General features: G+C 39.7%; 1 protein-coding gene across 2 annotated transcripts; it reads right to left on the bottom strand.

The window, feature by feature from the left end:
- Positions 1–13,432: 13,432 nt before the first annotated feature.
- On the bottom strand, positions 13,433–93,690 carry si:ch73-63e15.2 (protein strawberry notch homolog 2). Of its 2 annotated transcripts, XM_028816269.2 has the most exons (31): positions 93,519–93,690; positions 71,050–71,263; positions 70,504–70,571; positions 55,279–55,399; positions 39,792–39,956; positions 39,569–39,652; positions 39,373–39,478; positions 32,955–33,115; positions 32,739–32,872; positions 32,483–32,573; positions 32,241–32,384; positions 31,999–32,116; positions 31,810–31,915; positions 31,569–31,722; positions 31,312–31,488; positions 31,023–31,120; positions 29,596–29,678; positions 29,279–29,461; positions 29,066–29,187; positions 27,825–27,956; positions 26,674–26,809; positions 18,182–18,294; positions 18,024–18,095; positions 17,748–17,928; positions 17,516–17,659; positions 17,309–17,403; positions 17,130–17,222; positions 16,890–17,021; positions 16,691–16,767; positions 16,421–16,611; positions 13,433–16,038 (listed from the first exon to the last, which is right to left on the bottom strand). In XM_028816269.2, the coding sequence occupies exons 2-31, from the start codon at positions 71,170–71,172 to the stop codon at positions 15,332–15,334; spliced, it is 4,311 nt and encodes a 1,436-aa protein (XP_028672102.1). In that variant the 5' UTR covers positions 71,173–71,263; positions 93,519–93,690; the 3' UTR covers positions 13,433–15,331. The 2 variants fall into 2 exon arrangements, with proteins under 2 accessions (XP_028672102.1, XP_028672103.2); XM_028816270.2 differs by lacking the exons at positions 55,279–55,399; positions 70,504–70,571; positions 71,050–71,263; positions 93,519–93,690 and adding an exon at positions 53,930–54,089.
- Positions 93,691–117,163: the final 23,473 nt, after the last annotated feature.

Here is a 117,163-nt window from a genome sequence, read left to right as displayed (position 1 = left end):
ACTTCTGTATATTCCATGGTGATAATTAAGCGTTGTTAGAGTCTCGATTTATTTATTTTACATTTTCATCGTCACCCCCTTCTCATCCTGGATATTCCAGCTCTTCTATGTGCTCGCCGGTGGGTCTGCCGCTGACGTAGCTGAGTAGTTGTGAGTCGTTTGTCCCCCCGCCTGCCCCACTCATCATCAGATAAAGGCTCGTTATTGTCCCGTGTGCAGAGCAGAGTGTAACTCTTACTTGTATGTGTTAATCGACACGCCTCATGTCACAAGCAAATCCAATGTCACATCACACGACTTTCTTTCAGATGGGATGTCAAACTCGATGACCGCGTCTGCCAATCTTGTCACTTAGAATGATAAGAAATCTCAGGGTGGGACAACATCAGCGACTTGAGTGACGAACCTTCCAGCAGAGTTTCAGATCTCCAGAGCATTGCAAGCTCACCTCGTTTGGTGGTGAGCAAAACCAGACACCTTGATGGCGGTGGGGTCTGTCACCGGAACGACTTGATGTTGTCATCTGTGAGCTGAGCTGTGTGAGGATACAAGCAGCTGAATAAGGACAGTCCTATCAGGCAGGCACACCGCCCACTGACTCGCAAAGAAGGGGCTGCCATGGGGTCTTAGAAGAGCACAGTTCATATACAGTGCCCTCCATAATGGTTGGGACAAAAACACTTTTTTTTTTGCACAGTTTAAAATTACAAATCAAACAATTCAGACACCGTGATTAAAGTGCACATTGCAGACTGTCATTTAAGGGGAGGTGAAGACATTTTAGAATTAACAACACTTTTACTACGTGGTCCCCCCTCTCCAGGGCACCATAATGTTTGGGACAGTTGGCGTCACAGGTGTTTGTGATTCCCCAGGTGGGTTTCATTGCTTCCTCAGATACCTCAGTTTGCTTCTCCCCTTTGGAGTCTGCAGTTGCCATTGTTCAAAATGAGGACGAGAGTTGTGCCAATGAAAGTCAAAGAAGCCATTATGTGGCTGAAAACAAGAATAAAATCATTAGAGGTATCAGTAAAACCTTAGGGTGACTGAAATCAACTGTCTGGAATAACATTAAGAAGAAAGAACTCACTGGTGAGCTCAGTAATGTGAATTTCCCATTGGGATTAATAAAGTATCTATCTATCTATCTATCTATCTATCTATCTATCTATCTATCTATCTAGTAATCATAAAGGGTCTGGAGGCTAAGGAAGACCACCATGTGATGAGAGAAGAATCCTCGCCATGGAAAAGGAAAAGCCACAAACTCCTGTCTGACAGACCAGAAACAGTCAATGTGTGTGTTGGAGACGACTGTCAGCAGAAGACTTCATGAACAGAAGTACAGAGGACACACTGAGATACAAACCACAAACACAGGATGGCCAGATTACAAATTGTGAAAAAAGAACTTAAAAGAACCTGCAGAATTCTGGGAAAAAGGTCTCATGGACAGACGAGACAAAGATGAACCTGCAACAGAGTGATAGGTAGAGCAAAGTGTGGAGACCAAAAAGATCTAAAGCAGAGCACCTCATCTGTTAAACATGGTGGTGCTGTGGGTGTCATGAATTGGGCATGTGTGGCTGCTGCAGGTCCTGGCCCACTTCTCTTCATTGATGATGGAAATGCTGACTGCAGCAGCACAATGAGTTCTGAGGAGTGTAGAAACATTTCATCTGCTCAAGTTCCAGTAAATGCCTTCAAACTCATTGGACGACGCTTCATCCTTCAACGTGATAATGATCCAAACATACTGCCGCTTTTCAAATCTAAAAAATGGAAAATTCTTGAATAGCCAACCCCGTCATCCGATTTAAAACCAATGGAGCAGACATTCAATATGCTGAAGAGAAAACTCGAGGGGTCAAGCCTCCAAAACAAGCAGGAGCTGAAGATGGCTGGATTTGGAGGCTTGGCAGAGCAGCACCAGTGAAGACCCTCAGCACCTGGTGTTGTCCATCAATCGCAGACTTCAAGGAGTCACTGCATGAAAGGAATATGCGACAAAGTCCTAAATATGAGGGCTTTAACAGACCTGCCATTGCTGTGTCCCAAACATTATGGAACCTTGCAATGGGGGGGCCGTGTAGATTAACTGCTGTCATTTCTACATCCTGTGACAGAAACGTCTGCAGATTCCCCTACATGACAGTCTGGAATGTGCACTTTAATCACGGTGTCTGAATTATTTGATTTGTAATTTTAAACTGTGAAGCAGAGGAGTAAATCAAAGAGAAATGTGTCTTTGGCCCAAGCATCATGGAGGGCACTGTATCGCATATTCAGATGGCTCGGCTCTGTCCCTGCTCTTTGTCACAGATCACTCACTGAATAGGCCGGACGTGGGAGTATTTAAGGCTTGTCAGGGAATTTCTAGGTAGAGGCCGTCAGCACAGATGAGACATCAACTCTGAGCCAAGGAGAACGTCTCCTGCACCCTGCCGAGTGGAGCTTCAGCCATCAGCCGTCACCCCACAGCAGAACCAAACGAGGATCTCTCTGTTCCAGTGGGTGCTCTTTGGCTGTTTTTGTAGGTGTAGATTATACTGCAAAGTAAAGCATTTTTAAAACAAGTTAAACACTGTATATACTCTCTTTTGCTGCAGTTTTCTCATTTTCATTTTTCCATCATAGCTACTCAGAAGTAGACAAATCTGTTGGTCTCCTTGCAGCTCACTGCAGACGCGTTGTATGCCTCCTGAAATGTGATGAAATGAAAAGCAATTGTCACCTGTGTACTGCCTGCCTTTGAAATGTCATCGAGTAAAGCAAAGCAAGGGTGACAAGAGATCAAGCATTGCTTATTCTACAAAGATCTTCTAAAATGGCCAGGACATATCTGTTGGTACCCAAAGAATAGATCATAAATAATTGGATTTGAATGATTGTTTAAACTAGCTGTTTTCTTGAATTTGTATCACACACGTCTACAATTGTGCAGTCACTCACTCAGCTGGTTCAAATGGAGAGAAGTATTAAAGTATTTTGACATTCTTGATATCCTCTGCTGTGAAACATTCTGACCTGTCATTGTTTACACATGTCTTAAATAACTATTATCATACAGTTTTAATTTCTGTATTATCTATATCTATTATTTATTACAAGGGGGCTCCGCCCCCTGCTCGCCTACCCCCGGCGTTTTGAACCCTTGTCCGTTGGGCAGCCACGTGTGAGGATGACGCACGTTTAATACGGAGCGTTCGCCCATGTCCCCCCACTGTTAATACGGAGCTCCGTCCGTAATATTATGCGGTGCATTGTGGACTACTGCGGACCCCGTAGTGTTTGCCGTTTCAGTTTGTATCTCGGTCACTCGAGTTTTTATTTTTGAAGCGTTTGAATTCCGGTCTTCATTATCTGTAACGTGCTGTCCATGTGTTTGGCCCCCTCGTTTAACCTGTTTATGACGTTTTACTTTGTTTTCTACTCTGTCTTTCATTTCTGATCTCGCTTTATTCTGCTTTTGTTTCAATGACACCTGGTCCGTGGTGAATATATTTTCCCTTTTTCGAGTAATAATTTTCATTTGTTTGCGATACTGTGATGTTTATTGTACTGTTAATAATGCATCACTGTAATGTGATTCACCTATGCTGTATAGATTGGACGTGAGAGGATGACGTATGTTTAATACGGAGCGTTCTCCCCACTGTTACTACGAAGCTCTTTCCGAACCATTATGCGGTGCATTAAGGAGCACTGCGGACTCTGTAGTGTTTCCCGTTTCACTTCGTATTTCGTTTAGTCGAGGTCTTTCTTTTTGGAGCAGTGCCTGCCTGGTCTGCGGCATTTCAGATGCACGTTGTAGGCGCCTGCGTTCATTAATTATATCCAGGCAGGCGCGTGTTTGTATCTCGGTCACTGGAGCTGTGTCGTGTTGAATCCGTGCCTGCTTTGCCTAATAGGCAATGCCTACGCAGTTTGAGACGCGCGTTGTAGGCGTCCACGTTTATTAGATCTGTCCACGCGGGCTTGGTGTCGAAGCTGTGTTAATTGTTGAGCTGTTTGGTTTTGGAGCCGAGACAGTTTTGCTTCCGCGGTTTCAGACGCGTGTCCGTACCATCTCGGGTTTGTCCCCGTTCTTTAATCCCTTTATAAAGTTTTACTTTGTTTCCTACTTTGTGTTTTATTACTGACCTCGCTTTATCCCGCTTGCAGCATGTCAGTCGGTTCGTAGTCTCTCTCGTTTTGCTCTGGTGAGGGGGGGGGGGGGGGGGGGGGGGGCTTTGTGTGGCGCTTGCGCACTATGTCTTTTGCGTCCACGGGCAGGTCCCTGCGTCCATATCCGGTTTACCATTCTCGTTTAGTAATATGGATATGGATATTACATATCTTACATATCAATATTGCTGCTACTTCTTTGTCTTGTCTTTGCACAATGTCTTGTCTTGTTTGTGTTTTAATTTTAATTCTATTTTTAATTTATTATTTGCATGTCATGGTGTTACACTGTGGACCCTGAGCTTCGCAATTTCGTCTATCTGTATACTTGTATATGGCTGAGATGACAATAAAGTTCACTTTGACTTTGACTTTGAGAAGTCATCACATGGCTGTTTGGTGTCATCGGTTGTGTCCCACACTGAACATGGAGCAGACAAAGCAAAAGAGAGAGTTGTCTGAGGAGATCAGAAAGGTGCATGGTAAAGGAAAAGGCTAGAAGACCACCATCTCCAAGCAGCCTGATGTTCCTGTGACAACAGTTGCAAATATTATTAAGAAGTTGAAGGTGCATGGGACTGCAGTTAACCCCAAGAAGAAAATCAACCCCAGAATAGGCAGAAGGATAGTTAGAATGGTAGATAAAGCCAAGAACAACTACAAAGAGATACAAGCTGAACTCCATGGTCAAGGTCCAGCAGTGTCTGATCACACAGTCCCTCACGTTTTGAGCGACAGTGGGCTCAATGGAAGAAGACCCAGGAGGACTCCACTGAAAGAAAAGCATAAAAAGCCAGACTGGAATTTGCTAAAATGCATATTGACAGGCCACAAGGCTTCTGGGAGAAGGTCCTTTGGACAGATGAGACAAAGCTGGAGCTCTTTGGTAAGTCATTTCAGCTCTATGAAGCTTTCGGAGAAAAGCACACCATACCTACTGGGAAACATGGAGGAGGCTCAGTTATGTTTTGGGGCTGCTGTGCTGCCTGTGGTGCCTTGAGTCTGTGCAGGGAACAATGACATCTCAAGACTATCAGGACATTCTGGAGCGAAACGTACTGCCGAGTGTCAGAAAGCTCTGTCTGAGTCGCAGGGTATGGATCCTCCAGCAGGATTAGGAGCCAAAACTCACCTAAGAATGGCTAAGAACAGAACATTGGACAATTCTGAAGTGGCCTTCTATGAGCCCTGATTTGAAAGTTTCTATGGAAAGAACTGAAACACGCAGTGTGGAGAAGCTGGAGCAGTTTGCTCAGGTTCAGTGGGCCAAACTACCTGTGCAGTGCAGAAGACTCACTGAGAGCTCCAGGGATGGCTTCTTTGAAGTGATGGCCTCTAAAGGTTGTACAACAAAATGTTAGGCTAAGGGTCCCATCATTTTAGTCCCGGCCATTTTCATTTGTGTTATTATTTCAAATATTCTGTTGAATCAGAACTCTAAAACAAAGTCTGATTTTTGTTAAACTTAGGGGGCTTTGCCCCCAGCTCACTTCGCTTACCAAGACTGCTGTAGATTCAGAAAATCAGCAAGACTAAATGTGTGTTCAGACACCCAGAAAAACGAACCCTCAAATTTAGGACCCCACAGAGAAAAACTCCCCCACCACTCATAAAAGGAGTTGCTTGTGAACACAGACACAAACCCCCTCAGCTCTGATGTTCACACTCCTGGGAGTGCCCCCCTGCACAGACACATCCAAACCACCCAGGCCCCTGCCCCCAAACCCAGGACCACTTGAAGTCTGGTGGGCACACCTTGCCCACTTTGGCCATTCCAGTTCAGATGTGCACAAGCCCGTCATGCCAACACCAATATTTCATTACATGTGGAGGAATATTTCACACAAAATTAAATAGATAAGTGTGTGCATAATTACATAAAATAATACTGCAAAATGCGACAAAATAAAAATAGCATAACATTGGGCTGTAAATAAACGGGTTACAGAAGGTCCTTGTTGCTTTATGTATGTTGCCTGTGCGATTCTTCCACATGAAACATTATACAGTATACGGCTTGAATTTAAAACTGTCATCGTCACTCGTCAAAGCCGGGAGGGCGGGGCTCTAGCGAGTGCTGCATTTTGATTGGTGAATTGTCAGTCCACCTGACTTAAAGGAGACGCTTGGTATTTTTGAAGTTATTTCTTCATAAACATGCTAGATATGCATTTGCCACACAAAATTGTGTTCAGAAGTTAAGCATTTTCTATAAATTAAAAAAATATGTATCTTGCCCGCATTGGCGCTTTACAATGGAGGGTATAGGGCACTGAGGAAATAGGCATAAAAACTAGCCAAGTATGTCCATTTTTCAGGCCATGCCGGTTGTCGAGTATTGACGTGTTTTGCAATCACACACACACACACACACACACACACACTGTGAAATAGTTTATACACATCATGTGTGAACAAAAAAAAAAAAAAAAACACCAACATTATGAGATTCCACCATTTTAAAAGAAGACCTTCCAGCGCAAAGACCTGTGGGTGGTCCCCTCTTCAAAGACCAAATTGTAGTAAACGTTTCGTTCCATGTGCTTGAGTTTGTGTTTATTTCCATATTTATGTATGAACTTGCAAGAGTGAATAATAAACGTGTCCCCACCGCAAGAAAAGCAGCACCAGGAATCTGCCATCAAATTATTCTTTTCGGGTTCCTTTCATCGTCACAAACATGCGTTGGAAACACATAAGACACGGATCAGTTATCGACCACTGAGTTGGACATTTTTGGTATGTTCCTCCGTGTACCATATACTCCACTGTAATGCACCATCGGGCAAGGTGCTTTTTAAAAATTTATAGAAAGTGCGTAACTTTAGAACACAAGTTCACATGGCAAATGCATATCTAGCATGTTTGTGAAGAACTTACGTGGCCGTGACAAATAGCAAACTTATCCTTTAAGCCTTCTGACTGCCATCAAATGCCTCGTTTACAGCAGACACTTCCGACGCCAGCTCCTATCCTGATGATCAATTTGGAGTTTATACAATTAAAGTCGCACAGGAATCCTGGGCCGCTTTTAACTGCGCTCGTACTCGACGTGGACGTTCACTACTCTGAGCATGCGCATGAGCCACAGGATTCCCGAGACAAAGCAAGTACAGTACCTATAACCGTAGACATATACAGTATAGACAGACGCCGCATTCACTGTGTTGCCCAGTCGACACGATACGTCAGCGCGTATGCCATATTGCGAGTGGCTAAAGTGCCATTTAAACTAATACAGGTAGACATGGCAACTGGGTTTTCTGATGAAAAAACAATAACGTTTAAAACAGTATCGTTTACATACAACAGATTCTGGCGAATCGTTTACAAGCAATTATTTATATCCATTTATACACCAATAATGGCAATTATTATTAAATAATTCCTCCCATATAAGTAACATTTCTCGGACTGCCTTCTTCCATCTCTGAAACATTTCTAGACTTTGTCCTGTTCTTACGCAGCACAGTACTGAAGTATCGGTTAATGCCCGAGTCACCTCACGTATAGATTACTGTAATGCTATTCTATCTGGCATCCCACAAAAAAATATCCATCGCTTACAACTTCTTCAAAATTCTGCTGCCAGGATAATAACCTGCTGTTCTAAATGCACTGAACCTTTTGCACCTGTTTCATTCTCTCCCAACTTCACTAGCTCTCTGTTAACTACAGAATACAATACTAAATACCGCTCTTAACATTTAAAGCTCTGCACCACCTCACTGATCTCCTCCACACTTACACTCCTCTCGCTCACTCAGGTCCTCATCTGCAGCTCGACTTTCTGTACCGCACATCAGACTCAGTGCTACGGGAGCTCGAGTGTCTCTCATTGTGCTCCTCAACTCAGGAATTCTCTCATATACGTCGGCTCGATTCAATAACACAATTTAAAACTACCCTCAAAACTTATCTTTTCAAACTAGCATACCAATTGTGAATTTTGCACTGTTACTGTCAGTTATCTTTCTTTTAACAGTAAAATGATACACTCAATAACAAAAAAACAATTTTATTGTATACAAATTGGCTTAATAATTTCTGAAAACATTTCACTCATTCCTCTCTCAATCTCTCTCTCTCTTACACACACACAATGTGGTTACTTAAATATATACAGGATAGGATCTAAAATCATTGAAACAGAACTGTCTTCCATGGCTTTTTCCGTGTGTTGCCACTCTGTAATCGGAGTATTCAGTCTGGCAATATGGTGCAGCCTTAGTTTGTGGAAGACAGAAGACAACTAAAGACATGAGCATAAAATGATGGTTGTCAATTTCAAACTGTGTTTCCTCAATGTGCTCGTTCATCTGAACCAATCTCAGCCCAAACAAACTGATTGATCAAAGATCCACTGACAGCTTGCCCTAATGTCGACTGTCGGATAACACGCTCAGCTACTTTGACCACCTTGACTGGACCCTGAGTGGGAATCATCAAACCTCCTTTGTTTTTTAGTGGTAGCTTTGATCATATGATGCCGGCACAGCATGTGTTACCAAACTAGCACGGCACACATCACAGGACCGCTTTCTCAAAATCCCGTCTAAGGGCTTACCTCCCACTGCTTCCTGAGGTGGATTTCTTTGGGAAACTTTCAAAGTTTGAGAAATATTAACAGCTAACAACAATCTACATAGTTAGTGACTAAATATGTTTAGCCAAAACGTTGTTTGGAGGCTCACTTGAGCACATAAATGCATAGCTTTGCTAGTTTAGCCTGGCGTAGCTAAAGTTAAGATTATAAAACGGGATTTTCCAATGGCCAAATATAACCAAAACAATTGTTCAGCTTTACCAATGAAATGTAATCCCTGTGATCTGGTTTGGAGCGTACAGCGGTTTGTACAATCCTAAGCAGCACATGCGTGAGGCATCTTTATCCATTACTTCACTTCACAGCAGTGCCACTCGCAATATGGCGGCGACGTTGACGAACGATGCTGCTGGTCATGAGGCGTCTAGTAATGTCTATGTCTATGCCTACAACCACTCTGCGGACGATTCACCAATCAGATCACAGAGCACTCGCTAGAGTCCGCCCTCTCAGGGCTGACGAGTCAAAGTGACAGGTGTAAATTTAATCCGAATTTTATGTTGCGTTTGGAGGAATATTATTGACAAAATTAAATAAATAAACTTAATGAGAGAGCCATTTATTAGTTATTAGGCTGATGTTACATTGATAGAAGTATTTTCCGAGTTATGTTAAAATGTTTGCCTATATATTAGTGAATATTCTATCGGAGATTCGCATGTAACCCTACCAAGCTAAACTGAAATGGAATATTCTACTTATTTGTTATCTCTCTGACTACGGGTTACTCAGTTGGTAAGCGTGTCCTATAACGCATTTTATTGGCCGTATTGTATGTGCAGATAGAGTGCATCCAGAAAGTATTCACAGCGCATCACTTTTTCCACATTTTGTTATGTTACAGCCTTATTCCAAAATGGATTAAATTCATTTTTTCCTCAGAATTCTACACACAACACCCCATAATGACAACGTGAAAAAAGTTAACTTGAGTTTTTTGCAACTTTATTAAAAATAAAAAAATTGAGAAAGCACATGTACATAAGTATTCACAGCCTTTGCCATGAAGCTCCAAATTGAGTTCAGGTGCATCCTGTTTCCCCTGATCATCATTGAGATGTTTCTGCAGCTTAATTGGAGTCCACCTGTGGTAAATTCATTTGACTGGACATGATTTGGAAAGGCATACACCTGTCTATACAAGGTCCCACAGTTGACAGTTCATGTCAGAGCACAAACCAAGCATGAAGTCGAAGGAATTGTCTGTAGACCTCCGAGACAGGATTGTCTCGAGGCACAAATCTGGGGAAGGTTACAGAAAAATTTCTGCTGCTTTGAAGGTCCCAATGAGCACGGTGGCCTCCATCATCCATAAGTGGAAGAAGTTCAAAACCACCAGGACTCTTCCTAGAGCTGGCCGGCCATCTAAACTGAGCGATCGGGAGAGAAGGGCCTTAGTCAGGGAGGTGATCAAGAACCCGATGGTCACTCTGACAGAGCTCCAGAGGTCCTCTGTGGAGAGAGGAGAACCTTCCAGAAGGACAACCATCTCTGCAGCAATCCACCAATCAGGCCTGTATGGTAGAGTGGCCAGACGGAAGCCACTCCTTAGTAAAAGGCACATGGCAGCCCGCCTGGAGTTTGCCAAAAGGCACCTGAAGGACTCTCAGATCATGAGAAAGAAAATTCTCTGGTCTGATGAGACAAAGATTGAACTCTTTGGTGTGAATTCCAGGCGCCATGTTTGGAGGAAACCAGGCACCGCTCATCACCAGGCCAATACCATCCCTACAGTGAAGCACGGTGGTGGCAGCATAATGCTGTGGGGATGTTTTTCAGCGGCAGGAACTGGGAGACTAGTCAGGATAAAGGGAAAGATGACTGCAGAAATGTACAGAGACATCCTGGATGAAAACCTGATCCAGAGCGTTCTTGAACTCAGACTGGGGCGACGGTTCATCTTTCAGCAGGACAACGACCCTAAGCACACAGCCAAGATATCAAAGGAGTGGCTTCAGGACAACTCTGTGAATGTCCTTGAGTGGCCCAGCCAGAGCCCAGACTTGAATCTGATTGAACATCTCTGGAGAGATCTTAAAATGGCTGTGCACCGACACTTCCCATCCAACCTGATGGAGCTTAAGAGGTGCTGCAAAGATGAATGGGCGTAACTGGCCAAGGATAGGTGTGCCAAGCTTGTGGTATCATACTCAAAAAGACTTGAGGCTGTAATTTCTGCCAAAGGTGCATCGACAAAGTATTGAGCAAAGGCTGTGAATACTTATGTACATGTGATTTCTCAGTTTTTTTATTTTTAATAAATTTGCAAAAACCTCAAGTAAACTTTTTTCACATTGTCATTATGGGGTGTTGTGTGTAGAATTCTGAGGAAAAAATGAATTTAATCCATTTTGGAATAAGGCTGTAACATAACAAAATGTGGAAAAGGTGATGCGCAGTGAATACTTTCCGGATGCACTGTAGGTAGGTAGGTAGATACTTTATTAACCCCCTTGGGATTAATAAGTATGTATTAAGTAAAGCAGGGGTGCCCAATAAGGTGGTGCAGGTAGATCGCGTTGCATTCAAAAAAATTTTTTTTAAACGTTAGTCTATCATATATCCTCCCTATGGTATTTGCCACTTGATTGACATACAGGGTGGCCAGTCTGAGATCTCTTTTCTTCTAACACACTGGTCATCCCGCACGTACAATCAAACACGTGAGCTACTGCAAAACTCTGGCTATCCAAGTGATCTAGTTAGCCTTCCAATTTATATCGACTAAAGAAGGGGTTTAAAAAAAGAAATTGGTAGAGGGAGCTGGACATGCGGAATGGGAAGAGGACTTTTTTTCTCTCACAATGTCACAATCGAAGTGCGTTTGTCTGATCTGTCAATCTATCATTGCTATTCCAAAGAAGGAAAAACGTGGAAAGGCACTTTCAAACTGTTCATTAAACGGACTTCCTTCCAAAAAGCGATCGGAGAAAGAGAAAGGAGAGGGAACTAAAAATCGCAGTTAATCGGACAGCCGTCATTTTTCACTCGGCTGAATTCAAAAGCAAAGGCAGACACACCAAACATTGTTCCGGGTCAGTCACTCGATCATTAAGCATAAGAAGTCCTTCCAAGATGGAGAGATGATAAAAAGAGGCCTTCGTTGAGGCAGATGGCTGGGGAGAAATTCCTGCTGAGATTTGGAGACCCCTGGCCGGAGAAAAAGGAGTTTCTCTTTGTCATTAAACATGCAGAATACAAGCAACTTAATAACGATCAATGGTTTGCTAGACTTGGCATTTTTTCCCGATCTCACCAACATGTTGAATGAGCTTAATTTACAGCTGCAAGGAAAAGACAAAACCATCATGGTCAATATGATTAGCTCAGTTAATGCTTTCAAACGAAAAACGCAACACCTGTCCTCAAAGCTGCAGCGCCTTGATTTGGGGAACATCCAAAACCTCGCGTCAGAGCTGGAGACGCAATGGAAGGCGTGTGCACAACTTGGCAGCATACGCTACACAGAGCAGATTGAAAATTGTCTGCCAGACGGCTTCAAGACTCGGCTTTACTTGAGCCGATCGCTACATTTAAGTGCTCTCCATTTAGGGAGGATGTTGAGGGGGATTCACCGGCATCAAACACTGTTTCACCTAAAACTCCTCTACAGTGGAGGATGAGATTTTGACACCACAGGATGACATTCAGCTGAAGTATGGGGCTCATGGACAGTTTTGGAACTCACAGAGAAGTACCCAAACATGAGGAAATGTGCTGCCTCCTTGACTGCATTATTCGGCTCTACTTATTTATGCGATTCCACCTTTTCCCACATGAAGATTATTAGTAACTCGACCAGAGAGAAATAACGTAACCTTTAAGTATAAAAAAAATAACTGAAGTTTGTAGAAGAAACAGTTTTTCCTTTTTGTCTTATCCTGTGTGTGTAATAACTTGTTTCTCTATTTTGTGTGTACGGTTTGCTTTGAATATTCACTAAACCTTTTTAAAACGAACTTTATTGAACTGAGAACTTTCTTTTGTTACGCGTTTGGCTCATACTGGATCCCACCTTACCAACTCAGTAGCGGCTCGAAACATAAAAGCACATTCCATAACACGTGTATTTACACTTACATGCCATGCTCTTACTTAATGTATTGTCACAAATCACAGTAGTTTTATTTATTTGTGTCTAATATTCCTTCATAGCAGTGGATACTCGCCGTCTGCCCCCGTTACCACGAGCACACTGATCCTCCATTCACACGTTCTTACCAGACGTTGTGTCCAAGTCAGAAATTCCACGGGAACGCCCTACGAATTCAGAGCTACAATCGGCCAACGCGGAGGAAACAAAGCTACCTACATTTTCGAGTTGTGACATAACGCTGACCGTTCACTTTGGTCAAATGTATAAAACAAAAAAAATCCATTTGGAGCGAAGACGCTTATTTGAGAATTTAGTTTGTAAGCAGCAATCAGGGAACAGGCAGTTTATCTTGAATCGCTCTTTTTTGGGGCTGACCAAGTACCATCAACAGCGACCTCGCGTTTATCCAAATAGTCCAAACTGGACGCTCTGCCAGCACGTGAAGGCAGCATGCCCTCCTCGACTCTGATGCTCGGGTGCCCACAGTGCCACGTCCTCTCGACTAACTCTACGTTGTGTACACACTGATCCTGCCAAACGTACCCTGACATATACACGACAAGAGGAGTTCACAATCTTTATTTTAACAAAGATTGTAATACAATATATTTTTTCCTTCAGTTATAAGTAGAAAACTTTGAAGAATTAGTCAAAAAGGCACAATTTGTACAATATATACAGTCTGATCTAAATTATAAATATATAGAAAAGCAAACCCAGAATAAAAAGTGCTAAAACAGTTTTACAGAAAATAAAAGCATTTTTTAAAAATCCATACAATCAGTAGCAATGTTCTGTTAATAATTTATTTCAGTGAAAATGCTGTAAAGCCACCAGCAGGAAAATGAAGTGGAAACCAGTAGGTGTGCTTGCGGGGCAGCGGGGCGCGGCTCCTCTCGCACACGGCGGCATTCCTGAGATTGACAGATCAGGTCATGGAAACTTTGGTGCGGCTCCCAAGGAACGATAGAGACGGTGGGACACAAGAGTGCAAATTTTTTGGTGACGGGTGACATGACAGAAATAAAAGAAAAAAAAAAAAATCTATATATCCCTGACTCGAGCCCAGTCGTGTCGAGCTCCTTGTTCCCAGCTTACTTCGACGAGTCCCTTCAAACACACACACACACACACGTGACACGCGCTCGCTCACACACGACGTGCACGCGGACAGAATTATTGCGGAGGTCACAGCCCTTGCTGATGCCAGTCCGGAGCTCCACTGGGAGACTCCTTGTCGTCTGCATGTGGCGCTAGGCAGTGACCAGCAGGAGGCCTCACAGTGGAAGGACCACAACATGTCGAAGAGACACACACGTATATAGACGGGGGAGACACGCAGTCATTCGGCCAAGAGCCTGGGGGTACCAGTCACACACCCATGTGGCACTGGGGACCTCATCACTCTGCTTTCTTCCGTAACGTGGTACAAACTTTATAAATAAAACACACAAACAAACATTCTTACTAACCACACAACATAGCAAGTTTAAGCCAAGGTTCTGGCACCACCAGCTGCCTTGAGGCACAACACACCAAGCTGTCTGACACACACACACATTTTTTAAACTCCATGGGACCTGCTGTAATACTTGGGAGGGAAAGACACATGGAATCCCTAACCTGTCCCAGCTGTGCCACTCCACCGCCACCACAGCCCCTTCTTGGCACATTTTTACTTTAAAAATTTATTGGCAAGCTGGAAGCAGCAGTGGCAGAAAGGAGGCTGCCGTGCAGTCAGGACCAGGAAGAGAATGAAGACAGTTTTAGAGACCTGCAGGGGGCAGCATAATGCCTCAACAGCACCAGGGTCACCCTGGTCCTTTGGCTGACCAGTCAAAAAGTTAAGAAGCAAGCTGATGCCACTTAGAATGCCAAGCACTCCCATCTGTCACCCTGGCTCTTCCCACCCCCAACTCCTCAGTCTGGTTCAAAGCATGTAGTGCACTTGAGGATGTGACCCTCTAGAGTTTTTGCGGGGAGAATGATGTCAAGACAAAAGCCCCCACCAGGACTGGGGTCTAAACCTCTACACTGTGGAGGATGCTCTTCCTGTATCTCAGAAACATTCCCCTACCGCTGGAGGGGTAGCGTCACCGGTATTGTATATCGTTGGTGGCTTATGGGGTGAGAGCAGGGTGCAGAGCCATGGGCTTTCTGAATGCCCAGCAGCGGATCGGCAGTGTGCCCCTTTCCCTGGTTCGCAAGCAGCTACAGACTGGCAAGTCCTCACCAGCAAGGGTTTACTGAAGGATCTGAAAAGTAAACATTTGTTTACAAATAGATAGATATCTTTCTGTGTGTATATATATATATATTATATATATAATTTAAATAAAAACAAAAGTCACATGATTCCGTGTGATAAAAAGGCAAATCCCAAAGAAAAATATGGGATGACCTCTAGTTAGAAAAAGCTTCCTGTTTGAAAAGGACCTGCAGTTAGCCAAGTAGTGGTGAGGTCAAAGGTCAAAGGACTGGCAAGGGTGCACATCAGGAGAAATCCCATACTGAATGACCGAGCGGCGCTCTGGGGGAGTCTGAAACATGCTGTTTAAAACTTCTCGAATGTTGATACTGTTCGTCTCGGCCTGCCCATTGGGTGCAGACAAGGTCTGTTGAAAGTTATGCGCTGGTGTCAGGGTCAGCGCTGTCCTGGGGGCTGCAGTTTGCTCAGGGTGCTGGTAAGCAGTAGACAGGTTTAAAGTGGTTTCATCAAACACCAGACCTGCAAAGTCTTGAGGGTCCAGGGTGGGCAGGGAGTGCCCAGTCTGGCTTGACTGCGCAATAAAAGACTCCAGGCTCAAGTCTTCCTGTGCTTGGGCAACCGGAGCCCCAGAAGACTCTGCACCTGGCCCCGTGCTGGGTTCCTGTGGTGGTGAGGGGCTGACTGTCAGGTCCAAAATCTCCTTGAAGTTGTTTGAACATGGACTCCAAGAGGTTAAAGGAGGCAGGATAGGGTTCATTTTGGACAAGTCAAGAGGCTGTGAACCACAGAGTTTTTCCAGCATCAGCCGATAGTCCTGCTCTTGCCGCAGCTGTCTGTCATGCGCTGCCTGCTGCAGCTCCCGTTCTCGTGCGGCCCGCTCCCTGCGTTTCCGTACTGATTCATCCATTTGTTTCAGCTCTTCTTGGATGCGACTGACGCAGCTCTCTGGGATCTTGATGCCTGCAGAAGCAAAGAGGTATTAAAAGGTGCAAGTGCTGGAAAAACGGACTAACAGGAGCCAACTGTAGCAATCCACAACTATTAAATGGTCAGATGGGATGACGAGGGAAGATGTATTCAGCTAGCATCACCCAGTGTCCAGAGTCAAGTGACCTCTTCTTGTTCAGTCATTAAGTCAGAAGCCTATGTCCATTCCAGCTAAATCACTGTCTCTCAATTTTCTGGTGTTAACCCTGTGTCCCATAATTTACCCTGCTTTCATTTTAAACATCTGGTCCTAGTGAACCCTAGAAATCAAACCCATTCCCCTCAAAGCTCAAGACAGAGTCTCAAGAGTAACCCCAGTCTCCTGGCCTCCTGCATCAGACCCACGAGAACGTACCGACTTGCTTGTTGTGTTGTTTGGTCTTGAGCCGTACAATCTGCAGGATACTGGAGTTGGTGATGTCAGAAACTATATCAGCTACCCTCTTCCAGACACGGAGCAGAGCACCACACAGCATGTGGTAGTGTCGCAGCCTCATGCCAAGCCAACATTCGTGACCTTCTGCTATCTGCTTGCATTTTCCCGTCCTGAGAGAGAGAGAGTATGAGGGGTGGGAGAGTGATAATGCATGTAAGTAATCAAGCGCCACAGGCAGCACTCACTTACCCAACGGCGTGTGTACAATTGCGGATGGAGAAACTGAACTGCTCTTCCCAGTATTCTTTTGCATCATCTGGGGGAACCTGTGAAGGAAGCCAGGTTGAAAGAGTGAGGGAGAGAGAAGTTTACTGCCCCCATAGTTATTCTGTGCTGGCTCACTGCAGCCGCCTATCCTGAAGCATTACTTACTGGCTTGGGAACCCACCTTACGGTATTTCTTGGTGAGACCTTCAATATTCTCTAAATGGACCTGCTTTCCGATGTTGGGCTTATAAATGATAAAATTCTTTCCTCGGTTCTGTTCTGCCAACAGTACAACTGGGATTCTGCCTCTTAACTTTTGAGGAACAAAAATGTAGCAATTAGCTAGGAACAGCTCACCACAAACACTCCTATCTAAAGCAAGAGGAGGTGACCACCTTGCACACAAAATGCATCCACTCACCTTGTATGAGAGGTAGAAACCATCATCTGGGCCGCTCACCTTCTGGAATCGGCTATAGGCCTCATCCCATATCATACCTCTGTCTACACTGATCTACAGGATGCAAAGTCAAACACCACATGAAACAATCTAGTGCCAAATCAGACTACCTATTTGCCATATATATCCTATCATCTCACCTTGTAGAGGACCACCTGGCCATCTTGAGGGTTCCCTGGTGTTAGAAACTCTGCTTTGGTCTCCTCATAGATCTTATCATTCCCTGGAGCCAAATCTGGAAAGAGACAGACACCATAAGGTTCAATGAGATGAGGTAGCCAGTGTACATATGTGGACTGGTGTGTAAGGGTGAAGAGAAAGAAAAATAAGTAATTGAGGTCACTTACCCAGGATGCCCATGTCGTATTTGCCCTCTTTCTTGTCTTTGTCTATCAGGTAATCAAAGTTGTCAGTAAAGTACTGGAACAGTGAATTTTGTTTGTGTACTTCCAGACCCAGGATGCGGTTCAGGAATTTGGTAATGGTACAGTCTGAATAATGAGAGGAACAAACGATTAGATGTCAGTAGGCACACATCAAGGTCCAATAAAGATTATGTTCAGGGATCCCATAAGATACCTTTCTCTACACTGACACCAAATCTTAGCTCCCGGCAGAAAATTCCCACATCCATAAGGCCCCGCTTCATATCTCGGAAGAACATGGCATCACCTCCTGGATAATCCTTTGGTGGGGACACCTTGCTCTCGATCTGTCCTAGGATGGCTTTGATGATTTTATCTAGGGCCCGGGCACCATACTGCAGATTAGAAAGTAGCAATAGGGTTGGACAAATGAGACTTGGATGTACCCAATATGAGGAGTCATTCTTTTAGTGCCTTCTCATTCTCCTACCTTATTTTCAAAATTGTATTTGCTCAGGTCTCTGGACTCGGTGGCTCTCCGATCACCATGGGTGAGGGCTCCCTGAAAGGAGAAAAAATGTACTTAGTCTGCTATGTATATAGTGTCAGGCGACCACTACCAAAGACAACCATTAAAATGGGACCTACCAGGCTTTCCAATCTCTTGGCCACAATGGATGCAAACCTTCTCTCTCCAGCAAGCTCAGAGATAAGGAATATGTACTCTGGAGCCGTTTTCTGATTGGACCGGTGAGTCCGCCCTAGGAGACAAAGCAACACTGGGATCAAAGATCAGAGGAGATCACTGGTTACTTCACCCTAAGGCCAATAGAACTCTTTTTCTTATTCCACCAGAAGAAACCTGGAATAAAATATAGGAGTTCTTTAATCATATATTTGTTACATCGTGCATTAGGCTTTTTAATACATTTCTATATTTTTTTTAACAAGTAGTTTGGAAAAAAATAAAAATAAATACTATAATCCCAACAAAAGCCTGCTGCTCAGCCTCCTGTGCAAGATATGTATTTGGAATTAATCTTGCGATTTTTTTTTCTTTTTTTATTCACAGCAGTGATAAAGAATCTTGTATTACATTTGGAGAATACAAGACAGGTTTTAAATAAAAATGAGGTCTAATAATGAAGAAAGTCTGATGTATATCACTTTGGTTAAGTAGCTGGTGGCAAAATGCAAGAAATCTTTGCTTTAGGATTACAAAGCAATGGATTCAAATGTAGATCCTGCCTCACCCATATAATCATCTATATTTTAGTTTTCATAATCTTAATATTTTGTCATGTTTGTAAGTGAAAAGAAGCAAATAGCCAATACTACAAGAATCTAAAACAAGAACAACATTTTCTGAAACTGAAAAGTTTGCCATTTTGAACTTTCACATTTGAAATTGTGCTCTGTTGGCCGTTATTGTAAGTTCGGTTTTATTTAACCACCTTGGTGTTAACCCTGAGAAAATTTTGGCCTCAGAATTATATGAAAATAAAGTTCTTTCCAAGTCCTACTTGGGTTAATCTGTTTTGATGAGATGTGGAGTGTTAAGCCCAAACAGCATTTGGGACTGTATTCTGCTGTCATCCTGTGGATGAAGTAATATCATATTGCCAAAAAAAAAAATAAAAATCATGACTTTTTCAATTTATTTTCCCCTTGGAAAGTAACTCATCAATATTCATTAGAGGGGTGGTTACTTCAACAAAAAACAAACATGAAATGCATTGCAAAGGAAAAGCTATAAAGACAGTTTTAGAACAATTTGAAACAGAACGGAACTATTAGTTGAATCAAGCTATAGTGACAACAATGTGAACTGGTCATTAGATATTGACACAGATCGTGAAACTAATGCATATGGCACTGTACAACCGAAATACCATAATATTCCAGGTGAATTTGGCCATCTGAAGGTTCGTCATTGTGCAACGTTTGTGGGGAAAAAACTAAAATGATTGGGATCAAGTAGAAAGACAAGACAGATGTTAGCCCCCTAAGCACTTTTCATAATGCTGGAACTGTCAATGTACATGTCAGGGGAAATGTGGAAGTCACTGAGCCTTGTGCTGTGGTAGCCTACAACAAGCCGATCAGGCACAGACATTGTACCCCGATCATGCTCAAGCACCTGAGAAATACTTTTATTGTCCTGAGTTCAACATTGGACTGTATGTTAGCGACTGTCCTAAAATGTATCACAAGAAGTATCCGTATGGATACAGGTGAGGACACTAGACAAATGAAGACAGAATGCAGTTTCATATAACAAAGCAAGTGTCTGGAGAAAAACCTATACCACAAATATGAAAACTTCAAAAATACTTACTTTAAAGCTCAATTTTAGTAAATGGTAAGAAAAATGGGTGAGCTCAATCACGACCACAAACACAATTTTGCAATTTTTATATACATTCCTGGTGGTGTAGTTGGAGGCTGGATTTAACCCCCAGTTACTGTCTTGTGGTTTTGGCAAGTTATTCCAGTTTGAATGGGTTTTTTCTATGTATACCAGTGTCTTCTTTCCACAACTCTAAGAACACAAAGCTTAGAATAACTGTCAATTCCAAACTGTCCAAGTGCTAGAGAGAGAGAGTGTATTTTAATGAAACCTTCCAGCACTGACTAAAATATGACCACTGCGGTGTCAAGAGAAGAGAGGTGAAACAACACAATACGAAAAAACAATGTGGTGCAAGTTTAAGTTTTGCCCAGATCTGACCCACATTTTGAAAATTCTGGTCCACAGCCAAACTTGCCTAAAAAAGTGCCACAATATTCATCCCACAGCCACAATTTTTTATTTGGTAACTGAAGGGTATGACACACAATCTAGGATTGAACATGGGAAGCGTATGTTAACATTTATCACCCTGGGTTAATGTATGTTGCAGGCTTTGCAAATTTAAGCAAGAAAGTGGTGGCATACAATATAAAAATATTGTAGCTTTTACCTAATTGTGCTGTGTAGAATTTGTCTGGTAAATTTTTCAACAACCGCAAGGAAGGTCTGTTTACAGGTTAATAGTACTGCACATATTTTGGAAGAAAAATGGTGTAAAGCCATCAAAGACAACAGATACATTTATTTTCATAAAAATTTTGAAGTTATTGCCCACCATCCATGTTACTAAATCATGGATTGTGCAACTGCGAAACAATATGCTTATTTTTACAAACCTTATACCACTGGATGGCAGCGACTGCGACGTCTCCACTGATATGTAGATATCCACATATGGACATAATGAGACACAGCTGATGGCATGCATAATGAAAAAATACACTATTTGCAGAAGGAGCAAACAATGTAAATACTTTACGTAAATGTGTAAGTGGGGTAGGGGGGTACTTGGGTGTAAGAGTGTATTGTTGTGGATGAAGTTCATAATTTTTATATGATTCACTGTTTTATGTGCAATAAAACTGTTATGAACCTGGATCCTCATTTGGAGAGGTTTTTGATGGGGAGGTGCCAAATGCTGTAACTATTTATTTCTTTGTGTTATCAACAACAGGAAACTTTAGACATGTAACAGTACACATGTCTGGGAACGCCTCACAGGTGAAAAACTGTCTTGGCATTACTTCTACATGAGATACTATATACTGTATCAGAAAAGAAAAGTTTGAAAATATTACGGTGAACACCTGTTCCTTTTTCCTAGTTTAGCAGCAGTTTCTTCTAACTAAAGGAATATTTAAATTTGACACAAATACAGGTTCTATCACATTTGAAAAGTTATCTGCCAAGTTTTAGTGAAACAATGGACTGTTCTGCCTGTTATTTTTTGAATAATAAGACTTTATTTTGGGGTACCTCCTACCCCCTTCAGGTGGAGATTGGTGAAAAATGCCCCCAGGGTGTAAGGGGTTTTTAATACATGGATGAAAATCCTTTGCAGTCAATGACTGCCTGAAGTCTGGAACCCATGAACATCACCAAATGCAGAGTTTCCTCTCTCGAGATGCTTTGCCAGGCCTTTAATGCGGATGCCTTCAGTTGCTGCTTGTTTGTTGGTTTTCTGTCTTCAGTAACTGAAAAGCATGTTCTGTTGGGTTGAGATCTGGCGATTGACTTGGCCACTGAAGAATATCTCATTTCTATACCATGAGAAACACTAGGGTTGCTTTAGCAGTATGTTTTGGGTCATTATCCATTTACACTGTAAAGTGCCTTCCAATCAGTTTTGCAGTATTTGGCTGAATCTGAGCAGAGTACAGCCCTATTCACTTTAGAATTCATCCTGCTACTTCTGTCAGCAGTTACATCATCAGTAAACGCCAGTGACCCCATTGCATTGGCAGCCATACATGCCCTGCCATAACACTGCCTTCACAATGTTTGACAGATGATGTGGTATACTTCAGATCATGTTTCTCTGTACTTTTATCTTCTAATCATTCTGGTACAAGTTGATCTTGGTTTCATCTGTCCAAAGAACCTTATTCCTGACCTGGGCAGACTAGTTAAGATGTTCTCTGGCAAAGTCTAATCTGGCCTTCTAGTTTTTCAGTGTTACCAATGGTATGCATCTAGAGGTAAACCCTCTGTACTTACATGCATGAAGGTGTCCTTTGATTGTAGACTTTTGAGTGGGTAGGCATCTCACTGTCAGAGTGCTCTTTGACCTGGTTAGATGGTGTGAAGGAGGGTTTTCTTCACCAAGGAAAGAATTCTGCAATCATCCACTTTAGCTGGTCTCCCAGGCCTTTTGGTGTTGCAGAGCTCACCAGAATATTCCTTCTTTTTAACAATGCACCAAATTGTTGATTTGGGCACTCCTAAAGTTTTAGCTACCTCTCTGATAGGTTTATTTAGTTTTTTCAGCCTAATGATGGCCTTCTTCACTTGGCATTGACCCCTCTTTGGACCTCCGGTTGAGTTCCAGTGAACAGCCACCAAACACAAATTCAGCACTTAGATTATGTAGACAAAAGGTCTGGAGTTGATTCAGTCATGGAATAACAAGGGAACGAGCCACACCTGGTCATGACTTTGTCAGTCAGTCACCTGTTCAATTACTTTTGAGCCCCTGAAAATGGATGGACTCTTTCAAAAACGGCTATAATTTCTCAAAGCGAAATGTAATACCTTTGTTAAACCCATTAAATTAAAGCTTAAAAGTCTAAACTTCTGTCACATCTTGATTGTTTAATTTCAAATCTATTGTGGTTTGTATACAAAAAGAAAATGACAAAAATGGCATCAATCTCCAAATACTTATGGACCTAAATGTATGTTTGTTCATAAACCATGTTATACAGACTTAAAAAAAATCCCACTGTTCAACAGCCTCTCACTAGTTATTTGCCCTATTTGGCAAATTGCAATCAGAACCCCTGAATCAAATTTGAAGTGTACTGCAAAGCACTAGAAAACATGCTGTTACAAACCCGTTTTATGTCTTAAACAAAGGACAAAGCTTCCACATGCATCTCAAGTAAGGATTTTTCTATATAGCTCCCTTACAAAAAATACTAGAAAACACTCAGGCATTGCAGGACAACAGACAATAGGACTAACAAACAGCAATTCAAGTGAGTGAAAAGTAAAGAGTGATAAGGTACTTTTATCAGAGGGGTGGTGTGAAGACAACACCAGTATTGACTTGTTAAAACACACACAAAAAAAAAAAAAATGAAAAAAAGGCACAACTCTGGCCATGCTTGGACAAAGTGCAACACAAACAAGTTTTAAAATTTCCACTGCTTTACAGTTAACACACCCTCTTTTTAGGTAAAAAATGTGAAGCATGCATTGTGCATTTATTCATAGCTGTAAATCTCAGACTTGGATCTATGTGGGGTCTGGAACACAGATCACTTCCTCGTTCCCTGATGAAGTCATGTAATACATAGCATACACTTCTGGAGCTCTCATGTTGCGTGCACAGTGAACAGTCTAAAAACTGACATAAAAAAAATTATAAAAATGCTTCAGAATAACTAATAAAATTATATGTTTTGAGTATTTGCTAATATAAGTGTTTTATGGAATTTAAATTTGTTATCAAAACTGGCTCGTGTACCATTTGCAGATAAAATGTAAAATACTTGACTATCATCATCAATGTTAAAATATCTAATTTCTTAGAATAGAGTAATCATTCAAAATATATCTGCATTGTTATACTCGGCAGCAGCGTACCTGTACAGTTAACTTGGCCTTTCTCAGCCTCAGGTGCACTTTGGGTTATGAACTTGCTCAACATGACTCTGGAGTGCCATCTTACAGTAATGAGTCAAAGCTATCCATAAACAGAACAAAACATTTCCACTTCCAAAACAGCAGGCTTCAAACATAAATTAAGAAAGGGACTCTGCTTAAAGGTATTCATGAGAGTCTTTGTCATATACCAAAGCTGGGAAAAAAAAAGTTTTAAAAACCCATTAATTTGGTGGGATTCACCCATTCAAATTTCAAGGGACCTTTCAATTTCATGGGTCAACAGGATTATTATTCAACACTCCATGGCAAGGATCCTGACATTGCATAAATGGTCATAAACGACCAAGAACTTCATGTTTATTTATATATACATTAAAAAAACAAACACACAACTACTGCAGGTTAGTTGATGCTTTTTCTTTACTAACCTTCGATAGACATTTCTACACAGTGTTCTCTAATTACAAAGATACATTTACGATATATGCAGAACTGTAAATCATAAGAGTTAAGCTGCAGCAAAGATTCAGAGACATTTGCTACATCTTTCACTGTTCCACAAAGAGCAGAGATTCTAGCAGTACACTGTTACTGCCAGCAGAGCACACTATTCTAATTGTTGGTGGATAACTCTCTTTTAATAATACATAAACAGATGAGAAGCAATGCTCACTTATGGGTAAACTGGGTTTAACTTTTTGCTCAGGTTAGAACCAGAGTAAGATTATTATTTAAAAGTTCAAATTTTCCAAAGCACAAGAATACTGAATATTACCTCTGTAAAAATTGCTGAAACAAAACTAAATTGTCCAAAGTTTTAACCCTAATTTTATTCATATGATCCAGGCTTGCAAGTTTACTGGTAAATTCCTAAGGAAACTCGCATCTCTGAAATACTCTACACTGAGCACATCTTTTTTCAGTCGTAAAGGGAAAGAGAACTAAACAGTACTGACATAAGGGCAGGGGCCATGACCTGCCCCCCAAAAAAATTTAACATCGGCAGAGAGGCGTATATACAGAAAGAGGTTTCCTTTCTCAGCATCAAAAGGACATTGTCTTAATCTGCAAAGAAAACTACCTTCATGTCAAAGCCAACAAAAAGATATAGATGACAAACTACACACAAGTGTAACTAAAAACTGATGCATTTAATTAGGAGGAACCTGGGTTTTAAAAAAGAAAAAATTATGTAAACACCAGCAAGGGTGCATGTGAATATATATATATATATATATATATATATATATATATATATATATATATTATATATATATATAATGTATGTATTAGCAACAAGTCAAAGAAACTTCTGGGATAATGATCTAGTCAGTTAAGTAGCCGAGGGGGTTGTTAATCAGTTTCAGCTGCTTTGTTGTTAATGAAATTCACTACTGGTAGCATGAGGCGATACCTGGACCCTACAAAGGTTGCACAGGTTGTCCAACTTCTCCAGGATGACACATGAATACGTGCCACTGCCAGAAGGTTTGCTGTGTCTCCCAGCACAGTCTCAAGGGCATGGAGGAGATTCTAGGAGACAGGCAGTTTTTCTAGGAGAACATGGACAGGGCCATAGAAGGTCCTTACCCCATCAGCAGGACCATTATCTACTCCTTTGGGCAAGGAGGAACAGGGTGAGCACTGCCACAGCCCTACAAAATGACCTCCAGCAGGCCTCTGGTGTGAATGTCTCTGACCAACCAATAAGAAAGACTTCATGAGGGTGGCCCGAGGGCCCGACGTCCTCACTGCCCGGCACCATGAAGCTTGAATGGCATTTGCCACAGAATACCAGAATTGGCAGGTCCACCACTGGTGCCCTGTGCTTTTCACAGATGAGAACAGGTTCATCCTGAGCACATGTGACAGACGTGAAAGGGTCTGGAGAAGCAATGGAGAACGTTATGCTGCCTGTAACATCGTTCAGCATGACTGGTTTGGTGGTGGGTCAGTGATGGTCTGGGGAAGTACATCCATGGAGGGACGCACAGACCTCTACAGGCTAGACAATGGCACCTTGACTACCATTAAGTATCGGGATGAAATCCTTGGACACATGGTCAGACCCTATGTTGGTGCAGTGGGTCCTGGGTTCCTCCAGGTGCATGACAATGCCTGTCATGTGATGAGAGTATGCAGGCAGTTCCTGAAGGATGAAGGAACTGATGCCATTGACTGGCCCCCCACGCTTACTGAACCTAAATCCAAAAGAAAACCTCTGGGACATTGTTTTGGTCCATCAGACGCTGCCAGGTTGCACCTCAGACTGTCCAGGAACTCAGTGATGCCCTGGTCCAGATCTGGGAGGAGATCGCCCAGGACACCATCTGTCATCTCATTAGGAGCATGCAATTTTTTCAATTAGTTTCCTTGTTTCTTTTCTAGGACTGGAGCACTGGCAGGTTGAGTTATTAATCGTCATATGATAAGTCCACAATGGTGAGAGGCCATGTGAGATTGTGTACAATCTACCACTATAACAACTTGGACAGATGTTTCAAGACAGGAACAAAACCTGCTACAACAATGTTTTGCTTACATTATGGAAGCTTGCATTTTCTGGATAAGTATTCCCCTTGATAACTACTGTAAACAATTAAACAATTATTAACCTCTGGTCTTCTTACAGAAATTTAAACAGGGAAGTAGAACTTGCAAAAACTTTGATCAGAACATATTCATTCTGTAATTACACTTTAATAAATGCTTGAAGCACATATTACGCTCTTAATATTGAATTTTGACTGAATGATTCTGTATAGGAACTATATATTTACTTTGCCTCTTTACATTTCATACCTGTCCCAACAATCAGGAGCCATATTATTCAAAGCTTTGCTACATTTTATGGCAGAAGCATCGGGTGATGAGCTGTACTTCACGTTGATTACAATGCCAGCCTCAACTACATTTACCCCACTCTGAAAACCCAGTCTGATGCAGCTTAAGAACATACCAAACTGCTGAATAGCCCGGTCAGCACTCCAGGGCAATTCTAGGGTCATGTGAACACGCCGCCTCTGGTTCTTCACCCGCTTGTCTGCCTGCAGAGAGATGCCAGAGCTTGCAGCCTCAGAAATGATCGCAACCAGCTGTTTGGAAAGAGAAGATGAAAAGAAACACAGAGGTAATTAAGGGTTGTGAAGAATTGGTGGGATGGGACGGGGGACTAAAAATAAAGAATGTGCAACAAACAGACAGACAACGAAAGGAACAAAGGTAAGAACATGAGTGCTCAGAAAAAAAATATTTTCCTTATTATGTCACTCTGCTCTAAAGCTGAAATGGTTTGGCAGCACAAGTTACTTACTCATCCCATTTAAGCTTACACTTCCACTGTACAAGTACCGAGGAGAAATCTCTCCAGCACAAGCAAATGGGCACACTTCTGATAATAGAGGTGCCACCTATACACCCCTGCAGACACAAATGAATCCTCATCATATTACCACATTTCACCCCATATTGTAAGTTAGAAACTTTCCAAATATACATACTGAAATGAGGGAATCAAGGTTGGCACCTGAACAAATGCTCTGAATCCCTTTAACGTTAAACTTGGCCACTCATATTAAGTATGTTTGGTCAAACATTCACTGTAGTGAACAAAATGAAAGCAAAGAATAAAACAAAGAAAAGCAAGTGTTTGGAGGATTCCATTTAAAAGTGTAGACAATATATAAATAAAAATCACCAAATGCTTTAAATAGTGGGAAACTCCGAAAAAGTACAGAAAGCTAAAACAAAAACTTAAACCCAAACCTCATAGTAAAAGTAGAAGTCCGCCATAGACAAAACACAAATATTGCCCACGGTTGAGCTTATTTACCTTATCTCTACCCAAAATAACAAGAATAGAAAGGCTGAATCGTTCATCAAATCTGCACAGAAATAGCTGTCTCGCATATAAAGAATTGACCCAAGTTAGGAGAGAAGTGGAGATAGAAAGTGGGTGTGATAATGAAGCAACAGAAATAAAAATAGGGCAGAAGGAACTAAGAAATGAAACAGAAGGCACAGATACCCATGTACGCTACTAAAGGACTTCTGCACCAGGATGGGATATTATACACATTCAGGTGCCCTATCTCTGTCCTCTGAACCAACCTTGTCTCCATTCATAAAGCGTTCCTTCTCCTTGATGTTCACATGGTCAATGGACAAGCCCTGCTCAGCCCGTGACTCATACCGGACACTGCCATCTGCTCTCCGTACCACTCGTCCTTTTCGCCCTGTCATCTTGAGAGAAGGAAGACACACAATAGAAAAAATATCAAAAAATGGATGTCTGGTAGAGGGGAATGACAGGATGCAGCAAGAATTGGATTCTAGAAGGGTACTAAGTGTCTACATTTATTAAAAACAAATGAAAACACCAGAAAGCATTTAAAAGCTAGCCTGAAAAAATTGTTTTCTTGGGTAATTTTTTATTTTAGAGAAGAATTAATAAGGGGAGATGTATTTCAGAAATTTCTGCCCTATTTGCAATAGAAAGGGACAAAGAAAGAGAAGCTAACTTAGATGTACGTTTCATATTTTCATTTATCTGTATAAAGTTGTAAATTACATATACTGTGATGGTCAAAATTTTAAACTTGTGTCATGTTCAGTTTACGCAGTACGTGTCGCACACTCTAGACTGATAAAGAAGGAAACATCAGCAAATAGAAAGGGTTATCTTTGAAAAGGACACTAGGTGCTTGTGTAGTGAAAATTTTCTCCTTAGGCAAAATGTTGAAATTAGCAGTGGTAAGAAGAATTATGCTGCATTCACATGCAGAAAGTACAAGTTTCCCAGTGTAAAACATCACATGGACACCCTCTGGAGTGGTAGCTAGCTACCAGTGGGATAACTCAGAAAAAAATTATCTTTGAACAAAATCAGGATTAGCATGAAAGAACACTTCAATTGGATACAGGCTTAATGCATTTAGTCAGCTACTTGATCTGCACAAAAAAAAAAAAAAAAACAACAGATGTGAAGTATACATGAACATAAAGTTGACAAATGGAATTAGAAAAGCTTGGGAATGTCTAGGAGAAGTTTAGTTTAAATTGGCTTATTCTTATATAGCTTTCTACACTGAGCAAAGACTGGGAGCACTTACAAAATGATACAAATATATGTACATTCTTTTATCTGTATAGTGACACAGGAATGGGTCTCATCTCCATTGTAGGCCCAAGAGCAATACAAGTTGGAGAGTGGAATATGAGTGACAATAGACCATTCTATGAAAATCATACAGGAAGGGATTTGTGTGTTTTTTGTGACTACCACCTGGCTAGGTGTTTTAGACTCCCCTCTAGAAAGCAGGCAGGCAGACAAGTAGGTAGGTAAGATGTACCTCAGACACATGATCAGGTCCACCAAACTGGTCGATCAGCTCATCTAGGGTGTTAAGAGGTAGTTCGGGTCCCAGGTGGCTAATCTTGTTTAGAAGATCCTGCTTCATTTCTTCAAGCTTGGCTTTAATGAAATAAGTAATAAAACAAAATTAGGAAAGTAAGAATACATTTGCGGACTCTAAACCAATGCCACAAACTACATTCCAATGTACCTGTGTAGCTATTAATGTGGTTGACAAAGATGACATCGTCATTGTCGAGGAGGGAATCGGGAGAAGAGTTGGAGTCACTGTCTAACCCTTCAGAATCAGTGGAGCTGTCATCACTGATATTAATCACACCCCCAATATCAATGCAGGGCTTTGGGTACTTTGGTGGGCGGCATTTTGGCTTGCCTGAAACACGAAAAAACATGATCTGTCAGGAAAATGAAACCTTCATTTATCCTTTATTATGTGTTCCCAAGGTGTGTACTCAATGTCATAACCACTGCTAAATGCATTAACTCTTGATACATAAATGAACTTACGTTTCCTTTTGTTTCCAGTTCCTTTCTCCCTTTTTCGTTTTTCAGTGGGAAAGTGCTTCTGTACCAGTGACTGAAAGACACCCCTAAAAGACAAAACCAGTAGACTTAGGCCTGCCTGCAGAATAATGGTCATGTTTAGAACAACTCACTCTCCTCACTCTGCTTTTATGAGGGACCCCAACAACAGCATTCTCCTGTTAACATATTCAAATTTAATAAGAATGAACAACCTTTGTTCTCAGTCGCAACTTTCATAGGAACTAGCTTCCAATTCTAACTAGATGTAGAGCTGTAAGCAGCCATGTGCAGAACTTTCATGCATGCCTACTGAAAGACCACTGGCAATCTGCCTCATGCAAGCCTGATGTCATGACCAAATCAGTATGCCAGCTCTATTTCCAAAAAAAGCAAAGCAAAAGAAACTTGCAGTATTTTAATTTGAGTGGTATACTAGCAGACCATGAGTTCTGCTACCGGATATATACCAGGGGTCCTGTGAGCTGGCAACATCAGCACCACATGGCTAATTCTCATACATAAATAATAAGCTATGTGACCAGTTACATCTCAAAACAAGCCTCCATGGAGCCCTCCCCCTATCAGTGTCAGAATGAGATGAAAATGAAATATTTAATACTATTTATAAGGTGTTCCTGTCATTGTGATGGAAAAAAAAAAAAGTGAAACACTTGCATGTCCCAGCTGTGCCCAGAGCTACAAGACAGATGAATGGATTGAGCCAGTTCCACATGGCCACTTTGTGACACAAACAATGTATGCCCCACGACTGGAGCTTAGTACGATGATCTATAATTTATTTCATTATTGCTAGTTTGTGGCGGTTTGTGTTTTCTTTGTGGTATTCTTTCCAGCCGAGTCGCAGGCACTGTGTGGTTAGCACTGCTAGTAAATTAAAATCTCACAAAGCACTCTAGCTATAGTGTGCCACTTGATGCTCTAGTGTCAGACGCGAAATGGCAGTGGCCCATGCTGGTAAGCAGTACTAACACAGCTGACAGGAAAATGAAACCCCAAAAGATAAGCTCATTGAAATGACTTTCCAATGGTCATTTCCAGCATTCAGTGAAAACACAACCCTGTGGTAACCTTACAATACTTTATATTGTAGCATTCTAATTTTACTCCATTAAAGTATAGTTTAGAAGATCTTGTGGACTACAGGTCTCAGACGTTACACACATCTCTCAGTGGTTCACTTGCCAATCTAGCCTTTGTATGGTCTCATCACTGACTTCTCTTAACTGACAACATTAAACAAAACTCACAAATCTCAAAATATCTAAATGATAGAATGAAAAGAACTGCTTTGGTGGACAACGATTCCATGTTCATATTCCCAAGGAAAACACTTTCCTTTTAGACAGACTGACCAAATTTATGGACTTTATTGTGCAACCTCTACTCACTCTGCTGCAGAAACAAATCGGTCTAGATGACCATCATTTTCATCGAGGACTTCTCTTGTTCGTGCCTCTCCTGTAGACTGCAGTCCAATCACAATGCACTACAAGCACAGTAGAAGAAATGTACATGATGGCTTTGCCACAATCAAAATAATTATTCCAGTCACCTAGGAATTAGTCAGTAAAGAGGATGTCTCATTGTTTTCAATTTAATTCACTAACAGATCTCAACATTTGATATTGTTTCTTTCCTATCTACCACATTATCAGAAATCCAATAGTCATTCCTCACCTTGCCCTCACTCAGCTCCTTCTTGGCCAGCTCCACAAGACGACGGACTTTGGCAGCGATGCAGAGGTATTTGAAGAAGCGCTGATGCGCTGACCAGAACTGGCCCCACAGTGACTTACGTGACTCTAAGCCCAGAAGGTCTGCAGCATTCTGGAATGATGACAGCGCCTCTGCCCACTGAAATAGCAGAGAAAAGCCAATGTATGAACATTTGAAAGAGTCTTTGGTTAATTACTCACAAATAGAGGTCCCCTTACCAGTCTGGCTGCCTTGTTGTACACCTTTTTAAAATCATCGTCCAGGCCGATCTCTTCAATTCGAAAAGACACCCCTGAGAAGCTAAGTTGGCGGGCTATGTACATCCCACTGACCTTCATATCCATTGCAACAATCTCCATGGCCCCCACTCCCCTAGGAAAAAAATTCATTAAAGGATGAGAATTATGGAGCAAATGTCAAATTGACTACAGGGGCTCTAAAAGCAAGGTCAGGCCTTACCTCTTTTCAATGGCATGGAGGAAGTCGTCAAATGTTTTGAAGGGCGTCCCATCCCCCCAGATCCCCAAGCGGCTCATATATATCATGTTCTTTGGCTCAGACGCACCTGAGGGGCACAAAAGATATACTAAGTTAGATTAACAAAAAAAACAGACAAAAGGAAACTTTCCTCTTTGTCAAAGAACTTACCTGTGGCACTGGCATAAACCACTCTTGCCAGGGGTAACTTATTTTGCAGATCCAGTACTGCCTTGCCCATTTTTGTAGATGTAGCATTTTTGGCTTTATGACATTCGTCAAAAACAATCTGGCAAAAAAGAGTAAGTCAAGGAGCAACCTGGAAGTTGCTTTTAGGCAGCATGCTCCACCCAGAATCACCTTACTAACTACATTCCCCATCTTGTGAGTCAATGGGACAACAGAAAGGATACAACCCCATCAAAGCCTGGCCCACACCAGTCAAGGATTTGCTTCAGCCGTGTTCTGTGTTGTCCGCCTGCTTGGCTCTCGCCAATCAGCGCAGAGTAGGTTGCAAAAAGCACACCTTCTGAGGTAGCAGTGTCACCGTACTTGATCTACAGAATTAAGCAACCAAGTAGAAAAGAAGTTTCAGTGAAAAACTTAAGATGAATATACAAGGAGTGGAACCCTCAAAACTGTACAATGAACCTACCTTGTTTAAGGCGTGCACAGGGATGTTTAGGGCCTCAATATCCTTCAGGTCTCGTTCAGCATCATATTTCAGGTCATTGGAAACACTAAACCTATTAAGAGATAATGATTAACATGACAGACAAGACACATGGTTACTGTAGACTTTTTCTGGTGCAGGTTTTAGCTTAAATAAATGAGACCAAAGGCTTTGTCACATTCCCCCATATTAAAAGTATCCTTGTCAAAAGAGAATGATGGTTGTAAGGTTCACCTACCATAATGCCTTCTTCCTTGCTTTAAAGTTGTTCTCCAGTATAATGCCTGCAATGGTCCGGCCCTTTCCAACGCCAGCCCCATCCCCAATCAGGAAGCCTGCTCGTTGCCTATTCTGAAGGATTACCTCATGTTGCTAAGAGGCAAAAAAAGAATATGAGGCCACAGCGAACAGAAACAGAAACCAGAACTACATCAACTCAAAGACTAAAGCACACCTGGCATGCATACACAATGGCCTCCAGCTGCAGGGCAGACAGCAGACCCCTGTTGATTGTGGGTTCTGGGATGGACAGTTTGTAGGTTATATCAGGAGGCGGCACACTGGACAGAGTGTTGGTCTCGACTACAATATCCGGGTGGGCAATACCTATAGTGGCTAAAGACAGGCAAATGGATTTTTTATGAGTGTCATTTCAATACAGTTTACTTGTCTGTATTGTGTTTAAACTGGCTGGTTTATGGGGTTGCACAGGTTGCTGAAATACAAAATGTATAAAAATACAATTTAACATATATATTATATAGGATATAGTTTTAACTAATATATTTCATATAAAAATTGTCTGCACAGTATTCATAGAGTCTGACAAGAACAGTACCCCTAAATATATAAATATTAAACAAACCACAAGTTTTAGCTTAATCTTTTATATTGCTCAAGTATTTTGGAACACACCCACCCAAACACACCCACATAGATTAAAGTAAGGCATTTACACATTTTCTTTGTCTATTGACATTATGAAAAGTGCCTACTGTATTTTAATAATGTACTTAAATCCTCACCCTCTTTGTTCATTATACATTTTAAGGAAAATACTGTACTTGAAATTAAAATTGTGATGAATATACTTAAGTTTTAAAAACAACCAGAGATCTTCAAAACAGCTAGGAATTATTAAGAATCACACATATACTGTATTTTACATACATAAATACTGATTTTTACTATGACAAGTGGCCAATTTCAATTTTAAAAACTAGTGTGATCTGGATGTTTGTATGTTTAAGAGAGTGTTACTGTGTGGCTCCTTTGTTACAAAATGGAAGCTTTTGCATACCTCATATTTGACCATACATCATACAAAGGAAAACACTGGCTAAGTTCAAAGAGCATAACACCACCTCTTCAAATAAAATGTGTGTATGGATCGTGTGAGGATTTAAGTGTCAATGATCCAGTTTTAGCAATAAGCAGTGTGATTTGTAGATATAAAAAACTGCATACTACATTGACGACAAAAGTGGAAATTACCAACCCTGCACATAAAGAAAAATTCAGTATTTTACCAATTCATCTGTTGCACCCCATTCATAATCTATGTTTTTTAGGTCAGCTTGCCCAGTTCTATTTGACCAATGTGTCTTGTTTTGGTTCTTTCAAAAGAAGGTATGGTTGCCATGAACAAGACATTGAAAATGAACTATCAATACAGTTTGCGTGGTTCCATTTTACTTTCTCAACTTTGTTCCTGTTCACCGACTCAAAAGTATTTTTTAACCTCCACATGGAAAAGTGTGTTAATTGACCAACTTTAAGGCAGATGTATCTGTTGAATGTGTGGATTTAGTCAAATTTCTTTTGTTTTAACACTATTGCAGTACAGTGGCAGATTAACAATAAATTCCACACATTTCATACATTTTCCAAGCAGGTTTCTATTGTTTTATGGCCATTTCTTAATGTCGTAGGAGTTTTCAGACTAGAAAAAAAAACGAGCTTCCATGTATTAGAGGCAAATTCAGCAAACTGATCATACCAGCACTCTAACCTCATATAATATGTCCAAATGCACGAAATCACAGTGAACATAAATGAACAATATATCCTAAATCAGCTTGATAAACGTTTTTGAGAAAGAACAAAACTGATGCTAACCATTCAACTGTTAAGTGTGAAAAGGGTTGCTTTCAAAACCTACTGTAACAATTACTTAAAATCTTGAATTAAAACTATTTTTATATTAGCTACCATACTACCAATTGCAAATGACAGTGTCCTGAAATCAATTATTCAGAATCTGTCAGAAAAATAACGCTGTTTTGGAATAAGTGGGTTCAACAAGAATAAAAAAAACCAGTATGGATTAAAGACTGGATTGGCAGACTGGGGTGGTGGTCCCCCTCTTTAAGAAGGGGGACCGGAGGGTGTGTTCCAACTACAGAGGGATCACACTCCTCAGCCTCCCTGGAAAAGTCTATTCGGGGGCTCTGGAGAGGAGGGTCCGTCGGATAGTCGAACCTCGGATTCAGGAGAACAGTGTGGTTTTCATCCTGGTCGCGGAACAGTGGACCAGCTCTACACCCTTAGCAGGGTCCTGGAGGGTGCATGGGAGTTCGCCCAACCAGTCTACATGTGTTTTGTGGACTTGGAAAAGGCGTTCGACCGTGTCCCTCGGGGAATCCTGTGGGGGGTGTTCCGAGAGTATGGGGTACCGGGACCCCCTGATAAGAGCTGTTCGGTCCCTGTACGATCGGTGTCAGAGCTTGGTCCGCATTGCCAGCAGTAAGTCGAACCCGTTTCAGTGAGAGTTGGACTCCGCCAGGGCTGCCCTTTGTCACCGATTCTGTTCTTAACTTTTATGGACAGAATTTCTAGGTGCAGCCAGGGTGTTGAGGGGGTCCGGCTTGGTGGACTCAGGATTGGGTCACTGCTTTTTGCAGATGATGTTGTCCTGTTTGCTTCATCAGGCTGTGATCTTCAGCTCTCTCTGGATCGGTTCGCAGCTGAGTGTGAAGCGGCTGGGATGGGAATCAGCACCTCCAAATCCGAGACCATGGTCCTCAGCCGGAAAAGAGTGGAGTGCCCTCTCAGGGTTGGGAGAGAGATTCTGCCCCAAGTGGTGGAGTTCAAGTATCTCGGGGTCTTGTTCATGAGTTAGGGAAGAATGGAGCGTGAGATCGACAGGCGGATCGGTGCGGCATCCGCAGTGATGCAGGCTCTGCATCGGTCTGTTGTGGTGAAAAAGGAGCTGAGCCATAAGGCAAAGCTCTCAATTTACCAGTCGATCTATGTTCCTACTCTCACCTATGGTCATGAGCTATGGGTAGTGACCGAAAGAACGAGATCGCGAATACAAGCGGCTGAAATGAGTTTTCTCTGCAGGGTGTCTGGGCTCTCCCTTAAAGATAGGGTGAGAAGCTCAGTCATCCGGGAGGGGCTCAGAGTAGAGCCGCTGCTCCTCCGCATCGAGAGGAGTCAGATGAGGTGGCTTGGGCATCTAATCAGGATGCCTCCTGGACGCCTCCCTGGTGAGGTGTTCCGGGCACGTCCAACCGGGAGGAGGCCCCGGGGAAGTCCCAGGACACGCTGGAGGGACTGTGTCTCCCGGCTGGCCTGGGAACGCCTTGGGATTCCCCCGGAAGAGCTAGAAGAAGTGGCCGGGGAGAGGGAAGTCTGGGCATCTCTGCTCAAGCTGCTGCCCCCGCGACCCGACCTCGGATAAGCGGAAGAGGATGGATGGATGGATGGATGGATAGTATGGATTACAAACACACAATACAGGGCCACACTGCTTTAACACCCTCAAACTATGAAATATTAAATAAGGTTTTTCTCTGCATTTAAAAGTGTTTTTATACTTAGCTTGTTGGGATCAGTTTTTTTGAACTCTGGTGCAAATTCCCTGAAAGTCTGACTCATTTAGGTTGATGTGAACATGCCAATTCACACTGTGGTGTGGACCAAACCAACATATCGAGACCCTCTGGAATGGGTGGTCTCTGTGTGTAATAAAGCAAACCCTGGAGAATGAGATCTGAATGTGATCTGGCACAGAACCAATTTACCTACATGAAAAACTGCACACTATGTGTAACATTTTGTGTGCTGTGGTAGCCAGCTGTTTGGTGAATCCCATTCAAAGAGTTATGAGTAGAGGATTAACATACAGCATTAAAACCAATAAAAAGGTAATGAAAATAAAACACACAGGTATAAATACAACACAATTTGCATAAAATGACTTGCATAATTATTCGCTCAATCAGAGCAGCACCTGATTTAGTCTCAGAGCTTCTTGCATGCAATTGGACAGCAGTTGGATGTGTTTTTATTTTTTTATCAGAATACATACTGAGGTGGCAAGAAACAAATAGTAGTGCCCTGCAACACGGCCAATCAAACATTCGAATCTTATGCCAAGAATACATCATACATGCAAGGTGGGGCATCCTCTCAATTCGCACACTAACAATAACATGTTCGTTAATGCTAAGAAAACATTGCAAAATAATAACAAATACAGTATGTAGCTACAAGAGTTAAGACACAAGACACATAATTTGAGGTTACCTTAATATAGTGGCTACTACAGAGTAACATGCACTGTCATACAGTTAAGTGAATATTGTGTCATAAAACTGAGGCACATCACTGTATGCCATCAGCAATGCTCGTCTTTTGTTGTACACTCGGTTATTTGAAATGTGTCCTTAAGTGCATAAACTTAGTAGTGCATAATTTTCAAGTAGTCTTCTAGTTAATAATTATGGAAAATGCAGAGGTCTGCAAATACCCACCATGAGATTTTTTTCCCCCCAGGAGAAAAAATACTTCTACCTAATGAAATAACTCCATAGCATGCCCAAGAGATGCTTATTATACATGTTTAGTTCACTTGAAAGTCTACAGTGTGAAAACCAACTGAAGTAACTGGTAATTGAAACAAAGTTGTGTAACTTGTCCTGATTCGGAACAAGGCAAACTAACTGAGTGTGAAAACACCTTAAGTAATCAGTAAAACAGAACAACATAATAAAAAAATTCTTAAACTAGAAAAAACAAAGCAGACCAGTGTCCACATCCTATTACATCATCAATAATGAATTATTTCTGGAATAACTGCTGCCTTCTAATGCTTAACAAGTGAACTGGTATTAACCAGTGTTCAATAACAAAAAAATATCATTACAGACTTAAATTATTTTGTCTTGTTGGGAGTGAAAACACTTCTGTGGTAGATTTGTAGAAAGGTAGCAGATATAAAAACACCAACATTAAGATATAAAAAGCATGTGCAACCACCAAGAAATTGTCTGGATTAGGCTATTTCAATAAAACTGATAACAACGAAAGGATGAGACTGATAAGGAGATCAATAAAAACTGAAATAACTGCAAGTTTTTCTGCTTAAAACTAATGTGTGGACCTCACAACAATACAAGTTAAACACAGTTCTAGGCTCAATGAAACATGGCAAAAATAAAACCACTATTCAAAAGTGATCTAACTGAATCTTGTTTGAGGTATGCAAAACAACACTGAAGATTCTATAGCCACAAGGAAAAACACTTTATGATCAGATAAAACAAGTAAAATTATCACCGAGATGCAAAACACATCATTCAATGAACAAAATCTCTACTGTAATGCATTCTGATGGCAGCACTCAACTGTAGAGATAATTATCTTCAGGAATACAAACATTCATCTAGAGAAAATGAAACCTAGATGCAGCAAAACAGATAATTTTGAGCAAATCCTGTTTCACTCCTGAAGAAAATTGATTTTTGTTGGTGATAGTTTCATAAATAGAGCCATTTATATCTTGACTAAGGAAACGGTGCCGTGGTTAAGGAATGCACAGAAAGGGCTTTCAAAGGCCTGCTCCAAACCCAAATCTGTATAATAACCTCACAAGTACAGTCCATCAACTTTTCCTTCACAATACAACTGAACTTAAACAACACCCAAACTAAGTTTGCTATGTTAATTCTTCTTGAGTTGGTCTGAACTATGTCTGAAATTCCAGCAAAAGGTGATTTATCTCTGTGGTTCTCAATGTGAAGTCCTCTGGACTCCTAGTGGCTAAAGGTTTTTGTCTCAACCCATTTCTCTTTATTAGACTTCTACCTTAATTAAGCAGCAATACAACCATCTGAAATTTACAAACACGTTATGCTATATTTTTACTGAATGAGTAAGGAATTAATTCTTTACAAAATAAATATACACTATTTAAAAGGAAAGTTCTGGTTATTTAGACAATAATAAAAAACCACACAAGTAGGTATCACTGAAATAGTTGCTGCTTTCAGAGTCATTTGTGCTGGTGTCTGCTCTGCTCAACATTGTCTGTATTCAGATACAATTAATAAAGTAAATGCCACAGAAAAAAAGAAAAAAAAAAAAAAAAAAACAAAACAAAGCAAAGTAAGTATTTTAATGATACAAGAAATGAAGACATATTTGTATTTTTTCTGTAGGTGTAAATCTGACACTACTGCCTTTTTGTAAACACAAAAGGAAAAAATTGGTCTGTAATTAAAAAATGAGATCAGTTAAAGGAAAAAAAAATGACCAAACTGATTGAGAAACTGGTAGGAACAAAAACCTGCAGCCACAGGGAACTTGGAGGACTGAATATCGAGAACCACAGGTTTAGTCCATATATAATTTCTTACAAATTTCAGCATTTTTTTTAAAACCTTGATGATGTATATTACATGAAAATAAGAGTTTAAATTAAATCTCGACTTACTTTTAGATCATAAAATTGTATCATTTTCAAAGTATGTTTTAAGTTGGTGCAGTCGAATTGCATTCATGAAATTGCCCTTCTGAGTGACCCAAATGTACACTGCTCAACTATTTTACCCCATTCCAAAATTACAGAAAACATCAGCACTTACATTTGGAGGGCTTGTAGTCTGCATAGGTCTCTATATGGCCCAGCTCCTCTGCTTCCTCATCATCTCCTTCTTCCTCTTCCTCTGCCACTGGTGGGGGAGGTTGTGGCTGATGAAAGATAAGTACACATAATATTGATGAGAGTTTACAGACAAGATTGCCACTTTACTCCCTGCCTATTTCCAATGACAGTCTTACCTGGTAGGAACCAAATGGTGGAGTGTTGATGATCACAGAAAGGTCCTCCAAACTGTTTATTCCTTGGAATCTGGAGGAGCTCAGCTAATGGAAAAAAGAAAACTGGATTAAATTAGTGACCCTGACTTCTACATGATCCAGGAACAACTCACACATCCAAACAATACATCTAGCAATGCTTGCCCTCCCAAATAGTAACTTTTCTCACATTCTATCCACTGACCTCTAAAGGGTTTTGCCCTGCAGGGTTGATGTCCCATAATGATGGCACCAGGTTGTTCAGGCCATCCGAATTGAGAAAGTTGGGAGCGTCAGCAAATTCCGAAAGGGAGTCAGCAGGGGAGGAAAACAGGGAAGCGTTTGAAAGTTCATCGATGTAGGACAGGTCCTGTACAGGCAAAAGGGAGAGGGGGAAAAAAGGAGAGAGCCAGGAATGAAAAAAGTATGCCAAGACAGACTTGTGCAACTGCTTCTTCATTTGCTCACATTTCATTTTTGCCAAAACACTATAAAACACCACAGTAATAAGTACAAAAAAATCCTGGAGCAACTTGGCAGTCTCATTAAAGCAAGAATAGATTCATATTGGATATTTGTAAGTTGTGAGAGTAAAACTAGCAGAGCAACAACTGTTGAGAGAGAGAAACCCCACTTACATTTCTTACTTTACAGAGAGTAAATTGTGAGATATCCCATTTTTAAGGTTAAAAAAAAGTCACTGCACATGAATAAGAGAAAAAAAAGGAACAACAGCTGGCAGGTAGAAAAAGTTCAAATTAATTGGTAGTTCATATCTGCAGAAGAAAATACTTCCTCATGATGTGAAATGGTCAGCAGACTTCACCTGAAGCACAAGAGTGAAACAAGATATGCTCTACTACGTGAAAGTCAGGCAAAAAAAAAAAAAAAAAACATTAACCGAGTCAAAATGGATTCTAAAATTAAATTTAAATAATGGGATATGTCTTACTTTTTTTTGAAAGCCATCATTCTGATGGTTTAGATTACTTGTGTAATTCTTACCGATCTATCATAGGAATAGGGACAGGTTCATTTAAATGTGAGGCAGGTTGTCATTATTTGAAAAATGAATAAATATATAATCACAGAAATTCAAATTATGTTACCAATAGTGCATGGGTCCAAAGTTATTGATGTGTCTATAATTACTAGTTTATACATAAGTCACTCTCAACACATACTTGAAAGCATTCTGAGCTTAGAATCTCTAATCTCAGCTTCAGACAAAATTGTCATTGTAACGTGCATGAAACCTTGGGGAAGCCTGACCCTAATGTGGATACGGAAAGACTTTCATACTTTCAAGGCCTCTCATCTAGTTTACTGTAATTACCTTTTCAACAGAACTTCCGTATCCAAAAGGAAGCACTGGACATCACAGAATTTTCAAACTCTGCTACTTAAAAAGTTGAAAAAGCTTTCAGCATCCTCGCCTTGCTGCTAAAGCTGAATCATCTATGGGATACCACAGATCTAACTGGTTCCCTTCTCAATACTCGATTTCAATTTCTTGATGTATTGCACTTCAATTTATTAATCCAGAATGTTACATACTTACAAATACTCTTTAAAAGCACAAATTGACATATAATAAAATATTCTTCAAATTAAAATATGAAATGACATACAAGAAAACATAACTAAACACTAAACACAACATGCTGTAAGTACTCAGAAAAACATGCATCTTATTTTTGTTAAATGTTGTATTCTTAAGCGTCAAAAAGTCCACTGTCAGATTCTAACTGTCCTTGCTAGCAACAAAGCCTAACAATAGGCAAACTACAGGCAACAACAACTGGAAACAACTGCTAATAGGGGCATTTCTGTCAACTGGTTCATCATCAAACAAGACACCAAGTTCAACATTACTCTGGAAAACACAACAACAGAACTCAAGTGATTTTATGTCAGTGTTTACTTACATTATCTTAGCGAGTTGGAAGCAGTCGGTGGTATGAACCTGTGATACTAGTCGCATAATGCGAATGCCCTTCGACTTACTTTAACTAGTTCTTGACTCACTTGTTTTTACTTGTAGGGGCAGGCTGTGTGTGCATGAGAGGAGACAATCAACGAATGCTTATCCAAAAGTACAATACATATGATGCAGCAATGAGGAAAAAGAAATGTGGATGTTTTGTACCTCATGAACAGAACAGAAGCTTGTCCGACTGATGTTGTGTTTATGTACCACTGCAGAATAGGAAAAACAAAGAAAAGGGGCTGAGATTGTGGCTAACCTTGATGTACCCAGTAACCCTTCGTACAGCAATAACTCCATCATGCAGCATATTATTGGCTATCACAAAAATAGGCAAGCACAACTGCAGTAGACTGTCAGCATGCAGTTGCTAAATGTGACATGCCCAGCGATGACATCAGCAACATCAGTCAGCAAGTGCGACACACCCAATAAATATAAGTCACTTAATGTGACATTAATCACCTAAACAACTGTTAAAAATTATTACAGACAGCCCCAACAACAGCTTTAAAAAGAGAATGAAGCACCAAAAATGGACCTTTCAGCTTTGATATAAACATTAAGACCAATATAGCTTCTCTAATATTGTTATGTAAATCATACCAGAGTTTGAAGGGTCATACAGCCAAAGGATTACAAAATTTGCTATAATTTAACTAGAACTAGTGATTTAGAAACTGAAGGAATGCAGTTGTATTTCCTAATTCTGGTTATGATCTACTTTGCTTACTTCTTGCCAGCAAGGTCAAACTACGACAAACTTATTATTACTACTGAAATATTAACTACCCATTAAAAGAACACTCATTTTCTGAACATGAACAAATAATTTTTATTCAAGGTGGTACTACAGTTGGCCCCAAAGGGTAGAATAAAAATAAAAAAAAATCAAAAACTGAAAAAAGGAAAAAAATCTAAATAAAGCAGTACCAAGAAAACAAAAACTCCAAAGAGAACATTTTACTGAACTTGATAAGACCTAGTAAAAGGTTTTCCATGTTTCTATGGAAATATTTTTTAAGCTCTACCGTCCTCTGTTTATAGGTTGACATTAGGCGTGTAACAGTTCTGAAATGGAGACTGAAACAGATTCAAATGTCCATGGTCTCGTGTTGCGGTTCTGAAAGATGAAACTATGACACTCATGCTTTAGCTACAGCCTGTTGAGCTCTCATTGTGATACTAAACTCATTTCTTTTTTCACAATTAGCACTGTAATACATGTAAATCACATATTATACTGTTTAAAGTTTGGGCTAGATGTATACTTTGTAAACAGTCAATCCTCAGCTTTCCCAGCGATTACGTTCCTAGGAAACGATGTAAAAGTTGAATGTTAATACATTGCATCTATGGGAAATAGGAGGTTAGGTCCAACGACCAACAAAAACTGATCTTTTTGCTCGAGACTGCTTAACAATACACGCTTCCTCATGTAATTTTGTATAACAAAACACTATTTTTGACAATGTACACATTTCACAGTAACCAAGAAATAACCAATGAAATGTAGTACAGAAAAATTTAATTGTTAACATACAAAAATAACATTTCTCACTAGCCAATCCCTAGAATTCTATGATCTTCTGCAGCACCATCTTAAAAAAACCTGTTAACAATAATGCCATATTCACGGTTGGCACTCATTTCATGAGGATCTGAACACTTTAATTTTAACACCTTTAAAGTTTAACTCCTTTAATTTTCTTAATAAACCTCATCACTGACTGCACGCTTGGGTTTAAAGCTTGAAGCTATGCTTTTGGGGCATAACTGCAAAACAATTTTTATTTATTTTTTTTAAAAAAAGCAATACCATAAAAATATACAATGAATGCAAGGGATCTCTTTCCTTTATAACGGTAGGGTGAACAAGACAGGTATTGTATCCTATGTAGTTCCCCTCCTCAAAGATGCTAATGAAATCTGTGACGTTTCACAAGCAAGGCTTGTCCCAAAATTTATATTGGACCATGTACTTCCCTAGGTCTGAATACCATTCTCTTAAAATTCAGTAATTACCGCTCCCTAAACTTTTTTCTCTATTGTGCATATCCGCAAAGACGGCAAATATGCAAGGAACCCAACATGAAATAAAAACGGAAGTTACAAAAACAATCGTGCGAATACTTAAGCATTTGCTCAATGTATTGGAATCCAGATACAAAGTGCTTTGATAATTTGAGTAATGCAAAATTCATTGCTTTAACTACAGATGGGTCGGACCTCCCATGCAACAGAGAGCTTCTTCACAATCACACCATTCTCCAGAGAGGGCAATTTCTATAAAGTTACACAAGTGACCATTTGTCAGAAATACTATATTTATTTATTTATTTATTGGAAAATTGACAGACCAAACGCCACCATTCCTGTGATAGAAGACAACGCCTAGACCTTTGTAAAAGCAGTTGAAGCACCTGGACTTTAACCACACATTTGATGCTTTGTACATAATGTACAGTTAACCTGGAGTAACAGGAGAGAATGGGCGTTAACCAGAGAGCCTGGCTTTTAGACAAAGTGAGAAAAGTGGTCACTTTTTTCCCCAACGTGGCACTACTAGTGCTAAAGAAAAAACAAGAGGATATACTTGAGTGCTACCTTGAACAGCAGGTTTCATTTTTCTCAGCACTAATAGACTGGGGTATTAAAAGGTATATTATTGACATTGTTACTGTCTCATGAAAATATAAAAATAGCTGAGGATGTCATTAAAGCTCTTAAAATCACTGTAAATAACTATACCTCTGTTGAGCACTGAACAGCTGCCAACTGTTTCAATGATAATGCCTCTGAAACACATAATTCTGGCATCCATGATGCAAAGTGACTCCAATTCAGCAGTTGTGAAAGATGTCAAATCAGCCATTGCATCTGACTTTAACAACAGATACCAACAATTACTCAGTTTCTTCATGTGAGCACTGCACTTTACCCATGTTTTAAATCTCTCCATTTTCCAGCAACATCTGTCCTTAGTAAGAGGGTTTTCTCTAGTGTAGGGGACATTGTCACAGCACAGCGAGCAAGCCTCTCAGCTGAGAACGTGACATGGTGGTGTTCTTGAAGAAGAAGAAGGAAGGAAAAAAAAAAAAAAAAAAAAGCATTTTCACAAAAATGTGCGATTAACTGAATACACTAACCAGTATTTTTTTCTGACTGGGATTTATTTTTTTTTCAGTTACTCAGACTGGTCTTAACAGAATTATTTGTTTGTTTATTTAGGTTTACATAGTTAAACTACAATAATCTTTGGTGTTATCTTTAGTGTTTGTTATTGTTGGTGATTTAATAAAATCCATGTGTCCCCTTGTGTAGACATTTTTTAAATTCCCAATTATCAGTTAGTACTATAATTGGTATATATGCTTGTTCACTACACTTAATATGACAGAACCATTTATTCAATTTTTGAAATTAATACTGTTATAAAATGCACACACACAAATTGCAATTTAAATTTTTACAAGTAGCAGCACTCTTGAGACCAAGATTCTTGAAAACCTGGATGCAGTTGCATAGTACGTTTGCTTTGAGACATTGCTAACAAGACCGTACACAGATTTATATGAATGTCTGCCTCTGAACAGGGAGTAGTACTGTGTCAAAAACTCAAAATGCAAGTTTAAAATAGCTAGAACATGTCAACTTTAGCAAAATGCAACCATTAGACATTTTGGCTTGCAGCTCCAGATCTGCCCATTTACCCCTTTTTACTTACCCTATGAAAAAAACGGAAAAAAAAAAGTATGTGTGTATGAGTGTGGTGTAAACAGGTTTGGAATACTATTTCTAGTTATGGACAGTCTATGGCTAATTGTAGTTTATATTTTAAAACTTAAAATGTTTAAGTGAATTAGCCAATGGAATATTAATATTATGCTGAGGTCTGACCGTGTGTGCATGGTGTGAATGCAGTGGCAGCAGGTTTCCAGCCAAACACATAACTCTGCTGAATATTTCAGTAACTTGTAATGGGGATTTGTTTTGCCATCAAGAGAAGCCATCAAAAGTGTAAAAGAGGAAAATAAATAATTTGAAATAATCTCTCTTAAGGTACACTTGAAAGAGTAAACTAATAATTGAGGGAATGCAAAATGTCTGTTTTTTTTTTGTTCTTTATTTCGCCTTATACAATTTCTTGTATTAGGAATTTGGTAGTTTTCGCATACCCCTTGGGGTCAGAGCACAGGGTCAGCCATTGTACATCGCCCCTGGAGCAATTACAGGTTAAGGGCCTTGCTCAAGGGCCCAGCAGAGCAGTGGCCTTTTTTTGGCAGTGACGGGGAGTCGAACCGGCAACCTTTGGGATACCAGCGCAGATCCTTAGCCTCAGAGCCACCACTCCGCCCATTTTATGACAGATAATACTAAAATCTGCCAATTCTTTTAAATCACATTTTTGAAGTTTTGCAGAGTTGTAAGGCATGTTCTATTTGAGACATCTCAGTAACACTTGAACTTTCCTGACAAATTTCCTAAATTTCAACAAAATTGATTAAATGAGGGGTCAAGTTTTTTCATGCCAACTGTCAGATAGACAAGTTGATGACAACAGATACTTTCACAGTGTACAAGTATGAATACTGAGTGCACCTGTTTAGTCTTGGATGTGCTTGCATAAAATTAAAGTATGGAAAGGTGCTATATAAAATGAATGTTACCAGTAGTAGCAGACTCTGAACTTAATTAAGCAGGACAAAAAGTGAAGGAATGAATAATTTTCACTCAGTCAAGATTTCAAATGGTTTCAGAAGGCGAAAAGTTTTCAAGAAATTTTATTTTAATTTTTTTTGTGAGTCAAAAATAAACTGAACACTTCAAAGCAACAGCTGTGAAAACACATGCCAACTGCCGAATACTGGAATATATGTTAATGAAGAATTCAGAAAACAGCAGTTAATATATTTGTCCCAAATAAACTACACAACATAACTTAAAATACCACTTTAAGTGCATGCCGTATCAAAAATGCAAGCACAGGAACAACACGATAAAGAAAAATGCAAAACTAGGAGACACTCTTCTTGGGCAGGCTCTCTGCTGCTCTGTTCTCAGATTTCTAGCTTTGGTTCACTGTTCAAAAAGAAAGCATTGCAAAAGGATGGTTGGTTTGACTAAATAGATGAAATGTGAATGCACACATTTACTTGAGATCAAAAAACAAAAGGATATAGGACTGTTTATTTCAAAACGGTAGTCATAATATTACCTATGGTCTGCATTAGTCTTAAAACTATATTAATCTTTGTGATGCTTCACATTATATTCTTTTTCACTTTCATTAAATAGCTAGATAAGATTGTTCATCAACAAAGGATCTGCTAGGTGTTACTCTGTCTCAATATTAGCATTTAAACAAAACGTTGCCAGCAGTACTGCTTCTAACATTAAAAGGGCCCACCAATTAATTCATTGGGGCCTGTATTTGTTATTTTTCTGTTTTCTTTACTTAAGTCTTACATTATTTTAAGGTGGTGCTGGCTGTGTTTATTTCATAAACTTCAACCTCTGAACAAATAAAGGGAAGAGACAAATTAGGAGCAAAACAGGTTTTAAACAAATTGTTAGATAAATGCCTAAGTAGTCATTAACCTACAGGCAGGTCAAATTTTGAAAACAATTTACCCACTGTATGTGTGCTACACCGTAGTCAGTTTTACCAATTTTGAAATTTACACCAGGTACAACAAAGAGTCTCATGGTCCGATTCCAGACACCCTTTTTCAGTTACAAGGAAGAATTCTTAATGTGTTGTTACTTGTTCATTGATAACATCCAAAAAAGTCATGGATATATGAACACTTATAAACACAGTATATGTTTAGGAAATTTTCATAACTGTAATTTTTACAGCTTTTTTTATGGCATGCTGCACAAAATTCCTTACTTTGTTAATATTTACCTTTAAAGAGCACTTCTTCCATCCTCAAGTCACATTGACAAGTTCAATAAATGCTTGAACTTTGCCTGTGGTCCAGTACACATTTATTTAAGTATAAAAAGAAGTATCTTAAAGGACATCCAAATAACTAAAGTGAGTATTACAGTCTCAATATCTTCATGAACATATATATAATAATCATTGGCCACCACATCCCTGAGGCCTAATGAAGGCATTCCTAGCAAGGTATAATCAACCCAAATATAAGAAAATATAGAAGCCACAGTGTTTCACGTTTATTTCCAAATATTTCCAGCAGTATGTAAAAACACAAAACCAGAAATAGACTATTAGCAGAAAATATTATGTGCCTAGTGCTGGACAAGAATTACATTAGAAGTGAGAGTTCAACTGTGTTCCTACAGCAGTATGCAGCTTTTACATTTTGACTGAAGCTCTTAATCATTGAAATGTCTATTTATAAACAACTTTTCAGACCCATTTCATTGATAAACAGATGCAGAGAGCTACAACCTATGCCAAGAGTATTAGAATAAAGACTAGGGGGCTCCGCCCACTGCTCGCTTCACTCGCCAACCTCTGGCGTTGGGTAATCCGAAATAAATTGATGTATGTATGAGATACATTGGCGTGTAAAGGTGTAGATGACAAAGAAAAGTAAAGAACCCATAGCATGGCACATTAGAAAGATTTATTGGAATATTTCTTTATACACAACATTTGTAGTAAAGATGGTGTGTTGTCCTTGAATGAGTTTTCCTTGGGATGGAGTATCCACAACTTTAACTTTAATGTCAGATGAACGCCAAACTCTTGAGAAGGCAACATAAAATTGTCCATGTCCAAATACAGGCTCAGAGAGGTATATGCCAACTCTGTCCATGGTTTGTCCTTGGGATTTGTTAATTGTCATGGCAAATGCAGGTTTAATGGGAAATTGACGTCGTTTAAGTGTAAAAGGTAATTCCAGGTCAGAACTTGTAAGGTCAACTCTAGGAATCAAAACAGTATTGTTAGAATGTGATCCTGTAAGTACTTTTGCTTCAATAACATTTCCTGTCATGGTGTTGATGACTAAACGTGTACCGTTGCATAAACCTTGTTTAGTATTAAGGTTTCTTAATAGCATGACTATTGTCCCGACTAAGTTTAAGATTGTGTTGTGGTAACCCGAACGGGTTAACAGTGTTTAAATATTCTAAGGGGAAATTAAGATGCTCATTCTCGTCCTCAGACTCAATATTGTCAGTACTTAGAAAGAGGCGGCTTTCTCCAGGAAGTAATGCAATGACCTGGTTATTTATGCGATCAACGTCAATATTCTTTGGACATAATAATGCATCACTGTAATGTGATTCACATATGCTATATGGTTTGGACGTGTGAGGATGCCGAACGTTTAATACGGAGAGTTCGCTTATTCTCATTACCCGGACCATGCTGTGTAGTATGGACGTTTAGTTCAGAAGCGCGTTGTAGGCGCATGCACCTTTCCGTACTCTCTTTGTGGACCTTTGCGGACCCCATAGTGTCTTCCGTTTGACTCTGGGCTGCTGTGCAGAATCCTCGTCTCCGTGTGCAGAATCGGCTGTTGTGTGTGGCGTTAGTGGAGTTCTTTCGTTTTTGAGCGGTGACTCCTGCGTTAGTTCAGCTCTTTTGTTTTTGAGTGGTCCTTTGTTCGCGGTGGATCAGACTTGGTTGCGGTTTATGAGACGCGCGCTTTCGGCGCCTGCGCACTATGTCTCCTGCATCCATTGCCGTGTACCTGGGTCCGTGCCTTCCGGTTTACCATTCTTGGTTAGTAATATGGATAGGCACCTGCTTGGGCCTCTATTCCATTACTCGGCAAACTTCAACACCATACCAATCTAGCCTTTCCAATTAAATCTAAATGTACTCCTCCTCCTCCTCTTCTTCTTCTTTTGGCTGCTCCTGTTAGGGGTCACCACAGCCGATTATCTTTTTGCATATCTTCCTTTCCTCTGCATCTTGCTCTGTTACACTCACCACCTTCATTTCCTCTATGGTCTCACTACTCCTCATTATAGAACAAATATATTCCTGTCTATGGAGATTATGAATGTTACCTATACTTCCTTGTTAGGTTTTTCTCTAGCTACTGGCCAACCAAGAGATGTTGTGGAAATGCTGAAGGTGGACGAAATGTATCAAGTTTAAAAAAAAAAAAAAGCCAAAGACTGGCTTGGCTAGATTGTAAGGAAAGAAAAGATCCCAGAAAACTGGAGAAGGGTGTTAATTTCAATGTAGAAGCAGAAGAGTGAATTACTAAAGTAAGGGTACTATTGAGAAATCAAAATGATTTGAGAAGAACATGCAGCTCACCGAAAAATATAGGGAAGAATCCGGCATCAGGTCAAAAAAAAAAAAAAAAATTAGTGAAAGATCAATTTCATGTGTGGCGTGCAGAAAACAGACGAAGGAAAAGGTAAATGGAAAGAAGCCATAATTCTCACTGAACATTAAAACACCAAGTTTGAAGGAAGAAATTACAACACTGACAAATCACGAAATGCTGTGAAAAAGGCTACACGAAGCACAAATGAGAATAAAAAACCTCTCTAAACAGAATGTGTTTCATAAAGTCAAACGGTTTTGGCACTACCCTTTCAGATGTATCTCTCTTGAAAAATAACTCTCTTCCCAGTATTTCAAACTGATCTCAGAAGGGTGTCAAACAGATCAAATTTTTGTGGACAGAATTACTGTATGTTTACTAGCTGGTGATAGTGATTTTAGTTTAAATAAATGGAACATATTCATAGAATATTAACAATCCACTCAAAAAGGAAAGCCATAAAACAACTGAAAGGTAATTTTATCTTGTTGGAGAAATTATCTAGCACAAAATGGTTGTTGAAAAATACAAGTCCTTAATCAAGAACTCAGTCAGCTCCAACTTCCATGATGGCAATGATTTAGTGTAATACCTAAAATTGCAATTGGAATACTCTAAATGAGATAAGTAAACACAACTAAAATGACTGACAGATAAACACTGGAAGTTGAATACAGGCCGAGTGTTTCATACAAGCTGAACAAGAATGATGTTTCTGTAAGCCATGTTCTTGTGACCTAGCAACTACAGCTCCCCCCCCCCATGTTAGAGTGATTTGTAATATTGACAATATAGCTTATTTCTTAAGATGCCTTGCTAAATCTCCTTGAGGTCTTCACTACAAACAGAAATGTTTCAGTTACAAAACAAACAACAAGAACAACAACTATTTAAAAAGGCAGTGAAAGCAAAACATTGCTGGAACTTTGTATCACAACTTTATGACAAGACACTCAATTACTTAAAACCCAACGACATTACCATGCAATTCATAATTTTTGACACAATGCCATTTTTTTCTTCTTGATTTACCCCTCGGCTCCAACATTTAAAATGACAAAACTAACAATTCAGATATGATTAAAGTGCACATTGCAGATTTTAATTTTAAATGTATCTGCATACATTTTGGTCACATCATGTAGACTTTTTTATTATTATTAATTTATTTTTTATACATGGTCCCCTCTTTTCAGAAGATTAGCACTTTAGTCTGTAATTGAGACATAAGCAGCGATTTTCCATTGTTTAAAATTTACTTGGTCCAGCTACATGATGGGTTTCAAGTTGATTGACAATTTGAAATAGATCCTTGTTTATAAGAATATGGGTATATATGTGAGCAAGTCCTACAATAGCCTCAGGCCCTGTCCAGGGTTTTGGGATCATGAATTGGATTAAGATAGTTTGAGAATATTCCGTTATGACTTAATGAACCAGCTTCCCAAACACAACCGATCAACCTTAAATACTTAAATTAATATTTTAACATAATTGAAATTTTTTCTAAATCCATTCACCTTAAGTAAAGGAAGGTTTATAAACTGAACACTTCAGCCTACACATCTGCAGCATTTAATAAAAAAACTTCAGGATCTAGGCCAAACGAACCAAGCTGCTAGCTACAGCATGTTGTATGTGGGTTGCAAAGACCACTGGTTTAATAAACAATTTAAAAATATCAGAGAAACTTGCAAACATTGCAGTTATCTACTCTAGGAATGGTGTGGCTACATCATTAGTCATTTCAAGGAATCACAAAGAAACTGATGGTGACACAAGAAAAACAGTATTGCAGAGATGGCACACTTAAAAATAACTTTAAAATATATTTTCTAAGTTTACAAATGTAACCCCAGAATTATTTCTTCTGGCATGTACTAGTTTATATATGTAATTTTAAATACTGTAAAGTTTTTTGTGAGTAAGTACTTTACGATACGTGATTCGTTTTTTTTTTTTCTCCCTTTGTGGATCTCCAGCTGAAAATAAGCAAACCGTATCACAGACCTTCTCTTCCAATCATACTGTAAAGTGTACATTACAAACTGAATGCCCATCTCTTTTTTAAAACAACAAATATAACATCATAGTTAAATATAGCACTGTGTAAAAGAAGACTATTTTAAATTGAAAAAACTGATTAATCTGGGATTCAATGAATTATGTGGAGCATGAAAGCAAAGAGAGTCCGCCAAATATACAAATCTCTTGTAACATTTAGTTTGTCTTGAAATTTCCATGTAGAGTAACCAGCATTTCCTGATGTTAATGTCTCCTGTAATGCACTACAATTCAAGGGTAGGGTCTCACAATCGTACCATTTATCATAATGTCCAGCACTTCATTTGTATGCATCATATTAATGAGTGCCACCTGACCCTGATCTCCTACATTTACACTTAAGAAAACCACACCCTGATCTTAAAATCTATCTTTAGCTGCAAGTATTCTCTACTGTTACTACGTATGGGAGCAACCAATGTTCTCCAATATTACTCAGTGTGATTACTGCCAGTGGTCTCCACAATTACTCAATTATAACATGCCAAGCACTCAGTTTTAATTTTCTTTACGGATGCCACTAATTCTTTCCTTTGCACTGCACCTTATGTGGAGTACTCCTAAGTGGAATAAGTTTAGCTGAAGCAAGTCAATCTGCACCATTTTTCACTGTTGAAAACAAAGCAGATCTGGTCTTATGCTAAGACAACACTGGATCACACTGAAATAACCTAAGCAGAGAGCAGGATAGAGTTTGGTGAAATAGGCTAACCACAATATGCAGCAGTGATAGAGGCATACAAAAGGATTGGCCACAGCAGGGGAGGAAACGTGACGCCATTACAAGGAGTGTGAGATACACACGTAAGGCAACTTTCACCAAGCGGATATAATGCAATGGAAAACTTGAAGTGTATTCCAGGAAAGCATCATCTCGTTGAATTAACTGCATTATGTCTGAAAGCAGGCTGGGCCATACTTTTTAGAGAGAGACAACACTGTAGTACCCAAAAGCAAAAAATCTTCAGATTAAGTCATGGCATTTCCCAGTTTTAACAAGTTCTTTCCCCAATAAGAGAAGATCCAGTCAGTTATTTCTTGCTGAATCAAACAGTGACCAAATCATATTACAGTAAAATGAACAAACAGGAAACACATTTCATATATTTATATTCAATCATTTAAACTTGCTTTTATAGATGCCTTTTAACATAACATGCATGCCTTTGGGGTAACCAAAAAAGAAAACCAAACAGCATGGAGGAAAGCCCATGCAGACAGACGAAATAGAACCTGCAATAGATTCAAAATCAGGACTCTGGAACTGTGAGGTAACAGTACAAATAACTGTACCAACATTTATTAAATATATTAGACATTTGCATAATTTAAACATTTACAACTGAAAGAGAAAACTTTCATATGCCAACACTGACAAAGCAAGCATATTTTTGCAGTGTACATTAAAAAGTATAAACATACAAATGTACACACACTAGCTTATATATTAAGTGTGTGTACTGTAACCAAATAAGCACGCATGTACTCACAATAAATAAATGACATCATTAACTTAGTACATACCTACATAAATAAGAACTTATGTTCAAACCCTCACACAATATACAAAGATATATACATCTCCAAATAAACTGAAGTTAAACATATGCTCCATCTACATTCAAAACTTCTGTTCCTGCTTAAGTCTATTATATATGCACTATTCCAATTGAACCTTTTACTTTAGTTCTTTGAATGTCAAGAAAAATTTATGTTTAAGTATCTTGTCTATATTACTTAAATTTAAGTAAACAGCACAATCTGAGTTTGTACAAAGGATGCAATGTAATTGGGCAGTTATTTCTGTATAATAAATCAGTAAATGGGATGTTGCGGTCAGGAAATACAAAAAGTCAACTAACGTCTGCCCTAGAGTTACTTTAAATAATGTCCAAAACAGGTAGCACTGTCTTATATACACAAATTGTTAAGCAATTAAAAAAATAATACAATTCTACACTTGTACATCCACTTAAATTATTCACTGAAAGGCACCCACTCCAAGCATGATTAGCACGCACATACCTTGGGCAGTGGATGTCCCACTTGTGCAGCAAGCTTGGCCCAAAGGTGCATGTGTGACGGCTCGCTGCCGGCTCCCCGACTGGCAGAATGCGACCGGCTCCCTGCATGTTTCACAGACCTGACAATTTGCATAACTTTTACTCATATTGATTCTTGTCAGTTCCTCTGTGTTAAAGGTAGAGAAGGGGGGGCAGGGAGGAGGGGGAGCGGCTTTCAGGAAATGATGCCTTTGTTAGTAAGCTGAGTGAAATTACTGGCAGTCAGGCCCATTTTACTGTACATGGTGTAACGTAACCACATTGAGAGTGTAAACAATGCGGCTGCTGGCACCACGTCTCATCTACTGCCCAACCCCTCTGCCACCACCCTAGTGTCTAGGAGACAGTTCTAATCCAAATCTTGTTGGCTGTAACGTAAAAGACTTCAACCATTGGCAGAAAGTGAAACTAGCAGCTATTCTACTGCAGACTCTTCAAAATGAGTTCCTTCACAGTGCTGCCAACACCACCACAACTATATTCATATATTTTAAAAGCTGCATCAAAGTTGCACACCTGCAAATCTTATCCCGTTTTCACAGACACCTATTACAGTAAGTTGCTCATATCCCAAACTCACAAGTCTAGAGGGGAACAGAAACCAGAATCCTATTGCATAGTAAAAAGGAAAGCATCAGTCATAACTTGACCTTTGAACCCTATCTAAGGCAGTAACCAGCTCAGTGACGTGATGTCCAGCTGTTGATTAAGGACAGACATGGCAGAAAGTCAACCTGCTGCTTTAAACCGAGTGTGTACAACCATATCAGGTCTTGGTATTGCTCATATCAGGTTTCCAATGAAGCTTACTGGTAGACCTTAAACTCCACAGGCAGCTGCCCGCTGTCAGTCTTTACTAGTCATGTGCTATGGCTGATTGTGGAGAATCAGAAAGGGTTGCAAGATCTAACGAACAATCACACCTAAACATGTGGGAAACGATGATCCCTCATTTTTACCTACCAGATACAATAAAGATTTTCAAGAGATACAAATTAAGGAAAAATGAGAAATCCCAGAACAGTCCACTTTCATCTAGGCCATTATAGGTTACCAGCAGATACTCTGTAGCTTCAACGACACATAATTAAAGACAGTCTGAGGTGCAGTTGTGTGCTGACAAAGGCAACATACCCCCACCCTTCCCTAGCATTAATTTACTCCAGGTACTTTCCCATGATCTCACCTCCATACAATGTACTCCGTCAAGTTCAGAGGCTGCTGGGATTGAAATGCAAATTGAGCTACTACTTCCTGGTTTGGTTATATGACTTTCACATTATTATCACTCCGCCCAGAGACGGTCCTTACCTGAGCAAAATCTCCATTGCTTGGCATATGGGTGCTGTGGCCTGGGCTGGAAAAGTCCATCACTGGAAAATTTGGGGAGCAGAAGTTTCCATGAATGTCTGGTGTGTTGCTGACATATTGCCTGAAAAAAAGGAGAATGAGGTTTACAAGGATGGATACACCTCGCCCACAAAACAACTATCACTGGGTCCATAGAGACAGCACTGGGGAATACTGTAAGACAGTCCTTTTAATGAATCCAGCTGGCACTACTTTGCGCTTGATGATCACGGAAGTTCACAATGATTAACAATTGAGAAATGATTTCCAACTCCAGGAAACATTCTGAGCTACTAATAAATAACCTACCAGTGTTGACACCACCAACTTGCTTGCACACTCCTGAATGCTCCAAGGTGCTTAGTATCAAGATTTCTTACTGACAACTTGAAAAAGACCTCAATGCCACCACAGCTCTGTCTGAAGCAGCTTTTACTTTCATTCTGAGCTGGTTCTTCCACCCCCACATGTAGACAACCTGTCCAGCTAAACAACAAACAAAACAGAAAGTATCCCGACACCTAAAGCATATTAATGTGCCAACTAGTTGCATTCTAGGTTAAAAAAAAAAAAAAAAAAAAAAATTAACAATTATGGGGTCTCATGGTGTCATGCAGACACACAGAAATTTGTGTACACATAAACAAGTTCACTTACAGTACAAATCCATGTACACTCTAACCTAACAGAACACTATGTAAAATATTCTCAGCTCCACATAATCCAGATCAGAAGCACAAGGGATGTTCAGTCTAGCCCAAAGAATTCATCCCTAGACAAGGTACAAGTTCATCATATGATCCATTCACACATATTTCTCAGGGCTAAGATATAAAATTGCAGCTTATAGTCTCCTCTTCAGTAGAAATTGAGACTTTCTAACCACCCCCCCCCCCCCCGTTAAGGTGTGCTTGAAGCTGTTGTGCTGCACACAAGCTAGTGACCCTCAGAAATTTGTCTTCTGTTTGGGTTATGACTTTGAGTCTGCCAGATCTCTTCCTATCAAGTTCTTCCAGTTTCCAATTGCCTTTGGATTGTGTAGGACATGATATTCACTGACACTTTATTTTTTTTGCCGTTTCTCTAAATGAGAGACCTACACTTCTAAGGGTAATGCTGCTCCGTCTCATTTCATCTAATTGTCATTTTCTTGCCATGATCACTGGAATTTACAATGTTCTACAGCGTAATACTGTCCATGCAGTACTTCAGAGGGTCTAGTTTGCTTCAATTTGCAAGGCTTGGTTTAATTCAATTGCTGCAGAACATCTGTGGGTTGTACCCTGTTAGCTGTACCCTGAAGAATACGCATTTGTAATACTCATAAATTTCTATTGTTTTCAGTTTTGGCTAACCTGAATTTTAAATTTAAACTTCTGCACTTCAACCGATTATGGTAAATTTGAAGAAAAGCTGAGGTATTCTAAAACTTTTGACAGGTAGTGTACATACCCAGCAGCAAAAACACACACACAGAAATGATAAGTTTACACATTAGGTGCAAACAAAGATAAGCACATTATGCACAATTACACATACAGAGGCACTACTCTGCAAAAACAATGTGTGAGCAAATTTCCTTGAAACACTTGATTTCCAAAGCACAGACAAAGTCAAAATGATTGCCCTCTTGCCTGCCGACGTGCAGACACAGGTTTTGTATTAAAAGCTGTAATATGATAGAAAACTGCTGCTGGCCACCCTGTATGCATTTGGGAGGGGGTTTCCATGTTGCAGCTGTAGCTTCCAGGGTGAACCCGAAGGGCTACTACTCAACTTTCCCAAGAAAAAGAGCTGGTGCTGTCCTGGGCTTCCCATTGACATGTTTATACTCAACTAGCATTTGAAGTGAAGTATGCATATCTTTACAATGTGCAAAGTCTAAATGAACAACAGAAGATTAAACCTTACTCCTAAATGTTGTACCAGAAGAGATTAAGCAGAATCCAACAATCCCAAACTAATGCAACATACATTAGCATGCACATATAGACAACCATCTTATGTAAAACACTGTTATTCCACTTAAAACTTAATTTTGAAAAGTATATTCCACTTGACAATTAAGTGAGGCCAGCAAAAAATAAGGTTGCATACATCTCTTACTCAATATGATCTACATGTAAAATCTTTTCTCCACCAAAAACATTTCTAACACTGGGTATGCAACTGCTATGTTGGTATATGCCTAAGTGGAGCCTATGACAGACTGTTGCCTCATCCAGAGTAGGGTTTTGACTTGTAGCTTATGGTGTCAGAACAGCCTCCAGACGCCTGTGACAATGAACTGTATTAAATGGGTTTAAGAATGATTTTAAGATTGAAATACTTTTGAAATGAGAAATGTATGCAATACACAAATGCAAACACTATACTGGTTCACTACAAGTCTGTATTTTGCTCAAAGTACTGCAGCAATCCTCATATGAAAGGTTATAGGTCCCTCTACAATGGCCCTCAGTGGTTTTATCCTTGACTGCATTAGTTACTATCACCTCAATAAATTAAACATTAATGCCTAGGTTCTCTATGCCACGTTTCATAAATTCAGTCTTGGAGGGACCCCTTGTAGCTGCATGTTTTTGTTCAAACAAGTTTTCCAATCAGTGCGCCATTTTACCTTATTAATTATCTTAATTATCTTTTTGAAGAAAGCACCTACTGTGATCATCATGTCCGTCCATCCATCCATCCATCTGCCTGCCTGCCTGAATAAACTGGGCTCCCAGTGTACCAATTTGGCACACTTATAATTCAAAGAAATTTGTCAGGAAAGTTCAAATTTCATTGAAATATCTTGAATAAACAGGATATACAAATTTTTAAAATTTCAGAATGTCACACTGAAAAGCATTGGGTAAATTTTATAACTTTATCTTAAAACAGAAAAAACATTCTGTGCAACTTCAGTTATGGATTGGTTTCTGGTTCAAATTTACCCTGAGAGAGGTCACTTGATCTTGGCTATCAGACAAGTAAGAGGAAAATATACAATCCCGACGGCAAAACAGATCCCCAATACAAGTTTGTCAAACGCTAGGGGAAGAACGCCAGTGTGAGCTGTTTATTCACCAACTCAATCCTCCTGCTGCTTGAGACGAGTTAATCATAAGGGAAAAAAATAAAGCATGTCACTTGTCTACAAATAAACGTAAAAGGAAACAAACAATGCAAAATAAAGTGAACAAATATGTACTCAATATTTATAGTACCTTGCACTACAAACAACCTGACACTAATTTAATCGGCAAATCTCCAGACCTGCTCTCCCATCATGGTCCAATGCAGTCAACAATTTGACCTTGAGAACTCAACTGATTTTAATTCTTCGTCAAGTATGTTTCAAAAATGTTATGCTTATAAAAAACAAAACTACAGCTAGTGAAAGACTCTCCACAACCAACAACTAAGAATAAAATGCCAATCAATGCCATCTATGAAAGTTACTGAGCAACCACAAGGAATTTCAGTTTGCTTTCAATTGCATTATACCATAAAATACTGTTAAAATATTATATATATATATATATATATATATATATATATATATATATATATATATATATATAAATATATATATTATATATATATATAAATATATATATTATATATATTTCATGTAGCCTAGTAACTAGTGCTGGGCGGTATGACCAAAATTCTATATCACGGTATTTTTCAAAATTATACCGCTTTCACGGTATTGGACGGTATTTTTTTCTCCCTATGCATGAGTGGATGTTAACCACATTTTACACTGCAATTACTGGCTAACAATAACCTATTCCACTGTATGAGAATTGTACATTGTACAAAAAAAACATTTTAATGTGCACACAAGTATTAATACAGGTTTGCATGGCCCCATAAAGTGATAGTTTTCAAGGGGGTGGCACTAATGAAGAGAAGGAATCACATTGCATGACAGATGCAGTCAAAATATAGAACTGTTTTATTGAACAAAGTTTGCAAACAACTTAAACTAAAATTTTGACAATATATTTTCAACCACCCAAAGAGGCATTTAGACTTAGTAAAATATCCAGAGGTGCTTGTCAAAAGTTGTATGCACTGAACATGTCTTAGAAAAGGAACAAATAGTAAATATTTTTTGTAAACCAACTACACTTTGCTAATGTTAACAATCTCTGTCCACCGACATGTTAGTGACTTTTTAAACAACTTTACCATCATTAAACTGCATAATATTTAAACTAATAAATAATACAATAATAGTGCAACTTCCAGTAATAATATTACTTCCAAGACTTCAAAGCCCAGGTGCATTACACAGTACTCACCAAATTAAAATAAAACAAGTGCAACTTGGTGATGGCATCTTTACCAACTGAACCATCATTAAGGCAAACTTCATGATATTCCTGTTCTCTGAAAATGTAGAATGCTAAGATAATTTTTTATGATGAAATGCATTAAAGCAGGTATTAAACATGCACAGTAGTGCTGCTCCCTTGCAGTAAGGGGTCCCCAGTTGTACGTTCAGTGTAGAGAACTTTATAGCAGGTGTGACGAGGCTCCAAAAAACTGGATGAATGAATGGATATCGCTCAGGTTTAACTTAAATATTGGGTTTGTGATCTGGTGGTCGGAGACACGAACATAGAATTCAATGCATGTTCTTCTGAGCGGACTTTCTTTATTGCATGCATGCGGTCTGTCTGATGTACCAAACTCGCAGTTCCTATCTTTCCTTTTTCTTTCTCCACATAACCAATCACCACACAATAAACGTCTTTGTGAAATTAAACGTACTTATAAACTTAGACCACGGAGTGCTCACAACTTAAAAAAAAATCTTCGTTATGCATGTTTAATTATGCCATCCATTCAGGGTTGCGCCCATCCCAGTAAGCATTGTGTGCGAGGCAGGAGCAAATCCTGAACGTGGCGCCAGGACATCGCAGGGTGAATACAAACAATACATACACTAGCAGGGTTAATATAGCATAACAAAACCCCACATCCTACATGACTTTGAAAGGAAATTGAAGCACACCGAGTAAACACACCAGAAAAACATGCAAATTCAAAGCGGGAAACAACTAGGACCCCATTGCTGCGAGTCAGCAGTGCAATCTCCACGCCACCGTGCCCCCACATGATTAATACCTGCTTTAATGCATTTCATCATGAAAATTTATCTTAGCATTCTACATTTTCAGAGAACAGTAATATTATGAAGTGAATGTATTCTGTGTGGTGCCTGCACCTCCTCTTAGAGCAAGAGGAATTCAGTTTAAGAAGCACGTAGCGATTAATAAGGCTCCGGGTACACTTAACACAAAGCATTTAATGTGCTACATAACTTATGATGGGGTTTGAGAAATTCTAGTAAATTAAACATTTATTTTAAGATGAAGTTTAGTTTACGATGCTCTACTTTAATAAATTACGAGGATAAAGTCAACATGTCGACTTTATTCTTGTCATAAGCATCGAGATTAAAGTGGAAATGTCGAGAATAAAGTCAACATGTCGTCACACTATTACACAGTACCCAGGTGCATTACACAGTATTGAAAAAAAAAAAAAAAGTACAACTTGGCTTGCAGTATTATCCAGTAGAAACAGTATTTACACATTTGAACATAATGGTCCACAGCTGACCTTTTAAATCCAAAGTATGGATGGATACTTTATTAATCCCAAGGGGAAATTCACATATATCATAAGATACATAAGTATCTCCAGACAACAGACGTGACTCCTTTTTCCAGCAAAAGTTCTTCTGTGTCATCATTTTCAACTTTATCGTCTGCTATAGCTTCAGAATGTTCTGTCCATTTTCACTGCGCAATACCTCAACTACCGCATGTACTTTGTTGCACGCCTGTTTAGCGGTGTAGCTGTAAAAAAAAAGAGCCCCCGCGCAACACCAGTATAGCATTGAAAAAGGTCCCCCTTAAACAGTTTCCCGTAGCGCCACGTTCCGAACATTGTTTAGGCAATTTAAACCGGTGTTGCAGTAGAAGAAAAATCCATATCATAACAAAAATAAAAAAACGGTTTTCGGTATGAACCGATATACCGCCCAGCACTATTAGTAACACATTTTATTACATTCTATCATCACTGTTATATAAATATTTAATAAGTAAAAATTATACTGCCTCTCTAAAACAACTAAAAAAAAAAACGTAAAATGTTCCAACTTTGAAAATGGCCGACAGAATCCCACAACGCATCCGAATGTTATGTCATATATACATTTTCTAACTTGCCTTCTATCTTATTCTACATTTAGAAAAGCACAGTAGTTTAAAAATTACTTCTAAGAAATTTAGATGCAAGTTTGTCTCAACTTTAAACAGTTATCTCTCTTTTGTCATTTTCCAAGTAATTCACCCTTTTCTCTGTGTATTTTGTTTTCTTTAACTGTATTCTAATAATGACAATTAATGTTGAGTGGAGTAGACATATGACAGAAAGGCACTGAATGATGAAAGGAGCAATCAGTTGTGTATCAGACACTAGCATGGCTTTTAGTAAATAATAGTTAAATAACCAGAGTACTTCTAAAAGTGAAATGAAAATTAAATCATGACGTAGAGGAAAGCCTTCAAAAAAGCCACCACTAAATCATCACTGTAACATTCCGATAAAAATGTAGCTAACACAAGTTTCCTAATTTGCACAACTTGCTTAATTAGGAAAGAAGTCCAATTAAATAAAAGCAAGCAGAAGTTGGTTGGGACAAATCCTGTGGTGACAGGGATACTTAGGATTAAACCACTGCCCTACACCTATATGGTCCCCACCCATCACTTTGATGAACACAACCCTAGCTCATCAACTTTGAAACCTCCTATGAGTGAGTGTGTACCCAATGATGCTTAAGAATTAATTAAGAACAAAAGAAGAACACCACCACCACCAAGTCCTAATATATTGAATGTTAGTTAGGGTGATTCACCTATCTGCAAATAAGCAAAATGGCAACAACATTTCAAAGGACAAACAATGTACACACACCATCTTTTCCCACTTCTATATGGGGCTGATGTGTTTGATCAGCCCTCTCTTTAGAGAAACACACATCTGATGGGGGGGGGGGGAGCATGATTTGAGCACTTTTCTGTCTCTCAAGATTTGTGTAAATAGTAACTCAAAAGCAACTCACTCCATCAGAATGAAATCCGAAGTAGTTATTGACATTATAAAATGTTTCTATAAAAAAAAAAAAAGATCACACCAGTAGATTTTGCATAAATGCTAATATTTGAACACCAAATACAATACAATTCTTCCATTTTATTCTATAACTTCCTGCCCTACAAAACGTTGCCACTTAAAAAAAAAATATATATACAGCTTCATGAGGAGGGAGTTACGTCAGGAAGGGTATCCGGTGTAAAATTTTGCCAAATCAATATGTGGACAACAATGCAAATTTCCATTCTGGATTGGTCGAGCCCCGGGTTAACAACGACCACCACCAGTACTGTTAGCTAACAGGGTGCTGGCAGAAATTGGGCTACTGTTGGCTGAAGAAGAGGGGGGAGATGTGTCTGGAGGAAGGTAAAGAGTGGAACTGAAGGTAGGAACTTTGAATGTTGGCAGTATGACTGGTAAGGGGAGAGAGTTAGCAGATATGATGGAGAGAAGGAAGGTTGATATATTGTGCATGCAAGAGACTAAATGGAAGGGGAGTTAGGCCAGGTGGATAGGAGGTAGATTCAAATTGTTCTTTCATGGTGTGGATAGGAGGAGAAATGGAGTAGGGTTTTTTCCTGAAGGAACAGTACGTCAAGAGTGTTTTGGAGGTGAAAAGAGTGTCAGGCAGAGTAATGATTATGAAGCTGGAAATTGGAGGTGTGATGATGAATGTTGTTAGTGCATATACCCCACTAGTTGGGTGTGCAATGGATGAGAAAGAAGATTTTTGGAGTGAGTTGGATAAAGTGATGAACAGTGTATCCATGGGACAGAAAGTGGTGATTGGAGCGGATTTCAATGGACATGTTGGTGAAGGGAAAAGAGGAGAAGAGGAGGTGATGGGTAGGTATGGTGTCAAGGAGAGGAATGAAGAAGGTCAGAGGATAATGGATTTTGCCAAAAGGAAGGACATGGCTGTGGTGAATACATCCATATTACTAACCGAGAATGCTAAACCAGATGGACGCAGGGACATCCGGCCATGGGCCGTAGCCGCAAAAAGACGTACTGCGCAGGCGCACCAAGAAATGAAGCTCCGCGAGAGGCGGCCGCGACCACAGAAAAAAGGAGTGAGCACAGAAAAAAGGAGTCAAAGAAATGAGGCCCCGCAACCACAGAAAAAAGGAGTCAGCACAGAAAAAAGGAGTCAAACGCAGGCGACACACAGCGCCGCACGAAACCCATTGCACACGAAACTAGCACACAAAAAAAAAGAAGCCGCTCGCGCCCACCTGAAAGCCACCCCCTCCCCCTACAGGCACCGGACGGGACACACACAAAGAGGAAGATTCAACAAGCCCCTGGCACACAAAAAGAAAGAAGACGCTCGCGCCCCACCAATCCCCCCCCACCACAGACGCCGGAAAACCACACAGCGCCGCACGAATCCCATTGCACACGAAACGGGACCCACACAAACAGGAGGATTTAACAAGCTCCTAACGCAACAAAAAAAAGAAGCCGTGATCGCCACGCCAGGCCCATTAGAGACGAGACATGGCACACGAAACGTTCAAAACAACGACGAATCAGACCCACAAACACACGAACATCAATAAGAAGCGACACCCAAAGCCCCATTTCTAAAGGAACCGTCCATATTAAACATACGTCATCTCAACACCTTCACACTAGGCAGCATAGTTGGATCTCCTTACAATAAAGCAGTATTAACCATTCAACTGCAGAAAAGGCTCCATATTAACAGTGAGTGCGATCCTCCTTATTACTTATCCATATTTCGCATGCTGAGGAACAAACAAGTCATGAATACACGCTCACGGGTACAAAACGATTCGGCTCGGATAACGGGACCAAACACACGAACACGCATGAAACAAGAAAATACACGGTGGCGCATCTGCATTACATCCTACAATAGTTCATTTGATTTTTCATCTACCAGAGTAAATATCAGGTCACCAAAAGGCAATGACACATACTGCTTTCGCGTATGTGGACAAATATTACATCGCATTGGAACAGTGCACCCTGAAACAAATCAAGAACGCAAATATGCACAAATCACGTCGGCACCTACAACGCGCTTCTGAAACCGCGGAAGAAAAAATGTCTCGGCTCCAAAAACACATGTCACTCCTTATTCCAAATACCGGTCCCAGTCACAAACATCGGTACCCACTATGACAATGCACAGTAACAATGCACGTGACATCTGTCTTGCCACACTATTAATTATAGATGAATGTACAATGGCATCCAGTCACTTACTCAACACCATTGATAAACTTCTACAAACGTTGATGAATAATAATATTCCCTTTGCGGGAAAAGTACTTTTATTAGGAGGAGATTTTAGACAGTGCTTAACTATTACTCCACTTAAAATGCGCTCAGCTATTGTTCAGTCCACCTTAAAATACGCAGACAATTGGCATTGCGTTGATGAATAATAATATTCCCTTTGGAGTAAAGGTACTTTTATTAGGAGTAGATTTTAGACAGTGCTTACCTATTACTCCACATGCCATGCGCTCAGGTATTATTCAGTCCACCTTAAAATACGCGACGACGTCATATAAACAACACGAGACCGAACCACAATACATATACAGGCGCGAGACCTGATTTGTGATAATACGAAGAAACGAACAGTCCGCATATTAAAAGTGAATTCGATCCTACTTATAACTTATCCATATTCCTCACGATAAAGATCAAACAAGTCATCAATTCACGATCACGGATACAAAACTAGACGGCTCGAGTAACGGGACCACAAACACGAACCCGCATCAAACAAAAAAATTCACCTCGGCGCGCTTCTAAAACCGCGGAACAAAAAATGTTACGCGAACAATTGGCTTTGCTTTCTAAAGATACACTTGGTACAAAACATGCGATTTCCAGATCCCGAATATAACAATTGGTTATTACAACTAGAACATTGAACACTCACCAATACAGATGGACTTCACCCAGATATTATTACAATTCCTCAACCCTTCATCTGCGACGACTTACTTACGGAAATATTTGGGACAGCGGGCTCATTAGACCAAATGCCCCTTTTAACACAACGCACTATATTATGTCCAAAAAATATTAATGTTGATCACATTAATAACCAGGTCATTTCATTACTTCCTGGAGAGGCACGGCTCTTTCTAAGCTCTGACAAAGTTCACTCTGATGACGACAATGAACATCTGAATTTCCCCTTAGAATATCTGAACACTATTAACACAGCCGGATTACCACAACACAATCTTAGCCTTAAAAACGTAACAATAATCATGCTATTAAGAAACCTTAACACTAAACAGGGTTTATGCAATGGCACACGTTTAGTCGTCAACACCATGACACACAATGTTATTCAAGCAACAGTTCTTACAGGATCACATGCTAACAATACTGTTCTCATTCCTAGAATTGACCTTACGAGTTCTGACCTAGAATTACCTTTTACATTGAAACGCCGACAGTTCCCCATTAAACCTGCATTTGCCATGAACATCAACAAATCACAAGGACAAACCATGAACAAGGTTGGCATCTACCTCTCTGAACCCGTTTTTGGACATGGACAACTTTATGTTGCCTTCTCACGTGTTCGACGTTCATCTGACGTTAAAGTTATAAATGCTCCATGCCAAGGAAGACTCATTCAAGGACAGAACACCATCTTTACTACTAATGTTGTGTACAAAGAAATATTCAAATAAACCATTACTCTGTGCCAAACACTGTATTTTTGGCTTTCTATATGCATCATCCACACCTGCACACTATTCTATATCTAATTCATACATCTCACTCTTTGTCATGCCCCAACGCCAGGGGTTGGCGAGCGAAGCGAGCAGGGGGCGGAGCCCCCTAGTATTTTAAGAAGAGGGAGGAACATAGGGTTACGTACAAGAGTGGAGAAAGATGCACACAGGTAGATTACATTCTATGCAGAAGAGTCAATCTGAAGGAGATTGAAGACTGCAAAGTGGTGGCAGGGGAAAGTGTAGTTAAGCAGCATACGATGGTGGTCTGTAGGATGACGGAGATCAAGAAGAGGAAGAGAGTAAGGGCAGAGCCAAGGATCAAATGGTGGAAGTTGAAAAAGGAAGACTGCAAGGTTGAGTTTAGGGAGAAGGTGACACAGGTACTGGGTGGTAGTGAAGAATTACCAGACAGTTGGGAAACTACAGCAGATGTAGTAAGGGTGACAGCAAGAAGGGTGCTTGGCGTGACATCTGGACAGAGGAAGGAGGAAAAGGAAACCTGGTGGTAGAATGGGGAAGTACAGGAGAGTACACAGAGGAAGAGGATAGCAAAGAAGAAGTGGGATAGTCAGAGAGATGCAAAAAGTAAGTAGACAAGAGTACAAGGAGATGAGGCACAAGGTGAAGACAGAGGTGGCAAAGGCTAAAGAAAAGGCGAATGATGAGTTGTATGAGAGGCTGGACACTAAGGAGGGAGAAAAGGACCTGTAACGATTGGCTAGACAGAGGGACCGAGCTGGGAAAGATGTGCAGCAGATTAGGGTAATAAAGGATAAAGATAGAAACGTACTCACAAGCAAGGAGAGTGTGTTGAGCAGATGGAAAGAGTACTTTGAGAGGCTGATGAATGAAGAGAACGAGAGAGAGAAGACAGGTTGGATGATGTGGAGATAGTGAATCAGGAAGAGCAACGGATTAGAAAGGGGGAAGTAAGGACAACTATGAAAAGGATGAAGAATGGAAAAGCCGTTGGTCCAGATGACATACCTATGGAAGCATGGTGGTGTTTAGGAGAGATGGCAGTGGAGTTTTTAACCAGATTGTTTAATGGAATCTTGGAAAGTGAGAGGATGCCTGAGGAGTGGAGAAGTGTATTGGTGTTGATATTTAAGAATAAGGGGGATGTGCAGGACTGTAGTAACTACAGGGGGATAAAATTGATGAGCCACAGCATAAAGTTATAGGAAAGAGTAGTGGAAGCTAGGTTAAGAAGTGAGGTGATTAGTGAGCAAGCAGTATGGTTTCATGCCAAGAAAGTGCACCACAGATGTGATGTTTGCTCTGAGGGTGTTGATGGAGAAGTATAGAGAAGGCCAGAAGGAGTTGCATTGCGTCTTTGTGGACCTGGGGAAAGCATATGACAGGGTGCCTCGAGAGGAGTTGCGGTATTGTATGAGGAAGGCGGGAATTACAGAGAAGTATTTAAGGGTTGTATAGGATATGTACGAGGTAAGTGTGACCGTGGTGAGATCTGCGGTACGAATGACGGATGCATTCAAGGTGGAGGTGGGGATTACATCAGGGATCGGCTCGGATCTCTTTCTCATTTGCAATGGTGATGGACAGGTTGACAGACAAGATTAGACAGGAGTCCCCGTGGATTATGATGTTTGCTGATGACATTGTGATCTGTGGCGATAGTAGGGAGAAGGTTGAGGAGACCCTGGAGAGGTGGAGACATGCTCTAGAGAGGAGAGGAATGAAGGTCAGTAGGAACAAGACAGAATACATGTGTGTAAATGAGAGGGAGGGAGGTCAGTGGAATGGCGAGGATGCAAGGAGTAGAGTTGGTGAAGGTGGATGAGTTTAATACTTGGGATCAACAGTACAGACTAATGGTGATTGTGGAAGAGAGGTGAAAAAGAGTGCAGGCGGGTGGAGAAGAGTGTCAGGAGTGATTTGTGGCAGACGGATTTCAGCAAGAGTGAAATGGAAGTTCTACAGGACGGTAGTGAGACCAGCTATGTTATATGGGTTGGAGACAGTGGCACTGACCAGAAAGCAGGAGACAGAGCTGGAGGTAGCAGAGTTAAAGATGCTTAGATTTGCATTGGGTGTGACAAGGATGGATAGGATTAGAAATGAGTACATTAGAGGGTCAGCTCAAGTTAGACGGTTGGGAGACAAAGTCAGAGAGGCGAGATTGCATTGGTTTGGACATATGCAGAGGACAGATGCTGAGTATATTGGGAGAAGGTTGGTAAAGGATAGAGCTGCCAGGCAAGAGAAAGAGAGGAAGGCCTAAGAGAAGGTTTATGGATATGGTGAGAGAGGACATGCAGGTGATGGGTGTAACAGAACAAGATACAGAGGACAGAAAGATATGGAAGAAGATGATCCGCTGTGGCAACCCCTAACGGGAGCAGCCGAAAGAAGAAGAAGATTGAGAACAAGTATTCAGACTGTATACATTCATGGGGTCCCCAACGGTCTGCTACTGAGCCAAAAATACTTGGATACACTGCTGACAAAACAGAATGGGTAAGGCAACCCTCAAAAGATACTTAATACCAGTCTGCTCATATTTATAGATCAGAAAGATGTGGTAATGCCAATAGAAGAAACAGAGCTAGACCATAGTCCATATTAAGGTTTTTGGACTATATTTTTGTCACACATTTGTGTATGAAATAGCTGTCAAAAGCACAGGCATGATGATGTGGACACCAGGCAAGGATACTGAAGTGATACCACAAATTTTTTTTTTGTCTTCATTTACAGCCCTGATAGATTCCTTTAAGATCACCTCCGACTTGCCAATAACAGTTCTCTTTACAGTTTTCAAGATATATAGGCCAGAACAAAATCGGCATGTCAGTTGGAGACAGGCAAGTGATAAAGACATGAGCCAATGGATTACTAATTATTTTTTTTTTGCCATTTCAAAATATCTTTGCTTTTGGTATGAAGAAGAGAAGTCCAAGGTGAAAAAAGCACTGCAACTGAAACACACCAAAAAATCTAGGAACTGTGATTATTATTACTGTATATACTCGAATATAAGCAAAATGTGCTGAAAAACGTCACCCTCAGCTTATATTCGAGTCAGGTCCTGCTGCCCCCGCCAACCAGACAGAAAGCTGGAGTGTACAGTGCACACACACACACGACAGAGAGACACGCACGCGCGTGACAGTAACACACACACGACAGAGACATGTGCGCGACAGAGAGAGACCATATTGTTTTTGTTATGGTATTTTGCATACATTTGAAGTTAAGAGGTCAGTCCAAGTTGTCCTAAGACAACTGCTCAAAAATGAGAAACAGTATCTGAGTTTGTGTTCCTCCACTTTATTAAATTATTCCAGGTGAAATTAAAGAAAGAAAGTATGGGATATTGTACAATGACAGTTAAATTAGGATTATTCAGCTCATTTAATATGATACATACTACTTACAAATTGTTTATAATCAGAGGAAAACCAGTCACAACTCCAAAATACATCTGAGGATCACAAGATATTTCTATGATTATGAACAAGGAACTGCTACTGGCTGGCATCCAAGCAACCTCTACTACAGCTGGACAATATGACTGCAAAAGACAGGACTCCCAGTGTGGATAGACACTTTGATAAGCCTGAAGTACTACACGGTGGCTATGAAATTAATATTCCTGCTAAAATTTCCTGATTTAGGCAACTTACTTTGTTTATAAATGAAAGCATATAAAATTTCACAGTTTTTTCTGTTCAACACAAAATAATCAAAATCTGCTTATTACTTTTATACAAGACTAATGGACAGACAAAGTCTTCGCTATAACATATGGCCGTTTCTCAACAGAAATAAGCCAAGGACAATTCTTCTTGTCAAAAAGAATCAGAAAAAAGTAGAGGTTGTGCACAGGTTATATACAGTACTGAGTGGATTTTATTATTTATCTTAAGGTTAAACTTTGTCTTTGGTGGCTTTCTTCTGTTTATAGCCAATGCCTTGTATAATTGAACTCTTGGCCTTGTTGACATTCTTTGACATATTAGAAAATCTTATCAATGAAACTGTTTTACTACTTTCAATAATGTCGTACTGTATAGCAGCTCCTTCATACATAAAAAAGCTGCTCTTATTGTGTGTGATAACAGATAGGAAAATGGGCTAAAAGAAACCTATAGAATACTGCTATACACGATTCCTGTCCACCATGATCCCCAATCTGTGGTATTGTGGGTTTCCTCTTACATAAGAGATAAAATTAATGGAATCTGTACATTGTAATTCCTTTTGTGAATATTTCATTGCCAAAATAAAATAATGTAAACAGAATACATACTGGTTTCCAGTTTGCATAGGTAAGCTGTATGGAGGCATGAACCAAGAGCTGGAAGCAAACATTGGACTCTAAAAGACAAAAGGAACAAGTTAAGTCCACTACACCATCTTGCATGGTATTTTCAGACATGCTCTTGGGGAAAACTTGCTGGCAAAAACAAGCTGGCAAATTTTGAAGAGAAAGCACTACCTGAGTTCATACCGGCAATATATTGTCAGTTTAGTTCATTCAAGAACATTCCCTCATTCTCTGTATGTTTGTTACATCTCCTTCCTGGATACCAGTTTATTACTTTTTTCAGCCCTGCATACTATACTTTGCTTCTCCTTTCCTAACTCAAACATCTCTTGCCAAATACATTTGATTCTACACTGACTACATGTTCATCTTTTCCCTTAACCATACCCTTTCCTGCATTACTCACGTGCCTGTTTCTTTACTTCTACCATTCCTTAATGTCATATTTACTTCACTATGTCACTTATAACTTAATTTGTTCCAAAGCACTAGCACGCTTTTTTGAAAACATGGACAATGCAAACTCACCTCCATGGGTTGGGGGAGAAGGTGAGGGTTTGACTGGCTGAATACTGAGTTGTCAAGCTGGTGTCCCTCCGGGTGTAGGTAGTTCTCCCCGTCCATGGCGCGGCGTGTGGAAATCATGAGCATCAGAGTTCAGTCCAGCACATTACCAGTGGCAGGAGTTGTTGAAACATGAATCTTATTAGCTGTGCTTATTCAGTTGTGTCTTTGGCCATGACTTAAAAGGGATAAAAAAAAAAGAAAAACAGCTTGTTAAAACAGAGCTAGATATCACTGATTTTTTTCAGCTTCTTCCAGTCCAAGATGGCTTAATATGGACCAATATCCTTAGCTTCCAATTTTTCATATTTAAAAACAAATCAATAAATAGAGGGAATCTGGTGACTAACAACAGGGGAGAAACTGGGCCCTCCCCAGCAACAAAGTAGAAACAGACAATTGGATCTTCAGTTTAGCAAGCGGAGAAAGGGTAACAGATTTCAAGCTTGACCAAATGGAGTAAGGAGCAGGGAGACAGAAAACATTATGAAAATAAACAGGTATCACAATGAGAAAGGAAACACATCTGATAAGAAAAAAAAAATCATGCCAAGACTGCTTAACTGTACAACAGTTGGATCTATAAGAAACTATCATCGTATTAGTGCAACAGGTAGATAAGCGTCAGGTTTTAGTATATAGTAACTTTGCATGCATAGTGTTCTCATAACAAGGACTTCTGTAGAGGGTTGAGGAAAACAAAAGAAGCTCGCACAAAATATGACATCATGGATTAAGTAGGATGTTTTACATGTAAAAGCTGAAACATTAGCTGTGACTTACTAGGAATTTAACTGTAGCTTATTTAGAAATAAACTGTTAAAAGACACCAGACAAGTTGCTTTCTTTTTTTCCCCAACCTTTGAAGAAAAAAAAATTATAATTGTAACCTGAGTAGGTGTGAACACGAGGGGATTAAACCATATGTGAAAAAAAAAAAAAGATCAGGGCAGCAAAGGCAAGATGGTGGTTTTCACACTTTGCTGGTGAGCAGCAAATGTAGTGCAAATGACCTGACAGGCATAACAAGCAGTGCATAGAACACTATCTGATGTGAATTAGCAATGAGAGCAGGAAATAAAGGAAGCCTAAGCAATGAGTGGCCATTTGGGCCTCAAGGCAAAAGCTTCACTTCACATAAAACTCCAGTTCAAACTTTTTTAAAAATGCACAGAAGTCATAAGTTCAGCTTATACAGTAAAACAGCAATATTTTAATTTGCTGTGCCACAAAGAAAGATATATGCCTCAAAAAGCCTCTAAATGGTATACACTGCAATGTACAATAGGGTAAAAACCAAAGGGCACAGCAGATGTCCAATGAGGTGCTTAACTCGGTTTTCTTTTTAACATTGAGAGGTCGGTGTACTTTAGGTATCTGTCAAATACAACTTAAACATGTTTACACCACCAACCACATGTGAAGAAAGATTGATGTACTTATCAGAAAATCGTGCTGGATGTTTATTGGAAGCTGCTAGGCCAGGGCATCTTTCCAGTAGCACACAGAAAAACCATTTTTATAACAGAATATAATTATGCTCCTTGTAGCAACTAGATAGTAAATACTTTACAGCCATAACTTACAGTAACCCAAAAGTCAAGTGGCTACCTAAACATTCTCAATAACACAGAACATGCCTCTTTGTATATTTGTCTTATAATGATCCAGTGTTTCTCATTACAGGACATGCATTTTATTCACATAAAATTCACATAGCCCAGCAGGCTACCACCTTAGTAAACCTGGTGGTCCATGTATGCTTTCTTGTAGCCCAGCTGGTAACACTTTAGTTAAGGTACTGCACAAATGCCTCTATTACTCATATACAGTATAGTTATGTGACAGGAGGTTAACAAAGTCATCTTTTGGTTCTAATAAGATTTAAAAAGCATCCAAAAAGTGATTACCTTTGTGCTTGTAACAATATTTTGGCAAAAATAATTGTGAATATGAAGGATTTATACCTCCTATATTGAAGTATACAATATCTTTGACCATTCCAAAGTGAAGTTATTTTAGTAAGACCATATAGCAGTCATGAACACACACTTTTTTGGTGCTTATAAGTGTTATGACCAAAAGAAGCCTGTGCTGCTGAGTAAATGAATAATAGATTAATTTTTATTGTGTCTAAGCTAATGTGTTACAGCCCCGCCATATATACAGGGTGGAGGGTTACCTGCAACTTTTTACAACAACATTTATTTGTAAAGTTTTGCTGTACATGTGTGCATTGAACTCTTCTGCTACAATATAAAAACATTTGGCATCATGGAGAATATTTTCCAAAAAATAATTTTTAAAGGATTGTTATGTTGATGTATGATCTTTTTCCAATGTACACAAAAGACCAAAAATGAACTGAAATTCTGCATTACTGTATCATCGAATTTTGTTTTCAGACCTAATTTAGGCCCCATCAGTTTGTTTCTCAGTCAATAACACCATCAGTTTCAACTTTAGGGTTATTCTGAGGTGCAATACCATAATACATTTTATTTATAAAGCGCGAATCCCATGCTCAAGGTGCTTCACAAAGTCACAGAAAGAACAGCAGGGTATATGTAAAATTGGATACAAATATTTCCTAAACAGAAACCTAGAACAGATAAATACACGACATGCAAGGCAATAAATAAAAAATACTAAATTCAATAGTAAAAGGAAAGCTTCAACAAAGCATAATTTGTGATGCAACACTCACATAAATTATCTGGAGAATCTGGATAGAGATGTAAATTGAAAGAAGGGGCAGAATGTTAGGTTAAGTTAAAAGCCTTCTTGAAGAGATGAGTTTTCAGCTGTTTTTAAAAGAATGAATTGAGTCACCTGATCTAATTAATTTTGGGAGGTCATTCTCAAACCTGGGCACTGTAGAGCTGAAGGCCCTATCACCCACAAAGTGCAGGTTGGTGTGAGGCACTACAAGATTGCCAGAATCAGAGGACCTTAGAGGGTGGACAGACTTAAAACCTTTGTTGGTTATTAGAATTTTATATTCAATCCTGTAAGACACAGAGAGCCAATGAAGGCGAAACAGGATGGGTGTAATGTGCTCACTGTTGCTGGTCCATAGGACTCTTGCAGCCGAGTTCTGAGATAACTGAAGCTGTGATATAAGATTTGAAGGGGCACCTGCCAGTAGGGAGTTAACCAATGCAGGATGAGATAAAAGCATGGAGAAGTTTCTCAGCATTATAAAAGGAGAGGAATGAGTGAATATGGAATATGTTACAGCAGTGAAAGTAAGAAGGATTCTTAATGTGGTTAAGGTGGGTGGAATAAGAAAGGGAGGTATCAAAAAGGACAACAAGATTCCTTGCATTAGATGAAGGTCTGAGGAGATCATCATTGCCTTAACAGTGTAATACATCTTTAGTTGACCATAGCCAGTGATCTATGTATAGAGTTGAATTAAAATGTGTTAAACTTGGACCATTTAGAGGGTCCTCATGTTATTAAAGATGAGGTTTAGGCATTTTGACATTCTGTAGTATTTAAGGTAATTGTACAGAGCATTTTCACCCCCACCCCCAGTATACCTGTTTGGAGCCAACAGTAAATATATCAGTTGTGAAAAACTTATTTTTTATAACATTCATCTCATTCCCATTCTATCACTATATAAGGCAATACCTGCTTGTACTACAGCACAGCTGTCTGATTTCCAAAGGTCAATGTCCATTTCCTAAGGCTGAACACTAGAAATGTTGTGAGAGAAGCATTGTTAGAACATACAAACCATCACATGTGATCAACAAGCTACTAATTGTTTCAGGTCATTTTCTCAATTGTAGCAAGCCCTGTCAGTTGAAATTAGTTACACCTGCTGCATCAGTGGGCAGTTTTGTTTTCAAGTTGAACATTTCATGCAATCACTGCATCAGCATTTGGTAGATGTTGCAGGTGTATTAGTACAGTAAACACTCTAATGTTACTGTGCTTTCTTGCCTTTTCAATCCTAAACATTGTTTTTCCTGCAAACAAAGGACTGCTTTTATCTGTGGTTTCTGCATGCTCTCTCCATATTAGCACAATATATATTCTCTGGCTTGGTTGTGATGCTGCCCCTTCCTGTAGTCATCACTACTTTGCAGAATATCCTTCACATTTAATCTGCTAAAAAAAGGTATTTTAGTATTGGAAACCTTATTTTCTTTTTATTTTTGTGATAATGTTTATGGTTCTTTTAATTTGTAACTGACACTGAAACAGCAGTGGAATGGTTAACCTTTTCCTCTTACTTGATCCATAACAAAGTATGTGTTAATGGTTATTTATATCATGGTAAATTACGAAAGGATACAATCAACCTTTGCTATTCTTCCCCTCACTGCCCCTGTTGCTTTACAGCAAACACTTTGTTTCTCTCACTTGCTTTATAGAATTGCTGCACAATTTCGCTGTCCTGCTCACTAGTACATACGTGTGTGTGTGTGTGTGTGTGTGTGTGTGTGTGGGCAGACCCATTAAGCAAAAGTGGCAAAGGGAGGGAGAGTATAATACTCTCATGAGTGGGTGAGGTAAATGATGATGAGATACACTTCAAATATTTATGCATGTTTTTCTTGAGCTTTGATAACCATGTTGCTTTATATTCAGCTCTTTGTTCATTATTCTGGCACCCATGTAACCAGCCTCTACTCAAAATTCACAATTTAGGGTACATGGCACTGTGCAGTTAGAAAAAAATTCTGTGCACAGCAAAAACCCAACAGGTGTCGCCGCATCTGACATCATGTTTGCTGTGCTGCCCTCATAATCAGTGAAGACACATGAAGTATAAACCAGGCTTTAGATTTGGGTTACATCTGCTTTTGAAAGCGACAACAAAGTTAAGATCATACATAAAGAATTGGGACTTTCAATTTCATTTAATTAGGAAAATACTGGACCAAAGATCCAAAGTATCTGGTAGTCCACTGGGCTTTGTGAGTGTGTGGTTTGGATGCCTAGATTTAAAATCTGTTGTTCTAGCACTTCTCAGCTTTCAGTACACCTATACAAAGGCCATATCTCCTGGGTAGCAACTTAAAATAGCATGTTCACCTTCATTTTAACATTATTCCAGTCTTTCACTTTCATTCTCTAAAGAGTGGAAAGCATCCTAGTCACCAGGTGAGCTGCCTGTCCTCTAGTCACTTGGGGAAAAAAAGTACATGTTCCTTCCTGGCTCTGCCCTTCTCCGTCTTCTTTCCAGATAACTCTATACACAATAAAAAATGAACACACAAGGCGCACTACAAAAGGATATTACTTGCTAGTGTCTGTTTTTCTAAACTTCTGAGGGCCCTGCCCTCATCACTCTTGTTCATCAGTCACAATATAGGAGAAATATGCTTTTACCATATTTCTATGTAAACTAGAAAGATGTGTACCATAAACGAGGACTTTACATGTTTGAGTGTATATTGTGTGTATGTGTATATATACATACATACATACATACATACATACATATTTATATTATATATTATACTAGCCATGCTACGCCGCATAATCAGGCCGCTTTTTAAATGATTTTTAAGCACAGGGAAAAAATTAACATTTGAAAAATCCGTAATTTAATAAACCACCAAGAAAAGTAACATTGTAACAATGCACGGTACGAACCAACATACAATTGTCCGTGACTGAAAACTGGAGGACCGCCGTCGCGACTTTTCCTCCCGCTCAGGCTCGTAGGGCGCGGAGGACGGAACGGGAGGAGAGGGGAAGGACGCCCATTCCGCCCCCTCCGTCATGCTAGTCTGCCGATTTCTCGTTCAGTATGCACTGCCTGCTCATGTGCCCACCCCCAACTCGTCACCCAAGTCGTTTTCGTCTTTGCACAATCTACATGCACCTGTGAGTCATGACTGTTCATTTTCCAAACAGCGCCTCATTCGGTTTTGTCTCTGGTACAGTCCAAATGCACCTCTGCGCTACGTAGACTTTTCATTGTTCTTTGCGGTTCTGGCTGCTTTTCTATATATAATCTACCAAGTCACCCGACCATGGAAGTAGCGAGGGGGTGGGGGTTCGGGATGTACAAAGGGCAGGGACGTAATCAGTGCGAGCGTATGACCCGGACTTACTGGGAATTCCTTGTTCGTGGGGAACAAATGCAAGCCCCGGTTTCCAGCACGACTGGGGTTCAACTGCTCACCCACACCTCTCTGCGCCGGGTAGACACACGTTGATCCATTCAGTGTAGCGCGCGTGCAGTTATCTGAAATGTTGTTTCCACGAAATACATTTGAAGCGGTGGCATGAGGACTATCTAAGAAGACGCATGTTTGTCTCGGATGCAAATTGCTGTATGTAGCGTGTAAAACAGTTTGTGATGGTGCACGCGGTCGTGTGTCGTAACCGAAAAGTCAACGTGGCTCAGAGGTGCATGTGGACTGTAGCTCAAACGAACATAAATGACAGCGTGTTTTCCGAGGCGTCGCGTCCGAGTTGGTGGGCGTGGCTCTGCGAGTTGTTGTATCCAATGGTCTTAGAGTTGGTGGGCGTGTCTGTCTTGCGTGTTTTCCATGGGTGGCTACTTGTCGGCGGCTTAGTGAATTATATACGGTGGGCGTGGCTATCTTGCATGCTTTCCATGGGTAGCTACTTGTCGGCGGTGCGTGCTTTTCATGTGTGGCTACTTGTCGGCGGCTTAATGAATTTATATAGAGCTCCAAACTATAAACAAAACTTTGCGTTTCTGGGTATAGACAAAATCTATATTAGCAGATATGCAAAAACTTCACAGGTTAAAGTAGACATGAAAATGTCTCTGCAGAAATAAGAGTCCTGAATCTGTGTGTGGAAAACAACTCTGTCAGGTACGAGTTATGACTACTCATCTAACAAAGTCAATTTATCCAGGAGAAATCACTGAGTAAACAAGAACTCCTTGTCAGCAGATACTTGATAATGCCATACAGTCCGACAGCTATTCAAGAAATTGGGGTACCAAATGTCAGAATTATGTAGTCTATATTACACACACGCAACACAAGTGTCGGCAGACATACAACTGACAAACATTTAAGTATGTAAAGGATTCATACACATAGACAGGGAAGAATTATTTGTCACAATTTATGTAAGGAAATTTATCAGTAGTAAAATGACAATAAAGTACCTTTATGCACATGAAAAAATTGGCAAACTTGAATACACAAATTGCTGGTGTTCACATACAAACAACACCTGTAACCACAAAATCACAACAATTTGTACATTGGTAAACATAAGAATGTGATGTTGGCAAACAATGACTACACACCTTTGAATATATAAATTAGGGATGCACCGATACCGAAACGGGTATCTGGTATCGGCCTCGATACCACATTTTCTAAAGTACTCGTACTCGTTAAAAGTCCCCCGATACCGGGGACCGATACCACGGTCTGAGAAATGTCTATGTTTGAGCGGCGTCTAAGGGGTTAATCACAGGCGCCGAGTGCCCGCCCCCAGGCCCCGGCTGCAGCTCAGAGCGGGGAGAAGGCGAGGCAAGACATGTCAGCCGTGTGGAACTATTTCAAAGTGAATAAAGACGACAAAACAAAGGCGGACTGCAAATTGTGCTCAGCGAAATTGTCCAGAGGAGGCTCAAAAGGTAGCGCATTTAACACAAGTAATTTAATCAAGCACCTAAAATCCCAACACGACAACGAGTACAAGGAGTTTACCCACGCTTCTAAACCAACACAACCCACGCTGCAGCAAACTTTTGCAAGACGAGAGAAAATGTCCAGAGACAATCCACGTGCTGTGAAAATAACACAGGCAATTATCGAGTACATTGCATTGAGTGACCAGCCACTCTCGGAGGTAGAAAATGTGGGATTCCTGCGTCTCCTCCATGTTCTGGAGCCCAGATATGATGTCCCAAGCCGCCGCTACATGACTGACACGGAGCTGCCTAAACTACACGACTCCGTGAAAAAACATATCCACAGCCTACTGCAAGCTTCCTCTGCATTTAGTTTCACCACGGATATTTGGACAAGCAGTGTTAGCCCCGTGTCGCTAATTAGCCTAACCTCCCAGTGGATAGACGAGAGTTTCACGCCGCAACGAGCCATATTACATGCGAAACAATTCTGTGGCTCGCACACCAGCCAGGCTATAGCGCATGTGTTTGAGGAAATGCTCCAGACATGGGGTATACCTAAAACATCAGTACATGTTGTGCTTCGTGACAATGCCAAAAACATGATTAAAGCCATGAATGACGCAGGGCTCCCAAGTCTGCCGTGTGTCGCGCACACGCTCCAACTGGCTGTTCACGAGGGCTTATTAGCACAAAGGAGCATAGCTGATGCTATAGCAGTGGGGCTGAAAATAGTTGGGCATTTTAAACATTCCGCCTTAGCCTACTCCCGCCTCGAGGACATTCAGGGACAGCTCAACCAGCCAATAAAGAGACTGCAGCAGGACGTACAGACGCGCTGGAACAGCACGTATTACATGCTCCAGTCCCTCATTGAGCAAAAGCGAGTGCTGGGGGTGTATGTGTCCGAGCATGAACTCCCAGTCCCTGACTATCTCACCGCTCACCAATGGGCTCTTATGGAGAAGACTGTTGCCATCCTCGCCCCCTTTGAGGAACTAACTAAAAAAGTGAGCAGCTACGACGCACTAGCCTCTGATGTCATCCCAGCTGTGACTGTGCTAGTGAGACTTCTAAACAGAGAAACAGACGAGGACCACGGCGTCAAGACAATGAAAGCAACCTTACTGGCAGCTGTCAAGAAGCGCTTCAGTGACGTCGAGACCAACCCACTGTACTTCATCTCCACCATACTTGACCCAAGGTAAAGTCTGTATGCTATAGGTATTCAATGATAAACTACAGTACTAAATGTAAGATTAATTTCCATCTGAAATATTATATTATATTTTTGTAACTAAAATACACAAATACAAATGTATGCAATATATATATAATATGAAATATATTTCCCTTATTACTACCAGAAAGCCAAATGGCTGGCATTTGTGACAGTGGTTTAGGGGAAACTAAAATCAGTCCTATTTTTCCACATATTAATACATTCATGAATTTTGTTCAGGTATAAAGATCGCTTCTTCTCCAACAACACTGCTCCGGAGGCCAAGCTGCACCTGAAGCAGGGGCTGCAGATGATGTCCAGAGCTGAGGCAGAGGGGAGTCGGGCAGAAGCTGCAGAACCTCCTGCTAAAAAGTTCCTCAAGGCCCAGGCCAGCACTAGCAGCAGTCTGGACACTGTATTTGAAGAAATCGCTAAGGAGCAGCCCCAGGCAGCACAGCCGCTGGCAGCAGGTGCTGCCATTGAGCTCGACACATACCTCGGAGAGGCCCCAAGCCCTCATGATGACAGTCCTCTGAAGTACTGGGGTGTCAACAAAATCAGGTTCCCCACTTTGGCTAAAATGGCCCAGAAATACCTCTCAGCCCCATGTAGCAGTGTGGAAAGTGAAAGGCTTTTTAGCTCAGTGTCACACATTATAGATGAAAACAGAAACAGGCTGACTGCTGATAATGCAGAAAAGCTACTTTTCTTAAAAAAAAACCTGCCACTCACTTTTTCTAAATAGGCTCCATTAAGTGAGTCGTCTTAGACTTGATGTTAATACCTACCTCAGTTGCACTGATTGCCACAGTTCTATGTTGGTGGATGTTGTTAGTTTATTCAAATATTGTGCACTAAATAGCAAAGATGTTTATTAATGCCCCTTGTGTTGTCCAAAGCGGCAGAGTTTACAACAAACTGAAAAAAATACTTGAGTTGCACTGTCACTGTTTAAATTTTTTTTTATAATTATTTATTCTGTACTATGTTGCATACAACATGCTTTTCATTTTAAATAAATGTTCTTAATTCCAAACTAGTCCCTTGTTTTTTTTGTTAAATTATATGACTAAAGCTGTTACCTGTAAATTTAAATCATGTTTTTATTAAGTACTCAGTATCGGCAAGTACTCGGTATCGGCGAGTACTGAAATGCAAATACTCGTACTCGTTTTCGAAAAAAGTGGTATCGGTGCATCCCTAATATAAATCGAAGTAGATATGGGAAAATTCTGTAAATTTTTGAATACAGGTCTTTGTCACATTTTTTTTTATATGCAAATAAAATGTGTATCAGAAAAACTACAAAATAATTTGTCAGACGATAAAGCGTTGACACAGCTTTTCTGCAAGGGTGTGAGAATCCTCTATCTTTAAAGGCACACAAGAAATCACTTTAACGGACAAAAGGTTTCATAAATTCTGAAAAACCATATGCAAGTATTAAGAAAAGGAAGTCCTACTTTAAATGTCTACAGTAGTCCTATGCTACTTTAAAGTGACACTTGCAATCTTTCAGTTGAATTCTGAAGAAAAACCAGTAATACTTTTGTGAATACCACTGGTTCAGTTTTCACCAGCAATGTTCATCTATTTGTTTATTTAAAAAAAAAAAACATTTTTTTTCCTCATGTGGACATTACAAATAATCTTCTCTCCAAAATCTGCACTTAACAGTTAGAAGGGTTCAGGCTTCTCCTTAACTGTACTGTATATACATAATCAAACCACACCCCTGCTCTATACCATGCTAATTGTCTCTAATCTTTTTCACCACTCTGGACCCACCTCACTATTGTCCTCATTAAGTGAGCCTCAAGAGTATGTAGTGTAAAAGAGGACACACAACTGAACAAACCCCTCCCAGAGAAAGATGGAGAAATGAAAAAGAAACTAGAATAAACAAAGAAATGAAAGACAGAGTTTGAGTTAGTGAGCAGAAGGGAGATCCTTACAAACAGAAAACAAAAGCTCCCTTGTTAAAATGTTTACAGAACAAGTGTGTAAGTATGTGCTTTTCGTAGCATGTATAAGGATATAAAAGGCATCGAAGGGACATACTGTAACATCAGACTTATTCATTTAAAGACAGTAGGTGGGGTCCATCTTACCTTTAAGATATTGTGGCCAAAGATTAAACCAAACTTTATCTTTATTCAGATTCACAGTGTTGTGGTTTTCCTTCATAAGGCCTGATGTTCTCATAAGATAGCCTTGTGACAAATTACACAATGAAATCACTTATTCATCACTAAGAATTCACTGCACACAAATGCATAGAAAAAAAAATGTATATACGTGCACATACATACATACATATACACACACCTTCTGGCAGGTATTTCAATTGTGGACCACTGCGTTTGGTCAGTAAAACAGAGGGTTTTTTCTCCTTCTAACCTTTGGCATATCCCTTTCTCTATTCCCACTAACCAACTCAGCGTTTCGGATGGCCTCTCTTTAAAGTATACTGGTCGCAGCCAGCATTGTGGCTTAAAGGATGATGAGAAAATGAAAAGCCCCTGGATTCTGCGTGCTATTACTGGAAAGCTCTGGAATTTTTCTGTTCCTCCCACACTTCCAAAGTTTACACCATTGCATTGTAGGGGTCATTGGAGGAGGGGCTCCTTGCTATCTATGAAGTAAAGAAGTGACTAAGATAAAACAAACATCAGGGCTACATGAGAAAGGAAACCTGATTTCAAGCAGCCACGGCTTGCTTAGCATTCAAAAAGATGAAGAATAGCATTGAGCTGAGGCAGCCTGACAACATCTAAAATGTGAATAATCATAAAAGGAGGAGAGAGAAGAATGTTTAAATTGCAGTTTTTTTTTTCTTATTAATATAAAAACGGGGTCAGTTAAGCTCATTTCATACACAAAACATATTTCAAGACAGAAGTGCTACAGACTCTTTTGTACTGTGTCTCATACCGTGATGCTAGGAAGGTCCTCAACACTTAGGCTCTCTAATTATATGGACTGTTGTTTGCATCCTAAACTAGACGGCTCCCAAGAAATCCTAGTAATTCAGCTCCAGACTCCTATATTCCTTAATCTGAACCCCTTATTGGTTACAGATCACTCAGGAATGTTTGCATTCTAAGATAGTAAAAGACTCTTACATACTGTGACTGATAGTACCAGATACCCTTTCTTCCTCTTATACCCACTGCAACTATGTACCCTTGCCTAAGGGAGGGCCACTCAGACAGCCCCCAAACTCACTCATTTATCAAAGACCTAAATTATGGATTGCGTCTGCATACTGTATATTCAGGATTCTAAATATTTCTATGAAGGCAGTAAAGATGGGCAAAAGTTTTTATTTATGTAGCATAATCTGTTCCTGCTGGTCACCTTTTTCCTCCTCCCTTTTGTGCTGGATTAGTTCCCAGCTAGATAGAAACCTAGCCTAGAAAGCACACACCAGTGCAAACTGTAGCATATGTTTCAGCTTTACATTAGACAGACATACACACTCTTTAAACATGAGGTCTGTTTCTCCCTTGAGACCATGAGTTCATTGAACTCTGTACCATTAGCTTTTAGCTTTCTGTCTAGTGGATACAACTACACTTTAAGGATTGGGGTAACCCACTATGAGCTCCTCACAAGACTGAGAAGACAAATCCTGAGACCCCCTAAAAGTACCACTGCATGTATTGAGCAGTTGGGATTTTAACTTCATCCACGGAGAATTTAGAAGAAGTGAGAATCCAGTCTATGGAACCCAAGAAAGGGAACAGACCAGTGAAATGTGGAAATCAAATTTATATTATGAGGAATTAAAGTACCAAGTAATGTGCCGAGAGGATAAATAGACAAACTCTGGAGTGAAATGGGACACATACTTTGATAAAATATTCCAAGTAGCTACTTCACATTTTTTTTTATTGCATGTCAATTCTAATTGTATTGAAGGAAAAAAAATGTAAACATTTGAGAAAGTTATTAGTCTAAGTTTAACACAACCAAAGTTTTCCAGTGCAGACATTTTGCAATGAATTGTTTTTGCCATAATGACTGGTGGCCTCTTTAAGTGTCACCCCCTGCCTGGAGCCTTCTGCTATGGCAATAGACTCCTAGCACCTGTAAACATGAAATGGGTGTGGTGATGTCATTTATTTTATAAGCTAAAAACCAAGTTTTAGGAATATCTTAAAAAGCAAGGTGAAAAACATGTTAAGTCAAATGTTCTAGTTTAATATACAAATTATTAAATATTGTGTGTATCATGAATCAGAGTATCGTTCTATGTACACAGGCATCAAGAAGCCACAGAGATAGGTTTGTGGGACTACTTTTGATGTTTCAACGTTGCCAATAAGACCTCAGAAATAAAGTATTTTTTTCAGAACTTATTTGCAGGAGTTAAGATATACTGAAATATATAGCATTTCTCTATAGGAGAAAAACAAAGATAGAGATATATTGTATCCGAAGCCATGAGAGGTGCAAGGCAATAATGTCAACAGGATACTTTAAATATTGAGTCAAAATATTACATAGAAATACTAAAGATAAACCCTAGAAAAATGGCAATGCAATTATCTTTCAGAGGTTTGGTGCTAATTCTTTTTTATCCATTTTCTAAATCAACTATAACCACTAAAGGGTTATAGCAGCATCTCCCACTTTTGTCCTTGTGAAAAGATTCATACAAAAAAGTTAACTAATTTAATCAATCATAATTATTTAATGGTGCAGACTTTCCACATTGAGCAAATAGATGCAAATACTTGTCTGACAGACTCTTTCCAACAAAGTAGTTTGCAATGGTGCAGTCAAAAAGAAAGCAGAAAAAGCCTCAGTTTTCTGCTACTGTCTCCTGGTATGAGTTATGGTGCCAAGTGTACTGATCAGTAAATATACTCAATCTATACATTATTGATTTAGACTGTACTTAAAGATATATTCTGTTTGCATTTACTGTATATGTGCATCTAAGGGTGTTATAGCTTATCCAAGCAATTTAATCATGATTTAGGCCGTATAAAATTTCCTTTTTAGGCATAAATTCCTAGAAACAAATTAGAAAGTCAAGCAAAAGATATTTTATATGACCCAAAATTTGCCAGCAGGAGCAGGAAAGTGATTTTGGAGTAAATGCATCCTTTATTAGACTTGCTTATTTTGTCAAGCCTACTTAACCTGACTTAGTATCATGGAGGCTGGTGCCTATTCATGCAGGACTGGGAACTAAGCAGGACACCAGTCTTTTGCAAGGTATATAAATATACATACACAGCGCCATTTTCACTCACACTTTTTATCAATTTAAGGCCATGTCATACTAGATGACTTTTCCAAAAATTATCAGTGGTAGCCTTCATTTAAATTCTCTTAGTAATTCTAGCTCATATAATGATGATACATAACTGTCTATATAGCTGACAGTATGGTCATAGTTGGACCAACATTTAAAGTCATGCCAATTCTGTCTTTTCTCTGACGTTACATTGTTTTATTTTTTGATGCTGGCATTCTGGTCTGTGCATTTGTGGAGTGGCACGTATATACACAACGTAAACAATATGCCAGTCCACACTATCTATGACACAATGACTTTGATTTGGAGCATTGGCTGTCTAAATGGGAGCCAAAGCAAAAAGTAAGCAAATTATAGAAATAAAAATGTGTAACTTCAAAGTGCAAAAGACTTGACTAAACCAGTCTGGGTCCATGAGAGAGCGAGGATGTGTATGCACTTTGCCAACTGGTACCAAGATAAGCTGTAGTTCCCTGAAAGTGTCAGCATCATATTTCATTTTTTAATCTTCACATCCAAAACTGTAAAACAGCTCATAGGAAGGAAGAACAAACTGTTAACATAAGGATATCATCAAGAGGGACACAGTTTTGTGGCTGGAATGCCTAGTGTCAAAGGACAGGTCAGGTGGCATTACAGTGCAGCACTAAAATAGATTGACTTAATTAGTAAATTTTAAAAACACATTTACCAGTAAACACCAAATGTATTAGTGAAAACACTATACACATACTATTTCAAAAGCTGGGTATTTTTAAGATAAAATTTAGAACTTTGTTCTTTTTAAACCGTTTCACAGTAGAATGCAGAAATTTTATTCTGGCAAATGAGCTACAATGGTTACTCCACCGTAAGTCAGCTTTAGAAGTCTCCTCAAGTTTATCTTTTTTTAAACAACATTTTTTATTTAGGCTAATCTGGCTAGTAAAGTCATCTCTTGTCACATGCTTCAACAACAAAAGTACAAGTTCTCAGTAGTGCTTCCCCCCCACTTTTAATTGTTCCCTGAATCCTTGCCGTGTCTTGTCTTTTGTCTGAATTAATGTCTTCTGACAGCCATTCCTTCTCGAACTATGTCTGTTGCTTTGAAGGGCCTCTGCTTGTGATTCAATTTTTTCAAAGTGTAACCTACCTTCAACTAATTCTGTATTTTGTTCTTGCCCTCCCAGTTGTGATCATATTCTGCTCCCCAATGATCAGCAGACCTCTGGTAGAGATTTACCTGCTGTTTGCTGCCACACAACCTTGCCCTTCTGATCTATTGCACTTCATTAGTCATTCTCTACCTCATTGTTGGTACTGTTTCTACTGGTGATTCACCTTCTAATTGTGCCATTGGCCATACATCTGCGGTTCATTTACTTTGCCAGAAGCTTTAAATGACACAAGAGTACTACACTTCTCATGTTCTTTGGGCAGGTGTTATACCCAGGTCCACTTTTTGTCTTTCACCCTGTGTCTACTACCTTGAAATCTTTCTGGTGGTACTCTGTGGCCTATACTTAAGGCTCCTGCAGTTTATGTGTGAGAATTTCTCTCAAGTGTCCACTACCTTGTACAACTACACTAGCAAGTTCTTCTTTTGCATAGTTGTTTCTTTGTTAGTGGCATCCATAAGCCTTGCTGTAAACACTGACATCATCTATGCTCCACTGCCTATAGGGACTTATCAATGGTATTTTTCACTCACAGTGATGTAGCTCCTCTATTTTATCCAGTGTTGATGACTGCTCCTCAACCCCTGTCTATTACAGTTTACAACTTGCTCTTTAGGGCGAGATCTGCATTTCAGTTGGAACTGTATGTCCTTGTTATGCCGACCCTGCTGAGAAGATAATGATCAGGCAAAAAATGCTTCTGTAAGGGCACATACAGTGCATCCAGAAAGTATTCACTGCGCATCACCTTTTCCACATTTTGCTATGTTACAGCCTTATTCCAAAATGGATTAAATTCATTTTTTTTCCTCAGAATTCTACACACAAAACCCCATAATGACAATGTGAAAAAAGTTTACTTGAGATTTTTGCAAATTTATTAAAAATAAAAAAATTGAGAAAGCACTTGTACATAAGAATTCACAGCCTTTGCCATGAAGCTCAAAATTGAGCTCAGGTACATCCTGTTTCCCCTGATCATCCTGGAGATGTTTCTGCAGCTTCATTGGAGTCCACCTGTGGTAAATTCAGTTGACTGGACATGATTTGGAAAGGCACACACCTGTCTATAGAAGGTCCCATAGTTGACAGTTCATGTCAGAGCACAAACCAAGCATGAAGTCAAAGGAATTGTCTGTAGACCTCCAAGACAGGATTGTCTCGAGGCACAAATCTGGGGAAGGTTACAGAAAAATTTCTGCTGCTTTAAAAGGTACCAATGAGCACAGTGGCCTCCATCATCCATAAGTGGAAGAAGTTCGAAACCACCAGGACTCTTCCTAGAGCTGGCCGGCCATCTAAACTGAGCGATCGGGGGAGAAGGGCCTTAGTCAGGGAGGTGACCAAGAACCCGATGGTCACTCTGTCAGAGCTCCAGAGGTCCTCTGTGGAGAGAGGAGAACCTTCCAGATGGACAACCATCTCTGCAGCAATCCACCAATCAGGCCTGTATGGTAGAGTGGCCAGACGGAAGTCACTCCTTAGTAAAAGGCACATGGCAGCCTGCCTGGAGTTTGCCAAAAGGCACCTGAAGGACTCTCAGACCACGAGAAAGAAAATTCTCTGGTTTGATGAGACAAAGATTGAACTCTTTGGTGTGAATGCCAGGCATCACGTTTGGAGGAAACCAGGCACCGCTCCTCACCAGGCCAATACCATCCCTACAGTGAAGCATGGTGGTGGCAACATCATGCTGTGGGGATGTTTTTCAGCGGCAGGGACTGGGAGACTAGTCAGGATAAAGGGAAAGATGACTGCAGCAATGTACAGAGACATCCTGGATGAAAACCTGCTCCGGAGCGCTCTTGACCTCAGACTGGGGAGACGGTTCATCTTTCAGCAGGACGACTCTAAGCACACACAGCCAAGATATCAATGGAGTGGCTTCAGAACAACTCTGTGAATGTCCTTGAGTGGCCCAGCCAGAGTCCAGAATTGAATCCGATTGAACATCTCTGGAGAGATCTTAAAATGGCTGTGCACCGACGCTTCCCATCCAACCTTATGGAGCTTGAGAGGTGCTGCAAAGAGGAATGGGCGACAAACTGGCCAAGGATAGGTGTGCCAAGCTTGTGGCATCATATTCAAAAAGATGAGGTTGTAATTGCTGCCAAAGGTGCACTGACAAAGTATTGAGCAAAGGCTGTGAAAACTTATGTACATGTGATTTCTCAATTTTTTTATTTTTAATAAATTTGCAAAAACCTCAAATAAACTTTTTTCACGTTGTCATTATGGGGTGTTGTGTGTAGAATTCCGAGGAAAAAAATGAATTTAATCCATTTTGGAATAAGGCTGTAACATAACATAAATATGGAAAAAGTGATGCACTGTGAATACTTTCTGGATGCACTGTAACAGAACTATGAAATCCACATATTGAATCTTTTTTATCTGAATTGTGCTATTCATACAAATTTGTAACTTCTTCCTTAATTTATAGTCAGGTTTCCTACTGATGGTTGTAGAGGTACTTTGTTTAAAACAGTAGCAGGAACACTCAGCCATAGAGATCCTCTGGTTTTCTTTGGACTAAATCTTAACCACAGAAACTCATGACACAAGTGTAAGACGATCTCATTTCTTCATTTACTTAGGAAGTTCAGAGACTCTACATAGTTGAATACGAATTATTAATTCATACTTGCAGTTCTAGAGAATGCACATTTATATTTGGTTATTTTTAGTCAGATCATTTGTGTGCTAAAGCATAGGTTACTCTTAACGAATAGATGTTGGTGGGTAGGCCTGGGTAAAAACATTGATTTTCTGATTAATCATTATTTTTCGTTTAAATGATTTGATTTTGATTCTTAAAGTCTCAGGATCAATCTAGTGAATATCTAGCCTGCTCAATTACTATATGTAGATTTTTGCTCATCTTCGTTTTTGTCATCTGATCCAGTACACGCTGCGAATGTGCCTGTTAAGGCTTTCTACGAAAAAAACACTAATACTTTGCATAAAAAGGTGTGTCCTCCTCAGCTGAAATCAGCACCTACACTTCAATCAGGTGTGTGGACTTAGTACAGAGTCAAATAATGCACTGGTAAAGAACAACCAGATAAAAACAAAGCCATATGTAAGATGAACTCCTCAGAAGTATCTTAACACAACAAATTTGAGAACTCATTTACCCCAACGTCACCCATAAACTTAATCTCAGTAAACATCCAAATGAGTACAGTCTAAACAATCTGGACTGTAGAAGGCATTTAGCTCCATATTTCTATGTAATTCGCCTTGTGCCCAAAAAATAACAAACTATAGCAGTTTTTAAATGTAAGGATATAAGACCCTTCACCATTGTTGATAATGATGGCTTTCGACAAATGATACTGGTTTTGGAACTGCTGTATGCTATACCAACCAGAAAGCAAATGAGTGAAGTTATAATACCTAGGCTTATGAGGATTTTATGCACAGCATCACAACATCTTTCATGTTAACTACATTAAAAATGACTGGGAACCTGTGGCAGATGTTGCAGACAAAAGTGCTGAATGCCAGTCACACTGGGAGCAGCTTCACTGCCGAGACGGCTGGCTGTTGTTCCAAAAACCTTTCTAGCATTTCAAATGCACAGTTCTATTGCGGGACCGCAAAAGTTTCAAGTTTGTGTGTTGCCAAGTTCAATAAACATTGGTTCTCTTTAAGCACATGGCCAAAACGTGCCTAACCAAGCAGAGCAAGCGCACAATTCTTGGAATTTTCAGAGCAGCCCGGATACTAAAGTGAGCATGTGTTAAAGTGACCGACATTGAGTAGCTCCATAAGCTGTAGCGCACGGATCATATTAGTGGTATTGTTAGTCACAATGGCTAGTTCTTTGTCTTTTATGTCCCATTAATATAACTGCAACACGTGAGCAACTGAAGATGTGTGTAACCTGTAGAATTTATAGAACAAAATTAGTTTTCCCACTGTATCTTTAATTTCGACTAATTCAAGATTTTAAATATCCAACAAAGGAATAAATTTGGCTAACAGTTTCGTTGAAAGGTATCTACAAGGAGATTCATAAATAGGTTATTATTTAAGAAGCAAACATTTGATTTTTAGATTAATATTATTCATAAGATGATATAGATGTTTTATAAAGACATCTCTCATTTTTCACCATCTGGAAATGGCCCTTTGAGTGTTAGGACTACCAATAAATATTACCATTTTATGATTATATATATATATATATAACTCCACATGCTTATATTACTGATTTCATTTTTTTCTAAGATGTGTGAAAAGTAGTAATTTAACCCTTAGTATCCCATTAAGTGGCAAACTGCTGTGATCGGCTGATGTGGCAGGCACAACTTCATGTTCTTCGGATTATTTTTGCTGAAGGTATCTATTGGTTTACTCTTTACCATAAGAGTGTAATTTCCAGCACAAAATATTGTCAAACAATGGCATAAAATGGGCTTTTCAGGTGTAGAGAGTCAAGAATATAGTGTCCGGGATTCCAAAAAGCTCAATGCCCTGCATAACTAGAAATCAAGGCAACTTGAATGGTGTATCATCTGTTGGTGTTTTCTCGTACCATTGAGTCAGGACGCACCGGACCCAAAAAAAAAAAAAAAAACATTCATAAGTACTTCTTATGAAAATAAACTTTCATAAAGTAAAGGAATATAAATGATACTGACATTTTTCACTTATTACCTAGTTGGCTACAGAACAGGGACAGCAATTCACCATCTCAGCATCAGTAGCACTTGACAATTACTTTCTGAAGTAAAGATGAGCAGCAATATAAAGCGTACAGCTAGTCTCCTTTTAAAATTGACCCTCACAACAATGATTTGTTTTCTTCTTCCCTTCTTAAAACCACATGGATATACCGTTTTGTAATTGTGTGTAATCCAAAGATACACATCAATTCTTGATAACATTTTTGGCTTGAAAAAATGAAGGTGTCTCACAAGTTTTAAAGCTTTACTTCATTTTTGGACTGCGTAGATTTGTCAAAAAATAAATATCGATTGCAAATTTTTAACATTGTTTCAATATTACATTTCATTGTATTGATTCTACAGTGTACATTACAAATGCACTTCGGGTTAATTTTGACAGTGGAGTCTCCTAAGCTACTAGTGGGCATGGCTAGAGGCTCAGACCCATTTCTTATACTATGTTAACTCTAAATATTAATCAGTATAACCCTGTAAATTATAGCATCTGAAGTAGGTATGGAACATGTTTTTCTACAGGTTAACACAATGTAGTCTGTTAAATGTTTAACACATTAAGATAGGAGTTTACAATTATTTTTACCCATGAGCCAGCTTTATTGTGTGCTGTTCAGTGACAGGCAACACTCTTTAGCACTAGGGCTCCATTGACCCCTCAATTTCCAAACCTTCACCACAAAGTGCACTTCTGTAGCAAGTTACTTTCTTTTATTATGAGCGATTTTAAAATATTTTTACATTTACTATAATACAGTACTGTAGATGTTCACACTCCGTTGCATAAACAGAGCTGCTACTCCTCAGTGTGCACAAACATTTTAGTAGAAAATGAATTGTGGAATAGTGACTAAGTGAAAGTTGATTGTACTTGGCTGGCTGTGGAGGCCACTTCACGGATGGGGTCTGCATGAATGTAGCAGCATGGTGCATGCATTTCCTTTGAGCTATATCATGAAAAGTGCTGCTCACTACAGTAATGATTATTTGATGGTAGCCCTATTTTGAGGAGGTTTCTTAATAACGTTGAGGAAACAAACTATTTCATAATTCAATCCCATATAAGAAAATGACTGCAGATGGAGTGGAATTACATTTTCTGGGATTGGCTGTAATGTGCATTACACCAACGATATTAGACTGTAGTTTAAGTATCCCTGTGCTTTAATGTCTAAAATTTCAATTAGTCGTTTTCAAAGATTTTAATGCATACAGAATAGCAATTTGCTAATTTTTTTATTGGATTACATTATGTACTGTATTGAGGATTAAAAATGATGCTCAATTTCAATACTTTCATAGTATCACATTGAAGCCTAAAATTTTCATAAAGCTAGACTTCGGAACCTAAGTACCATTATAAAACACCAGAACTGGGTAGTTTAATATATATATATATATATATATATATATATATATATATATATATATATCACTTTAGAATGCTATTTCACGTGGCGAACTACTATATACCATGATTGTGAAGAAATGACTGACTGACTTGAAAAATATCAAACTTATCCTTAAAACCAAACTAAAAACACGCACATTTCCAATGTTTATTGGTTGAGCAATTAAAAGATACAAGCTAAACTTGTCCAAGTGACAGTATGTAGTTTGTATACAAACAACAACTGACTGCCACATTAGCAGAAATTAAAGCCTGCAGCCACCGTAGCCCCCCCAAAACCAAGTCAAGCTAATTGTGGAAGGTTATTGTCAGTACAGGCTGACTGTTAATTAACGACTTTCCTTTTCCTCCCTAAATGTAGGGTTAAGTGCCACTAGTTTGTCAGATTAACGTGTCACTACTAGATTTGGGAGTCGGAACCCGACAGTAGTACATCCTCCTCCATGATTATTTTGTGCCCATTTTCGTCATTTACAGATTTTTTTTAAAGTGTGACTGGCCCTAAATAAAGTAAAAATCAGGCAACTGAATAACTGCCATTGTGCCCACCCCCTGCCAGTTTACATCTCATAAAGCCCTAACCCCTCCAACCTTTCAATTCCTCAGACAAACAAAGGATCTCACAAAGTGCCTCGCTGTCTAGTGGGAAAGCAGGATAGTCCCAAAAGACAACACCAAGAACTCGACAGCCTTTTTCGTCTCTCCCACCGAATCAGTATACTTGTAGCCTGCCCATGACGATTTTTACCATGAGGCGAAGACGGCGGCTTGTAAGCCTCTAAGGCCGGCGCTACCGACAACTCCCAGGCCCTACCCGTGACTCCCGGGTTCCCCCCCCCCCCCCGAGATATTCCCAGGCCCTGCTTCTTCCAGCGACTCCCAAGCCCCGAGAGAGGCTAGGCTCCCATTAAAGAAGTGCCCACCTTCTGCCAGTCCCTTAAAGGTCTCGGCCCGGCGAGGTTGTCCCTGCCAGAGCCCGGCCCTTATCCTAGGCCCCCCGAGCGTCTTCCGACGTTGACATTAAGACCCCCGGATGGCTCTCGGCCCTCCCAGGGGCTACCGTCTCCGCTGATTTCAGTCGCTCACCTACGATTTGAGCCCTTCACGCTGTCCGTTTTGTCGTGTACGCTCCGTGTCTCCCAGCACCGCAACGACTTCTCGCTCCCAATCGACGCTTTATTTGCTCTTTTTGGTCCTGCGGGCTGTTTGTTTCACTTCCTGATTGACGCCATTTTGATTTGGAGAGGGCATTTCCGCCATGACGTCACCACCCCTACTCCGGCAAACGAGCGCGCTGAGCATTTTGGGAGAGCGAGCTGCTGCTGGCGTGTCTTGTTACCCCCCAGGCACTTTAGTTAGTTTCAGCATTTACCCCTTACGACTCACATTTAAAACCGTGTTTAATTAGTTTATACTTTAATGTTTTATTGTTTGTATTGGAATTTGACTGAGACAATGGTATGGGTCACCATCAGTCTATCATTTGGTTGTAAGTGCCATTGTGTAGAGTGCTCCACGCCTCATGTTCGTACTCGGCCTTTCTGGAAAACACACCAGTTTTGCTGTTTGAATTTTTATTTTTTAAAATCTTTTTATTACTTTTCTGTTTTATATTTTTTTCAGTGTTTCATGTTTTGTTTGGAATTGGTATATGCTGCACTGTTATCTATCCAAGAGTAACTATGCTGGCTAGTCTTGATAAAGACTCGGAGAGCATTTCAACAATATATAAACTTATTCTTGTTCCTCTTCATCTTTTCCCACTTCTATGTGGGGTCGATTTGCTTGATTAACTTTCTCTGTACAGCTCGGTCCTACACCTTCACCTCAGTCAACCCCTTTTTCTTCAGATCTTTCACTTTATCCATGCTTTATCCATACACCTCTGCTTTGGCCTCCCTCACTTTCTCTTCCCCTGATCTTCTATTCCCATCACTCTTTGGCCCACATATTCCTTGTCTCTCCTCATCACTTGTCCATATGACCTCACCTACTTTCCTGTAGTTTCTTAGAAATCTTTTTCACTTTTGTTGTAGCTTGTTTCTTATTCTGTCTGTAACTCCATATGTCCATCTCAACTTTCTCATTTCTGCCACATCCAGCTTCTCCTCTGCTCCCTTTACAGCCCATGTCTCAGCTCCATCCATTATTACTGATCTTGCCATTGTCTTAAAACACATACAGTACTGTGCAAAAGTTTTAGGCAGGTTTGAAAAAATGCTGTAAACAAAGAATGCTTTCAGAAATATAAATAATGATTGTTTATTGTTATCAAAAGAAAAATCTAAATCAAATCAATATTTGATGTGACCACCCTTTGCCTTCAAAACAGCATCAATTCTTCTAGGTACACTTGCACACAGTTTTTGAAGGAACTCGGCTGGTAGGTTGTTCCAAACATCTTGGAGAACTAACCACAGATCTGCTGTGAATGTAGGCTTCCTCACATCCTTCTGTCTCTTCATGTAATCCCAGACACACTCGATGATGTTGAGATCAGGGCTCTGTGGGGGCCATACCATCACTTCCAGGACTTCTTGTTCTTCTTTACGCTGAAGATAGTTCTTAATGACTTTGGCTGTATGTTTGGGGTCGTTGTCCTGCTGCAGAATAAATTTGGGGCCAATCATACGCCTCCCTGATGGTATTGCATGATGGATAAGTATCTGCCTGTATTTCTCAGCATTGAGAACACCATTAATCCTGACCAAATCTCCAACTCCATTTGAAGAAATGCAGCCCCAAACGTTCAAGGAACCTCCACCATGCTTCACTGTTGCCTGCAGACACTCATTATTGTACCACTCTCCAGCCCTTCGACGAACAAACTGCCTTCTGCTACAGCCAAATATTTCAAATTTTGACTCATCAGTCCAGAGCACCTGCTGCCATTTTTCTGCACCCCAGTTCCTATGTTTTCGTGCATACTTGAGTCGCTTGGCATTGTTTCCACATCGGAGGTATGGCTTTTTGGCTGCAACTCTTCCATGAAGACCACTTCTGGCCAGACTTCTCCGGACAGTAGATGGGTGTACCTGGGTCCCACTGGTTTCTGCCAGTTCTGAGCTGATGGCACTGCTGGACATCTTCCAATTTCGAAGGGTAATAAGCTTAATGTGTCTTTCATCTGCTGCACTAAGTTTCCTTGGCCGACCACTGCGTCAACGATCCTCAACATTGCCCGTTTCTTTGTGCTTCTTCAAAAGAGCTTGAACAGCACATCTTGAAACCCCAGTCTGCTTTGAAATCTTTGTCTGGGAGAGACCTTGCTGATGCAGTATAACTACCTTGTGTCTTATTGCTGTGCTCAATCTTGCCATGACATGAAACTGTCTTCCACAACCTCTTCTTGGTAGCAGAGTTTGGCTGTTCCTCACCCATATTTAAGCCTCCTACACAGCTATTTCTGTTTCAGTTAATGGTTGTGATTCAACCTACGTTTGACATTGATGATCATTAGCACCTGTTTGGTATAATTGGTTGATCATACACCTGACTAGAATCCTACAAAATCCCTGACTTTGTGCAAGTGTACCAATAAGAATTGATGCTGGTTTGTAGGCAAAAGGTAGTAACACCAAATATTGATTTGATTGATTTTTCTTTTGTTTGCTCACTTTGCATTTTGTAAATTGATAACAATAAACAATCATTTTTTATATTTCTGAAAGCATTCTTTGTTTACAGCATTTTTTCACACCTGCCTAAAACTTTTGCACAGTATTGTACCTTTAACCTTCACCTTAATTCTTTGATCACACAGTACTTCTGATACTTTCTTCCAATTGTTCTATCCACACTGCACTCTGTGGGTGATCTCTGCATCCTATTTTCCATCTCAGGCTATCACTGATTCTAGATATTTAAATTTATCCACTCTTTCAATAACTGTCCCTGCTGTCTAACGTCTGAATCCTGATCATTAAACCTCAAATATTCTGTCTTCTTCCTATGTATCTTCAACCCTCTGTTTTCCAAAGCCATTCTCTATTCTTCCAATGTCCTCTCCACTTCTTCTTTTCTGGTGCTACACAACACAATGTCATCAGCAAAAAGGCATGCACCAGGAGGAAAGGTCTTTTATTCCATGACTCAACACATCCATAACCAGATCAAAGAGGTAAAGACTTAAAGAAGATCCCTGGTACAGATCTACTCTAACTGTAATCTTGTCTGTTACCCTAACACTGCTTTCGATCTGAGTCCTCACTTTCGCATACATATCCTCACACACTGCTTTGGTCCTCCTTTTTCTCTTGTTCACCTCAAGACCTCTTGCCTCTTGACATGGCACTCCATCATAAGCCTTCTCCAAATCAATGAACACCATATGCAAACATTTCAGTTTTTCTTGATGTTTCTCTCTGTGTTGTCTCAGTTCAAAGATTGCATCAGTTGTTTCACAGCCTGGCATAAAACTAAACTGCTCCTCTCAAATGGTGGTCTCTTCCCTAAGCCTTCTCTGCGTATCTCAAAAAGTAGAATATATATAATGTATGCTTGAGAGCAAGTCATACAGTGTCTGTAATAATATTTTAACTTTTTATACTGTTGGCTGCTATTCTGCCTAGAGTGAAATTGAGGCACCTTAATGGAAATAAGTGATCAGTAGATGAAACCAAGCCAAAAATGCGTTATCGGAAACACTAGTAGAACATACAGTACATCAAATCCAAAACACAAAATAAATCATTAAGTAATTTAAAAGTCAAATATCAAAACCAGGAGCACCTTAAGGAAAATTGCACTAGAGAGCTGTTTTATTTGCAGTCTTGGACAACCAGAAAGATTGCAGTGCTTCTGGTTGTTCATAATTAGCAACACATAAACAACCCATCATCAAAATGTCAGTGTCCATGGTAAACAAAATTATATTGTGGGAAGATGTGAAAATTTTTCAAACCTAGTGAAAAGAAATTGAAACTGAATTTAACTGAAAAAATGAAATTCTCCATAGTAAAAACCCTAGAATGCATCTCATAGGTGCTTCTAAGAGTAACGGGGAACTCAGAAAAATGAATACTCCCATCATAACAGCTGCAACACTAGTTGCACATACATTTACAGCTTTGTGTGTCTAAAATACTGTGACACAGGTCCACACTGGTGTGGTTAATTGTTGGTGTATATTGTTAACATGGTCACCAAGAGCATGTTGTCCACTTGTTTTTTTTTTTTTTGAAGGTGTATTAGATGTATTAGGTGTATTAGCTTAAGTGTATTAGAAGAATAGATCCATCTTTGACATTATGAAAACAATATTTTACCTCACTGAATAGCACTGAAAATGGATGTAGAAGTCCAAGAATGGCTGCATATGTATCCGAGATGAACAATGATCAAGTCTTTCATAGGTGAAATTGCTCAGGACAATGTTACCACTTACTCTCTAGTTATCTTCCCTAAAAACAGAACTCCATTTACTAGCTGCAGAGCTGTCTCTCTTATCATTAGGTGTGAATTTCCAGAGCAGGGGCTCTACCACGGCTACCCCATTATAAATACAGCCCCAGACTCCAAACACAAAAGCACCCACACACTCAAGGATACAAATAAAGTGAATTTTATTATACAAGAGTACCTTTTGTAGGTTCTTTCTTCAATATACAAAATGATTTCTCCTGCAAATTCAATAATCTCCCTCCACACTCCTTCAGGCAAGCATTTTCTTCTATCCAACACCAGCTCACCTGAATGAAGTCAAGTGGCTTCTTTTATATTTGATCCGGGAGTCCTTCCGACACGATAACACTGAATGGTGGAAGCTCGTCCAGGTCAGGTAGAAGCTCCATGAAACAGGAAGTTCCTCTCCCTGTTGCACCCTCTGGTGGCACCCAAGGACCCTGACAGGGTTGTCCATCAGGACTACAAATCCCATGGATCTGTGCCGGGTGTCCATACTGGGGCCATGACAGGAGAGCACTGCCATCTATTGTACTGGGGAAGGAACCGCTCTTGACAGACAACCTCCCCCAGTCCCTACATTAATCTTTTACCCTGACTGTTACTATAATCAAGCACCATCCCAGCCGGGTTATGCCTCCATTTATAGTATCCATCCATTATGGGCCAGGAAGCACCCTTCACCCTAGTTGTGGTGCCAGTTCATTCCGTACATACTTACAAATGCAAATATTTTGACTTACCCTGATGTATGTGACTGTGTGCATGTGTGTTTGTGTACTAATATCCACTTCCTAATGCGTCTACTCAGTTCAGAGTCATGGTGAGGCAGACCCTGTCCCAACAGCACTGAGCAGAAAGCAGGAAGCAGCAATGGATGAGACATCAAATTTAGCACTCCATTTCAGTTTAGACTTGCCAATTAACCGTGGGACATGAGAGGAAAACTGGAGTTATAGGCTTCTACGGCTAAAATCTATAAATAAAATCTTGACTAAATTTTGAGTCTGCTGTAGAAAGCCTTTCATGGATAATCAATTTTAAGGCAAAGGGCATAGATACTTAATTATTTTGGTCTAAAGGTCTAGGCTACTGGGATAGTTCCTGATATTTTCCAAATGTCAGTGACTATTTCATAATCTACTCTCCATTTAAACATCTTCAAATGTGGGTGCACTAACTGGTCTGCACAAGATGCTAAGGCTTTACAGCTAATTATCAGGTAATTTTATGTGTAAACTGTGATCTATCAGTAATAACAGTTATGGAAATGGTTAATTGTGTCTGTGCGTTAAAATATTGAATAGGTGATAACTGTCTGTCTTCAAATACAGAAGTGCTATAAATTGGTGAGAATGAAACAGACAGCGACAGTATCCTGTCATTTATTAACAGAACTAGCAAAATACCCGTGCTTCGCAGCGGAGAAGTAGTGTGTTAAAGAGGTTATGTAAACATATATATACATATACATATATACATATATATACATATCTACATATACACATATCTACATATACATATATATACATATATATATATACATATACACATCCACATATATATACATATATATATACACATATCAACATATATATACACATACATATACATACACACACACACATATACTTATATACATATACACATACATACATAGTGCGTTGTAACACGGGCTGTGATTGTTACATGGGAGGGAGACGACAAATCACAGCTTCCCGCTTTCTAATCGGGCCTCTGATTGGTGCTTTGACTGATGCCCAGATCCCACAGTATCTCCCCTTAGGAGAGGCGTTAGGCAAGTGTAATTGAATAGCGGTGCTGCAAGTTTAGCTTTACACCTGTTTTTAAGGCTTATTGACTGAAAGGGGCTTTCATGAAAAAAGTTAGGGCTTTGCTACAGGATACACCCTCCACAAGTTAAGGAAGTAAAAATAAAGGTATATATTTCTGTTTTATTTAAACCTTTTAAGTTTGTATGCGGGCGGCATGGTGGCGCAGTGAAAGGTGCCAGTTAGGAGACCCGGGTTCGCTTCCCTGCGTGGAGTTTGAATGTTCTCCCCGTGTCTGTCTGGGTTTCCTCCGGGTACTCCGGTTTCCTCCCACAGTCCAAAGACATGCAGGTTAGGTGCATTGGCGATTCTAAATTGTCCCTGGTGTGTAGGTGTGCGCGCCCTGCGGTGGGCTGGCACCTTGCCCGGGGTTTGTTTCCTGCCTTGTGCCCTGTGTTGGCAGGGATTGGCTCCTGTATTTAGGATATAGCGGGTTGGATAATGGATGGATAGACATTTGTATGCATAGCCCCATTTGCCCGTTTTCATTTTTTTTCTTTCTTCAGTAATATTTCAGCAAACCCGGAGCTTGTCAGTTCAAATCCTGGTACTGACACCACTGTGTGACCCTGAGGAAGTCACTTCACCTGCCTGTGCTGCAAAAAACAAAAGTAATGTAACAAATTGTACCTCAGATGTTGTAAGTTGCTGGAATAAAGGCATAAGTCAAATAGATAAATATGTATTATACACATAGGAACTATTCATTTATTTTCAGTTAAGTCATCTGCAGCAAACCTTTATAAATGAGGGTTTCTCCTTTTTAGATAGTGCAAACTGTTTCTTCTTCATTAAGGTTTTCTCTTGGAGAGCTTTTTTCATTTCATTGAAAATTAAAGCAGCAGCTGCCAAAATATGTAGCTTTCTTATTAATTTTTCAACATTGTGTAAAATAACTTTATAAAGTAACATAAAAGGTTTAAATACTGGTTATCCTTTTACACTAAAATATTACTAAAGAGATACAAAAAAAGTAAAATGCATATGTTGTTTTTCTTTAAGGAGATTAAATATTACTGAAGAAAGAAAAAAAAAAAACTGAAACAGCCAAACGGGGCTATGCATACGAACTTAAAAGGTTTAAATAAAACAGAAATATATACCTTTATTTTTACTTCCTTAACTTGTGGAGGGTGTATCCTGTAGCAAAGCCCTAACTTTTTTCGTGAAAGCCCGTTTCAGTCAATAAGTCTTAAAAACAGGTGTAAAGATATTGACAATAAGCTACGCAAACCCACCAAGACATGGAATCGTTTAAATCAAGGCGCCCCAAGGCGTTCATATTTTTCCAAAGCAGTTCTGGTCTCCATCGGCATCTGTAGCTGAGTCGAAAAACACCATCCCATACGATTAGTTAACAATTAACACATTTCTATATGTATTGTAAGCATACAATACAACTGATAATATTGTTCGCTTATTTATCTGGTGTACCGACATTTTTGCGCGTTTAACAGCTGAAATCCAACGTGGTTTGTGCCCCTCAGAATCAAAGCAGTTTGCATTTACCTTTTTAATAAACGGCGAGCTTTTAAGCCTGAGAAATCACCCCGTAAATGCACACGTTTAATTGCACATGTGTTAATATGTATGCTTACACACTGTTTCTTCTTCATTGAGGTTTTCTCTAGCATGTAGATCGGGGTAATTACATTCACGGCATTCGTAGTCTGAATCAAAATCTGATTGTATGGGTGGTTACCTACCAGGTAACGCTTATGGTTGGCCAGCAAGTCAGCTAACATCAGCCACGGTGCCTTCAGTTGTGAGAAGCAGATCATAGAATGGTTGAAAATAGTTTACTGTCAAATAATGCAAAGAGTACGCGACACGTGTTTCACCCTAATTCTTGGCTCATCAGGCGTACACACTCACTGCACTCCCTTATGGGAATCGAACCTCGGACGTCAGCGCTAGAGGGGCTTCGCAGCGGTGAAGTATTGCTTTTAAATTTTAATTAAGAAGAAAAGAAAACCTTTTTAAATTGAGGGAAAATACACCAATAACAATTTGTTAAGGATCTGTTTTTTTGTGAAGCTGCCTTTACACAGCCTGTCCGCTGTTTTATAAACGAATGCCATATAAGGCCGTCCTTTCTCCTTCACAGTCAGTTCACGTGATTACGTGTGAGGCGTGATGACGCGATACGCAACCCCCGCAACCCCGCCTCCCACGGCCAGCGAGCTGCAGTCCATTACTGTATATGGACAAAAAAGAGGTTCCAGTTATGACCGTTACACTTTGAATTTCGAAATGAAACCTGCCTAACTTTTGTAAGTAAGCTGTAAGGAATGAGCCTGCCAAATTTCAGCCTTCCACCTACACGGGAAGTTGGAGAATTAGTGATGAGTGAGTGAGTGAGTGAGTGAGTGAGTGAGTGAGTGAGTGAGTGAGTGAGTGAGAGCTTTGCCTTTTATTAGTATAGATAGAACAAAATATGAGTTTTACTAAATACGCATATAATTTTGTCTTTTGACACTAGTGTATCTTCTACTACACTGTAGGACAGACTGACATTATCCACTTTGCCAGATTGGAATCCAAGTCTGCTCCAGTGGTCAACCAAGTACAAGGGCTTATGTCTACCCAAGAAGTCAATGACATGAACATCAAACACACCCTGTTCTGTTCTATTTATTAAACTACACCTCAACCTAACTGCAATTTTGGCTACCCATAGTTGATACGGTGTGGACACAATCCCTTTATTCCAGAGGGCAATTGTGCTGGACTGGAAAGGTAGATTACTTGTCTATACTGGAGTTTGGACAAGGTTGCCATTAGTCCAACCTTGATAACGAAAAGCAACTGAAGTGCAAAAGAGAAAGAGACCATACATAAACAATGCATTCACCTTGCTAATGACAGGGATTGGCTGATTAACAACTGACTTAGCAGAACATCTGAGGACACTGCATGTGTAAAACCCTTAAAGTGAAACTGCAGTATTACCAGCAACCAAAAATGAGGAAGCTCCGAAACAAAGAAAGAAAGTGCACTGAAATATCTTCCTGTGTAGGGAGAAAGATGTCCAGAAAAAGAACAAAGAATCACTCAGAGTGAACCATTAAGTATTACTTTGCTTCCAAAAACTATTATTTGTAATTTAATAGATGGGACTAAGCCAGCTAATGTATTATGGTATTGGTGTCACTGTAAAGTAATCCCCTTTGAAGGATAAGTTCTGGCTGTTATGAGTTTCTCATCCTAAATCCAGCAAGAAAGTGCAGAGCAGCATCTCACATACTGTACATGCGCGCTCTGTCTCTCTCTCTTTCTCTCTCTCTCTCTCGCTCTCTCTCTCTCTCTCTCTCACACGCACACACACACACACACACACATGCACAAATACACACACACATACAGAGCACTCTGTGAGGAGTGGGTGGTAAGCTGGCATAGAAGCTGTTGTGAGCAATCAAATGCCACAGTGCAACCATGAGAAAGCTTAATAATTAGCTAAAGAAGTTGTCCATCTTGAACACGGGAATTGAAAGATCATAATTCATAAGCGATATGCCTTTTTCTATAAGAGAGAATAAGATCTCTCTAAGTAAAGAGGAGGCACTCATGAGTTATATGCCTTTAGGAGAGAAAAGGTTAAACTAATACTTTATAATTTTATGCTTTGTGTTGTTTTTATTATTTTTTGTCTATATATCTATATACTACATATTAAAGATAGGTTGAAATCTTTGCAATCAACATAGACCTCAGTGTTAACATTTGCAGTGTAGTGTGTCTGTCCGGTGGCTATTACATACCGTTTGAAACAGGATTTGTATAAGCAGTGCTAATGTTTGTGATGCCCCATCTGTTAGATAGCAGAGACATAGCAACTGGACAGAAATGCAGACAGACACACAGGTGAATATATACTTGTATATATACATCTTCTTTTATCTTTATGTTATAAATAAATTGTATTATTTTGTATATTTCCACAGGCATGTCTGGGTTATTTGTGCAAGTAAGTCTCTGGCTGTATTCGAACCCCTGAAAAGAAGGTAAAAGTGTTAATGTAGACCTTTGCTGATTTATGAACCTTGTTATTAATTGTACAGATCTCATCATATTTCTGGCATCTCGGTTGGAAAGTGAAATAGAGATCCTTCACTCAACCTACGTTTAACTTGTCATACCTTGAGGGGCGCCTTGTTGATTGTTTTAATTATTTATCAGCATTGATGAAGGTAAAACATATAATTAATTAACTGAGTGGCTATACAGCCTATAATACATTTATTTTTCTGTCCCTAGGGTGGGCAAGGTGAAATTCATTCTATTTCTATACCACACATGACTATAATTTCCAAAACTCTCTTTTTTCTTTTTTTGCCATTATTTCTAGTAATTACTGCAATGCATTATTTATGGGCTGCTAATATTTCCCTGTTTAAAGCTTTCATTTAATTCAAAATGCTGCTGGAAGGATCATTACAAGAAGTAGCACTTGTGTAGGCAGTGTAGTGTAGTGGTTAAGGGGTTTGTGCTGCAAACTCTGAGGTTGCTCCAATTGGAAAATAAATACATAAGTTTAACAGGTTGTATTTCTCATATGTTGTAAGTCCCTTTGGATAAAGGTGTCAGCCAAGTAATAATGATAACTATTCAATGTTTCTGTCTAAAAAGCTAATAGGTCAGGCTTCAAGAGGGGCCATTCCACTGAGGTTACAGCTACCAACATATTTTCTATCCTTATTCTGCTAGATTATTCCTCTTCTTATGACAAGGTTAACCTTCAGTTCCTCCTTGCACACCCTTTCAGATCTTGTCATTACTGAGACTGCCCTCAGACCTTTAGGGTAGATGCTACCAAGTGTCCTGGAGTGGAGAGATGTCAGCAATACACCATGCAAGCACAGGAGTTTCCCAAAGATAGGTGCTGGACCCACCTTCTCTTCTCTCTATACACCTCCCCACTGGGCCCTTTAATTTAATATCATGGTTTCTCTTATTAGTGCTATGCGGATATTCCCTACAAAAGACCTCATGCCATCAGATAGAATCTCTACACGTCTCACTGATATTGCAACCTAGATGAAGGAACTCCATCTCCTGCTTAACATGGCAAAGATGGACCTTCTTCTTATCCCAGCTCAAATGTCTATTTAGCATTTCATTTATGTTCAGCTTTTCTCATTATTTCTAACACCTGTCCAATTTGTAATTAACCAGCTGTTCTTCAGGAAACATGTTGCTATGGTCTCTCATCTTGAAGGTTCATTCTATCTGGGCTGACTTTACCATGTAAGTGAACTAGGCGGTCGCCAAGGGCAAAAAATGGTTTATCAATCAACACAAACTGTGGAATACAACACTCGGACAAGGGGGACCCCTCCCCCGCATTTCAATTCAATATTCAATATACATTATCAAAATCCACACGAGACTCCAAGAGGGACAATCACCCCTCCCTCGTGCTTTGATTTAACATATGTTTACCACACTCACTGGAATAATAAGTTTTTACCCATTTTGAAACAATAAAAATCTTGTCAGCCTACCCAACCCCCCAAGCTCTTCTATGCAGTGTATGTATAATGATTACCATCAAGATTGCATGGTTTGGGCATGAAATTTCCACATTCATGTAAGGCAGCAAAAAGATTAAGCCGGCCCAGCACTTTATACAATATCTGCAAGATCAGACCATACCTGACAGAGTTTGTCATATCACGTCTGTACAACTTCAAACGTCTCCGGGTGGGAGTACTGGCATGTGTCACCAAGCTATGGCAGATGATTCAAAATGTAGTGACACATCTGGAGTTCAACCAGTTGAGGTGGGCACATGTCAATCCTTTTTTCAAATCACTATATTGGCTTTCTGCAATGGCAAATATTAAGTTCAAATCCTTGATGACTGCCTACAGGATAGTCAGTGGGTCAGCACCAATGTGTATGGAGACACTTGTGTAGTCCTATGCTCCTCTTCGACCACTCAGTTCTGCTAATGAATGGCATATTGTGATGCTACCTCTGTGTGGTATCAAATCTCAGTCCATACTCATTTCATGTGTTGCTCCTGGCTGGTAGAACAAGCTGCGCACCTCAATGTGGTTAAGAAGCACTTGAAGACTCTCTGGTTTGGTGAATTTCTAACTAGTATTAGCTAATAGATTATGTAACCTAGAAAGTGAAACTTATTTGTATTCTGTTCTGATTTCTTCATTTGTGATGATTTTGTAACCTGTCTTGTAACACCTGTTTCCCAGAAAGTCCCTTAAACTAATGTTTATTTGATTATGTTAACCTCTTTTGTAAGACACTTGGATAAAAGTGTCTGCTATGCAAATAAATGTAATGTTAATGCGGAAAGGGCATCCACATAACCTTTGTTCTTGAGACTTTACGGTGGCTTCTGGTTAAGTAGGGCGGTGGTTTCAAAACCTCCTTATAACATGTACATCTTTAAATAGTCTGAGACCAATTTAGTTAACAGGACTTATAATTTATACTGGACCAGACCTTGCAATACCAAGACACCGGTCTTTTAAAGATTCCAAGGATAAATTAAATTACAGTGGACTAGTGAACCCTTAGCTACAGGGCCCCATCGCTGCAGAATGATCTGCCTGCTTGCATACAGGGTGACCTACCAGTCTCAGGATTTACATGCAGGCTGAAGACTTGCCACTTTAGTTTAATGTTTTGTGAGTTCAGCTGTTGATTAGTTATGTTTATTGCAGCTCTGTTCATTACTAATGTGCCCAAAAATTAGTTTTGCCAATCATTCTGAACTGTTACTAACTGCTCTCTATTCTTTTTGTTTCCGAGTATTCTATTGTGAGACTTGTCATACTGTAAAATATCCAGGAATGGAAGTAGGCCAGTTGGCCTGGGTCTTCAGAGGTGTGGCTTTGTCAGTTTTAATCGACCATAGACCCTACTGAGATTTATTTTCTCCTGTAATGTTGTAGACTGGAATTTTTCATTTCCTTTTCATTATTGTCACATGGCCTTACCACAGTTATGTTAATAGACTTAATATTGTGATTTTGCTGACACGTTTTTACCCCTAAGGTGAAGATTTGGATAGTTTCATTTTAAGAACTAGAAAATGAACGGTACCCTTATGATGACTCAAATGAAGAATCCTCTCAGGAATGCAGAGGTCAAATAGCCAACAAGTTATTAGAAATGAGGGTTAAAATGAAAATGGAAACCAAAAGTCAAAAAAAAAAAAATGAAACCAAAAGTCCTAGTAAAGACCCGTTAGTCTATCCCTGACTAATCTCATGAATGTGATTCTTAGTATTTTATGAGTTTGCAGACAGTGACAATTGTGTGACACCATCATAAATAACAGAGGTACTTGGACACCGCAGGTCTTGCCACTGGTGTTGTGATTACTACCACAAAATACCAAAATGTGTGTTTAAAATCTCCCTTTTTCCCCCAAAACCTATAAATATTCTGTGACCTTCACAGGAATAAGCATAGGGACAGACCACAAACAGAACTATCCTTAATAAACTTCAGTACCAAAAATTAATAAACAGAAAGAGAAAAAGTGAACATTCTGCCTCTTTGAAAAGAGCAAGACTCATTATCAAAATGGAAAAGTTTCTAAGACCAAAAGCATAATGCGACTTTGTTTAAAACACAACCCAAGCAACAAAATTCAGACCACTATACAAATTGAAAAAAACAACAACAAATAATCAGAAACCAGGACATCAACAAAGGTACTCAGAAAAGGTCAGTCAATAACTCTACATGCCAATCTGGAGAACCTGACCCACTGCTTGGTATATACAGGAAGAGGGTATTCTTCTAGTTGAAATGTCTCAAAGGTCCTGCCTCCTGAAACTCCACAAAAAGGGGACAGACCACATAACTAAATACATTAATACAAAGATCATAATACATACATAATAAACAACAACAAAAACAAATTTCAAAAGCAAAGATCAAAAGCATAACTAATAATATAATAATACATCATTAATTAACAAAAAATAAAAATACCTGGTGTGATTAGGTATCACAAACATGGAAAAAGAAAAGGTGAAAGCCTCTAAAAGGACCCACAAATTAGGCCAGGACATTCACTGACCTGCCTAGAGAGAGGTCTCACCCCAGGCAGCCTGATCCCAAACTCAACAAGCAGGCTTAGCTGTCCCAATATCATCCAGATTCTTCTTAAAGGTTGTCAAGGTTTTCCGCTTCAAGTCCATGTCTTGGTAGTTTGTTCCCACAACTCTTTGCATAAAGAAGCGCTTCCTGGCTTCAGTCCTGAGTGCAATTCCATAAATTTCCACTGGTGTACGTGATTGCATAGTTCACTGCTAAGTTGAAAGAATTAGGCTGGATCTGCTTTATCAAATGTTTTTGGGAATTATGAAAACCTGCATTAGGTTCGGGCGGCACGGTGGCGCAGTGGGTAGCACTGCTGCCTCGCAGTTGGGACACCTGGGGACCTGGGTTCGATTCCCGGGTCCTCCCTGTGTGGAGTTTGCATGTTCTCCCCATGTCTGCGTGGGTTTCCTCTGGGCGCTCCGGTTTCCTCCCACAGTCCAAAGACATGCAGGTTAGGTGGATTGGCGATTCTAAATTGGCCCTAGTGTGTGCTTGGTGTGTGGGTGTGTTTGTGTGTGTGTCCTGCGGTGGGTTGGCACCCTGCCCAGGATTGGTTCCTGCCTTGTGCCCTGTGTTGGCTGGGATTGGCTCCAGCAGACCCCCGTGACCCTGTGTTCGGATTCAGCGGGTTGGAAAATGGATGGATGGATGGATGCATTAGGTTCTGCCACAGACTCCACTGCTCGATACTAAACAGGTTTAATTGTCTGAGTCTGTCACAGTAGGACATGTCCTTAAGTCCAGGATGGACCTGGTTGCTCTTCTCTGCATAGTCTCATGTGCTGCGATATCTTTCTTGTAGCGTGGTGGCCAGAACTGTGCACAGGTCTCCAGATGTGGTCTCACAAGTATGTTCTATAGTCTGAGCATAACATACCTTGATTTGCATTCAACAATTTTTATGATCTAACCCAACATTTAATTTGCCTTTTTAAGCACATTGTTTAGATCATAAAAATAATGTGGCAACATCAGTTCCTAAATTCTTTTCAGATATTGCTTCCTGTAGGACAGTGTCTTTCATCTTGTTTTTATAACTGATGTTCGTTTTGCTCATGTGTAGAACTTTGCATACTTTTATGTTAAACTGGATTTTCCAAGTGTTTTCTCATTTCTGAAGCTTGTCCAAGTCTTTTTGAATTGGTTCTCCTAAATCCTTAGTGTTTGCCATTCTTCCAATTCTAGTATCTTTTTTTATTGTCAGACTTTGGCCAGCACAGGCCCACGATGCAGTCCAGATTTTTAAAATTCAAAAGACACTTTAAATGTGCAAAATGTACAGAAATGCCCTTTAAGGCAGAGGATAAACCATAAAACCTCTGGCTTGATTGACAAGGCCAACAAAGAATCTTCACAAAGGAAGAATATATTTAGAATAAACAAAAAGTGAACAAAAAATTTTAAATGTCAAAATAAGGCAAAAGGCATTTCAAACAATGGAAATCCAAAGCCAGTCAGTCCAAATCCACAATCCAACAACAGAAATCCCCAAATAATAGCAAAAAATTAGAAAAAAATAAAAATCAATACAGTACTCTTTATTCCATAAACTCCAATGAACCTCTGCCTGGACCATCTCCTCCATTAGAATATATTAGTAAAGGGTGGTTTCAGCAGCATTAATGTAAGGGTGGACCCGCCTTTTGGGGGTTCCGCCTGCAGAACCCAAGGGCATACGGAAACAACTTTGATACACAATGCATTTAATAATATTTGAAAACAACAATATTAACAAAAAACGTAATAATAAAAACATAAAACAATACAGGCATCCCTGTGTCACATACATGTGCCTTGGGGACAGCTTAAAAGCTCTGGTGGTGGTAATTCTTTGATGATCCACAAGATGGCACTATGTACAACTGCCTCGTCTCTTTCTCTCTTTACAGACCAGATGATTGACAACCCAACCACCTCTGACATGTGTGCCACCCATTTTTTGAAAGATTGTTTTAGGCCATTTTACTTTTACGAAAGTCTAACTTTAAGTAATTGCTTTTGCTCACCAAAGAGGTTTTTGCTTTTACAAAAAAATGGAGCCATTATAGAGGCTTGGAGTGCACACCCAGCTCTTTACCTGGAAGTACACTCAGCATCTCAGCATCAAGTCCACCATAGTGCTGAACTGCGATTGTGAGATTCCATTTCAAGTGATGTGAAATTGGCATTGAAGGCTGTGGTGGAGGGTCTGTAACTAACTGTTGTTATATTTTCTTAAACATACCATTTTTGAAAGTATACCAAACAGACTAACACCCCAATAATTAGCAAATGAAAAATAACTGTTAATACAAGATGACCAGTACTAGAATAAAACCACAATTCATATCACCCTATGAAAGGAAAAAAGCAACTGAAATAAGTTCCCCAATGTATATAGTAATATTAGTTAAGACACAGTAATTTATTAAAAGTATATAAGTAAGTAAGAACTTGTAAAGGAACTGATTTATTGTATAAGAGGAATACAAAAGTTAACGGTTATCTTAAATATTTTATTCCACCTCCTCCTCCACCTTGAAAATACATAGAAGCAGAAGTGGCTCTTCAGGTACAAATAAACTGTAATGCATGGTCAGTCTTCTGTACATTAGACTGTGTGACCTGTAGGGGATGTTGCAACATGCCAAACCATCAGACACAGCTTCACAACACAGTCCTGGGTTCGAATACAAAGTGTATATTTCAGACAATACTTCCACAGGGTTTTAGTTTTCTTCTTTCTAGATTGCACAACAAGTAATACGTTTCTCCTTCTACACCTCAAATGCAGTCTCTTCCACCTCCTCCCTGTAGACAGAGGTTGCTCCATGATGCCGGACACAGGAATACAGAGACGCTTGCGCATCCGTGCTCTGCCCGGGGTCTGACTCACTTGTACTAGGCATCCAGGTGGCTCTCAGACGAGTAAAAGAGGAAAATATACAAAATATAGAACCTGGTGTAACTGTTCCGAAGGGAATATTAAAACAGTACAATAAGTTGCAAAGAACGTTTTGTTCTTTTAATACAGACGAGTTTGTAAATTTGCCAGTGCTTTTCAATGGGAGATATGGATTTTTTCAAAATTTTATATTGCGCGATCTACTTGTGATATCTGAATTTAAATTAAATTGTCTCGACGAATTTTCTTGAAGAATAAATAAGTAGGCCTATTCCACATTTCAGCAAAATGGGGAGAACAAGTTGTTTCATGCTGGCAGACACAGGGACGGACAGACAGACAGATAGACCGAGTGACCGACTGATAGTTACGGAGAGAACAATGCAGGGCCATTTCTGGGCATAGGCGGGTTAGGCATGCGCCATCTAGTGGTCATGGTGCATGACTGCAGCTCCAATTAGAAAGTCCTATCTTTATTTTGTTTAGAAAAAATTGTCCGGACCGGGCCGGTGCATAAAGGAATGTTTATGTTGTGTACCTTAGCAGTGTCTGCACTCTGCAGAGCACAATCTGTTGAGATTGCCTTATACAGATCTACGAACTCTCGGACTCAAAGCGAATGTCCAATTGTAATGTTTTATATTATTTTCGCATATTCGGTCTTAACGTCTGACAACCTACACAGTACAACTAACACGAACAACAACACCAACGATGATGATTCCAATAATAATAATCCTCAAACTGTAGGACAGAAGACATAGCAATGGCGAAATAAAATTAAACGATCAAAACGGCAACAGGACTGTAGCTATTGAGTGAATTGCTAAAAGCTGATTTAACGCAAAGTATGACCGTCTCCCAAATGGACATCCATTAAAACGTGTGTTAAAACCTAACCACTATTGCTCACCACTATTTGTGAGTTTCGCTGTGGGCTCGCTAAAGCAGTTGTGCCTTTTTTTTTTGGATAGGTAGATGGCATTATTTGCATACACGGGCAGGAGGAAATAGAAGTTGTGGGCAAAGATTCCTATTTAAAGATAATCATTATATTCTCGGTTTCATTGAATGTTGTCATTATGCTAAGTTTTCAATTTATTTTATTAATTTAAATAGTATGTATATGTTACGGTAATGTCTTAGCTAAAAAAATAAAAAATAAAATTATATTTTTAGAATGTCACTACCATCAAAAGGCACACGTTTTTCTGGTAGTTTAACTAGATATCTATAGAAACCAAACAGCTTTAGTAATAGGCTTAGTGCTTTTTAATTTTCTTTAAAGAAACATTAAAAGCCATAAATAAAGACTACTAATACAGTCTAATTCCTGCTTACTTTCTGAAACGGCAAAGCGCGTATTTTTCTGAGACATGCCTTGTAAACAGACTTTGCTATAACTCGACATTCTCAAATTGTGAATTTGACCTACTAAATACTCCGCTGCCCCCAGTCCTGTCTAGGTCTCAATGTACAGGTCTGGCAGGGATGATTCCTCTCAAAGCAAAGGGTATGGCTGGGCGCCATTCACAACTTTGCGGATCGCAAAAACTCCTAATGTCGACTCTGGTGCAATACGTGCTTTGCACATTATACCTACGGGTTAAAATCTCTCTCTATATTACTATATATATAAATGTATACATGCCCCCTACACACCCAGACCAATATATTATATAAAAGTAGAGACATAAGTTAAAAACATAAAGCGAGAATTTTAATGGGTTATAAGGAAAACAAAAGTACTGTAAAGTCATTTGAAAATTATTTAATACAAGCTAAAAAAAATATGTAAAAGTGAAATCATTTGACAATATTTATTTAATACAGACAACAGAGAAATATTATTATTATTTAATACAGGCAGTTAGAAAAAAAGTGGGCCGTGGCAAGTAGTAACAACACATTTTGTTGACCCTGTATGTTACAAAGCTAATAGAGAACTGCAGCGCGGCTGGAGAGCAAAACGGTAGGAGTGTCGCTGTCCTTAGTCAACCATAGCAACTGAACAAGTCGCAAACAGGCAGCAAACACGTGCTTCCTCGTTACATTTGTGTCATTTTCGTCAAGAGAATCTAAGAAAAGAAAGTATAATTACTTATAAAGTTACAACTAAGTACCGTAAGAAGGTAGTAAAAATATATTTTTATTACGAAATTTGAGGTCAGTACGGGACAGGGGACAAAATGATCAAATATGGGACATGTCCCTTATATAAGGGACGTCTGGCAACCCTAATTATATCGTATGCACCTAAAAGACACAGCAAACAGGTCAGTGGGACTTTGCAATAATTTTAATTTATATCCTCTTTTCTATAGTTTACATTGTTTAATTTGTATCGGGGTAAGGAGATTTTTAGAGGGTGTGACTGTATATTTGAGAAGGTTTGGTACAATGTACATGGTCTGCTGTTGCCCCAGATATTAACACAGTGACTAGATGATTTTTGAAAGGCCAAAAGTAGTGAGCTAATCACTTTAAAAAGGAAAAAAAGTCCCATAGCTTTGCAATAAAAATCTGAGCATATATTTAACATTTTGGTTTTGTTTCATTATTATATAATTACATCACCCACTAGATATTGGATTCCCCGAGCAATGCCAAGTAACTCAGCTACTTCAACTAAACACTAAACAAAAGTGCAACCAAGGTCCTGCCTCACTGGGTCACATGTTTTGGGCCTACACCAAATTAACATCATTTTGGACCAAAATTTTTAAGTGCCTTTCAGACAGCCTTGGGGTCACAATCCCTCCTAACCCATTAACAGCTGTGTTCGGTGTTCTTCTAGACGGACTTGAAGTGGAGAAGGACAAGCAAACGGTGATTGCATTCACTACACTTTTGGCACGCAGACGTATTTTGTTAAATTGGAAGAATCCTAACTCTCCTCTGATAAGTCAGTGGGAAACCGATGTTTTATATTATTTGAAATTAGAAAAAATCAAATTCTCAGTTAGAGGATCTTTACAGCATTTTTTCAAAACCTGGCAGGATCTAATCAATAATATTTTAGAATAAGAAGAAATAATTATTTCCGCATTTCTTTCCCTTCTCCATTTTTTATTTATCTATATATATTTTTTCCTTTCTTTTGTTTATTTTTGCCCTATTAAAAAGCCCTAAGCAAAAATCCTTTGGCCATGCTCTCCTTCTCAAGGGTGGGGTTTGATTTGTCTTCAATTCTTTTTTGTATAAATTAATCTATTTGTATGGAATGATTACAATAAAATTAATAAATAAAATTTTAAAAAGTTTAGTTTTTACACAGGCAGTCATTTTTCCTTCTAGTTATAGTTTTGTTATTTTCACATTTTTCTTTGGATTTCAAATAATAGTCCAATTTTAAACAATTTCAGATTTTTCGTTCAGTATTAGAAAATGCTGTCTGAGAGACTGTGGTGGGTTGGCACCCTGCCCAGGATTGTTTCCTGCCTTGTGCCCTGTGTTGGCTGGGATTGGCTCCAGCAGACCCCCGTGACCCTGTGTTCGGATTCAGCGGGTTGGAAAATGGATGGATGGATGTCTGAGAGACTTTGGTGGAGTAAATGATTCCTAATACATGTAGTTTTATGCCTGTTGGTTCAGTCTGCTTTTATTCACGTCTGTCCACTTCTGCCTGTCCAAGACGGCCTGCAGCAGGCTGAAAGTTTGCTCTTATTGATTTTGGAAGCTGGGGGAGTTCAGGGTGGTGATTTCATTGAGAAACAGAACAAGGCCTCATCAAAAATTCATGGCAGCATCCCGCTTGTCCGTCTATTTTAGGCAGATGGTGACCTGTACAGTATAACACGTGGCTAACTGCCCAACACAACATTCATTGAGTGTTTGTGAAGGAGTCACGGGGAGAAACAGCCCTGCCTTCTCCTCTAACTTCCTGCCATCCTACCACAAACACACAGGGCAGCTTAGTGTAAAGGTGCTATAAAGTGGTGTGTGTGGAAGTGGTTATACTGTACTTACCATAATGCTCTCTTTTTTACACCTTTTTAATTAATTGTAGTTATTGTTTTGATTGGCTCTTACTATGTCTTTCCCTGTCTTTCTTTTCTTGGTATGCCTGATGATACTTTGTCTGACTTAGAGTGCATAGACCTGTTTTCAGATGTGTTAACTAAATAATCATAGTTTATGGTCATGGTGATCCATTTCAGAATGCAACTGAGTTAGGAAAGTGGACTCTGCAAATAAAAAAAACCACACATGACAGTACACCTGCTTATCTGTGCAATTGTCTAATCAGCCAATCGTGTGGCAGCAGAGCAATGCGTACATTCATGTAGATACAGGTCAGGAACTTCAATTAATGTTCACATCACTCACCCGAATGGGGAACAAATGGGATACAACAACAACAACATTTATTTATATAGCCCATTTTCATACAAAAGATGTAGCTTTACAGGATGAAGAAAGAGAAAAAAGACAAAATATAAAGATAGAATTAGACAATACTAATTAACATAGAATAAAAGTAAGGTCCAATGGCCATGGAGGACAGAAAAAACAAAAAAAAAACACCAGACAGCTGGAGAAAAAAAAAATCCGCATGGGTTCCAGACCACGAGACAGCCCAGCCCTCTCTAGGCATTCTACCTAACATAAATGATCTCAATCAGTCCTCATGGTGATCTCGGTGATTTGGACCATGGCATGATTGTGGATGTCAGGCGGGCTGGTTTGACTATTTCTGTAACTGCTGATCTCCTGGGATTTTCATGCACAACAGTCTCTACAGTTTATTCAGAATGGTATGAAATGCAAAAAAGAACATCTAGTGAGTGGCAGGCAGAAACAACTTGTTGAGGGAGGTCAGATGAGAATGGCCAGACCTGAGTTTACATAAAGCCTCCAGTAACTCAGATAACCACTGTGTACAACTGTGATGAGCAGAAGAGCATATCAGAATGCACAACACAGTGAACCTTGCGGTGGATGGACTACAATAGCAAAAGACCACATTGGGTTCCACTCCTGTTATCCAGGAACAGAAAGCTTAGGCTGCAGTGGGCACCGTTTCACCAACACTGGAAAGCTGATGACTGGAAAAATGTACTGTGGTGTGATGAATCATCATTTCTGCTGAAGCACACATATGGTACTGTCATATTTTGGCCCCATCAACATGAATCCATGCAGCCAACCTTCTTGATGGTGATGGTATAATGGCATGGAGAATGTTTTCTTGGCACACTTTTGGGCCTGTTAATACTAATCAATCATTGCTTGAATGCCATGTCCTGTTTGAGTGTATCTTCATGGCCACAATTTACCCATCTTCTAATGCTATGTCCAGCATAATAATGTACCATTTCACAAATCAGAAGTCATATCTGAACATGACAATTAGTTCAGTGTTCTTCAGTGGCCTTCCCAGTCACTGGATCTAAATGCAATTGGAGACCTCTGGGATGTGGTAGAACAAGAGATTCACAGCACAAATGTGCAGCTGACAAATCTGCAGAGGTTGCGTGATGCAATCATGTCAACATGGAAGATAATCCTATCTGTGGAATCCATGTCGTGAAGAACTGAGGATGATTTGAGAGCAAAAGATGGCCTTACCCTGTGTTAATATATTGTACTGTTCCTAACAATCTTGTAGGCAATAGGCAGTAGGCAGTATGGGTGAAACTGAAGATCTGTCGGTCCCTTGTAAAAGTGCAAAACTAAGGGGGACAGAGCTTTTGCAGCAGCTGCACCTCATCTGTAGAATTCTTTACCTAATTACATTAAGGAGTCCCCTTCAACTGAACTGTTTAAAATGAGATTGACGATGCATTTCTATTCTCTCGCTTTCCATGACCTTCAGTGATACTGTTGTTTCCCTCCTCTTAGTTATTTATTTGTTTCAATTTACTGCTGGTTGTATTGTGTTTTATTGTATTTTATACTATTTATTTTCCATCCATCCATTATCCAACCCGCTGAATCTGAACACAGGGTCACGGGGGTCTGCTGGAGCCAATCCCAGCCAACACAGGGCACAAGGCAGGAACCAATCCCGGGCAGGGTGCCAAACCACCGCAGGACACTATTTATTTTATTTATGTTTATTATATGTTTTAATGTAAAGCATTTTTGCTATTGCATTACTGATGAAGTTTTAAATGATCTCTGTAAATAAATTGACATTAACATTGAAGCATCCTTGTACCTAAATAAAGACCAAAAGAGACAAAACATACCAAAAATAAACATATTGTGCAAACGTGAAGTCAAAGTTGAGAAAAATATAATACAAAATCAATGACAGTTGAAGCAAAATGACACCTTTTATTGGCTAACTGAACAGATTACAATATGCAAGCTTTTGAGGTGCATCAGGCCCCTTCTTCAGGCAAGATGTAGTCAAAAGAATGGAGGGTCTGACCTGCCTCAAAAGCTTGTATATTGTAATCTGTTCAGTTAGCCAATAAAAGGTGTCATTTTGTTTCACTTCTTATTGCATCCATAATGGCTAACATGGTACTACACCCTACTACTACATACAAAATCAACAAAGTGAAAAATGAATATCT

The sequence above is a fragment of the Erpetoichthys calabaricus genome, chromosome 12, assembly GCF_900747795.2.
Source record: "Erpetoichthys calabaricus chromosome 12, fErpCal1.3, whole genome shotgun sequence".
Taxonomy (NCBI): domain Eukaryota; kingdom Metazoa; phylum Chordata; class Cladistia; order Polypteriformes; family Polypteridae; genus Erpetoichthys; species Erpetoichthys calabaricus.
Note: the sequence above shows the minus strand (reverse complement) of the source record. Positions and strands in the feature narration are given on the sequence as shown.

Bases quoted from the DNA above. Each gene is read 5' to 3' on its own strand.
- si:ch73-63e15.2 (XM_028816269.2), bottom strand. From the start codon at position 71,172: ATGCTCATGATTTCCACACGCCGCGCCATGGACGGGGAGAACTACCTA. The intron at 31,723-31,809 runs GTAAGGCCTGAC...TTTTTTTCCTAG, and splicing joins CTCCATGCCATTGAAAAGAG to GGGAGTGGGGGCCATGGAGA. The intron at 29,679-31,022 runs GTGAGTAGAGGT...TTTGTCTTTTAG, and splicing joins CGATTTGTTTCTGCAGCAGA to GGGTGTCTTTCAGTCACTGG.